Source organism: Numenius arquata, chromosome 2 (genome assembly GCF_964106895.1).
Source record: "Numenius arquata chromosome 2, bNumArq3.hap1.1, whole genome shotgun sequence".
NCBI classification, from domain to species: domain Eukaryota; kingdom Metazoa; phylum Chordata; class Aves; order Charadriiformes; family Scolopacidae; genus Numenius; species Numenius arquata.
In genome coordinates, this window is record NC_133577.1 from 48255373 (window position 1) to 48379702 (window position 124330).

General features: G+C 44.8%; 3 protein-coding genes across 3 annotated transcripts; 1 reads left to right on the forward strand and 2 right to left on the reverse strand.

Moving 5' to 3' along the window:
- Nucleotides 1–6212: 6212 nt before the first annotated feature.
- Nucleotides 6213–59190, forward strand: XDH (xanthine dehydrogenase). The gene is made up of 37 exons (XM_074144417.1): nt 6213–6392; nt 13198–13255; nt 15598–15694; nt 16914–17022; nt 18128–18254; nt 19068–19129; nt 21389–21457; nt 22295–22363; nt 22805–22891; nt 24162–24303; nt 25099–25191; nt 25945–26096; nt 27499–27592; nt 28423–28532; nt 32660–32844; nt 33364–33538; nt 33982–34071; nt 34733–34902; nt 36695–36818; nt 37240–37359; nt 38955–39051; nt 40969–41093; nt 41547–41680; nt 43163–43250; nt 43977–44063; nt 44541–44732; nt 45218–45363; nt 45912–45993; nt 46578–46673; nt 47369–47497; nt 48521–48595; nt 49440–49492; nt 50619–50733; nt 51395–51460; nt 53162–53350; nt 54548–54715; nt 55674–59190. Exons 1-37 carry the CDS (start codon nt 6339–6341, stop codon nt 55722–55724), a joined length of 4080 nt encoding a protein of 1359 aa, XP_074000518.1. The 5' UTR covers nt 6213–6338; the 3' UTR covers nt 55725–59190.
- Nucleotides 59191–60776: 1586 nt separating this feature from the next.
- LOC141474516 (carbohydrate sulfotransferase 9-like) lies at nt 60777–63146 on the reverse strand. Its single transcript, XM_074162454.1, has 2 exons — nt 63047–63146; nt 60777–61588 (listed from the first exon to the last, which is right to left on the reverse strand). The coding sequence occupies exons 1-2, from the start codon at nt 63144–63146 to the stop codon at nt 60777–60779; spliced, it is 912 nt and encodes a 303-aa protein (XP_074018555.1).
- Nucleotides 63147–86265: 23119 nt separating this feature from the next.
- Nucleotides 86266–117103, reverse strand: EHD3 (EH domain containing 3). The gene is made up of 6 exons (XM_074163503.1): nt 116461–117103; nt 109610–109786; nt 104601–104698; nt 90961–91373; nt 89778–89942; nt 86266–88334 (listed from the first exon to the last, which is right to left on the reverse strand). The coding sequence occupies exons 1-6, from the start codon at nt 116685–116687 to the stop codon at nt 87807–87809; spliced, it is 1608 nt and encodes a 535-aa protein (XP_074019604.1). The 5' UTR covers nt 116688–117103; the 3' UTR covers nt 86266–87806.
- Nucleotides 117104–124330: the final 7227 nt, after the last annotated feature.

Sequence of the window (124330 nt, forward strand, 5' to 3'; positions counted from 1 at the left end):
TTTTTTTTCCCTCAGGTATTTTTCTAAGCTGTTTGGTTAAAGCCCTTCTTATCGTCTTAATTTAACAAGTTTGTTAATCGTGTTTACATCAAGATAAATCAGCAACATTGTCCTGAAAGTACAGGTATATGTCTACTCTAGTTAGGTGTCTGCATTAGTCATGCTGGATATTTTTATTGCATCAGCCCTGTAATTCATTTGTTGGTAAATAATCTCAACCTCATTTTGCCTGCTTCAATTCTGCAAGGTAACCTCCTGCCAACCCATGAAAGCTATCAGCTCTATCTTTTGTATTCAGATATAAAATAACACAGGATACGAAATAACAGTGGAGGGAAAGGAGTTTCATAAAAAGAGGAAGCAATTCCATTCAAAAGGGAGATGAAAACTTTGTATTTGTCATCAGGTGGTAGCAAGGGCAATTGGGGTAAGTGATCAGAAATATTTGAGATCTGTAAGTTCATCATGCAAATGTAGGAAGAAGTGTAATGGAGTGAATACATTAATCTCTCTTTTAACTGGTTTCCAAGTGAATTCTTGACATGGAGGTAACTTGTTCTTCCTGAATTGGAAAGCTTCAGGGATGATGAAGGCGTAGGATTTCTGTGCAGTGCCTTTAAATGCCCATACTTGGGGATAAAGTCTATCACTGAAAGCAGCGAGTCCGACTGAGGTACTTATATTTGAAAATAATCCAGGTAATCAAGAATATATCTTCTGAGTAGTCAGGGATTCTTAGACACGTTTAATATGTACATCACTCCAGGCTTTCTCCAGTCAGCTTTCTTCCCTGTCCAATCTTAAAATTACTTTGGGAGTATGAAGGCTTTTGTATTTCAGGTTGAGACTGTAGGATATCAGGAACATGACTTTAGAAAATCTCTCTTTTGGACATGAGGTAGGATTGGAGGGGAAACATGGGACTTAAATTATTTTAAGTTTCAATTTCTGTAATATATGCATAACATTATGCAGTTCGGAAGCTGTTCAAGGTTTGTTTTGAAAGCACTTAATCTTTCCTTCATGCACTGTTTCTCTTGGAAGGGAGTTCTTCAATGTTGCCACTATAATGTTTATGGCTTTCCTAATTTTCACCTTAAATGATTCATGTTGAGTTTATATCAATTGCTCTTGAGCCAGCACTGTCCATAATTTTCCAGTGGGGCTTTTTCTTTCTTGTGTAATGTTTATTGTCTGTTACTATTAATTAGTGGCAAATTATTCAGAATTACTTTGTTTTGAAGAGAAATGAAGACAGCCTGGGGGATACAAGCTGACCATGATGGCGGTAACTTGAGACAACTGCCTGTTGTAGTGATGCTGATGGCATCTGCTCTCCTGCCATATATTGATAACAAAGCTCTTCTGAAATTCCCTGGGGGACTGACTTGCCATACTTGTCCTGCCTAGATAAATCCGCTTTTGACAACTGTCAGTCATCTTAATGGTATAAGGTGGAAGGAAATCATAGGTCAAGGTACCAAGATGTACAGGTCTCTGTTTATGCAGGGTCTGTGAAGGGGCAGTCTTTTTCTTGGACGAACTTTCGGAGAATGCTCACAAGCTTTTGGCACACAAATCCTTCCTAAACAGAACAACCGAATGTTAGGTTGGTTCAGGAAGCCTTTTTTTTGTTAGCAGAAGGAGCTGTGGAGGATTTCTTGTCTTTGGAACAAACTGTCCACTAAAATACTGCATTCTGAAATGAGGAAGTGATTAGCAGTGAGATACACAGGGCAGCCAGAGGACTTGTGCAGGTGCCCAGACAGGTTTAGGACAGTATATTAAATAGAAATTTACATCATATAGCTGGTGTCAGGGCTTTGACAAGGAGCTATATGCCAGACTGCATCTGGCCTATAGACAAGAGAAAACCAGATTTAATTATTTCCCGAGCAAAATTCCTCCATACCTTCACAGGGGCAGGACAAAACAAGTGAGGCAGACCTCTAGGTAGAGGATGTCTCCTGGGAAGAAAGGCAGTGGAAAATTAACCATGTGCTGTGCAATCTAGGTATGGGAACTAGCTTTTGGTTATTTAGACTCTCCCAGAAGCTCCTACTTGCCTGCTCAGGAATCTTGGAATATCAGGGTATTATTTGATGCCATGGAAGGAGCTGCTTTAGCAGCTGTTCAGAAGAATGAAGAACTTGACAGGGTTGTTGCAGCTGCCCCTTTCCTCCTTGAAACACCCACAGAAAAACCACAAATGAATTGAAACAGAAGTTGTGCTTTGCTAATTGTTCTGAAGACCAGTGACAACCAGCACTTCTCAACAGAAGGCAGAACTACCTATGTGTGCTTCTTCTTGCTGTCAGAGGAAGCTGGTGGTAAAACTAAAGAAAGAACTATAATTAAACTCCACCCATCTTCAAATGCAGGTGAAGAAGTCATAATTCATGAAGTGAACCCATACAATTAGACAATATTCATACAATTATAAGCTGAGCACTGAATAATTAGTGACTCATGAATAATGAGCTAGTATCCACTCACAGACCTCAATGAGGAGCTCCAATTTATAGTTGCTTTGTGACCATGATCTTTTTCAAAGCTTTATCTGTAACCTGAAAGGAATTTAGACACTTCATAAGAAAGTGCATTAAACTTATGATTTTTTAATTTTTTTTTTTTTACACTGAGAGATGCCTTTGAAAAAATAAGCAAGACTTTACTTCCATACTTATACGGCAACTTTATGGGATTTTTTTTGTTACTGTAAATAAGTTTACTGCTTGTATTAGGATCCTGAAAAGGTTCCATTTCTTTGAGATCTTTTGGGAGACTTTGCCAATAAAGTATGAATGTCCCTCTCCAATCAGAGAATCCACTTATTTCAGGAGCCTGTTGTCAATAGGTGATGCTGAGGAGAAGAACAAACTTCCTCAGGCAATGCTTTCTGCCTTCACATTCACAGTCTGTAATCAATATTGTGTGATTATTATCTTATTTTAATTTATACAGAGAACACTCGCAACAAAGCAACACAACCACTTATAGTTTATGCTCTGAAGAGGAATCGTTAAGAAAACATAGTATATAAAGCCCTAATTGTTTCTGTTTCAGCTGAAAGATGCTGTCTGTGTGTTTTAGCAACAGTGGATACTTCATACATTTGTAAAAGTCGTGCAGCTTTTGGAAAGGGACAGCAGACACACAGAGTTAATGTGGAAACACTGGGTGCTTCATACAGGGGTACTGCATTAAAGCACTGACTTGGGACTTTTTCTTTACTATCTCCTTTACCAAGCTGCTGCTCATAAATCCCTCTGCAGAATCCTCTTCAGAGCTGCCTGTGCTTTCTTCCCTCCCATTTCCCATAAGAGGGACATGAGAATAAAGCAACAAACCTTCTTACCTTTGTTTGTTTTAAGCCTTTATTACCTCAGGTATTGGTTTGTTGTTGTGCTTTCATGCATTTACCTAATTCTGGAGGTAAACTCCTCAGGCAGGAATGGTGTTTCCGTAAATTTCACTATATTTATTGAGTTATGCATATGATCACCTGTGGAAGAAGATTACCATTATGATTGCAACAGCCAGGTCTGCAGGATTAACCAGTCAGAATGAGAAAAGCCAGCTACTATTTTTTTTATTTTTCTATTCTTTTATTCCTGACTAATATCTACTGCTTTCTGAGCTCTTTAATAAGTGAGTGAGGCTGCAGGGAATTTTGAACTTCTAAAACATACCCATCTGTGATTTATGAATAGGCAAAGGGATGATTTCCAGACTGGGAAACCTGCTAGACTTTAACTGTCTGGTAAGTCAGAATGCTTTGTCTCGTACTTTGTTTGATTGACAAAAGTTGTTAATTTTAGCTCACTTAAGGGAGTTCTATGCTAATGGAGATATCAGTATGTTATAGAAGTTTACTGAGGTTTGGATTTGTGGGTTTTTTCCCCACTTTCCCCTCTGTAATTTCTGATAGACTTCTGTTCTGTTTGGGGCAGGATTTCCGAAAATGGTGAAGAGGCTTCAGCGGCACAAGCTCTCATGCTCCAGAGTTATTTAAAGGATTTGGAAAATTCCTGTTATAGGTGTCTTCATTCTCTACCTGTGAAATGGGTACAGTAACAGACTATCCTGTCAGGGCTGTGAGAGAATGAATGAATTTGGTATTGTGTGATCAGTGACACTGCTGAGATGAGGTATGAAGGTTTATATCACTCTGTAATCTACTTGTAGTGGTCACTATTATGGATGCATTTATCTTTATTTTTATATTACACATATAGTGGGTTTATGGGTGAAAAATAAACATTATGATAGAATATCATAAAATGCTGTTTACTGATTTAGGAGACATGGATAGTTTAGCTATAAGGTTATCACCAAGGCTAGGCACAAATTTACACATGGCATTCCTTAAAGAAGAGATGACATGATTACATGCCGTTGTTAAACCTAAAAAAGAACGTCATGCATTATGGAAAATACAGATTAGGAAACTAAACATGTTTGATGTATGCTGTAATGGCTAGTTGCTTTAAGGTTGCTGTAACATATTACTTGTGGTTATGAGTAATAATTGTTGTTTAAAATATTACAAAACTATTTATGAGTACTAAGCTTGTGTACGCTAATTTTGAGATGCTTGCTACGTAAGGGTAGTGTTTGTGTAAATTTTCACAGAGATATAAAGTAATGGAGCTGAAGATTTCTTGGAGAAAAGTGTCGTTTTTATAATATTCTGGTATTACAAAGTGGGAGGTGCCAGACAATAGGTGTCAGCACTTGTTCAGCTCTGCAGTTCGGAGCTCTTAGCTTCACTTTAAGAGTAGATTAAGGCAGCTGTTGTTAAGCACAAATTTGTTATGAACTATACTTTCAGCAAACTGAACGCCTGCAAAGAAGTGCTGAGACAATGTTTGACGCTTGTTATAAAATAACTTTTTTTAGGGGGTAGATTGGGCAATGGAATAAAGCCGGTAAAAATAATGTACATATTGTATTCACTCCAACATATTTCTAAAATATTGAAGGAAAGACTATTTCTGGAAATGGTAATTTAATTAGGTTTTGTTTCTTTGTGAATTGTTCAGAGAGGTTCACTGAATTTCACTGAATTTTTTTTTTAGAGTTGGAAGGGACCATATAGATCATCTAGTCCAACTCCCCTGCTGAAGCAGTATTGCTTAGAGAATGAGAGTTCCTGGGAGAGAGACTTTGCCGTAGTGTTTTCCCAGGGATTTTAAGAAAACAAGAAAAACCTACTTGAAACTAAAGAGCCTGGTATGCTGAAGAATGAAAGCAAAGTCACAAAAATCAAAATGGAACGATGAGGTTAAGTACAGTGCTAGGAAACTTCCATGAGACTTTGGAATCATGCTGTTTTGTGGAGGAGTTTTCAACTGGAACTAGAGGTTTAGATATCTTGTTCGTGAAACCAATACACGTCACATCTAGGGGTCTGTGGATAATTCTGCGACAAAACCAAGAAGACTTAAATAATGCACAGATGTATGGTTGTGTAATAGAGAAATCAGGAGAGATCCACCCCCAAAGAAATGGAAGACAAAAAATTCTTCAAAAAATTGACTTTCCTCTGCATTTCAGTGGCAAAATGCACCAAGGATCCAGGATGTGAGGATTAAGCCAAAAAAGGCAAGCCTAAATGCTTTGGGTCCAGTGAAAACATCATGGTCTTAGCCCAGCATCTCTTTTGAGTCAGTTTTCCAGAATTGCTTTTATCTGCACAAATACGTATCTGTTTAAATTATGTCCTTGCAGGTGGAGGGTGCTGTAGCTTTAAAACTCTAAGGAAAAATAGTGGAATAGTCTTGCAGCCCATCTAGTAGCTGATGTGCATGCATTGAGGAATTTTTAAATAAGCAGGTGCTCTTGTGAGAGATCTCTGTGTGGTGAGTGCCAGGTGGATGGCTATGCACAGAGCTTTTTCTTGTCAATAGTCAGTGAGGGCTAGTTGGGAGAAACACACACCCCCCTCCCCTGCAGTTTGCATTGGATTGCAAAATACTGTGAATTCCTGGCAGCCGTGGCAGTGGCACACTCCGAGTGCCCCGAGCCTGGCAGTATAATCTAAAGGGAACGCGATTGAATTGAGATCTATTGCTATATAAAAGGGGGCGGGTCGCTCTGCTGGTTCCAGCTCCTTTTCTGTCATTCCTGCTGCAGAAGCACCAACCAAAGGCAGCTGGCACGCCTCTCCCTTGGCTCGTATATAATATGGGGTTTCACAGGGCACGGATGTAGAAATAAAGTCCAACATTCTTAAGGCAGACTCACGTTACTTGTCGTGTCGCTGTGGGGTGTAGGGCTGCTCTGGGAAGGGTGATCCCTGGCACTGGTGGAGTGAATTTTGAAAGGTGCGCAGGATGGCTCCAAATGAGGCAAGGGATGAACTTGTTTTCTTTGTGAATGGTAAAAAGGTAAGGAAGATTCCAGCTTTCTGTCTGGCTTGTGGCTTGATTACTTATTTCTCTAGTAATTTTTTTCCTCCTCTGTAAGTTTTCTAACATCAGTAGAGTTGCTGTGACTTTTGAATATTAAATTATGAAGACTATTTATTGCTTTGCTAGGTGGCTGCTTCTCTTTTTTGGCTTCACCTTGTGAATTATTAAGAGTAACACAACTATATAATGTTCCTTTTACATTTTAGATTTGTTGGCAATAATTTACTGCAATTCTGAGGTAACTACTTTAAAATAAAGCTGCACCAACTTAGTACAGGCATTTCTACTAGAAATAATTTCAGTAATTACAACAGATCTGGAAACTAACTCAAATGTAAGCATCCATATATAATTCATATGTTCAGTAAGTAGTTCTGACATTTGATTTTTTAAAAAGGGATTTAAGTAAAAAGTTCATTCCATTTCTGCTTAAGAAGCTAGAAAACCCTTTAAAATCAAAGCCCGTTAACTGATACTGTTTCCTAGATCAGCTGCTGATGATTGCGTAAGAAGTGACTGTGTTTCACAGGAGTGTGGGGTGGTCCTTGTATGTGCTGGACGCCTTTGAACAGTTTGTCCCAGAGCCCCCTCTCTGTTTGGACTTTCCCTGGCTCTCACTGCAGCCTTGACTCTTCTAGAAGCTTGTAACAAGTCAAGGCTGCCTTTTTTTTGAACTATGAGCACCAATTTAGTTCTGTTGCTGAGCTCAGCTCCGTGCCAGTCTTGCCCCACTGTCTTCCCCTTCTCTAGATACTTGAGAAGGGAAACATGGACCAAAGCTGCTTCCAGCTGGGCACCGTTGGGAGGGGAGAGGGTTACACATCCCCTGTGTACTGTGGAGACAGGAGTTTGTGGGTGTCCCCTATGCACTGCTTAGGGGTAAATCACATGCAGCGCAAAGTTTGGGCTAGAGAATGAATTTTTAGTCCCTTGAGGGATAGCACAATATTCTTGTTGGTTAAAAAGCTCTGTGGCTGGCTCTACAGACTAGCACAGAATTACTATCAATTTTGCTTTTGTTGATCTTTTGTGCTAATTTAATCAAGTGTAAATGTGGATAAGATTGTTGCTACAATTAGGGTGTTTTGGTTATGAATTTGGATCTCAAACTGGACTGGAATTTGAACTTTCCAAGGTACTAGAGCATTTGATATCAAAGTTCTGTTTTATCTAAGTATCAATAGTTAAGCGAAGAATGAAGTTTATCTATTATAAGTTAGTGAAAGAGCTCTTGAATGTAATACTGATGTAGAACCCAGCCCTGTTTCTGAGGTTTTACAGAGGGTGACAGCTGAAGCTTTGCTCACACAGATCAGTAACGGTTCATATGTCAACATTAATTGACATATCAGCCGTTCATTGTTTCTAGAGGGACGTGAAAACTGTGAAGCTCCAAGTTAATCATGGTGAGGTAGTTGAGTCTGGTAATTGAGATCGTGAAGCAGTGGCACAGGACGATCTGGGAATTTCATCTGATGCATTCTCTGCTATTACGGGCACAGGGTGGTATACCAATAACTTGTTGTCTTCTTTCTCTGAAGGTTTTAGCGACTTCAGATCCCTCCTCTGAACCCTAGTTTTTAGAGTGTGGACTGGGAGCTTTTTGAGTCTTGCAGTAGGAGGTTGCCACAAACATGTCAGGCAATACAGGCCAAGTGTACTGTCTTGTTTTCCTTTTTTTTGGTGTGCACTAATGAAAGAGGATTGTAGTTCTGATGCCAGACCAGCTAAGGTTCAAAACCAATATGCCACTCATGGTAGTTATGAAGAGTTTATAAACAAATTCCTATATACATTTGCAGATGTTGCTTCAGCACTGGCTGGTGCTCAGGTGTTACAGGAGCATTGCACTGTGTAAATGGGTAGAAAAGCCTGTCTTCCTGGGGGAGACTCTTGGCTAACATCTGAAACTGTGTATTAGTCAAAGCAAAGGAGAAGAGTCTGAGCTGCACAGAACTGGTTCTGTGGGACTCTTATGCATGTGGGTAGAGGCAGAGAAGGGAGAAAGAGCAGCCTGGACCCTGAAGGGTAGCAGCAGAAGACAACCAGTTCCTTTTGTATCTGCTGTCTGTTTTTGTGATGTGCTGGAGCTAACAAACATGCTGTGAATGGGATTGCCCTTGGTGCATTTCAGCAATTTTTATGGAAGTGCACACTTTTCCACTTTTATGGAATAGCCACATCTCAGAGCTGACCTTGTGCATATTTAAAGATGTTTATCGCAGTGTGATCTTGGCAGTTGTTGGCTAAAAAAAAACCACCAGGGAAGGATTAATACTACCAGTGATACCAACTCATTCCGTGTGTTGATGCTATCTTCTCAGCATCTTTCCCTGCTGGCTCATGGAACCACAGGTGCTAGCAAAGGAGCAGGTTCCACTTGATCAGAGAGGAGAGGGCTTCCTGGGTTGTACTCTACCCAGAGCCTCCAGTGACGTTATTTTTTCTATTCCCATTTTGGGTGTGATGCCAAAGTGGCTGGAGTTACACCCCCACCAAATGCAGGTTTAAAGAGAGAGAATTGGACTCTTGGGGCATCTGATCTGTGGTGACAAATGTGGAGTTTGTTGGGACGTTTCTGCACAGGAAAGGTTATGTGATGGGAGGAGTGGTGAGAAGTGCCTGGGCAATGCTGCTGGAAGAGCAGGTAGCACGTTTGGATATGGCTCCATCCATCTGGAGTCCTGACTAAATATTCCAGTCGATTCACTGCAAAGCATGTGATAAGCGTGGCCAGTGGGAAAGGTTACTGCTGTATGAGTTTGTGACAGCTCGACATTGCTAACGTGCTGCTGATACTCTGTCATAGGACAAAACTGCATGATAAGAGGTGGTTGATAAGATAGGGACTCCGATGGCAGCAAATCCTTCCCTCTTGCATTCATCCAGTCTGCAGTGCTGTCAAGAAAAAGTCTCCTGAGAACAGCTGAGCATACTTCACATTCAGGATCGTTTATTTTAAGCACCTGTTTACTTCACTGGACATAAAGCTTGGCACACGACTAACACCAAGTTATCTTGATGGTCTGCCTAGACTAGAATGGAAAACAACACACACAATTTAAAGCTAATAGTGGCAATTTTGTTTTCCTCAGCTGACAAGTCTGTCTCGCGCACATGTAGCGTGTAATTTCAGTTCAAACACATTGAGTCAATATTTCTATCCTGAATGTCAAGAAGGGGTCTATGCTGGAAGCCACATTAGACCTCTTTCAAAGGCTGTGGATGTTTGATTGCAGACAGGACCAGCCAAAATACAGGACTTTTTTGAGTTTTGGGACCCTCTGGGTCCTATATAAACAGTGAATTACAAGTTTTCAGCGTGCTGGTTTAAAGCAGAACAAAATGTTCTCATGACCAATAGCAGATTTACATTGTGTGGTTATATTCAGTTTGTTCATCTGTGTTCTAATCCTTTTCCCTAGTAAATGAATTTGAAATTTCTCATTGACTTCAGGAATACACATTCACAGATTTTAAGGTCCAGGGGGACTTTTACCATTGACTAGTGTGACTTGCTGTGTGGCAATCTAGTTAAAACCTCTCACCTTCTCTTCTTTCAACTAATTAGGCGACTAAAGACTAATGATTGAATGGGAGTTGTTGTTCAGAAAAGCATCTGTTTCTTATTCAAAGACCCTAGCAGATAGAAAGCTTAGCATGTTGTTTGGTAAACTAGGAAAGTTTCCGTTTTCTTCTCCTTTCTGTTCCTTTATTTACCTTGCTCAACTACTGTTCTTTTAAATTGAAAAATCCATTTTTTTAACCTTCTGCAAATACTAATTTAAATATGATGTTGTAAAGGCGAAGTTATCCGAATTAGTGAAAGGCAGGTAGAGTAGACAGCAAACAAAATATTTGAGATCCAAGTTTTCTACACGAAATCACCGGGAAGTGAGATCAACATCTTTCTGGACCAGCCCAGGGGCTCTAAGAGTGCACACTTGTGCTTAGGAATTTGTTCCGTGTAGGACTTGCAGCTTGAAGAACGATAGGGCCTGGCTGGTCTCCCTGATGAGGTGATCTGAGTGTTTAAGATTCTTAGAATCAGCAGACAAATAGATGTGTAGTAAAAACATAGCAGTACACAGCAAATTTGTTGGGAGTCATTTGACTGTCAGTGCCATCCTAACATTTCTAACAAAGTTTCTTTCTGCATTTGATTAATATTTAAGTTACCACATGCAGTAAAATCCACAGTTGTGAGCCTGTCAAAATGTAGCCATCACTCTGATGTATCTAGCAATATGACATTTGTTTAAAAAAAAAAAAAACCACACCAAAAAAACCAAAGAGTAACTGGCCCAAAAGGAAATATTTCTTTAATTGCAATATCTACTAGGCTGATCCTACTCCCACTGAAGGCAATGGATATAATTCAGTTTCCTTCTGTCCAAGGACACTGGGAAAGGTGAGCAAGGATTGTTTTGATGGGTAAAATATTAAGCTGTGAATTATATTGTTCTGGGCATCAGATGAGAGAAGATGTTATCCCCACCCACAGGGTTTTAAAATATTTTAAGAACAAATCACAGCAGGTGATTGTAACAAACCGCTGGAGGAATGACATGCTGGAGGACAAAACCAGCATCAATGACAATTGGCAGGAACAGTAAAAAGTTCTTACTCTGTGGCCAGCAAGAAAGACTCATAAACAAACGTACCCTCACGAGGAATCTGAATGCAAAGAAATTATTCCTCGCTCTCTGACATTTGAGATTTGGTTTAATCCAGAATGTCCTCTAAACTCTTACCCCTTATCTCCCTCTGATCCCAGATCTCTACCAGCATTGCAGATGTACAGCCACAGTGGAGTGAAGTGGCTGAAATAGGAATCCTGGGCTGTCAGTTTGACCAGGGTAAGAGTGTGGGTTGTTCAGGACATGTTCTCCTGCGTAGTGGGAGCCTCTTCCTCATGAAGTTGAGCAAAGCTTTGACTTTAAAGTTTAAAACGTTCTTAAGTGCTTCACTAAAATTCTGTAGATCTGAGTGGCTAAATGCTTTGCTGAAATGAAGAATTAGGCCTGTGTTTTATTTCTTACTTAACTTCCTGAAAAGGAGCCATTGGGCCAAACTTTTAATCACTTGGTTTGAGTACATAATGGAGTGCTTCTTGGATTCTTTCAAGAAAACTTCTTGAGACATTTCTTTGATCTAAACATAGAATAATCTCTATAGTCTTTAACTATCTGGAAAACTATTCTGAAGCTATTTCTCTGTGCCTGGCTGTCTTGGAAGCTGATTTGGAAGGGTTTGCAGTGGCCACTGAGGAAAGAAAGCAGCCCTGAGGAAGAAGCTTAGCTTGACTGTGAGAGTGTGAGTTGCTTGGGAAGGCTCTTTGCCTGTGAAATGGCATGAAAGGCCTTTTGTCCATCGGCCACTCATAGTCACAGGCATTTTTGGACTTATCTGGTCATATCTGTCTCTTTACTGATCTCCTGCAGAGGGATATATGTGCTTACTCTGAACCAACTGGTCGTGAGAGAGCCACTGCATGCTCTTACTGGTTTCGATGCATCCGGAAGCTGAGGGAACAGGAGCACCCTGCTCTGAACAGCAGCAGTATGGGTGCTGCGTGATTTACAGTAAGGTATTCCCAAGCTGGATGAACGAACTCTGTTTTTTTGTAGATTATCTCCAATGCAGGGATGAGATGTGCAAAAAACGACCAGTTGTGTTTTGTAGCAGTAACTTTATCAGATAGTTGTAAAAACATGGACTCAAATAGGAAGTATGAACCTTGTCTCTTTAGAATAACCCTGTCACGTGTCAAAGGCATAAAATTGAAGCAGCACAGAGGTTGTGAAGGTTTCTTATCAGTAAGAAAAAAGCCTTGCACAAGTGACCTCTGTTTCAATTTACCCTTCAAACCAGGAGTGATTAATTTAAATAAACTGTAACTATTGTACTTAGGACTTGCACAATGTAAGAGCCAAGAACGCTTGATTACATTCTGGCACACAGTGAATTTGGAAAAGTTTCTTGACACTCTATTAATAACAGAAAAAGAGGAAGACAAGCTCTGCAGCAGAACTTTGGTTTCTGACCATGGGGCAGAGGTTGAAGTAAAATCTAATTTTATGTCTAATAGATAACTACTAATAGTGTTGTTCACTGATAGGATGGAGCTGACTCAAAATGTGCAGGGAGAATTTCTCCTTGGCTGGAATTTCACATTTAGGATGGCTACTAATGTGACACTGATTGATTTAGCGTTAGCAGGGAAGAAAGAGAAACTTCAAGGTGATTGGTACTTGCAGTCTGTCCTGCAGTGGTCATGTTAGGGTTCCCACTGTTGATTTTTCTCTCTGCAAAGTCTATGACTGATGCAGTTTCTGTCATTCTGTTTATCTGCTCATAATAGTAAGAAGGAGAAGGGATAGGGGTCAGTTATGTACAGTCAATAAAGATGAGATGCAATTTGGGGAGGTGTCAGAAATTCAAAACTTGAGTACAAAACACAGTTCTTTCTCTCTCTGCTCACTACTAATTCTGTTTGCTATTTTTGATGCAGGGTTTTTTAACATTTGCCTCAGCGTGCCATGGTTGGAAAAGCTCTGATGTATGTAACGCATATACTTTTCTCTGTCACAATAAATTCAAGGAAATCTTGTGTCTGGATACACGACCAACATTGCTGAACCTAGTCAGGAGAATTAATCAGTGATTCTTCTCCTGCTTTGGAAACAAAGTTGCATAAAGACCAAACTTTCTCCTTCCAACAAACATAGTCTGTGTTGTAAAGCATTCTGTGCGTAACAGTACCTTTCCCTTCTTGCAGGTGGTGGAAAAAGATGTGGACCCAGAAACGACTCTGCTAACCTATCTACGAAGAAAATGTATCCGGTGTCAGCAGAAACTGCAGGCGGCTTTGGATGCCGACAGCATTTCATAATTGTTTACTGTTCTGCCGGTCACTTGAGTGCTAGACAGTGCTTGTGCACAGGGTATAAGAGCGAGTGCTCTGCGTGGTCTGGTATTTCTTGCTGGCAAAGATTACAGCTGGTATTCCAAGCTTAGAAAATAGCCAATTTTAAATAATATACTTTAGATAAAGTTATAGAATTTATTAATACTTTAATAAGAAAACTCAGAATTGCTAGGAATTAGAATGTGATGGAAAGAAAGCAGTATTGAGATGACAATAAAATTGAAGGAAATTTAAGTTTGTTCCACACAAATCATATTTTCTGGCCAAAACATTACAGCTACTTGAGCTGCTTGCTGTATTATCCAATAATTTGGATATTACTGGATAGTTAATACCCAATAACTTGATTATCCTGTGGCTTCTTTACCAGATGATCTAGGGGTGCAAACTCAGAGGCAGGGGTTCCCAGCACACACTGTGGGCATGTTTACATGAGCGGATGCGAGCAGTCACGTTTCACTCCTGTTTGAAACTGGTCAACACGTGAGTCAGATTAGCTTCAGGAGCTGGGTAGCTATTACTGTGATGACCAGGCTGGCTATACGGGGTCTGGTTCAGTAGGTAGTGTCATCCCATGTTTTTGAGGTTTTGTCTGACCAGCTGGGTGTGTACATGTACACCAAACTGTTCACATCTGCATTGGTGTATTCCTTAAAAAGAATCACATGTACTTATTTCACCATGTTGCCGTGTTCTATTTGTCTGGGATCTGAAGGAAGTATGGGGATATAAATCACACTCCACTTCAGGGTTTCCAGCAGAACTAAGAGCCCTGTTTTGTCTGACTGTACCTTGGGTGGTTAAAGTTCAGGAGGAAAATTAAATGGCATGACTCCTGTGCCTGTGTGCACTTCTTACTCCTAAACGTTTTATGTCTAAGCTTCTTAATATCTAATGCAAATATCTTTGTAAAGAGATAATTAAAGCTCTGTATAATCTTCTAATCATCTACATGAACATTCTGGTGACCTTATTTTGTAGATGTCTGGTTAGGGCCAGGCAAATACTTTGAGAAACATGTTTTATTGAGGTAGATTATCACTGTCGTCAAGAGAAACATTGGATGGCATAGGAAAATTAGATTTCTGCTGAAGCAGGCACATGATTGTATGAAAAATAGACATGGTGCTTAGGGACCATGGTGGACTTTTAGTGGTGGACTTGGCAGTGTTAGGTTTATAGTTGGGCTCGATGATCTTAAAGGTCTTTTCCAACCTAAATCATTCTATGGTTCTATAGAAAAAATAGTTCCAGAGTCTTTGCAGTGAAGGCAAAGATGATTTGATTTTCCTATATCACGATGCCTGTTGCTTTTCCACAGGCCTAAGTTGTTTATCTCAGCACAGGCACATGTCCATTGCCAATGAAAGCAGCTGTTCTTTTCCCACCAAAAGTCTCTCAGCATTGACCAATCCTCTTCGCAATAAATTACAGCATCTAATTGCCTTCTAATGAGTGAAGGAACCCAAAGGGGAAGTGCCTCAAGGAATTCTCTCCTGAAGTCCCTTTGCAGAACATTTGATGTAATGCCTGGGTGTGAAGTACAGATGTGTGCTCTGCAGCCTAAGGAGGAATCTATTTGGGCCAGTCCACGTGCTTTGTGAATCCTCAAGTGTCTGTGCAGTGGTTCTGTGCATCTCCCCTAGCTCTGGCTCTCAGTGTCTCCCTTCTGTGGTTTTATGGGAACCAGGCTACTGGGGAGCGTGCTTGGCTGGTTTTGTCCCTAGCAATGGGGAAGTCATCATAAATGGGGCCAAGAGAGAAGCTAAGGTGGTCAGACTGTGACTCTGGAGATGGTAGGGATCACCAGGTGTAAGAAGAAGTCAGCCACCACTAATGAGAGATGCTGAAGGAGATGTCGCCATGCGTCTCAGGGATGTGACTGCATGGCTGAACAGACCCTGCTCAGAAGGAGCAAAAAACTTCTCAAAACACTCTTACTGAGTGCTTTGTCTCCCTTATGTCATTTCCTTTTCTGAGTCTAATGGAAAGTGGGAACTGTTGAAGTTCAGAAGTTTTTTGTTCATTCTGAGTCTATTGGAATGTAGATTGCCTCCTTATTAGGCCTTTGGATTTTGATCTCAAAGCTCACATGCCAGCATTTGAAACTTTGCTGATGTTAAATTATTAAGCAGGAAAAAATGAGTGCTTGGTTTCCAGCAAGAACTTGTTGCTCAGCCTTGATTGACAACTGTTTGAGCAGGCTTCTGCCAACACTCTTCGTGTTTTCCTTGATTCCTGTTCTCTCAGTGGGCCTATGTGGAACCAAACTAGGCTGTGGAGAAGGTGGATGTGGTGCTTGCACTGTTATGATATCCAAGTATGATCCCTTTCGGAAGAAAATCCTGTATCCTTTGCAATCTGAACTCTTCAACTGAGAAATAAAATGGGGACAGATCCAGGTTCTTGACATTCCAGATGTGGTACTATTTTTAAAAAAAAGTTATATAATGTATGTTTCTGCCAGAACATAATTTTTCACTTTCCGAACATAAACTCAAAAGGCTAAGACAAGAAAGTATGTATTGCTACAGCATTGCACAGTGCTGATAGGGAGCTATTTCATTATGCCCTGAAATATCTACACTGGCTTTAGCACTCAGGCTATCTGCTTTTTCCCAATTCAGAAAATCATGTTCCTTTCTTGCAATGTAATATAACTTTTTGCTGTGATGACTCAGACGATGATTACTGTGATAAAATACAATCTTTACTGCTATTGTATTACTGCAATTATCTGGTTTCTATATGCCAGCAAATGTTCACTTTCTCTCTACTTCTGTTGGAACCTTCAGAATAACTCTTATTTCCTGAGACATAACTTTCCTTCTGTTCTCACTTTAATTAATTGAAGAGTGAAGCAAAACAAGCAAAAAGAGGAATGTAGAGAGAGGATAAGGCAGAGGGACAGACCTCAGGTTATTTTTACTGTGGGTAATGGAAAGCACTGAAATCTTACATATATTTGGAATAATGCTTGGGCAAACTTTAACTTGGGATCATCTAACTTAGTGGTCCTGCTTAGTAGCATGGCCTTGAATATGATATCTTTAGGGTTATTATCCTGTCTTGATAGAAATAAAATGGAGTAGCTAGTTCCTGTAAGGATTTTGGCAGCGTTATTCTATTTTGCCTTCAACCTGGTCTTTTTCCCCATGTCTACCATCTAGAAACAGTTTCCTTGGTAAAAGGCCAATAGCTTTGTGCTCTTATTTAACTTTGTGAGCGGGCCAGGCCAGCTGTATAACATCTTGGTATTTGTAGTCTGCCCCTGTACATTACTTACATGGGCTTTGTAGCTTAACATGCAACAAGGATGTTTAAAGTTATTTCTAGATCAAATCCTGTGGTGTATAGCCAGTTTAAACACCAGGTGAAGTTGATGAGAACTTTGGCTGAGTAGGTGCTGTAGGATTTGGCTTGTAACTAATACCTGTATCACATCTCTTTAAGTCCTCCTGTTGTGTCCACTGCTACAGTTTCCGAGTACTCTTCAGTCCTCCTGTTCCCTTTTTCCTTTGTTGAGCAGCACTGTCAAATGAAATGGCCTTAATTTATTATTTTAGCCACCATACTGCCAATGCTTGCCTCTTCCCTGTCTGTGCCCTTCATCACGTAGCTGTAACTACTGTTGAAGGCATAGGGAACACAAAATCCAGGCTGCACCCAGCCCAGGTAAGCTATTAATACTGGTAACTTTAAAACCTTCTATCCATGTTTGCTTCTGATGTTAATTAATCCTGTTCTGGGGTGTTAGGAAGTCTATCATAATGTTAAAGCCAGGAGTTTGACTTTCCACATGAGTAGTCTTTACTTGCAGGAATGACTTAAGTGGTGGAATCCGACTCCAGGGTCGATGCTGCAGTTCTGTTACGCCCTAACAATTTAACTGGTGATCTCCTGGCCAAACTGCTAATGCTTTTGTTCTAGTGCTACATGGATGCATTTGGTCCACATCCTGGATTAAACCCCAGGATATGGGAACACTGACGCGGTGAAAGCCTATATGACTCGGAGCCAGGAAATCTGAGTTAGGTTTTGGCTCCCCTATGGCCTTCCATGAATGACCTTGGTTTCTTGTCCTGCATAGTTAAGAACCTTCCCTACAGCAGTGCAGTAAGGTTTGGTTTAGCGATGTTTCTGGAGTCGCAAAATACTCTTGGTGGGGAGGAGTGACTGGAATGTGAAGCCTTGCTCTTCTATTAAGGTGTTATAATGCACTTTTTGTGGAAGCAGACTTGTTTTGTTAGAGATACTGCTCCTTTAAGGCAGGCTATGATTCATCTCAGTTTGTACAGTGGGTAGGACTTGTGCCAATATCTATCTGAGAAGAGTAAACAACAAAGTGAAAAATAAGTTAGACACGCATGAAAGGATGGCAGCTAGTCTGACCTTTGTTTGCTTGTCTTCTTTTCCCTACCTCCCCTCAAGATTCTGACAGCTAAGCCTTGAAATTCAAACTCAGGTCTATTCAGGTAGCCCCAGCTTCTATCCAACGTGGTAAATCTGAGGAACTCTTGATCTCATTGGAGGCTTCTAGTTGCCTTCAGTTACATTGGGACTTCAAAGTCTAGATGCAAAGTTTTCAGAGTGTTCTCTTCTTTGAAGTCTGCTTCACAGATTAATTGACCACCTCATCAGAGAACATCTGATTATAGTCTTAGCTCCTCGTGAGATTGTTTGGTTTTTTTTTTTTTTTAACAGAGCTGTTATAGAAATGAGCACAACAATGAACTTACCTTGATGTCATGAGCTGATGGCTGTTGTTGTTTTTTCTCAGGAGAGAATAGCAAAAAGTCATGGGTCCCAGTGTGGCTTTTGCACTCCAGGAATTGTCATGTCCATGTATACGTTGCTTCGAAACAATCCTGAGCCCAAGATGGAGGACATAGAAGATGCTTTCCAAGGTAATACTCATAGCCCTGCAGAGATGCAACCTGTTCTACTTTCATTACATCTACTTTACCAAATGCATAATGTATTTTGTAAAAGATAGCTCGTTGTTATGAGGTTAAGAGCTAGCTTTTCCACTAGGAGACTGTCCAGGGGCTATGAAGTAAACAAAATGGTGTGTGGAAAATCTCATAGAAGCTCATTGTTTGTCCTGAAGCAGGGGCAAGTGGCCTCAGTCTTGGATTAGAACCCCACTAAGCTTAACACAGAGCACAGGTGGCCTGTCCCTTGAGGGGCTTATGAGAGCCTCTACACCACCTTCTTTATTCATTGCTGTCACAAGAGCCTGCAGAGGTGACAGAGAACATCTGGGCCAGCCAACCTCAAGTAAGGGACCAAGACAGCAATATGCATGATGGAGTGGGGCAGAATCCAACTGTGTGAATCATTTGAGAAGCTGCTGTTATTGCTGAGCTGTTACCATGCTTCCAGCAGGCACCTGAGAGGAAATCAGATGCAGGAGAAAGCAAACTCTTTGTAATTCAGGAGACTGGATAGTTGATATACTGATTAGACTCACACTTGAGGTAAATGAATACTGAACAAGGCAGATTGAATTTTTTTTCTAAATTATTTTCAATTTAAAATTTCAACAAAAAGGAATGGTAGGATTGTTGCGTGATTACTAATGAAATTTTCCTCCTCCCAGTTTTTTCATTAGCTTTATCTAGATTGACAAGCTTTTGTGAGAAACCATAAAATGTTCTAAAAGAAAAGTTGTCAGCCAAATGACACTAAACTTTTATGCTTTTGCTCTGGCAATGCAGGGAACTTGTGTCGGTGTACAGGGTATAGACCCATTCTGGAAGGATACAGGACATTTGCTAAAGTAAGTGGCTTCAGATAATGTTTAAAGCAATCTGAAAAGCTGTCTTTCTCTCTGTTACTAACACCATGAGCTGAACTGGGGAAGAAGAAATTATACATACTATGACAATGCAGCTCCAATTCTTGACCCCTTTGTATGTGCTTCATTCATTAATAATGCAAGAAGACCAACTCCTTTACTCGCTCTAGTTTCTGGAAGCGGAGCACTTTAATGAGATCCACCTGATGGTCCCTTTTTGGGTCACAAGTAACCAGACTCTCTAATTCTTTTCTGTAAGTCTCTGAAAAACACAGCATCTCTGTGTAATACTGGATGCAGATAATCCCTGATGTGGCAAAAGTGTAATGGTACAGTGCACAAATAGGGACATATTATGGGTGAATCTGATGAGAAAGTTGCTTTCTTGAAAGATCAGCTGCAGAGCTGAAATAGCTCTGGAAAGAAGTTGAAGTCACTGCTGTATAGATCTTGCCTGGAGCTCATCTGCTGGTTTGGGTGAGGTACAAAGCTTTGCTATAAGTTTTCTCCATTCCCTTTGTTCCTGAAAGACTGCTGGAGGCTGTGAAGAAAAGTAGATCATTAGGTACTTCAGTGATTATGAGCCACTTATGCGGCTACACACATATTAAATATCAAAAGTAAAGAATTTAGGATGCTGCCCATTAATTTCATTTTATTATCCAGAATTATGATGAACAAAAGAGAATACAAACAGGAGTGAGATCTGTTACAAATGATTAATAAAGCCAGTTGGTAGTCTACTTGGATTTCCAAGGAGCTTTCAACAGTGTCTCACCAAAGGCTTTTAAAGACAATAAAAAGCCATGGGGTAAGAGAGAAGACCTCTGTATGGATGAAAGACTGATTAAAAGGCAGGAAATGGCAGGTAGGAGAACATGGTGCATTTTTGCAATGGAGAGAGATCAGTGGTGGAATTCTGCTGGGACCTCTGGTGGGAGCAAGGCTGTTTAAGATATCCCTAAATGTGCTGGAAAAGAGAGCGAGCAGTAATATGAGAAAATAAGTTAACTAATACCAACTTACTCTGGGTAGTGAAGACCAGAACAGACTTTGAGGAATTTCAGAAGGACTTTATAAACCTGAGAGACTGGAGAATAGAATGGAATACAAAATTCAGGCCAAATAGATGGAAAGCAATTTACAGAACGAAGGGAAGTCCTCATTTCACATATAAAATGACAGGCTGTGAGCAGATGGAACATCATCTTCCTGCTACCATGCAGGAAGATGATCTTGGAAGTGTGGTAGACAGTTCCACAGAAGCATCAGCTCAATGCTCACTGACAATCAAAACAACACTTCAGAGGGTAGAGAACAAAACAGAAAATACTGCTATGCCACTGTCTGCATCATGGCTCCTCGTATGCTTGAGTACTCTGTGCAGTTCTGGTTCTTTCATCTCTAACAGGGTAGAGCAGAATAGGAGAAGATTCAGAGAAGTGGAATAAGGATCACATCTGTGGATATCTGGCTTCCACACAAGAAGGCATTGAGTAGGCTGGGACACTTCAGCCTGGAAAATAGATGTCAGGGAGGGGAAGGGGCTTTACGTAGCCCATAGTGGTTTGTGTTGACCTCTGGTAGAGATGTTCAAAATTGCGACCGGCAGGTGGAATGTGGAGGGCGTTTGCTGTTTGGTACCTCTTCCAATACAAGAGCAAGGTGTCAAGAAATAAAACTAGAAGGAGTCAGGTTGAAAACAAAGGCAGGTGGTCTGCCAAGTACCAGGTAGCTGACCCGCAGAACTCACCAAAGGATGTTGTGGCCACGAAAAACTTACTCAGGCTCCAGGCGAGAGGGAGCAGGTACTTGGATGGAGAGGCACTGAGGGTTACTAAAGAGGCAAAAAGCACAATGCACAAAGGTAGTCCCCCGAGGTGAATGCAAATTGGATACTGGTAGAGAACTAGGTATTGTATTGTATGTGCTTGTCCTTTTTACTCTTCTCTGGGTATCTCCTCACAGCTCCAGCTGGACTAGAGATACTGGCTGAATGGTCAGAGTAGCTCTAAACTAGAGCAAGAGGTTTATCAGTAGACTGGACATGGCCTAGACATCACACCTCAGGATACTGCCTTCCGTTCTCAAGGGAAACACCTACTTGCTTTGCACCTTCCATCTCCCATTTCTGCTTTGGATATAGTAATTATTGGACCAGTTTGTCTCAAAAGAGAATCAAGTCTACTTAATTTCTTTGGAATCTGCATGTTTTTCTCAGAAGAGTTTTTGTCCCCACAGGATGCGAATTGCTGTGGCAGAGTAGCCAATGGCACTGGATGTTGTCGTAGTGAGAGGGAAAACAGCATGGTAAGCTGTATTTCAAAAGCCATAACCTCAATTTGCAATATAGTATTAGAGTTTTGATGTGTTAGTCCCTTCTCTGGACCTACTGTGGTGCAGATGTTCAGAGCTGTCTGAGCTGGTTTGAATATCTGTCTCTTGGAAAACACTGCAAATGCGTATGTCCTGGTTAGCCACCATGACACAAGTTTTACTTTTTTATTTTACTTTTTTTTTTTTACAAGCTAGATATGTTCCTTATGAATCTGTTGAGGTGCCACACTTCTGTGAAATAGCTAAGTGACAACTCTAAGCAATGTGTTACTGAATTCTGGTATATTGAAGAGATCCATCTTTCCGTGAAAACAGAGCTAAAAAAACCAGTTAATTCACCAGTATGATCTTTCCCTAACTTTGCAGCCCAATGATGAATGAAGTAATTTAATCACCATTCCAATAAATCATACAATTGGAACCTTTTGGAATATCTGGAGGAAAAAAGTTAATCGCATTTTATGTACCAGTTGAGGTACAAACAATGGAGGGATGAGAACAAGGAATTAGGGTGTAAGGTAGTGTGAGTATAAAATGAATTTAGGAAAGAGAGAATATAATGAAATTCTTTACCAGGAAATTCCAGTGAATTCCTATGGGTTCTTTGTTAGGAAGCACCCAGTGTTGTGTGGAGTACTCCAGCAATTAAGACTGCTTGGAGTTCTTTTGTCAATGTAGTTTATTAATGAAAAACATCACTGCAAATTTCTGCAATCCATGGATTGATAAAAGAGGAGGAATACATCCTGTAAAAGTTGGAATGTTCTGATTTTGTGTAGAATAGCTGAAGTGTGCTTGTTTCTTCTTCAGAATGGGGGCTGCTGTGGAGGAAAAGCCAATGGCCCAGGCTGCTGCATGAATGGAAAAGAAGACAATGTGGTAAGGTGCCTCTCAACTATTAGTTTTTTCTCTATTTCTGATGTTTTGAAGTCTTAGCTCTGTCTTGCTCTGTACCAAAGCCCAAAGCTTTTAATTTAGCTGTATTTATGCAAAGCAGCTTAGACTAATTTAAATTTTATGCTGGCCTTACCTTAGAAAAGGTAGTTTTTGATGAAATTTAACATGCCAATGTGAAAGTGATATCCCTTTTCATTGGCAAAAACCTGTTAATGTGTTCAGGGTTCAGGTTTCTGAGCAGACATGCATTATGATCAGAAAAATATGACTGAAGAACCTGAAATGCTGGATCGGGTGCCATCTTTTCACTGTGTTTTGCCATGAAACAGTAATAGGGATTTGACTGGAAGAGGAATGCGTTAGGGTTGTATGTGGATAGCTTTGTCCTCTGACGCCCAGCTATTTGCATTTTCTCTGTCACAGACAATGATGTCCTCCAGCCTGTTCAATTCTTCTGAGTTCCAGCCATTGGACCCTACACAGGAGCCAATTTTCCCACCAGAGTTAATGGTAAGTTCACTGGAGAAGAAATAGTATGTGGTTCGTTGGTTTCGTTGTTCTGCACAGGGTTTGAGTGTCCACAGTGTCTCTGCCCTGAGGAAATGGCAGTGCAAAAAGGTGGCTGCTGATACAAGAAGATGCATGGGCATGAATGCTTCCCTGTTTTATAAAAGGGAAGACTTTTAAGCCAGGGTGGCTTAAAAGGTATGCAGGCCAAGTGCCTGGTCCAGCTGGCTGGCTTTCATCTCTGTTTCTAACCGTACATGTCTGCTCTTGGGTTGCCTTCCTTTCCAGTCGCTGCTTATTCAGGGGTGGAATAGTTGCTGACATCTATTTGGTCAGATGTGAACTTCTACGTTAAATACAGCTGTATCTAACCTAATTACCCTATGCTCCTTGTATAGTGTAGGAAGAGTAGGAGCTATGAGATGTAGCTGAATGTGTTTCAACTAGATGACTTCCTGAAAGCACCAACTTCTCTCCACTCAGTGTAGCAGGAGTAGAAGTTGGCTGGCTCACACTGCTATCAAAAGTTAGGTGAGATTAGTTTCTCTCCGTGTTTCATTCCTGTCTTTTTTGGGGCAGTTTTCCCCTAAGCAAGTGTGTCCCAGCCAGGAATCTAGTCCAGCACATGGCATGTTTACAGCTTTCTTCACATTTAGCAAACAACTGAAATTCAATTGTTAGTTCTGCTGCTGCACCCAGCTTATATGCGTCATGAGCTGCAGGTGAGTAGGTTCTCATAGACCATACCGCTATATATATTTAGGTGGAGGTAGGTCCCCTCTGCTTCTTGTCTAAGACCTGCCTAAGGGTTGATGTGATGTTGCTGAGAGGCAGTCGTGTTAGTCCGTTTTCTTCTGTCACTGGATGAAGGGGTTAAAAAGGGAACCAGAACCTGGCCTTACAGCTAGTAACTCACATTTTTGGAGTGAGATGAGAACGGAAAACCCATGACTTCTAAGACAGCTGAAGCCACAGGCATCTATCAGAACTTTGGTCAGATGGGAGCTTGCTGGCAGAGGTCTCTCTAAGGAGAGGTGGCAGCAGAACGCACCTGGCAATATCAGGAAGTGAAAACTTTTGTCAGTGTGAAAAATACTGTTGTCACTGCTAGCAGACGGATGGGGAATGGCTAACTGCCAACACCAGTGTGGATATCACAGCCACCTGGCAGTAACTTGACTGAGATGGAGCCTGGTGTAGGCCTGGGCAGCATGTGAGCGGGAATTCTTGGCTTGATGTAGGGTTTGAGGTCTTTCTGAAATCACTTTTGCAGACTCAGAGTAACAAACAGCAGAAACAGCTGTGTTTCAAAGGCGAGCGTGTGATGTGGATCCAGCCTACGACTCTCAAGGAGCTGGTGGCTCTCAAATCCCAGTACCCCAATGCCAAGCTCGTTGTGGGGAACACGGAAGTGGGTAAGAGCTGGTGCTTGTTATGAGCAGTTGGAAAACTTCCCATGGAATATATTGGGAGAACAGTGCAAATGTAAGCCTCCTTCATGCCGTTGCTGTTAAATAGCTGTTTAATCTTCAGGTTGTATGTAGGAACAAATTTCCTTCTCAGGTAGATTAATCTCACAGTGAATGTTCTTCCTTTTTCTTTGCTGTGTCAGGTGAAAAAAACCCAAAAAAACACCAAAAAGCTTATCTAGACCTCTAAGCTTTTGTGCTAGTTTTGTGGAATTTTGAGAAGAGGGGAGTGACAGTGTAAAATGTCTTCATAATAAAATTAAATCAGTTGTGAAACTGGCATTTTGAAAGATTTTTCAGCGAGTAAACTCTCAAGACTTGAAATCTTACTGCTTTTTTCCCCAAAAAATTTATACTTCTGCAAACATAAGTGCTGAGGAGGAAAGTTCAGACATATTCAGTAATTCTGTTATCCCAAACAATTGATTCAGGAGACAATCCCCACACTTTGTATGGTTCATTGTATTCACTGTTCTTTCCTGAAGGATTATGTACAGCAATAGCCAGGTTACACAAGTACTAAATAGTGTATTTAAGGTTGTTGCAAGACTAGAAAAGAGTCTCTAAAACTTCCCTATCAGAATTCTGGTATTAGTGGAAAACAGCTTTTAGCTTGGTGTCTCTGTGACCGTATATAGTCTGTGTAACAGATGGTCAATGAACTGATTTTTGGTTGGGAAACAGTTAATTTAATCTCTCTGTCACCTATGTGTAACTGAAGGAGTCTTACTTTTCCTTAAGGCATTGAGATGAGGCTAAAGAACATGCTGTATCCGGTGATAATAGCACCAGCGTGGATCTCTGAAATGAACGCTGTTCAGCACACTGAAACAGGTGAGCAAAAAAGAGGCAGAATGCTTGTAAAGTGAGTGGGGACTCCAGGGAATAATGAAGAGGATAAGAAGGAAAATCCCCAGATCAAAAATTGCTTTCTGTATGCATTAATGCCTCTCCCACGCAGGGAATCAAGTGAGTGATATGTAAAAATAATTTGAGAATCAAAGAGGTCTTTCACTAGAAGGTACATTAGAGATGTTATTTGTTTGATGCATGGTGTTTTACATATATTGACTGGGTTAATAATGGGTTTCAATGGGGAATCTTTTCAATTAGAAAGATCTAAAAATTAGTAACTAGGGGAAAGATGCTGGATTTGACAGACTAAGTGAAATATTGCATTTATTCTCATGGTGGAACCAGGTAACCTTACAAATAGCTACAGGTAACTAGGACAACATAATGCATGTGACCTGTTGCCTGATAGTGTGTTTAAGGTGTGGAAAGTAGAAAGGAGTTGGAGCTCACTTCTCAAAGGACAAACTAATACCGATAGGAGGTCAATGTCACTGATAATACACTGCGGTGAAAGGGTGGTGGGTTACTGTTGTGGTTTAAAGGTGAATTTTGTTCTGAGGATGTGATGTTTACATGCAGTGCATACGAAATAGTCCAGTGTGACTGAATGTCTTCTCTAAACCCTGCTGTCTAACTAAACTCAGTGGCTTCTAAGCTTTGTAGACACAGTTATAACTATCCTGCTGTACCTTAACGTTTGGGAGAACAACAATTCTTGTCATTTGTTTACAGGGGTAACCTTTGGCGCTGCCTGTACCCTGAGCTCGGTAGAGGAGGTGCTGAGAAAAGTGGTGGCAGAGCTTCCTCCTCACAAAACAGAGGTGTTCCAGGCTGTCCTTGAACAGCTGCGGTGGTTTGCAGGGCCACAGATCAGGAATGTTGCCGTAAGTGACAACAGGGCAGGAGGAGAGTCCAGTGGGGGGACTACAAAGATGGTCAAGGGACTGGAGCACCTCTCTGATGAGGAAAGGCTGAGACCTGGGGCTGTTCAGCCTGAAGAAGAGAAAACTGAGAGGGGGTCTTATCAATGCTTCTAAGTATCTAAAGGCGGGTGTCAAGAGGATGGGGTCAGGCTCTTCTCAGTGGTGCCCGGTGACAGGACGAGGGGCAATGGACACAAACTGGAACATGGAAAATGCTGTCTGAACATGTGGAAAAACTTCTTTCCTTTGAGGGTGGCAGAGCCCTGGAAGAGGCTGCCCAGAGAGGGTGTGGAGTCTCCTACTCTGGAGACATTCAAAACCCACATGGATGCGTTCCTGTCAAGTCTGCTCTGGGTGACCCTGCTTTGGCAGGGGCTTGGAAGAGATGATCTCCAAAGGTCCCTTCCAACCCTACAGTTCTGTGATTCTGTGACTCAGGAGCATCAGGGACTGGAGTTGAAAGCTCAGCCTGAGGAGTTGGCCCACCTGGTCCAAAGTTGGCATGCCTTGTGCTTCTCACATGAGAACATTTGCAAACCTTGGCAAAGAAGCTAGTACCCATAAACCAACCCCAGGAATTGATAGCTGGGGTCTGTGCTACACTAATATCACACACTTAGCAAGCAAGGGAAACATAGCAGTTGTCCAGGTCTTCCATTGCTGTTATCAGGACAAGGGGGGGAAACTGAACTGAGATTTGACTAATTTAACAAAGATGTATTTAGAGCGCTGGACAAACTTCAAAGAAGCAGGTGTGTAGATTTTTGCCAGTGCAGGTATGGTAGTCATTGTGTTAATGTATCAGATCTGGCAAATTTTCCTCTAGTTTTAAAGGGAAAGAGGAGGTGGGTTTAGTGTGTTCAAACTCCGTATATTAAAAGAGAAAAATACTAAGCAAGCAGATGAAGCAACCTACCATACCACAAAACTTTGTCCCACAAGATACTGTGTCATATGTTTGTATTATTGCAGCAAAAAAACTTGGGTTCCTGAATGTTACTGAAAAGATGCTATATGCTTTCATGGATCTTCCCTTAATTGCAGTACAGTAGTTGAATTTTGGCATTGTTGGGCATGCATGTTTGAGCATAAGGGAGTTTTCATGTATTACCCAAAGACTGTTCCTAAAACTGTTTTAGGCAAAAGTTAGTATTGACTGGGACAGCAACTGATTTCATGTGTTCTGTTTTTCCACTGTTTTAAAGGCCTAGAATTGCTGAGTGAGGAAAAAGAATTTATCAAAGCAAACTCAAGCAGAGCTAACCTGTAGTGCACTGTGTATGGAGTAATGCAGGATTACAAGATGCTATGGATGTATCTGGAGTTTTTTAATATTTATCGGATGCATCTATTATCACTCTAGGCTCTTGGTGGGAACATAATGACAGCAAGCCCAATTTCTGACTTAAATCCTGTGTTAATGGCAAGTGGAAGCAAACTGACTCTGGTATCAAACGGTAAGTTACTGACATTTCCTTGTGACACTAAGAGGAGCGGGATAGTTAACAGTCCTCTGCCGTGGATTGTTAGGGCAGGTCAGAACTTGAAAGTGGAAGTGAACATTGCACAAAATAGACTTAGTCTGAGTCTTCAGGGGTTTTGCCCTTTTTGAGGCTGCAGGCCTAAGGTTGGCTTCCTAAAGAATTTTGAGCTTCTGTGCCAGAATGAATCTCTGATACTGTGTATGTACTCATAGACACATCCTTGCACAGAGCTGACTGAAGATGTCTATTTGTGAAAAACAATAGGCATGAAATTGTTCTGTCACTATTATTCTTTGATCCTTGTGGATTTCTCAGATAAAGATTTAAACTTGTTTTCTTGATTTTCTATGGCAAAAGCCAAATGTCTCAATTTTTACTTGCTCTTAGGAAGATTTTTATTTAAATAGGATCCTTGAAGTAAGTGCACTCTCTGATCAGCACCTTTCTCTTGTACTAGTTTGTGTGCAGGCTGAGAAAAGGGGAAAGAGGAAATTACATTGGGGTGTTGGAAACTGGTTCACCTGGAGGCTCAGCTTTAATTAAATAAAGAAAAAGGGAGTTCTCTTTGATCAGTTCCTGTGCAAATAAAATTTCGTACGTAGGCAGAAGCTGTCATAGATTCCATAAGGACCAAAGTAAATCTGAGAAAATCCTTCCCGATCTGGTAAAAGAGGGTGGAAAAATGCAAACTGATATCATATCAAGAGTGATTTGTGTAGGTTGAAGGCTCTTTCACATATACTATTGCCATTCTTCATCTGAGTTATTCATTCTTCTGCCATTGATCTCTTCTTGCTCTACAGGGGGCAAAAGGACTGTCACGATGGATGACAAGTTTTTCACCGGATATAGAAAGACAATAGTTAAGCCTGAAGAAATACTGCTCTCTGTTGAAATACCCTACAGCAAGAAGGTGAGCTTGTAGGAAGAGACTTGAGTGTCCATGGAGCTAAAATGCTATTATTTTAATGTTATTTTCAATGTTAGGCGCTTTTGTCCTTGGAGACTGACTCCAAATGCTTATGTAGTCCCAAGTGGACTGAGAAGCAAGTAAATTATTTGGTGAAAATCTAGCAACATACTCTTTTTGTCAAGCAAGGGGAGCTGGACTCTATGATAAAGATGTCTTGTTGCAATAGGACAAGAGATACTGGTTTTAAACTAAAATAGGATAAATTTAGATTAGACATAAGGAAGAAATTTTTTATGCTGAGGGTGGTGAGACACTGGCACAGGTTGACCAGAGAGGTGGTAGATGCCCCATCCCTGGAAACATTCAATATCAGGCTGGATGGGGCTCTGAGCAACCTCATCTAGTTGAAGATGTCCCTGTTCATTGCGGGGAGGTTGAATTGGATGACCTTTGAAGGCCTCCTCCAATCCAAACTATTCTATAATTCTATGATAAAGTATGATAAACCCAAGAAGTTTCCTAGCGCAAGAAATATAAATTTCACTGTACTGTCTGGAGCTATTTGAGTACATTGGGTAATGATGAATGGTGACAAAGTGATGTTCCCAGAGGTCTAGGTTCTATTTGAGAAATAGTACAGCAAAGATGCTAGCAGTTTCTGAAGACATATGAAGTTAAGGCTCCTGAGGTTCCTACTTCATTTCTGTGAACTGAAATGGGAAATTAAATGGGGAAAAAGTGTATACGGATAAGAGGGACGTTCAGTTTCTGCATCCTTGCCTTGCAAGACTGAAACCACAGGGACTGATTATTAGGGCATTTTGGCAATGTGGACTTGCAACTTCAAATGAGCCCGAAAAATTTCCTTTAAATAGGACAATGAACCATTGTCTTCTGTAGCAGCATGAACCATAAAAGATTCCGAGTGTCTAAGAGGTAAAACTCTCTTTTTTTCCCCTTTAAGGCTGAGAACATCAGACTGTTGTCTGATTTTATTTTATGGCTGTGAAGGTATTTACCTTTTTAGGGTTTGAGGCTACAAGTTAGAAGACGCAAGGATTCACAGTGTAATGACACATTTTCTTTAGAAATGGAAAGCACTGATTTACTTGAAATGCCATCATATTATGGGATAGAACAAATAAATCCTTTGTCTATCCTCTTGAATTTTTGTATCTAACTATTAAGGGAACACAGCTATTTTATTTTTGGTGGTTTTCCATCTGTTTCTGAGTGATTATTCTTAGATCTTGTGATGATTGCAGGAAGGATCACTTTTTGCCAGAATGAGAAACATGCTTGAGGTAGTAGATGGAAAACACCAGATTCCTCCATCCGTGTGACAGTCACATGGCAATTTCACAAAACAAACAAATGTTTACCAGCAGGGCAGTGACTTCATATCTACATTATATGCAGCTCATTGGTCTGAAAAACTAAAACAACTTTTGAACTCTCTACTTCATGGTTTCTTGGCTGATCTTTGCTCACAAACGTGAGGTCAGGGAGACTAAAGTTCTTCAGGGGATGTCTGAAGGCGCTGGCATGTGGCAGGCAAAGTCTTCGGCAAGTGTGATTTCCTTACAACTGGAAGCAGGGCTGTGCCAGCACACAGCTAGGTCAAATTTTTTGGTGTATGTTTAAAATTGATGTTGCATCTTGCATTGATGTCACTTGTCACACCAATGATAAGGCTGGCCAAACAACAGAAAGAATTAGACTACATAAGTTTAGCAGTTTACATGATTCAGTGTTGCTGTAGTGGGACTGAGCTCAGGGTAGGCTTTATCACTGAGAGGCTGTTAAGGGAGAGGAGGTAACACCTTTTTCTCCTGCTAGTTTGTGTGTTAGTTAAGATATTCAGGGAATAAAGATTTTTGAGTCTGTACTTGTAAGGGGTATTACAGCTGGGCGAAGACAGTATTTTGAAAAGCAAATGACTCACTGGGTTAAAGATAAAATATAAACAGATTCCAGAAAAGAAAACTGTTTAGCTTTTTGTATATAAAAAGTCATTCCTAGAACAGGACATATCTTTTATTTAACAATGCTCGTTCTCTACTGGACTAGAAAAACATTCCTAGAATCATAGAATTCTGTTACATAATGTTCATAAATGTTATGCAGCGCTTGGGTTATTACTTAGTGACCATCGGTTTTTCATGTCCTTTCCCTTGCATACGTCTTTCTCTATCACATTTGTCACTGTTACTTAATTTTTATAATAATAGTGTTCTGTATCATGTAGACATTTACTGGATTTCAAATAGGAAAAGCCTGACAGCACATTGCCTATATATTTCTATCTTTGGAAAAGAATTTTAACCTATTGTTTGCGCAGTATTGCCATCGCAGGCTCATAGTATCACAATTTTTGCTCTGCTTGAAGAAACAAAAAGCGGTCATGAAGTCTTGCTTCATCCTTTAAATTAGTGTCCTCCAACCTTCATCCATTATTGATATTGATCCATATTCCAAGATGGTGGACTGAAAAAAAAATATGACATGGAAACAATGTTTTTGCAATTGTGAATGTTGCCTATGAATCTTTTAGACCCTGTGGGTTTCCTAATGTGCTCCTACCCTGGTGTTGCATCTTGTCCAGAAGGGAAGTGGGGAGACTAATCTAGGTCCCTAATAGGCAGTCCTTAAGAGTAAGGGTTGCTTGGTTTTCCTTTGAGAATAACTAACACCTAGAAACTTTCACTGCAGTAGTTTAGAGGGGACGTGCTCTGTTGTTTTCCCAAGCGGTGGGTCAGATATGGACACCTGATCTGATGGTGACCTTACCTACACTCCTAGTGAGGAAAAACAGCAAGTGCCTTTTCTCCCACAGGACTCTGTACCAAGAAAACTTAGGTGTCTTGTGAGGAGTGAAGGCAAATATTGCCGTCTTGTTGCAGTCATGTTATTGGAAATCTTCTCTGAAGCCTGCAGTAAGAGAAGAGGCTGCTTTTTCTCCTCTTTGAAAGCTCACTGGTTTAGCAAGCAGAGTGGCAGAATGTCCTCATTGGGAGGATGCTATTGATGCTCCTCTGCTATTATCTGCTGGCTGCCTACTAATTACTTGAATTCAGAAAATGAAATACACCCTTCAGTTATATCTCCAGTAACAAGTTCTCGGTGCATAAAAGGGGCCCCTTGTGAAACTGTTCTCATTGCCAACAATAGAGGAATTGTTCTTTACAATAATGAAAGAATGGCTGTCCACTTCTGATTAGAAATAATTAACGGAACAGGCTGCTGTGCTGTGCAGAGTCACTTGGCTAAGCTATTAGAGAAGAAACTTGGCAGAAAACTCTTCAGAAGGGCCATGCAAAGACATCGGATCTGATTCCTCTCTCAGTCTGCAGGATGCCTGAACAGCAATTTGTCATAATCTGCAGGACAGGCAAGGGGAAAAACCTGACTGTGCCGTGACTCCAGGCTGATGCCATCACTCAGTGTGTACTGGTGGAGTGTTAATCTCATATTTACTGTCATTCTTCATAGGAGAGCTGCTGAGTTTTGTGAGTTGTAGTTGCTGGTGCGTTTAAAAGAATTTCCTCACTGTGTGAGGATCAGCAGAGGATTCAAGATGGTTCCTGAGAACTGTATTTGCAGTAACAGATTGAAATTGTCCTACATTAATGAGTCTCATCTATTCTAGAACTGTGAGACATTTGTGATTACTGATTTCAGTTCTTGCGGAGTTCAAAGATTTCCGAAGGGAAGGGGTTTAGGATATGAATTTACTGATTAGGCTTCCAGCTTTGCAGCCTGGGAGAAAGAAGTTTCTGAGGGACTGAAAGCTTGTTTATGTACAAAAAATCTGTCCTGGTTCTTCCTCTCAAGATATGGAAAAAATGTGACAGGTATGAGCAGATCTCTGTCAAAGCTCATTTACCACACAGTCCTGCGTTGGCTAATAACCAGTGATCTAATACATTAGAATTAATCATTGAATCATGTGAAAACAAACAGGTCTACCTGAACAAGCATGTCCTGCTTGGGCCTGCAAGATGAATCAGCCAGATACAGTTCCCTGGAATAGCTCATCCATGTAGAGATAGGGTAACAGCTTGTCCATATTTATACTCCAAAACATGCCAAAGTGGAGAATAAAGAAATATTTTCCTGTCTTCTAGGGTGAATATTTCTCAGCTTTCAAGCAGGCTTCCCGTCGGGAGGATGACATTGCTATTGTGACCTGTGGGATGAGAGTCCTGTTCCAAGATGGCACTAGCAGAGTGGAGGAGATAAAACTAAGCTATGGAGGAATGGCTCCTACAACTGTCCTGGCGCTAAAAACTTGCCAGGAGCTCACTGGCAGGTAGGAATTTTTCTGTGATAGAAAGACTGTCTAATAGAATGGTGCTGCTTTCTGCAGGAGCAGTTCAAATACCCTAAATTCTCTCTGGCAGTACAGAAGGGAGAAAGGGAAAGAAGGTAGCTACAGTTCTGCATCAGTCTGCATTTTGTGTGATGCCTTGCTTCCTCCAGTACTCCTTACCATCCAAGATCTGTGTCAGTCTCCAATTCAGAGAGTCTTTTCCTTGCTAAATTCATTCTTCTGTTGAAGTGGGCAGAAGCGAGATGTGGGCATGACCTACAAAACTGATTTTCTTTTAAATGATAAGAGCACAGATTTCTTAGCTTTGCCATGTCTTTAGAAAAGGTGGCGCAAACCCAAGATCAGAGCAAAGCTGACACATGTACTATAAACAGATAACAGGTGGCTGTTGCTTGGGAGCTTGTGGGGCTGCCATGTTGGAAGAGTTACTCTGTCCCAGTGATATTTAGGGCTGAGCAAGGGCTCTGTGTCACCTCTGTCACCTCTGTTCCCTTGCAGAGACTGGAATGAGAAGCTGCTGCAGGATGCCTGCCGCTTGCTGGCTGGGGAGATGGATCTGTCTCCTTCTGCGCCTGGTGGGATGGTGGATTTCCGACGCACGCTCACGCTCAGCTTCTTCTTCAAGTTCTACCTGACAGTCCTTCAGAAACTGAGCAAGAATCACAATGGCATTGTGAGTGCTGCTGGGGAAGGAGAACTTAGGGAAGGAGGACTTGTGTGTGCTATCTCTGTGGGGAGGGTTCAGATTCAAGCAGAGCCGTACCTGATAACAAACTCTGTGTTGCAGTAGCTGCCAGAGCTACTCTGCTCCTTACTTGCATGACAGTAACTAGTGTATCTTCTCACTTGCTTCCTGGTGGCATCCCCGCCTTCCTGTGGAAGGATGCTGATCTGTGGGTTCACAGGAAGATTCCTGGACTTCCCCCCTCCATTGCATTCCTGCTGCTCTCATGGGTCTGTGGCTATTCTTTGCACAGAGCCTGAGCCCTGTTTGCCTTTCACCTGGTAAAAAAATGAATTATATCCACTGGAGAATGGAGAATATCCTGGGCTACTGGGGAATGTGAGAAAGGGACTGGCAGGGAAGGTGATTGTTCTCTAATGTGTCTCTGGCAGAACAATCTTTGTGAGCCCGTCCCCTCGAACTACGTCAGTGCTACAGAGCTGTTTCACAAAGATCCCATTGCAAACGCCCAGCTCTTCCAAGTAAGTAGCAGCACCTGCATGGCATAGACCCAGGCTTTTCTATAGCTCAAACTGTGCTTCTTATCTTGTATCCCTGAGGATCGGCAATATATGAACATATAGTGCCATTCCTGAGGCTTGTATTGGGTCTCAGTCCCTTTCCTGCTTTAGGATACAACATTCTTTCCTGTCTTTGCCCAAGACTCTTCCTGATGTGCACAGCTTCATAAAAATGGGTGTGGGTGGCACTTTCATCCTGCAGCCAGCTTTGTATCCAAACTGAAGTTGTCCTTCTGCTTTCCTGAGTCTACAGCCTGCCTTTCTTTCCATCTCTCAGGCTTCAGATTCAGGATATATCTTCTCCCTTTTTTCCCTGTTAATGACCTGTTCTCTTCATCTGTGAGAGCAGAAGCTAGCTTCAAAACTCATACCTTTTATGCCTGCTGCCACATCAAACCATTCTCTTTCATAGCAATTTCAAAATGCAAATCTCTTCCACTTCATTCTCTACAGCCCCCTCTGTAGAGCCACTCCAGCTTGTTTACCTTCCTTTCGCACAGGACTGAGCCCCCATTCCATTCCCCTTCTCACTAGAATGTCTCCCAGTGCCTTTTGCTCTCCCATCAATGCTGCTGTCCCCTGCAATCTGAGCAGTTGTAGTCAGTCCTGTGTTTCACTCCAGGAAGTGCCCAAGGGGCAGGCAATTGAAGATATGGTGGGACGGCCTTTGATGCATGTTTCAGCAACCAAACAAGCGTCTGGAGAAGCTGTTTACTGCGATGACATCCCTCACTATGAGAATGAGCTGTATCTCACACTGGTGACCAGCACGAAAGCCCATGCTAAGATCCTGTAAGTGTTGCTTCCGAGTTTCAGATGTTGGAAGCATCCAGTGTCTGGTGGCTTAGAAAACATTGATCTGTCAAGTTGTGGGTGAGAGAAAGGTTTTTGCACTAGTGGGAACTCCAGTTCATTGCACATTGTTACATGGAGGTGGGCTGTATGTGTTACAGCTGCCTTGTGAGTCTGCATCAGTGGAAATAGGAGGGAATTAACACCAAACTTGGAGCTTTGCTGAAGCACAAAGCCCTCAGCCCTAGGCAACCTTGTTGCATGTCCCCTCTCTGCTACTCAAGAGTGCAGGATTAAAAAGGAGCAAGGTAGGAGAGCACCACAATGTCTGAAGGAGATGCCATTTTAATCATGTCGTGGTTTGGGCCTCAAACCAGAACAAATCACTAATCAGAACATGCAGCTTGAACATGCGCCCTCCTATCTGCCTAAAAATTTACGTTGTAACATGTAGTCCCACCACAGCACTCCTGACTGATGTGTAATTTGTAACAATAGTGACTAACCAACTCTAGAATGCCTCTCCTGGCAGACAATGCCATCTACATTCTCCTATGAGCTTTAATGCTGTTCTGTCGCGGGACTGAATATCCCCCCCAGTGGGTAATTGTGCTTACGTTGTGGTGGCTCTGCCGGCTCTCATCTGCCCTCAGCTTGATTTGACATGGGAGACTCTGCGTGATGCTGCCTCGTGTCATCCTCAGATAGCCTTGCGATACATTATTTGTTCCTTAGGCAATACTTCCTGCCTATTTAAGCTTCCTGGCCAGAGGTTTCCCCCAGTGGGCTAACACAGAATGGGCAGCACGGTGGTCATGGATGTAAAGATGTAGTCATCGACTCCCAGGTTATGAAAGAAATGGCTCTGTCATCATAGGGGATTTTTTTCTGAGGCATTACTGCAGAAGCACGGGAAAGTGAACTTTCCAAAGAAAAACAGCATCATCTTCAGTTTCTCCTGTCTAAAAGTTTGTGTGGGAAAGTTCATTCATACATTTAATGTCCTTTTTAAAGAAGTCTGTAGCTCACTGGGATGCATAAACAGCTACTTTCAGGCACAGTTTGGATTGGAGTTTCAGGAATCTAAACAAGCCTGCTGAAAAAATTGCAGCAATTTACAGAAGACAATAAATCATTCAGTTGGCAGAAACAAAGCCACAGCTTTTCTATTTGCAACAGTTCCCTTGTAAAGCAAGCCAATTACATAGCCAATGGACAAAATATTGCAAAAAGAGCTTGAAAATCTTTTGTAATACATTTTTTTTATGATGTGTTCCATATAAAAATTAAATTATATTGCACTTTTCTAGTTACTTTCTGTCCTGCTTGTCACTTAGTTTTAAAATCTGTACATGATTCAAGCAGACAAACATTTTGGTTAGATACCTCATTTGCTGGTTACCAGAGAAAGCCTTTCATTGAAGCTTTTTGGCTTTTGGAGCGTCATTTCTTTTGCATCCTTTCAAATACCCTGCAGCTTCCTGGTGATTGATACTCCAACAACTTCCCCCTGACTCACAGCCATGTTTTTCTCTAGAGGTGAAAGTAGCAGACTGGTGATCAGACTGACAGTCAGGATTCAGATTATCAGATAAATCCCAAATTATTTCAGTCTAATATGTTGCCTTTTGGCAACATATTGTCTTGGTCTCCTATGATGTTCATGTCACAATCTCCTCCTCTTTTGCATAGCCAGATTTCAGGGAGTCTGGCCTGAATATGTATCTCATAAGACCTGACAAAAAGACAAATGAGAAATAATAATGCTGCCTCTCCTCCTTTCTTTCTTTAGTTCTGTAGATGCATCTGAAGCTCAGAATGTTCCTGGGTTTGTTTCTTTTGTCTCTGCCAAGGATGTTCCTGGCAGTAACATCACTGGCATCGCTAATGATGAGACTGTCTTTGCTGAAGATCTGGTACGTGGATAAAAATAATCTTTTCCAATCACACTGCTCAGAAGATAAGATTTGTCATATTGATAAGATATTGTCATTGAAGTCCTCTACCTTATACAGAGATAAATCCTAATTGTACTGGATTCGATAGAAATCTTGGTGCCAAATTCAGTAAGGCCTGAGTCCCTTTGCCCCGTGTCCCTCTCCTCTGTGTTACCTTCAGTATTCTCTGAGCTGCCGGCCATGGGGACGGGCTCATTCAGTCCATTACTGTCCAAAGTCATTTGTGATCATTTTCCCTTGACTGATTTTAAATAGACCGGTCTGAAAAAACAGATGAAATACTGCACAAAAGGAATAGATGAAGAGAATTGTCATGAGCCTCCCTGTTACAGCATATATACACACACCAAATGATGGTGGGTCCTAATCTTGCCTGTAGGTCACTTGTGTTGGTCATATCATCGGTGCAGTTGTTGCAGACACACAAGAACATTCCAGAAGAGCGGCTAAAGCTGTGAAGATTAAGTATGAAGAGCTAAAACCTATTGTCACAATTCAGGTAAGGTGGCTCAGATTTGCTTCTGCACTTAGCTTGGGGCTCTCTGACGTCTAGTTAACTTCTGTTCACACACATGGTTATTCAGCCACACATTTTGTTAGTCTTTGTGGGTGTAGCAGGATATGGACAGAAGGAATAATTTGTATATTTAAATATAAGGCGGACACACCTTTGATGTGGTACTGGTTGGGAATACCTGAACTTGTTCTGTGTTACTTAAAGCTAAAAGAAATAAATCAAACTCTGGTAAATATATTGTGCTAGGTACAAATTTGTTTAAATTAACAAGGTTACTGTCAGTTCCATTCTTACCCACAGGTGCTTGCTTTCAATGTTCTCTGGTATGACCCTGCTGGCTTCATTGGTGTTCGTTCATTCATTCATTCTTCATTCTCTGATTTATAACACTCAATAGTAGGGTGTGAAAACGTTCTAGCTCTGCCGCTGCACAGCTTCTCTGAGATTTCTGCAGACCACTTGTCTGTCTAGTCTCTAAGCTGATGAAATTATTTTTCAGGAGTTCCCTCTCCACTGTGAACATTTCCACTGACTGTATGGACATAGCCCTTACGTGGCATTTCTCAAAGCTCAGGAAATTGATGTCAACAATTTGTGATCATTTCATGCTTTCTTTTTTTTTTTTAACTAGAAGGCTTGTTGACAAGATTTCCTGATATGACAGTAAAAGCAAATGATAATGTCTAATACAGTATTCACATCTAGAAATAAGAAAAAAATGTGTGAAGCTATTCTCATTAGGGAGAAGTTAGAACCATGGGATTCTAATTAATTTTTTTAATGGTCCGTATTTCATACCATGTGTTTTTTAATGTGAATTGTATTCATGCAAATACAAAGAGTCTGTGCATTGTCTGGTACAGACATTGGTGCTATCATTTGTGGACAAAGGGTTTGGTTGTATGATTTGTGGGTTCACAAACAATGTGTGAGAACTTTTCCTTTTCTGAGGCTTCTAGTTTTTTATTCAACCACGCAACATGAGAGTACAACCCAAAATGTGCTGATGTTTTTTTTGCTGTTGTTTGATCATTCTGTGAGGTTTTGTTGTTTGTTTTTTTTTTTCATTATGGAAAGCTTCAGTTTTGGCAAAAGGGAAATGTGTTTGTAAAACTTCCCCAAGAAAGATTATTCTCTATTAGCTCAGAAGTGAACTATTTCTGCAGAATTTCTCATACCATCTGAGAGATTTTGTTTTCTTCTTCTGTCTCTTTTCTTTTTCTCTCTTTTTTTTTTTTCCTTTTTACTTCCTTCTGGGCCACAGAGTATAGTTAACATAAATTGTAAATCATAGCTTTGGTGGTTACAGACCCTGAGGTTCTGGGTCCGTAATGTAAAATGGGTCACAAGGAGCAATCTAAGATTGTCCAATTATGGTGTTTATTGTGAAACTGCTGTGTCGCCAGAAATTATTTCGTACTGCTTTAAGTCAAGTCACTTCGCTATTACCATAGTTAGTGCCTGATAAATTCTTGTGCTTTTTATCTTGGATATTTCTTCCTCGGTCAGAGGAAGCTTTGTTTTCATTTGGTTTCCACTGAGTGAAAAAAATATCATTGTGTCATTATGTTTCCTAGGAAGCAATTGAGAAACAATCCTTTTTTAAGTCTATAAAGAGGATTAATAAGGGAGATGTGAAAAAAGGATTTGAAGAATCTGATCACATTTTGGAAGGTGAGAACGAGCATTAAGGCTTCTTTTAAAATAGGATAGTTTGTGACAAAAGACATCAAACTATCGACCTCCTTTTTATGCATATGATTCTGAACTCATAACAGTAAGTCTTGTGAGGCTAAATTAATTTCATATTAAGTTTCAACTAACTGTTTATATCCAAATAGCTTGTGAAAGATTTAATTTTAGTTTCAAACAGACTTGGATGCTCCCAGCTGTGCCCCTGTAAACATTCTTTTCCAATGTAAGGACACGTTTTTCTGCAAATATTCTACAAAGTAATTTTTTTTTTTCCCTGAAATATATCTATAGAAGCTTTTCACTGTCCAGATAGAGTCTGGTCTGAATCTTAAAGACAGTCAATTTCCTTTAACTTGGTATATGACTGTATCTTATAAAAATGGGTCTGAAAACCAAATCCACCAACATTGTAGGTATCGTGAAGAACATGGCACAGCCCTGTAACACTTTCTCAACATTGATTGTTGGCCTTTGAGGAGGGTTTTTTTTTTTGGTGTGCTTCTTGGTTTCACTCAGTTGGAGTCTGCCAAGTAGGTTGTAGAGACATGGGTAAACGTGGCAGTTACCATCAACTGTTTCAAATCTCTCTGAGTTAGGGGAGTGTGCCAGAGCTGTAAACTGGAATACTCTGTCAAACCCATGTCCTTGCTTGGTGTGTGTGTCACCAGTCGATGACTGAGCTCCTGAGAGGAAGAGTCTCAAACATCAGACCCTCGGAGAACTATATATTTATCGATAAGAGGGTGTTGTATCCCTTTTACAGACCCTAGAGGAAAGTTAAATCAATTACAGACACAAAGCCTGGTGTGAAGGGATCATTCTCAAAGATCAAAGATTTCCCGTGAGGGAAAAGGAGAGTTGTTTAACTGAAACACCCGTTTCCAGGTCTGTCATTTGTTGTATTTTGGTATGCATTGCTGAGACTTTCCTCTGCAGTTAATTAGTGATTGGCGCTGGCACTTCAAAGGTGTCATAAGCTGTGTGTTAACCTTTTCTTATAGTGTGCTGTACTATACAAAATGCAAACAGTGTGCCAGGCAAGGCAGGAATTGTTCTGCCCTAGAACAATAGGTTATTTAAAAGGCTGCAATACTGTGTGAATGCCAGGCCAGCCCCTTGAGGAGACAAGATAAAGGCCCCTGCTACGTACCAGAGTAGGCATTGCCTCATGCAAATGTGCATTTCTCACTGATGTACCTGATAAAGGCAGCTATTTTGTTGTTGCTGAATTGAATAAAAAGGAAGAGAACAGGATTTTGAGAACTGCTCTGAGTATTAATTTTCGTGGCAGCTGAATACACCAGGGCCATGAGTGAGAAAGGAGGTAGATTCTGACATTTAACAGTGTGTAGCATGACTAGAAATTGTACCCCTCAGTGCTGCCAGGTACGATGTCCTGGGAGAGAGCCACACACAGTGACAGAGAGTTGATTCCAAGTTAGATCTTCTTAAGGCATTTTGGGTTTCTATTTTTGTTCCTCTGTTTCAAAGTCTGTAACCTTGTATTTGATCTGCTCAGCTAGACGACTACTGATTTATTTTTAGCCTTCATTTCAGTGAAGTGTTATCAGGCCAGTCTGAAGGGCACCAAACACTGCATTTTAAGGGATGCTGGATCAATGGAACAGTGTGCAGTCTTATTTTTGAAATGGCAGCCACTTGTGTTTTGGACTAAAGATTTCTAGAAAGTGGAGGGGTGGGGTGTGTCTGGGGTTTTTTTGTGGGTTTAGCGTTTTTAAAACGTGAACCAGCTAGGGATATCGGGTGTTGGGCGGTGCAAAGGGTTGTGTTTTAACACATGTCAAAAGGACAGTAACTTGCAGGCAGCAAATGATGGGAGACACCTTATAACACCAGGGACATTCTATCTTTGGGGCATTTCTTTCCATTTTCTAGGAGAGATGTACGTTGGTGGGCAGGAGCATTTCTATCTGGAAACTCACTGTACTTTGGCTGTGCCAAAGGGCGAAGACGGTGAGATGGAGCTCTTTGTGTCGACCCAAAACCCAATGAAGACACAGGTACTGTCTCATTGACATGCTACCTAAAAGGCATTTATTTCTCAGTTTCAGACTAGATAAATGGCTACTGGCCCCATGGGTTGTCTTTGGCCTGTTTACTGGCTCACCAGGACTGTCCAAAGGTCTTGTAATAGAGTGAAGAGAACGGACAGAGTGGTGCAGATATCTGTTGTGCTAAATGAGACCTATGTCTTGGTAACCTCATCTCATGTCAGTCTCTTCCTGGGGGTCTGGTGCTGCCTGCTGAAGTACTGTGTGCCTTTGCACCCTCAGAGTTGAAATACTGGGCTTATTGGTTCCAGTTGCATCAAATCCAATTGCAAGACCAGTAGGACCTGCATTGTAATAAAGTATTTGCGCTATTGCAATGGCTGCAGAAAGGCAATGTGTTGGTATCTAGTTCTTAACACTAGCTCAGCTCTGTATGTGTTCTGCTGCTCTGTTTTTCTTTAGGAGTTTACTGCTAATGCACTTGGAGTCCCTTCGAATCGGATTGTGGTTCGAGTGAAGAGAATGGGAGGAGGATTTGGAGGCAAAGAGACTAGGAATACTATTTTGACAACTGCAGTGGCTGTCGCAGCCTTCAAGTAAGTTTGGGGGTGGGGAACAGGGCTTTTTCCTTTTGGAATGTTCTCATCTTCCTCTTTCTAGAGCATCATTTGCACTGGAACACTTCCAAGACTCTCCATGTCTTGTCACTGTACAGCTTTCTAGCAAGCCTTGGGTTTCCTAAAGGAAGTGTCTAATGGGCTCTTAGCTGGTAGGAGGAGTTGAACCTGCTTAGAGGGGCTAAGCTTATACGGGAATGTCAGCTTTTAATAGGAAAGGGGAGAAAAACCCCTTACTCTCCTGTTCCTTTGGTACTCTCTGAAAACTCTTCTATCTCAAATTATCTGCCTCTTCACCCCAAACCCTTCCAAAATCCAGCACTAACCATGTCTGTTGTTTTGTATAATAGAGGTATGAGAGTCTCTTCCTTGCTCAAAGCTCTACTACACCAGCCTTAAACCACTGCTTCTCTGCTCCTGTGCAAACTCTCTCTTTGGATTTTTCCCTAGGAAGGGTGGCAGGACACTGAGCAGAAATCCATGATTTTCAAACCCATAAAAGCTCGGGGAATGAACCTAGACTGTAACCATTTGTGAAGCATAGATTGGGAATGTGCTTCTGGGTTCTGTAGGTTTGATATGGGCACATCTTTAATTGTGCAAATTTCTGTGGTTGTGAGCGAACATGGCCTGAGATGATATTTTTGCACTGGGTGTAACACTGCCCTTCCCAATACTGCCCTTGTAGGTGTGGATGCACCCTGCTGGCAGTGCTAGATGGATGTTGCAACACACCAGCGATTTGATAAAATACCTTTGGAAAAGGACAGCCAAAAATGAAGCTCCTGTACTTAAAACAGCCTTATCTTTCTTGTTCTGAACAAACCACCTGTTTTCTCTAATTAATCAGTAATGCATGTGCAATTTTTTCCTTTCCTTTATCTCTGCCAGCCAAACCACTGTTTTTATATACCAGAGGTTATGAAATAACATCTGTGGCATTCCCTAGATATTTTTACAACCTGAAGAGAGGCACTGGGAAGGCAGAATTGTTAGAAAATGAAAAAGAGCTCCTCCTCTCCTCCTTGTTTTCCTCCTTAGATAATAAATAAGCAAATAAACAAGCTCAAATTGAAGACTAGTCAGTACTTTACTTAGCATTATTATATAATTAATCTGGCATTCTCTCTTGCAAAGTCAAGAGAGGGCCTTGAGAAATAGTCTAGAAAACAATGATTGCTAAGTTATTAACATCTGTCTTTGTAAGAAACTCTCCTTTTTTTTAATATAAGAGTCCCTGCAAGAGTTTTCATGAACTGACTCCAACCTCTAAGATCTTAATTAATTTTTTACTCAATCTTGCTATTTTCTTAAGAGGAAGATATATAAACAAAACAGTTTACCGCTAACTCCCAATTGTCACTTTGGAAAGACAGTGCTCACCAAAAAGAGGAGAGTCTTAGTCTGTAAGAGCTGTATTGTGTGTTTCAGGCTTTCCATGATAAATGTTTCCTTTAACAGAACTGGCTGCCCCATAAGGTGCATGCTGGATCGAGATGAGGACATGCTGATAAGTGGCGGGAGACACCCATTCCTGGGGAGGTACAAGGTATGCACACATATGAAATGAGTCCGTGTTGTCTCAGTGTTGTCACCTGAAATATCAGAGAGTAGTAAGATGCTGTGAAAAAATTGCTGCTCTGGTTGTTTCACTGCTGATCTGCCCCACTCCAAATGGATCGGGTCAGTGTCATGGTTTGGACCGGACTGGTCACTGAGATGAACAACAGATGCTCTTCCCCACCTCTGTCTCCGAGGAGAGGAGGGAGAGAGAGAAAGAGACTTATGAGTTCGGGTTATAGCATTTTTCCTGTTGAAGTCCTGCAGAAGTTCTTTTGTCTCAGATGGTTCCAACCGCGGCATAAATACTTCCTTCTTCCTTGCAACCAAGACTTTGCCCTTGTTGATAATCACATTGCTCTTAGATGGCCCCCCATTTGTTTATAGTATTGTACTACTGTTTGTTTTGTTAACTTCTGTTCCTCTTCAATCCTCATCTAACTGCTTCTGCTTTTCAAAGCAAAAACCTGTTAAGGAAGGTATGGCTGTGACAGGTGGCCAGCACTTATTTCAGAAGGGTTCTCTGGAGCAAGATTAAGATGGAAACATGGACCCTTTACTAGAAAGCTTCCTTAGTTGCAGCCTGTGCTTGTCCTATGCTACAGCAGAGAACAGTCAGCCTTTTTGCCTGTACGGGGTCCATTCAGTTTTTGGAGGGAAGCACAAAACAGAACTTTTTGTAGAAAGGGAGTTACTGAGGACACTCTCTTTACAGGTTGGTTTCATGAAGAATGGAAGAGTCAAGAGTCTGGAGGTGTCATACTACAGCAATGGGGGCAACTCTGTGGACCTCTCTTATGGTGTAAGTAAATTTTTCTAGTAGCTAACGAGGCAGAAGACGTTTCCCTATGCAACCTTTTGCTCTGACTTCATGCTTGCACACCCTGCTCTCTGACATGACTGAAAACAGAGCTTGATAGGTTTTTGGAGCTTCTACAGCTGCTCTCTGAGCCAACTGACCTGTCTTGGCTTGTGCTACGTAGTTCTTATTGATGCTGTAATAACTTGGATTAAGCAAAAAGGTCAAGAAAGTTTGCTTTGCATCGCAGAGCTGTAATGGGAAACCTGTTACACAATGCAAGATGGCTGATAGTTCCCCAGCTTTGGGGAAAGTTAGTTCCTTGGAATAAGAAACATCCAAGTCAATAGGCTGATTGGGGGCAGAGTGAGTGCCTAAATCAACAAGCTGGTTAACAACTGGCTAAAGCTAACATTGGGTTCACAAGCGCTAAGGGCAAGAAGGTAAAATGTATCCCCCTCCATTCCTTCTCTTCATCAGGTTATAGACAGAGCCCTGTTACATTTGGATAACTCCTACAACATCCCCAGTGTCAGCAGTGCGGGCTTTGTTTGCAAGACCAACTTGCCTTCCAACACAGCCTTCCGTGGCTTCGGAGGGCCCCAAGGAATGATGATTGCAGAGTGCTGGATGAGCGACCTTGCTCGGAAGTGTGGCCTGCCACCTGAGGAGGTACAGATCCACTGACACATTTCAGGGCGGTGCTGCCTTTGAATAAGCTCTGAGAACTGGACACAACCACAGAAAATAATTAAGCATATGAATTTTTGCTTTCTTTTTGCTAAGCCCTTAGCAGGATCTCAAACTTCTGGTACGACAGCCACATTATAGCATGGATTATTTTCCGCTTCATTAAATTCCCTCAGTAGCCTCAATTATGTAACAACTGCTTTAAGGATAGATATTCAAAAAAAGTCCAAAGGCACTAGATATCTTAATCTTACTAACAACATACTTAAGTCCCAGTCTGTCTTGAAAATTCCTAGCCTAAATGTCTTAGTCATCAATTTTCCATAAATGGATCTGTTAATTCTGTTGTTCCGTAGTTTAAGCAGAGGAGTAAAACTAGGAACCAACAAGCTTTTGATGCCATCTGTTAAAAAGACCTAGACTGAAGCATTAAACTTGGCATGTCCTTTATATTTCGCTTTGGGAAGGTGCGGAAGCTCAATCTATATAATGAAGGAGACCTGACTCATTTTAACCAAAAACTGGAGGGATTTACTCTACGAAGATGCTGGGATGAATGTCTGTCGAGCTCTAGCTATCATGCCAGGAAGAAACTAATTGAAGAATTCAACAAGTAGGTGTTTTGGAGATGTCTTTTTACTGGATATACCTATTGCCTACTTCTGAAATTCTCTTAACTGTGAAGTAAGCCCGTATATTTGCAGAGTGACTTCTAAGAATTTCTCTTTTTGAAATTCCTTCAGGCTCACTGTGGAAAGAAACCTCTATCAGTGGCCTGGTAGCATAGATAAGGCAGGAACCAGATTTGGCATGACATGATTTTGGAGGAGGAGGTGGGTCTGTTGAGTCTACCTAGACTTTTCAGATGCCTATCAAGGCTTTCCACTGCCTCACAGTCTTTTTTAGTTGGCTTGTATATTCAACTGAATAGTTAGGAGTCCAGACAATTGCTTCTATAATGCCTGGAGGAGCATCTTCAGTTTGGATTTCTTCTTGTTGGGACCCATTAAAAAAAGCCAGTCTTTCATAAAAATTACTCAGTCTATATTGCATTCAGGTATGTAATTTCTGTTTTTATACCCAAGCTGTCAGAGGGAAGCATAGTGTTGAGTTGCGATGAAAGCCACATGAGTATACAAAGAATGCTCTCTCTCCCTGCAGGCAGAATCGCTGGAAGAAGAGAGGGATGTGCATTATTCCTACCAAATTTGGCATCAGCTTCACTGTCCCATTTCTGAACCAGGTCCGTAAGTGTCATCCATCTTTTCAGGAAAGAAGCAAGATTTATGCTTTTTTCCCCAGGCCCTCCTCCATTTGTACTAAACTAGAGCTTTTCAGAGAAGTACTAAATTAGTTAAGAAAGAGCACGCATTTTTCAAACCAAAATGAGCAACACAACAGTCATCAGTTTATACTGTCAAAAAGATGCCACAATGAAGATAAGCTTTCATGGTGTTGTGTTGCGTTAGTTTCCCTGCCTGTTCTTTCTTCCTCTTTAGTTGTAACACTGGTCCTATGTTTTACCTGACTTAATGGATTGTCAGTGGTGTTAGATCAGGTGAAGGATGCCTTTCTGTTTCAAGGGGTTTGGGTTACTTCACCTGCTTTCTGAGCTGAAAATACTGACTGAGGTTTGCCATGTCATTGGAACTTCTAATGAGTTGGTGACACTAAACCAAATTCACCTCAGGTGCAAACTAGTGGCTTTAATTATATTGAAGAACAAATGGGATTCCCGATTTGTTCTCTGTAGTTTGCAACTGAAGTCTGCCAAGTACTTCACTAGCTCAATTATGATGACTCTTGGATTAATGTCCCCTGTTACAGGCTGGAGCTCTGGTCCATGTGTACACAGATGGCTCTGTGTTACTCTCACATGGTGGGACTGAGATGGGTCAAGGACTTCACACCAAAATGATCCAGGTACCAATGAGTTTGAACTTAACCAAATAAGACATTTTTTTCACTCTATAGCATTGCCTCAGACACTTCCATGTGCATATGTAAGGTAACAAATCATGACTAATTCCTGTTTCAGCAGCACTCCTAGATCTCCGGAGTGTTATTACAATTGAGTATGAGAATTAGAATCTTCATCTCCTTAACTCTTATTATGTAGATAATGCAGGTTATGCTCACAATCTAGCTTCTCCGGCAATTTTTTTTCATCCCATAAAACTGCAGTTTACAGATATTTTATACAAAAATTAGTCATACTGCAAACATGTTTATCTCTGTGTACTAACGCCTTTACAGTTAAAAAGGCCTAAGGGAGCAACATTGCTTTGGAAGGGAAATGAAAGGGAAATCTAACAGGGCTCTTTGTCCTCTGATTCTTAAAAATGTTGAGAGCAGAATTCAGTCTCACAATAGTGAGATGTGTGCCTGTCATTGTGGCAAAAGTGTACATGTGTGTGCTCGCACACATTCAGTCAGTGAAGGGCAAATTTAACAATGTTCTCTCAAGCTCTCCGTCACTGAATCAACCGAGTCTTCAAGAAAACTGAAATTCAGGATGGGAGAGGGGAGAGGTTGTGGTGTGGATCCGAGCAGTAAGCAATGAATGATAATGCTCATGTAGAAGAGCTGCATACCAATTGCTTCCTTTTGCTCTGCAGGTCGCTAGCAGGTCACTGGGAATTCCCACCTCCAAAATTTTCATCAGCGAGACCAGCACAAACACTGTCCCAAATACCTCCCCCACAGCCGCCTCTGTCAGCGCCGACATCAATGGAATGGCCGTCCATGTATGGAAGCTGAGTTATTTCAACTAGTGGGTTATAAGCTGGGATTCCAGAACATGAAAAGTGTGTAAATGTGTATTTATCTATTGCTTAAGGAAAACACAGTCATCAAAAGGCAATTCCAGGCTAAGGATACCTCATAACTTCTTTACCTGCTATAACTACCGGCGGTGTGAGATGATGAATGACTGGATTTTTCTTCAAGTTGTTTGAAACTCTCCTTCAGTCCTTTTGTAGTTCTGAAATGGAGTGTTTGTGATTACTCAAAAGGAACAGAACAAACCATCTATTTAAATAGCTACCTTCTTAGAAATTTATGCGGCCTTATCTATAACAAATGTATTGTGCTGCAAATATCAGTGGCAGATGGTTTGTGGGCTGTGCTCCAGAACCAAAGACCTCCAAGTGTAGATACACTTAGAGAAACATCCTTTTGCAGCAAGGGCATGGTCATGACTGTTGCTGACATGGTGGAGTTACTGATGCATATATTTGCAGGGTATGTGACTTTTCCATCGAAAAGAGGAATTTAGTACTGGTCATTCTCAGGTTTAAAGAAAAGGCAAAGCGTAACCTGTGAAGTAGAAGCATGAGGCTGTTTACATTCTCTGCACAGCTTGTCTGAGTAGGTTGAATTTTGGCAAGAATATTATTATTATTTTTTTTCAGTGTTACAGAATCGTCTTGCTAGATATGCTCAGGTGTCCTGCTATGACTGGGTACTGTATAAATGGGTGGACTCCTGATATTTTGTATCGCGGTCTGGAAAGTTCTGTGCTGTATTTGGGATTCCCTTCTGCTATCAGCACAGCTGATCTGTTTTAAAATCCTTCTCAGTCAATGTTTCTTCCAATATAGCAAGACATCTGTTAGTGAACTTTGTTCCTTTTTATGATATGCCTGCCAAAGTCCTAAAGGCAATATTGATTTAAACAAAAGGTTCTTTGAAATTCTTAGAGGGCTTTTAATACTGTAAGCTAACTTTTCAGATCTTAAAATACCACTTCTTTCCCCCTTTGTTTTTAGAATGCGTGTCAGACTATCATAAAAAGACTGGAGCCAATCAAACAGTCTAATCCCAAAGGATCCTGGGAAGACTGGGTAAGCTGTTTGTATCTGTCGCCAGACAAGTGGGCATTGTCAGAGATTGTTTTAATTGGCAAACCCTGGATATGCAGGTATATCCTTCAGGCCTTCTGTGTCTCACGACAAAAGATTTGAGCAAAGACAGTGAAACAGAAATCTGGCAAGGGAAGTAAACAAAGCTTGCAAGAAGTCATCCCCAAAACATCAGTTTTGACTTTAATACTGAGATTTCTCCAGATCCTGGGTCTTGCCTATGACAAATAAAAGCCTTGAGTGGTTACATGTATCTTTGTAGACAGGCTACAGTCCTGGACTGGAAGAAATCCGATTTGGAGTGAAGGGATTCTGTGACAAAGACAACTCTTTGTTGAACTGCCATCCACCTCCTTTCGTTGGCTCCTTGGCTGCAATATCTCTCTACCTCCAGTAGCAAGAGATGGGTGTGCTGTAAGGCTCTCAGCCCATTTTCGGACCCAAGCTGCTCTTTTCCTGAGAGGAGCTTTGACTTTCGTGATCTGGAAGTCAGGATAGGGTTTCCCTCACCCTGACTGAAGTCAAGATGACTCTCAGTTTAACCTTTGTCTCTGAGGTGGAAAGTCTAACCCGTAGCTGAGACTGAACAAACAGGAGCAAGCCTTATCCCTCTGCCAATGGTCAAGTTCTGCCCCCAGTAGCTGCTGATGGGACTATTTGGCTGCATCGTGATGTTTCCCTTGGCACTGGTGGTGCTGGGTGGCATGACGGCTGTCTATCACTTTGCACCTTCTATTCATGCTCTCCTGGAAATGTGTTCTGGGTAGCTATTTTGCAGGGACTGGTTGGACAATTACTGTTTTCAAACTTTTGTTCACTTTTCCAGATTACAGCTGCCTATGAGAGCTGTGTCAGCCTGTCAGCCACGGGGTTTTATAGGTGAGTGAATATTCACCCTGCAGAGGCGTGATTGCATTCAGGGAAATTCTGGAAGGATTTACAACCCCTGTCCCTCTGCCACTGCTCTAACTTAGGGCTGCATGCCCTTTCCTACCTTGAAATGTTAACACTTTCCTTGTTGGGGAGAATCAGCTCCTGATGGAGCACAGCTCTTGGGGCCAGGTTCAGAACTCATGTAAACCTGAAATAGCTCTAACTTCACTCTAGCTGACCTAGGTCTGAGGAGGCATAAATGAAATTGGAGCTTTGCCTGGGGCTCTGCTCTGTGTCAGCCTCGTGACTTTGAGTTGCACTAGAAAAAAGGGGCAGGGGTTGTCCTTGAGGGCAAAGCTACTTACGACAGTTGGCTGGAGCAGTGTCCTGTCTGTTGTGGCGTAAGCAGATACCCAGTGTTTTCAATTTCATTCTCCCACTTTAAACTCTTGCTGGTTTCTTGTGCAGTTCTGAAATGAGACACTTTAAAAAGTCAGATTTACTGCTGGAGGAAAACAGAGATCCATCATCTTTGAGGCAGAAGGGTTGACATAAAAAACTAAACACTGTGATGAGAAGAGCCTATTTAGGACTAAAATACCATATGAGCTCATTTCTGTTGCATCTCTGAAATGTGTTTTTTCTCCTAACTAAGCAACTGTGGGTATTTTAATAAATCAGTTTTCAGATAAAGTATGATTAGCCAGATAGAAAGTTTGCCATGAACTTGCTTAAAATCAGTTCCTAGCTTAATCCAGTTTCTGGTTCAACTTGGTCATGCTCTGAAATTTAATGACCTCCAAGAAATGTTCAACTGCACCCTAAAAGCAAAAGATGTGCCATTGGATTGGTGGGAATGAGTTCATAATAGTCATCACAAGCCCTGAGATTCACGGGAAAAGAAAGATGGCTAAAATAGTTTGATAGTTTCAGTCAGGTTTTGGATTACAGGGCAGCTTTAGTGGGTTTCTATTTTTCTATTTCTATGGTTGTTTACAACTTTCATTTCTGTGTGGGCTTGACGGAAGGGATAAAACAAAAGTGAATAAGGATTTTGATAAGTTGCAATGTGTTTGTATTCATTGTGCCTGCTCATGGCATGAAACACGGTTTTGTTTTCCTTTGTATCAAGAATCCCTGACGTTGGCTATAACTTTGAAAAGAATGAAGGGAAACCGTTCTGCTACTTCAGTTATGGTGTTGCCTGTTCCGAGGTTGAGATAGACTGCCTGACGGGCGACCACAAGGTGAGGGGGTCAGCAGGAAAACAGCCCCATGTGTTCAGGTGAAGGAAACACTCAAGGGGAGTTAAAACAAACACTGGGTGTCAGCCTGTTCCCAGCTCTGCCATTGGTCTGGTGTGACCTTCAGTAAATTTCTTAACTCCTCTGTTCCACAGTGCAACAATCTGTAAAGTATAATAAACCGATAATTATCTACCTTGCGGGGATATTAGGAGGCTTAATGAATGATTGCAAAAGTTATTGGATTTACTTAAGTGAGAGATAGCAGCACTGTGTTAGCACAAAACAACAAAAACATACTGGAATTGAGTTAATCATTAAAAATAGCACTGAAGACTTTTAGAAAGAAAGAAAAAAGAAAAAAAAAAGTCATCAGAATCTGACCTAGTTGGTTATGCCCAGGGACAGAGCACGGATGCTGGCAGCTTGGAACTAATATAAATTGGGTCCATTGGATCTCTGGGGAAAGCTGCAGTGAGTTCCTTTGATTTACTGTAGGGATGAACTGAGATTAAAAGTCAATATGAAGAGTTGAGCTGAGATAGATTGTTGAACACTGGCCAGGCATGGGTAGCGGTTGGCTACATTACTCCTCCTCTTACAGGACTATGGTGTACCAGGTTTGATGCTCTGTGCTGATTTATTTTTTATTGCTGTCTTCTAGAACATTCGCACAGACATTGTTATGGATGTTGGTACCAGTCTGAACCCAGCCATAGATATAGGGCAGGTAAGTGAAATAATATTGCTATTCCCACCGTATTAAAGTGATCACACTACTCTTGGGCTTTTCTAGATGAGCCATTATCCCTCTCCAGGTTGTGCCTTTGCAAATGGAGCATTTTAAACCTAGTGAGACATTTTAGGCTAGCTATGAAAACCAGTTTGGCCTATACTTAACTATGCAATAGGCCCAGAATTATATAGGCAAATATCCTGTTGTTTGGTTTGAGTTTTTTTGCTTTGGATGTTACGACTACAGGATGTTCCCCAGTTACCACCACACTGATGCCTTTCAGCATCTTCCTTGCCTAAGGAATGAATCCAGATAATACTGTATTATCTGATGGAATAACTTCACCCCAGACTTAGTTTCTACAATGTGGCATGAGAGACTAAATCCCACACTTGATTTTTATACTCCTATCTGTCAATATCAAGTCCTGTTTAATTCCGTGAAAATTCTTCAGTGAATAAAGAGTTAGGGTAGTAGATTCTATGCTCCAGCTACTGCTGTGTAGGGATCTCAATATGAAGTTGGACCAGTCACTCAGCTTGCAAACTCCTTGGGCAAGGACAAGCTTACTTCCATATTTTTGTGCAGTAATAACCACAATTATACCTCTCAGCAAATAAAGGTAATAAACGCAGGGTTGTTTGATATACCAAGAGATGAACTGTTAGACATTTGCACGTGCTTATCTAGCTCCCTTGCTAACTCTAGATGTTGATATAGTGTAACTCCAGTGAAACTGCTGCAGGTTTACAGGAGAGCATGAGTTGCAGAGTTCTGCTATGGTTAAAATGAAACTTCTTTTAAAAGCCACGTTTTTTTCTGAAAGAGACTTCTTTTTTTGAAGTGTCCAAGGGGAGCAGGAGCCTTTTGGTCTTTGCAGCCTGCCGGTTGGGGTCTGCAAGTAAAGAGGCTATAAGGAGAGATCTCAGTTTCCTGTGTCCTTCCACGAGTAGCTGCAGGAACACAAGTACACAGAGCTGGGTTAATGAGTGTTTGTGCCACATCTTTAGGGTGGGCTGCCTGTTGGATCTCTCTTTGGGCACAGAGAGCAGAGCTTCTTCATGTAGGGTTGTTCAAGCACATCCTCCATTCATAGTTGCTCCCCTTCTTTTTTTATTTATTTTTTTTCTTCTAAAATTCACAGTAGAAAAATTATGCAAATAAGTCTTTAGTACTTAAATGGATATGAGTGTGTTTTTTCAGGTGTCTGTGCTGGTGACCTGAGAATATACAATACTTAAGAAAGCTTTTATACTGAAATAGAAAACGTAAAATAGTTTGTCATCAGATGTTTGCCTTTAGTTCTTCTAATCTTCTTGTTCTTTGAATTATCAGCAAGTACAGCTCATTCAGTGTTAATCTGCCTATGAAGGAATCGATATTTTGGCACTGGTTTTTTTTTTTTTTCCCCTTATTTTATCAGAAAATTCCTGTCCTGCCTTTACAGCTTATCTGTTTGCGTGTGTTTGTAAATTGCTTCACCTGCTGGGGAAACGTGGCCGTGTCTATATGGGAACACGGGGGTAGTGCAGAGGTGCTGAGCTGTACTCAGCAGAAGGGGCAAGGGTTTAGAGATGAAAAGTGGGAAATTAGTCAGGAGGGGAGGGCTGCAAACTCTGGTGGAAATCATCACTGTTTGTTCTCGCGCAGGGAAGAACAGAAAAAAAATGTAACCTTGTTTGGATGTGTTTGTAGATTGAAGGAGCTTTTGTCCAAGGCCTTGGGCTCTTCACCATGGAGGAACTGCGCTATTCTCCTGAAGGGAACTTGTACACTCGGGGGCCTGGGATGTACAAAATCCCAGCGTTCGGAGACATCCCAACAGAATTCTATGTGTCTCTTCTCCGTGACTGTCCAAACAGCAAGGCGGTGTATTCATCCAAGGTATGCCTGCCAGATCTGCAGGCCTCTTACTGCTCTGTAATTCTGTGAAGCTGAGTGTGATAAAATAATGATGCATGTGTCTAAATAGTTAATCTTATTATGCTGGCTTTATTCTGTGCTCAGGATGGTCTCCCATTCCTTACCAGAAATACATATACTATCCTTTATAGTTAGGAAAATCTGAAATAACCTGCACATTGCTGCCCTGGTTGTCCATTAGAGAGAACTGAAGTGGCTTGACTGTGCCAGTTCTGCTCTAACAAAGGCTGCCAGCCTCACCCTGCATGTCAGCTCGCTGGTGGCCCTTCCCTGGCACCAGAGCCACCACTGCAGATGACATTTCCAGCAGTGTCATTCCCCCAGATCTGATATACCAAGATTATTATTAATCCATGTGCCCTTCAGCTGTTTCCACTGCAGTCAGTGCTGGTCTCTGCAGTTCGTGAGGGCAGCACAGAGCAGGGCTGGATGTACAGCATCAATGAATTTGCTTTACTTATGGTTTAATGGAGCATTTAGAGAGGCCACCCAGCATCCTTATGTGTATACGCCTGGCGTGGCTCCTTACTGTTTCCCTTGTCCTCTCCATCCATCCACAGGAACATCTTTATCAATGAGGAGAACTATTTGGGTGATTAGTGCTGATGACAGAATGAAGAAAAAAGGGGCTGGCAGGGGCCTCAGTACTAGATAATACTTGAGTGATGGAGCATCATGCTCTCTGCCTAGACAGCTCACTGGTGCCTTATCTGAATTCCCTTTCCTGCAGGTTTAGCGCTATCCAGAAGGTAGTGGGAATGGGTTAAGTTCCTTTTTCCTTTTTAACAGCCTTGCCGTGTTAGAAAGCTTATGTTTTCCTACTGTCTCTTCTTTAAGTGGACTAGGGGTTGTTTTAGCTTAGTCTTTCCTCATTGATCACACCTGACAGACTGGAGGCTGCTTTAGCTTGGTGTTTCCTCACTGTTCACATCTTGCAGACTGATGTTCACATCTGGAAGGCGAGGGGCTGTTTTGGCTTGGCCTCCCTCTTCCTGACCACATCTGGGAGACTGAGAAGTTACAAAGAAGGAATGAGGAAAGAGAACTGTTCCCGATTGTCACATAGGGCTTGGTCATCTTTCTCTTAACCTTATTATGCTTTCTGGTGCCAGGACTGTTTTTGGGCTGCAGCCTCACTCTTGCTTTTGTTCTGTCTAGGCTGTGGGAGAGCCACCTCTGTTCCTGTCTGCCTCAGTGTTTTATGCCATTAAAGATGCCATCTACGCAGCGAGAAAGGAGTCTGGCCTGACTGAAGCATTCAGGCTGGACAGCCCTGCCACCCCAGAGAGGATCCGCAATGCTTGTGTGGACACCTTCACCAAAATGGTAACAGCTTCTGGTTTCATAGTCTGCTCCCTGGCCAGCCTAGACCACATGGAGTCAGTGTGCTGGTCACGGTGGCCCAGGTCTGTGATTAGGGCAGGATGTGGCCCTACTTAAGCAGCTGGTGTTTATTTTGTGGGTATTATCCCCTACTTAATATGCCACCAAATGAGACATGAATCCACAGACCAGCATTCCCAGGGCTCCCATTGTAGGAAGGGCTGCCATAAAGTATGACTGAAGCTGCGGTTCATCCCTCGATCCTCCAGGTGCTGTTTGTAGAACAAGTGCACTGACTTCTTGTCCTGATCCTCCTGACCATCATCTCTTAGGGGGTCACCACCACTAACGTATCTTGTAGTTCCACTCTGTGATTTAGCAGTGTCTCTCAAGGAGGGAGGGAGAGGAAAGTATTCCTGAGGGTGCTCACTTCTGCTGAGTGTTATGATCACAGGAGTCTCCTTAGAGGCTGTGGGCAGGATATGAGGAAGTGCAGGATTTAACCCTGTCACTGTCACCTCCTCTGTCACTGTGTTGTAACAGGGCTGCATAGGAGTGGGTCCCGTGCAGAGCCCTGCTGATTCCTCTGGCTCAGGAAATACAGCTGTGTTTTCGTTGGTTTAAACCCCACTGTGGTTAACAGCAAAACCTGGGTATCTTAGTCCTTCTCACCCAATGCTTTCATCGCTCTCTGGGGAGAAGAGCTCGGAAACGGCTTTGAGAACTTGCACAAACTGTTGATCATCGGGCCTTCACCCAGAGCCAGGCACAGCCTCTAATAGAAGGGCCATGAGACAGACATCTCTGTGTTTTGAAAGACTGGGATATGAGCTTGGACCTTCAACAGTACGAAGTCGCCTACCTCAATGGGAGCAGAGTGGGGTGTGCCAAACCCAGGCCAGGATGCTCATTTGTTGCTGCTGTTGCTAATTTATTTTTTATTTTCTTCTTCTCTTTACAGTGCCCTTCTGCTGAGCCAGGCACCTTTAAGCCATGGTCTGTGCGTGCGTGAAAGGGAAGTCTGAGGAGCAAACTCTCCTCATGAAACTGAGCTTACAACAGAGGGACCATAAGGCAGTAGGACTATAATGGAAAAAACAATCTGTGTTCATGTGGCTCATCCACTGATTCGTGGAGCTTTCACGTTTAATTGTCCAATCATTGTTTTCTCTAGGAGAGGGAATTGCTGCCAGATTATAGCTGTGATGCAAATTCAAATGAAGAGTAAGTGGAAGGTGATGTTATCAAGGTGTAATTGAAAATCTTACACGTTTCATTTAAAATTGCTGCAAGGATGGGAGACACGCTTATTACCAGCCAGTATGAAATGGCAGGGTGGTTGGTTGTTGTTTTTCTTCCTACTATGGGGAAAAGATGGATCATGTTGTGATGCTCTGCCAAGAAACACTTAAATGCATTGAACCCAAACAGTCCTCTAGCTGAGATGGGGGAAGGCATGAGAGGCACTGAGGGCTGGACCCTGTTGTGTCCCCTCTGCACACAAAGTGGGGTGTACACTAGAGGAAGATGAAGAGGAATTTTGACATTAGCTAATGATGATGGTCTTATCTATGTAACAAAAGCGATTCAGAGGAAAACACTAAAATGTGACCAATAGCTAATTTTTCCTAAGTTAAATGAGGACTGCTTTGTCAACACCAGGGCTTTAATGAACTTTTAGTTCCCATGACACCTTGTCTTCTCTGATTAAAAACAAAAACTAGAGATACCAAGAGGACCTCCAGCAAGATGCTGATTCATTTGACATGTTCAGCCTTTTTCCCCCTGTACCTCCACATCTTTCCTCAATCTTTTAAATAGGAGAGGGCATCTGAGAAACGACCTTGGAGTAACAGAGAAAGTTACTCATCTTTGTTCCGGAGGCAATTTATACTAGCCCAGGCAAGGGATGGGGCTGGGACAGACACAGCAGGGGATTAGTGAGCTCTGGGTGCCCTCTGGGGTCAATCCCTTGCTGTCGTGCTATGGCCCAACCCTCTTTTCAAGACAACTCTTAGTTTTGCTGAACGGAAGAGAATGGGTACATTTTGCTACAGGGACTGCTTGTCTGAAAAACGTGCTGACTTTATGATGACCTCATGCCTTTTGAGTTCAATGCATTTTTCATGTTGGATTTAAGGCTGGGCATCCTTCTTCATGGGTTTTGTCGCTGTCAGTTTTAACAGCTGTAGCATCGTGTTATCTGTAGATGATGGCAGCCACGTACTGTACCTGCTCATCACGTGCAAACATTTATCCATTTCTCTGGCCCACAGCTTCATGAAAATGTCCTTTTCCTATTTTTGCACTCCTAGGGCCATCAAAAAAAATGGTGCAAGAGGATGTAACTCCATTGCCTTATATAAAATTTTGCTCACGCGCATCCTGCTTAAAATTGGCCTCCATCTTAGGACTTAACAATGTACGCACAGTTTGAAATATTTTTTAAAGCACTCCAGGGCATATAGTTTGGAAATGTGTAGATTTATTTCTCAGCTTAAAATGCTGTAGTTCTACCAGCTGGAAAAAGGGCATTTGTATATGTGAGTTGCAGAGAGTATTTTGTGCCTGCTGGGCTTGCTGTGTAATTGTTTTATTAATTGAAATATGCTATTGGTGTTTCTGAAGCTCTCAGGTACTGGTAAGAACACATTTTTTTCTCCTGGAAGTTGGCAATATGTAAAAAAAAAAAAAATCTCTTAGAGAAGAAAATGTGATTATTTGTGTGCAAGAACAGCTGTTGGAGCCTGTGTATTCCTATTTTTGAATGTGGAGAAAGGGAAACAAAATACAAAGTAAGGTAGATGGGTATCGGCACTGTTCCTATGGGATTCGACCTCATGGGATCACCGGACATGCTCATTCAAGCCAGGCTGAGAAGTGCAAAGGGAACACAACGTGTGTTATTAGGGAACACGGGCAGCTGCGGGCGGAGAGTGTGATACCAAGGAGCTCTCAGCATCATCTCATGGGAAAGCCACCAGCGTTCACAAGGGGCTGCTCCCTCTGAGAGTCCTGGGACATGAGGGGATGCTGGTGACGGGATGAGCAAATGCTCTTTATCCCCTGTGCTTCTGGGAGCACCTTTTTCATCATTTCAGAATGGGTTTGCGGTGCCTCAGAGAGCTGCTGTGACTGCCTGGCCAGGTGAAGTGTTTTTAAACTAAGTTTGTCAAGTCTCGCTTTCGTTATTCGCTCTGGACATTGATTTGATGTATATTTGCCAAGTTGTGTGTATATGCAGTGGTCAGAACGGGCTGGTTCAGTGCAGACCTTAGCCTGTGGAGCAATTTTTGCTGCAGCATCAGGGATCCAGCGTTCCCCAGGCACCAGCCCTTGCCCTCAAGCCCACCCCACCTCACCTCAGAGCCCTCTTATTCCCCTTCCACAGCCACTGGCTCACGGAAGGAGGAAACATCTTCCTTTTAGGGGGGTACACTGGAAATGAACGTAGATGATATCAAACACCTGAGGGGAACAGGGGGGAGCAGTGAGGGTATAAAGTTTGGGTTACAAAGTAATTACAGAAACTAGTTTCGAGGGCGTAGGAAAAAAGGAAGCTTAGGGACTGACAGGAATTTACAGAGAGATCAACATCTCATTTTCAGGGCCAGGCTGGATGGGGCTTTGAGCAACCTGGTCTAGTGGGAGGTGTCCCTGCCCATGGCAGGGAGTTGGAACTCGATGATCTTTAAGGCCCCTTCCAACCCAAACCATCCTACGATTCTATGATAATACCTGGAACAGGGAGCCTGAGGAACATGAAGCTGAGATTTTCATTTCACCCCTCGGTGCCTTAACATTTCATACGTTGCTCTCCCATGGAACAAAGTGCCAGATGCCTCAGGGAAGGGTTGGGAGGAGGAGATGATGCTGCTAATATAGTGTAGCCTGGCTTAAAATGGTCTGAGCTACAAAGCTGTCTGAGAACAGCTCTCCTGCTCCAGTCTCGCTCCGCAAGGTGCTGTGTCAGGTCTCTTCACGCACATGTTGCTGTTTGGGGTTTCAGCTTGCAACGGCTGAAGAAGGCAAAGATACTTATGAAGAGAAAAATGTTCCCTTCCTAGTGCTTTTTACTGGAATCCGGCATGGATGCATGGCTCTAATGTTACCTAGAATTGGAGATTTGCCGCTTCTGTCCTTCGAGAACTGTGTCCTCAGAAGAGGAACTACGCCATCTTGCTAAACTGTGAAGTATTACGCACAATAACAGCACTTAATAGATTTGCTGTAGCTGGATATTTTGTGGGAGGGTGAAAGGAGACTACCTGATCTGGTGTCTTAATGCTATTAATCGCATGTCCCTTGATGAGAGAGGGAGGCCAAGTTTTCGTTAATAGTTTTAGGTCAGTTCTAATCAACGTCTTTCACTGTCGTTCTTTAATGAGCATTGTCAAATCAGCGTCTCTGACACACGAATGTATGCAGAATTTTCTGTGAATGTCACAACATTGCAAAATAAAGCTAAAAATAGTCTGGAAACTGGTGTGTTTTGGTAAAAGTCTCATGATTTGAAAGCTGGACACCTTCAGCTTGCCCTTGGTGTTTGTCAAGGATGGATCCTTCCCAGAGGCTGTGAGGCAGATCAGCTCAGTGGCCAAGGCTGGGAGAGGGCAGGTGGTTGCTCCGGGCTACCAGCCAGACAGACCAGGTTGAGGGAGGCGATTCTGCCCCTCTACTCTGCTCTGGTGAGACCCCATCTGGAGTAGTGTGTCCAGCTCTGGAGTCCTCAACACAGGAAGGACATGGACCTGTTAGAAAGGGTCCAGTGGAGGGCCACAAGGATGGTCAGAAGGCTGGAGCACCTCTGCTATGAAGACAGGCTGAGAGAGTTGGGGGTCTTCAGCCTGGAGAAGGCTCCAGGGAGACCTTATAATGGCCTTCCAGTACCTAAAAGGACCACAGGAGAGAGGGGGAAGGGACTCTATCAGGGAGTGGAGCAATAGGATGAGGGGTAACAGTTTTAAACTGAAAGAGGGAAGATTTAGATGAGATCTCAGGAAGAAATTCTTTCCTGTGGGGGTGGTGAGACACTGGTGCAGGCTGCCCAGAGAAGCTGTGGCTGCCCCATCCCTGGAGGTGTTCAAGGCCAGGCTGGATGGGGCTTTGAGCAACCTGGTCTAGTGGGAGGTGTCTCTGCCCATGGCAGGGGGGTTGGAACTGGGTGATCATTAAGGTCCCTTCCAACCCAAACCATTCTATGATTCTAGCCATCTCTGTTGAGCCCACCACCTGCTGAGACAAGGTGGAAGGCTGGCTGGCTGCATGACGTTGCTGGTACCTGGTTGAGACTGCTATATACTCATGAGTACGGGTGAAAGCTGGGCTTTGTCCATTTGAGTCAGCTTCTAAAGGGGGGAACCTCACTCAAAGCTTGCAAACGGAGCCAAGCATCATGTCACATCCCTGGGGCTCTCTTTAGGAGATGTGTGGTCATAAACCAGGAACAGTTCACACAGAACAGACATGACCAAAAGATGGGCCAGGCCTTCCCAGAGCATGAAGGATTGGAAACACCACCGGTGGTTCCCTGTGAGGGTCTGCCAGCCTGTGTCATATTTCACCTACTCGTGCAGAGTGGACAGACGTTAGGCAACATGCTGCTTTGGGGGTATTCTTCTATCTCTGTGGGGAGGTTTGTCACGAAGAAGCCATTGCCAAACCTCTTGGCTCCAAAGGCAGCCCAGAATATGAAAAGGCAGCACGTGTGAGGGTGCCAGCATGGTTTGCAGTGGGTCCAAACCAACCTCCCCCAAAACGCTAGGTCTGCTGAGAGCCGTTTACCCCATCACAGTTCCATTCATGCCGTTTCCCAAGCCCCAACACCATGCGTTTCTCTAGTGCCTTCTCCTTCAGTATTTAAGTCCTCTTCAGCCAGGTGAAGAGCCTTGGTACCCCATCCCTGGCAGAAGTCTGTCTCAGCTCCCTGTGTGCCTTCTGGAGCTGTGTCGTGGATGAGTGCAACATGAATCTGTGGAACAAGGGTCTGCCCGTGACCCAGCTGGTATCTTGAAGAACTTTGCATTTGGATTAATGCTCTCCGAAACAGAGTCTCCAGCCTGGGTTATTTCTCCCAGGTCTTTGGGGTGCTGAGGAGGCCCGTCAGCAAACTGCTAGAAAACGGGAAAGCAGAAAGGTCCCAATGGTAGAAACGAGACAGTTGCTTCTTCTGCTGGAGGGACAGCTCACTGAACATCTGCTCCGATAACCAGCTGTAGGTCCACCGCACCTCGCTGTCGGTGAACTCAGGGAGGAGGTTGTCCGCCGGCAGCCCAGCCCGCCGCAGCAGATGACTCAGCTCCTGCCTGAGGAACCCAAATACCACCACATAGTCATACTGGACAAGACAGGGCCGGCAGAGGCTAACGAGGGGTTTCCAAGTCGCGCTGGCGTTGTGCTGTCCACTGGCTAAAACATCCTGAACGAAGCTGCTGAAGGAAGGGCTGCTTCCCATGCCCTGCATAAAGGCGGAGATCAGCCTCTGGAAGGGGTCCCTGACAAACAGCACTTTGGTGTAAGACTCCAAAATGGCCTCGATCTCTGTCAGGTTGAACTTACTCAGCTGCCTCTCTGGAACGTGCTGACGAGGGTAGGGAAGTGGCAGCGTCACGTTTTCCTTCTCCTCTAGTTTCTTCAGAAACTGCTGCCATTCCTCTGTCCCTGTCGAGGGCACTTGGCAGTAGAGGAGGTCCAGCTTGGTGCTTACCCTCAAGCTCGAGAGGAGGTGGGCTCTCTCCTCCTGGCTCCTTGGCAGCGTGGCGACTTTGCCTGATGGGCCACAGAAAGCTCTCAGTCTCTTCTTCCTGAGCTGCTGAAGGTGAAGGAAGGTGTCCAACGTCAAAGTGAAGCCCTCCTCCGCCCTGGGGACCAGGTCACCTGTGAAACACCGTTTGGAGATGGTAGTGAGGAAAGCCCATAGTGGACCTCTGCCCTGAGCCAGCAGCCCAGTGCAGGGTGCTGTGGCAGGCTTTTCTCCAGCTATTCCAGTGTGGAAAGGATGTGGGATGAACAAAGAAGATGGGTAGGAGAGGTGACACCAGCCCTGCCTGGTGAAGAGCTTGGTTTTGCTGGGAAATGAGTTTCTCTCCCTGTGAGCACATGGACACCCAGACCCCACTTTCCCCAAACCGCTCTTTCTGAGCACTGATCTTGACCATAGCTTTGTGCCACGGACCCTGTTCTCCACTAAATCCTAATATTTTTGCTTTTAACTCCTCGCTTTTGACCGAGCTTAACTGAGGTGAGTTTACCAAAAAGCATCAGAAATAGTCTGAGAGGCGGAGGGGGTAGTAAATTGGTTTGTAGCTACAAATACACGACTCCCTGCAGACCCTTTTGCATCTGGTTAATTGGTTATCATCAGCTATCAGACATATGTGAAAGCAAGAGGTTATTCTTAATGGCTCAGGGCGGTTTAGCAATCCAAATGGCATAACTTCTTGCATCACTTCCATAAGTAAATTTTTTCGCCTGTAGATAAAAAGGAAAAAGCAAATACAAAGCAAAAAGCAAATAGAAGCGAGAAGACAACAAAGCAGCTATAAAAGGCAAAAGCAAATAAAAAGAGTCTCTGAAAGTCGGTTTAATTTCTCAAATCTCCGCTTTGCTTCTTACTTTTATCTTCTTACTTCTGATGTGAAGAGGTTTGAACGCAGAGGATGAATGCCTGCCTGGTTATTTTATTTTATTTTGTTTTATTTTTAGGAGAGGCACGTGTCTGCCTCATCTGCTCAGCGCAGGCATTTGGCAGCCCTGGGGAGACACTTGGTTTGAGGGTTTCTCCCGGGTCCTTGGGAAGTTAAACATTTCCCACTGATCCGGGGAGCAGAAGTGCAGTTAAAACAAGGAAAAGAAAACGCAGGAAAGAAACGCAGCCGGAGCCTGAAGCAACCCTGGGCTGCTCTTCGACTCGCCCAGCCCCGGACCAACAACTTCTGCAAAATCTCACCACGATTTTACCCTGGATTGACCGGGACTAGAAAGGAGGGATGCGTTTTTTAGGCAAAAGAGGCATTAATCACCGGTGCCCCTGCTCCCTCCTGCCTCCCCCACAGCATCTCACCCTTCCCAGCAAAGGTTTTGGGAGTTACTTCCAGCAGTCTGACACCTGGGTTTCCCCACCACGCCTGAGATCAATGACCCCACTAAGGACATCAAGCTGCAGGGCTCCAGCTTATCCTTTCCTTAGGGCTGTGCAAATGGTTTGTTCTGTGCCCTAGGCGGCAAATCCCACCAAGAACCTCCAAAAAACCCCTGTAGCTCATTCCTCCCACGGTACAGACACAGAAGAACCTCTGTCAGCCACACAGAACCTCTGTGGGGCCCAGTCCTTACCTTCTTGGCCGGTGGCTGGGCTCCGGAGAAGCAGCCTCCAGCTGAGGAAGGTGACGATGGCCAGGGCAGCCGAGATGAGGAGACGTGGAAGGAAACGCATTTCCCAGGTGCTGCTGTGGCGCTGGGAGCCGGACACCGTCCCGGCTGGCAGGTGGGGACCCGCTGGGAGGTGTTGGGGAACCTCCCGTGTTTATTTAAGAAGAAACACACCCAGAGCTGGGTTAAAGCACTTGGTTGGGCAGCAGCTGGGCCAGGGGCAGGGGAACGGCCTGAGGCACAAAAGGTGCCTCCTCCTCCATGTTTACAATGGGAACTTTTGAGGCAAAACCTGCCTTTTAATCAATGTCTGGGCTGAACAAGTGAGTACTGGGCTGTGGGTCCTGCCTCTGTGGCGCTGGTGGCTCTTTTAAGGTAGAAGCTGGGGTAGAGGAGGTGATGGGATGGGACACATCCAGTGTCTTGTGGTGGGTCCGTGAGTAAGCAGGGGCTGGAAGCGCTGAACTGCTGCCTGTGCCCTTTTTTGCCGAGGGCTGCTTAAAATTTGTGACTGCTTCTTGTTTTGTGAGACCCCAGGCAGAGCAGAGGCCCCATTATATGAAAAAAAGGGGGGTGGACGTGCTGCTCCTTCTCTTCTCCAAGGAGCCACAGCCCAACTGGGGAGTGTGACAACTGTGAGGAGCAAGGCAAAGGGAACTCCAGTGGCCTGGGGAGTGTGACCTGTTCCTGTCCAGCCCCAAGGTTATGAGGGCTACAAAGACTTCAAAAGTAGGGTGTGATTATTTTACAAATTGCTTTTTTGTGGTGAGAGTTGCTGCCTGGTGCCAGCAGCGTCCCTCCAGCAGCCAGGCCATGGGCAGGGACACGGTCTGGCTGAAGGACCCTGCAGCCACGAGGGGCTATGGTGGCCAAAGGAGAAGGGATGGTTGCCTCGAAGCTCGGGGGGAGCAAGCAGCCACGCTGGGTGCACAGATCGGGGCTGTGTGGCATGGGGGCCTGCCAGTGAAACAACCCTCTGCGGTGGAAACCCACCTCCCAGGAGGTCTCGACAGAGCCCAGTCTTGTCGACTTGCCACGGGTGGATTTGCTCTCGCTTGGACAACCATGATTTTCCCACCAGAGGGTGCTCCGCGCCCGAGGAACCTCTGCTGGCCCCGGGGCCGGGCGGTGGAGTTGGGCTGTAGGCAAGGCTTCCCTACTGCGGTTTGAAGAACCGACTTTCACGGCCGTGGTGGACACGTTTGTAACTTTTAAAGCCTGCTGCGTCTCCTCCGAGCCTTGGGAAAGCTGCTGGACTCTGGGAAAGGCTGTGAAATGCTTCCCGTCTCTCAGCAAGAGGGATGTGTTTTGTCTGGGTGGTGGGATCTCCAGGCGGGGAGGTCCAGGTCTTGCAGCCAGACCCCACTGCACGTGTCCCTGCAACCTGTTCCCCCCCGCCCAAATCCAGGAAAAGCAGGCTGCAGCTTGAGGTCGAGGGGCAGGGGTGAATGGCCACCTTTGGCTTCCCTTCCCGGCAGAAGATACGCATTTTTACTTGGAGCTGCAGTGCCACGCTTCCTCCTCCCAGCCCCACGGGCCCTAGGGCAGGAGGGTGCCTGAGTTAAAGGATATATATTAAGCAAAAATAAATGTTTGTTATGCACTTTTCTGCAGCCCCCAAAGCTGCTCTTAGGCATCCGTGGCCTGGCCACACACCTGGGCAGCAGAGCCCTGCAGGGGCTGCTGCAGGAGACCATCTGGCCACCAATGGACCTGGCTTGAGGACGAAGAGGTTCTCTTTATTAACAGTCTGCAGTAAGATTAAGAAGTAAAAGGGCAGGAGGAACTTTGCAAGTTCCCTTAGATATGCAGGTGGCAGCAGCACGTGCCTTCCTGCATTAAAACACGACATTTCAGCAGGGACTGTCCCAACCGCAGCACTGGTGAGAAAAAGTGCAGCTGAAACTGGTAGGGAGAAATGCTGTTCATTTTTATTTTACGGTCATAAAGCGAAGGCAAAGAGGTGTTCTCTGTCTGAGGGGCAGAAAAAGATAGTGGGGAAAAAAACCCCAAACCTTTGTGCTGCATTGCAAGGAAAGAACACTTGCAAAATTTTATCAGGAGAACACTGATAAACAGGACAAAACCTCTCCTGAGCTGCTTGGGGCTGGTTTTGGGGAGCAGCCGCTTTGCAGCAGCTGTTTCTGGGGGCAAGTGATGTTTTTCCCCAGGTTTTCTTTTTTTTCTTTTTTCTTTTTTTTTTTTTTTTTTCTGAAAAGTTTTCTTAAGTGTCTGTGGACACCCTTTAAATTTAAACTGACTGCCGGGCTTTCCCTGCTCGTCTTCCACGGATGCTTAGAAGCCATGAACAAGGCTGAGACTGCGGTTCTTGGAGAGAAAGGCTTCCTGCTCTGTGCTGTAGGGAGGCAGCGCCCTTTTCGGGAGCAGAGGCTGAGCCAGGTGTTGGAAGCGCACTCGTATCCTACTGCTTAATGCAATTGTACAAGGGAATTAATTAGAGAATTCATTTGGAGCTTCACCTAATTTAGGAAAACTCTTAAGGCCACGTGAGAAAAAGCTATTCCTTTTTCTCCTTAAACCAGCAATAGAATCGCCTGAATACGGATTTCCAGATTTAGCCCCACTGATGGCTCGAGCTGATTTGCCTCAGGCTCCCTTTTTTTCCCTCATAGGACGCAAACCCTTTGGAGATATTCTTACATGTTAATAAACATCCTCGTCCTCAGCCTTCCCACATTCCTCCCACATTTCCAAATTTTGCAAAGTATTGTCTTGTGTGACCGTGACCCGCGGGCGCTGGTCCCCCCCCTCCTTGTTCCTTGTTCCTCCTCGCGCCCGCCTGCGCTTGTGGGAATGTGAACTTTGCGAAGTGATGGCAAACGCCGCCTCATTCGGCGAGGGATGTTTTTACACGGCGAGTAAAGGATGGGAAACCTCCTCCTTCTCCCACTTCTTGTTTGGAAGCTGGGAAGGGATGTCTACGTTCTGCGTTTGAGGTTGGGCCCATCGCTCAGCAGAAAGGCGGGAGCAGCCGGAGGAGGAAGGAGCTGCCCTGCTCCTGGAGCATCGTTTCATGTGGCAAGAGCCTCTTGCATTCAGGAAGGATGGTCCCAAGAGCAGGGCTGCCAGGCTGCTGCCTGGGGACCCGTTGGGCACTGAGTAGAGGGGAGGATTCCTCGAAATCGAACCAAAAAGCTGAGGGCAGGAGTGGGTATTTGTGGATAAACCAGTGGTGTTCCAAGCAGAGTGGGTGGCCTCTTCTCCATCACGTCTCCCCATTCCTTGAGCTCCTCTCTGTGTGCTTGTGGAGAAGCTCAGCTGCCCAGTTTGTTTCACCTGGGGCACAGACTTACCCCATCGCCCACCCCAAGATGATCTTACTTGCAGGGACAGGGTTTAGCACTTAAATGCATGAACTGGAGCACATCTGTGAACATCAGCTCCTTTAGTCTCGTGGTCATTTCAAGGGACTTGGCCAAAAGCGTCTGTTCTTGGTTGCTTCCTGGTGGGGAGGATCTGGGATTTTCTTCTGTCTAGCTCTGGCCAGATGTGGGCAGCTGAGCTGTGAGGTGGTGATGGGCACTCTGGGCCCATCTCCACCTCCTCCAGCGCTGCCGCTGAGCTGCCAGTGCTAGCGGTGGGTTAGAAAGGTGGGACGTTTGTCCTTCTGCATCGGACAGAGAGCACCAGGCTGGTGGGGAGAAGCCAGAGGCCGCAGGGACTGGTCCTGTGCAGCAGCATCCCGGGACTGGCCAGTGCTGGACCAGAAATAGTTACGCAAAACAGAAAGGAAAGGAAAGGAAAGCAAGTTCACGTTGCACCCAAGGAGAAGAGCAGGTAGGACAATGTTTGGAGTGGTTGTACAACTCCGGCGCTTCCTGTTTTCCCGCAGGCAGGAGCTGTGATTGTCACTTCTTATTCAGCTCCTCATCCTGGGAGGAAGACGGTATCGGGCTGCCCGGGGGCAGCAGGATGTTTATGTGGTAGGCTGAGTCAAGGTGCTGCTTTTAATACTCCCCGGAGCAGAGTCATTGGGGGAAATGTACATTTTAGATTTTTATTCTTATTTTTAAAGAAGGCTCATCAACATCCAAAGTGCTTTGCAATTGCCACGTGGGCTGTGTGGCCCACCGCCAGCGCTGAGCATCATCTTTTTTTCTAAGGCTATTACACAAGGATTTTACAAGGTGCCATGAACTATTGGTAATTTAGGGAGGACTCGTGTAATTAGTGATGCTATATTGAGAGGCTTTGCTTAATTACTCTGTAAGCTGTTAAACTTCACATTCACTCAGCCGGGCCCACACCAACATGAACACCTAACCATGGTAGAGAGAGCCTGAGGCAGATGTGCAACCTCCACTGCGTTCTCGCCCAGAGGACCCCTCTCTCCCTCCTTTATTAGGGACAAGGCCATTTTCCTGGGAGAAGGGGACCTAGGGACCCAATGAACCTGAACTTCTTAAAAACTAAGTGGATTACAGCCATCGTCTCTCTGCAGTAGCAGATGCGAATTTCATGGGGAAAAAAAAATAGCGTATGTTTGGATCCATGCATGCTGGGGAAGGATGATCATGGGACTAGTGGCCATGACCTCCATCCCACCACCCGCCATGGGACTAGCAGCCATCCATCCCATCACCTCCATCCCACCACCTGCCATGGGACTAGCAGCCATCCATCCTGTCACCTCCATCCCATCACCTGCCACAGGACTAGAAGCCATCACTTCCATCCCAGCAGCTCTTCATGGAGCTTCATGGTGCTGCCCAAACAGCATAGGACCTTTGTCTGCTGAGCTTTTCAGTGCTTTCAGCCTTTCAGACTGCAATGCAGTCTTGCTTTGCATCCCAAGCACCTCCCAGCTCCTCCTGGTTGCCTTCCCTCTTCCTCTGACTCTTAAGATGCAGTTGCATCACAGGGGCCTGGGAGAAACCCGAAGCATTACAGACAAACCAAGCAGCCCTATGTGTGTGTGGTAATTTGGAAAATTGAGTCCTTCACGTTTTCTTTCTCATTTATTTTTAATATGAAGCAGGTCTTGTCCTGGCTGTTATGTTCCTTAACAGCATGTGCTTTAGGGTGTGACTCCCGGCCGCCCTTTACGTTTTAGGGGCCTGGCTGCAAGCAAATGCTTATTTATTCCATCCAGATACTTCTCCTCTTTGAGCCACTGTTCCTTTTGGGACCAGAGTAAAAGGGGAATCCACAAAGCACTCTTGGGAACCACTTCTCCACCCCACTAACATGGGGCCAAAGCCTGTGCTTGACCCTCCAGCTTCATGGAGATTGCCCCCCCCCCTTTTTTTTTTCTTGAGTGGCCATAGTGGCACTGCTGGGGGCTGCACAGAGGAGATTTGGGTCTGAAATATCTCAGGACCTCCTGGAAAAGAGGTGGTGGTAGTGAAAAATCTTGGGATGGCAGAAAGGAAACCTTGGATGTGAAACATCACTTGCTGGACCCAGACTTTGATCTCTCACCTGTGGTCCCTGAAGAGAAAGGAGGTGTGAGCTGGGGGGGAGATGGGCAAAGCAAGATGGGATGTCACGGGATTTGGACTTGTGTCTCCCGTGGTTCCTCTTTTCCTGAGTCTCGGCTCCCTCACTACAAAACAGGGACCCCTTCCCCAGGCTTCACACCCTGCACCTGCCCCATTTTTGGGGGGGAAATACTTTTGCTTTATGTTTACAGCAGCATTTTCCCCTTTTTGCTTCATGTTTCTGTGCGTCTGCCTGGCTGGGCAGGGAAGGTGTCTGTTGCTGGACACGGGGGGGATGGTTTCCCAGGCAGCTTTTGACCCAGGCACTGGTTTTTGCTGATGCTCCCTGAAAGCTGAGCTTGTTTGAAGGCGCATCTGCATCTGCCCATCGCTCCTGGCCTCTCCCGAGGGAGTGCTGCCAAGTTACACTCTTGGCTATCACATTTTCTCAGTCGCTGGCTGTTTCTATTATTCATGTAGCAACTCTCCAACTATTCAGACTGACTTTTTTCTGAGCTGCTTTCAGAGGAGGCAGCAGCGCGGCTCGCTTGGGGCCACCTCCACACCTGGCTTTGAGGGATGTTATTGCTGATGACCGAGGTTTTTCGGGAACTCTGGAGTCTCTAGTCCCAACTGTTTTACTGTACCAGAAGTGGCAGGGGAAAAAAGGGTTTAAGGTCTGTTTGTTTTACTTTTTTTGTCCAGACAATAAGCCAGCAAATACTCCCAGGTTGTTTATATTTGGATAAGGCTGCTCCGCGTCCTGTGAAAGGAAAATGACACATATACTTCTCCTGGGGAGAGATGGTGTGGGACAAATGGACCCAGCTGCAGGCAGGCGTGGCTACCAGAAGCCTCTTGATGCCACTTGTGTGATGCCACAGGGTGGCCTGAGAGCTTTGGTCCAGCCAGGGAGGGCACACAGCAGCACAAATGTGTGGTTTGTCCCCCTTTGGTGGCATTAAGGTCAAGAGCAGATGCACAGGAAAGGCAGAGCTTGGCCCTCTATGCCAGTCCCATGCTGCAGCCTCCTCCTCCTCTCCCACCGGCTCCTGTGGGAAGCGGGCCTGTGGACACTGGGAGGTGGCTTCATCAGTCTTCCCATCCAAGTTGTTTTTTGGAGTCTCTGGGATGTGAACCACAAGCCGAAATTCTGTTTTCCTGCATTTTTCCCCAAAGCATGCCACCTCCTGGCATGACACCATGCAAGGAGAGGGCAGGAGGCATCACCTCGGTGATACCTTCCCGGGTCTCGTGGGTGTGGGAGCCTCTCACCCTCATCCAGCTGCGGAGGGATGCTCTGCCCTCCTCTCCTGACTTGCTCCTGCAAACCAAACACGTACCCAAGATGTTTTTTGCGGTAGCTGGGCACGTGGGCATCATGGTTAGGCACAAACAAGGCGGTTATAAAAGCAATCCCAAAACATTTTTCTTTTTTTAATTTTTTTTTTTTTTTAAATTATTCTCGGAGAGCGCTAGCTGCTTGCCTGACAGGGAAGGGTCAGGCAGAGAGAAAAACTCATGACCCTGAGGCCCTACAGCACCACTGGTGCTGAGACACGTCAAGGGAGAGGAATTTTCTTGGCCAGGGGGATCGAGCGCCTGTTTTACCACCGTGGAGCCTCAGCAGCTCCCGGAGCAGCTCTACCGGCTTCACCCCAGGGCAGGAGCTTTGAGAAAGGAGCTTGCAGCTCCACTGCAGTCTGTAGCTCCAACATCCTCCTTCTTGATCTCAAAATTGTTCAGAATTTTTTTTTTTTTTAAATTTCCTCATGGTTATTTTTATCCAAAAGTGAAGAAAAGAGAAACTTCTCTTCCTATTGTTTTTTTTTTTTTTTTTTTTCCCAGAGTTTTTGGAAGGAGGAAGAGGGGAAATGACTTTCCTCTCTCTTTCAAGGCTGGCAAACACAGCCAAAAGTTGCCACCTCCTCCCATTATTTTACTTGTATTAGTAAACCTCGCCTAACTGTCTGTAAACTGGGCATTTCTGTGGATATTTTCATTCTGTGAAAAAGCCCACTCCCCCGCCTCTCCTCTCTGAGGAGCCTACACAGGAGATACAGATTGAGGGAACTGCTCTCCATGAGCTCAGGGCTTTGATAGACCCGTCTGGAGGTAAGAGCCTTGCAGTTCTGTCACTCCCGTTTATCCACATCTTCATCTCAGTTGACAAGAAGACTTGACTCATTGCAAAATCCTCCATCAGCTTGCTACCTACCACACTCCCAGCCACCTCCACCGTGCCATGAAGGACATGGGTTTTGGTGACCAGCCTTGTTGCTGACAGTGGCACACGACCTCCTCGTTGGTGCTGCCCCTTCCATTTTGAGGTGCAATGATTGCAGCATGGCAACATAAAGTGTTAAATTATATTGATTTAAATATGATTTTTTCTCCCCTCCCTTCAAATGGTTGTTCTTAAACAGTTGTGATGATATTATTCAGTGGGATCGCATTTGTCTCCCTGCAGGTGCTGAGGTGCATTTGATTTAAATCTTTCCAAACAGGCTGGAGACAAGGGAAGCAGCTTGTCGTCACCTGCAGCACTACGTTTTTGCAGAAACAAACCCATGAATGCTATGAATGAAAGGGTCTGGAAACATGGAAAAATCACTTGAGAAGAAAAAATGATACAAAGGAGCAAATTTCCATCCTTTCACCAGCAGCAGATCCTGGAGTCGAGGCAGTTTGGGTCTGAAAAAGCCCAAACGATTTCAGCTGCGCTTCCCAGTGCAGGCCATAAAAAGTGGCAGCTGTTGAAAGTCATGCTCTGGTGATTCACCTGCCCTGTGTGCTGAATTCAAAAGCAGGCAATGAAACTCTTAACTCACAGGGCACGAAAGGCATGAAATGGAGAACCCAGAAACCTCTGTGCCTGAAGGAAAGGTCCAGGAGGGGTCCTTCACCTCCACAGCTGCCTGTTTCTATGAGCTTTTGCCTTTCCACTGAATGTGGCACATGGGAACAAATCACACTTTGGAGCTCTTTGGAAGCAGTGATTTCAGATGCACCAGTTTGTGACCCCCAACTGGTGGCTGCACCCTGGTCGAGCACCCTCAGCTGGTTCTCCTGCTGAAGATGAAGGAGGCAAAGAAGATGGATTGATGGAGAGGGTGGGTCCCTTGGGAAAGACACCCACAAGCAGGCATCCATCTCTTGCTTCGGCCTCCGAGGGTGGACAAGCCAGCAGGGAAGGGGTGGGTGGGAAGACGCTGTAGACCCCATGCCAAAAGCAATGCTTTCCACAGCTCCTGAGTGGTGGGAACTGGCACCGATGTGGGAGCACTGCCCCAGCCCTTGGGGTTTAGCTGGAGCAGAGTACTGAAATACCCCCAAGACCTGGCTCTTGGGTCCTCCTGAGGCTTTTTTAGACCCTTGGCTGGTGGTTTGGTGTTGTTCCAGCACATTCTCACTCCCTCACTCCTTCCCCGGCAGGCCCTTTGCGGAAGACCATGCTGGTGTCCCAGGAGAGCTGCCGGTGCCAGCTGCCTCTATAAATACTCCTGCTATAAATTCCGAGAGCTTGGTGCCTGGCAGGCACAGCCCTGCCTCCGATCACCACGTTGTAGGGTGCCGGGCTGGAAAGTCGCAAGCTGTGAGCACTGCCATGAGACAAACAGCCATTAACATCTTGTTAGAAGGCTTACACTTCAATTTTTAATCGATTAATAAAAGCAACGCGGTGGTGACTCTCTGGTACTGCAGCATTCCCATTCCCTTGGTCTTATTTAAGTCTATAAAACCAGGTCTTATTTGGCAGGACGTTTTTTACTCTGTCCTTGCCCAGATTGACTCTATGAGCCTTCCCATGCGGTGAGAACGAGTCCCCGGGAATGGCCCCTGCAATATTAAAGGAAGTCTCAGGGATGGGCCACCACAGGAGCTGCTTTCAGCCCTGGAGGCCACATCATCTGCATCCACACCTCTGGCGTGAGAACCGAGATGTATTCTTAAAAGGGAAAAAAAAAAAAAAAAAAAAAAAGGCACTTTTTCTCTTCTCAGGGAAAACTCTCACTCCCTTTTACCAGTTTGCCAGGGAGGAATGGCTTGCTGGGGGTTGAGGAAAGCTTCTGCTCGAGACCTGGGAAAGGCGTGAATTCCTCTTCACATTCCTCTTGGCGCACCTCCTTTCAGCACTTGGAGGATTTCTTCCCTGGTGGCAGGGAAAAGCAGGACAGAAAGGAGTAGGAGCTGGTGGGTGGCAGAGCCCTTGCCAGTGTTTTCCTTCCATAAATGATGCCAGTGACCTTGGTGGCTTTGGAATAAGGTCCTGGAGTGTGAGTACCTGCCCGGGGCAGACATAGCTAAGAAGAGCGATGCTTTTGCATTATGGGACACTGAAAATCCTTGGCATGCAGACTCAAAACAGCCTGTCCTGACATTGTGTGTCCTGGAAAGCGTGGGTAGAGGTGGGGAGAAACCCCCCCTTCCCTGAGGCAGACCCATACATCCTGCTCCTCCCCACGGCACTGGGAGCTGTGTCGGGGAGTGTGGGCTCCGTGCCATCGGGGGAGTGGGAAGGGTGGGAAGAATGACTATTCTCCGTGCTTATATTTATTTATCTCCCGGCTGATGACCAGGCTCAAAAGGCAGGATAAGCCTCCCTGGAGCCCGAAAAACTTGCAAACATCTACCTGGGAAGGATGCAAACCCGAACCCCGCTACTAAAAATATTCAGGCAAACAAAGATTTTCCAAAACAGAGTTCCGGAAAGGCTAAATTTGGTGGCGGTTCATTGAGGGGGGGATGTACAACGGCTTTATTTTTTTTTTTCCCCTAAGGCAAGGAGGAACTATGTAAATCCCCAACGCCATTCCTCCTGCCCCCTCGGCTGGGCTGCCCTGCTTTGAAGCGCCCATCAATAACCCCATAGGCACCGGCTTCCCAAGAAGGCAGACCTGCCGCAAAAACAGGAATCCCTTATCGGGCAGCAGGAAATTCTATTTTTACGTGAAGTTCAGATTAAAAATAAAAGGGGGAAGGTACGCACTGCGGGTGTGGGCTAAAATTAAACCTCCAGCTTCTCCCCTGATGGCTGGCTCCTGCTGCTCGCCTGGTTGAGAAACCGATGGTGAACGCCAAGAAGGAGCCCCCTGTCACTGGCTGCTCTGGGTGGGATTTGCTCTGCTGCGGTGCTTTTTCTCCTCCTGGCGAGCTTTATGAGCATGGCTGAAATAAACCACCTTGGACCACTGCTGTGGCCAAGGCCTGTGTCCCAGGCAAGTGGCTCTTCTGCATTGTCTTCATGTGGCTCCTTGACATACTTCTGAGCCAGAGGCTTCAGTGTCTGGCTGCCCCGGCAGCTGCCCTGACGTCCAGCCTAAGCCTTTCTCTGACCACAACTTCTGCACCAACTTCCCCAGCTTTGTGGGCATGGTGGCACTGGGGCAAATTCCACGGGGACAGTCAGTCGTGACGGTGGCTCTGATGGCACCTTGTCAGCAGTTCTGTCAGGGCAGCTGGTTTCAGGCGTATCTGTATTGGACCTTGGACCAAGAGGCTTTTTGGCTTGGCTTGCATAAAGCAGTTAAAATGCATCTAGAAAAGTCACACGGTAAAACGAATGCATGAGGTGCACATCTCCTGACTGACCACACTGATGTTTCTTTATGGGGGTGTATATATATAGATATGTATAAGGTATAATCTACCTCCTGCTTGGGAAAAGTCCTTTTCACATGTCCATGAAAAGCAGGAGGGCTTTTGAGCTCAGGTGGGGGGCTCTTTGCACCACGACAGGGTTTCCAGCTGGGTGAGAGATGCCTAAACCCCGCAGAGGGCTATAACCCTCTGATTGAGAGTTTGAGAGTGGAATTTCTTTCACCTGAGCCGGTCTCCTCCTACTTAATGCAATTATAGGCAGGTTTGAAAGGGCTGGGGAGGGAAAGGCAGTTTGGGTTGTTGCTAGGAGTCAGGCTGTGTGAAGGGGAAGAACAGCCTTTGGAGAACAGGTAGGGAAGGGGGACGTGGATGGATGGATGAGAAAGCACTTGGTGCTGGTTTTGGATACTCTTTAATGCCTGGTTGTGGAGGGAGCTGCCTGGGTTGTTGGTTCAGTGACACTGTCGTTTTTGGAAGGTGGCTTTTTGACTTTTGGGAGACGGTAGGGTTGCAGCATCCATTGCTGCTCCTGGCCTGGTCGGCTGCGTGTATTGAAACTTAATGTTGTAGTATCATTTGCGTGGGGAGAGCCACTATCAGCCTTGCAAGCCAACAGGAGCAAGAAATTAAATCGTGTTGGGCAGCCCCGTGTGTGTGTGACTGCGTGTGGCTCACGTGAATGTCTGAAAGCCCACAAAAATGCAAGTCTGTGATCTCTGCGATGTTGTGCAAATACTTCTCACTTCTGTCATTTACTGTAAGATGAAGTGGTGAAATTTGTCTTAAAGGAAAAGTGATGTGAAATGGTGAATTGGAAAACACACTGTTCAGAGTGCTGCTGTTCTTCTGTGGGGTGTCATCTATTTTGGACTTCACCCTGTAAAACTATCTTGTTTATGAATAAAAAGTCTTGCTTTGCAAAACATCGCTTTGCAAAACATCTCTTTGCTGTTTTGCCCCCCTTGAAATCACTGTCGTGGCTGTCCAGCTACTCCAGCTGGAGAACCTGGGGGGACTCTGCCCCTGCCTTCATCCTTCCTGGGGGCAGGGACTATGTACCAGAGGACAAACTGAGCATTTAAAGTTATTTTTTACTTTACTTTCTGGAGTGGACTAAATTTCTAGCTGGCTATTTCTCTTTTAGTGAGAGGTGATTTGGGGGACTAAATGTTAAAAATCTTGTTTGGGAATCTGGTTCTCCTGGGGGATATTGTAGATCCATATTTAAAGCTGACTCAAGTGTGTGCAATGTTTTATCTCTGAAGAAGAGAGACTTGTGGGGCCAGTGAAAATGCCACGTGAATGCCTTTGGGCTGGGCCTTGGTGGGGGGAAAGGGCAAATCCTTCACCAAACCCCTCTTGGGCAGAGTAGCCCTTACAGGGAAGGGGCAACTGAGAGGTGCTCCTTTCTCTGATATAGCCTGTTTGGCCCAGGTATGGGACCTATAGTCTGGCCCCAGTAATCACAGAATGATATGCGGTTGGAAGGGACCTCTGGAGATCATCTAGTCCGACCCCCTGCCAAAGCAGGGTCACCCAGAGCAGGTTGCACAGGAACGTGCCCAGGTGGGTTTTGAATGTCTCTAGAGAAGGACACTCCACCACCTCTCTGAGCAGCCTCTTCCAGTGCTCTGCCACCCTCAAAGGAAAGAAGTTCCTCCTCATGTTTAGGTGGAACTTCCTATGTTCCAATTTGTGCCCGTTACCTCTTGTCCTGTCACTGCACACCGCTGAAAATAGACTGGCCCATCAGGAACAGTAGCTCCAGGAGGTGTGCTGAGGTGATGGTAAGGAGAGGGTTTCCCATGGAGGACATCAGGGTCCCCGGGCTGCTGTCAACGCAGGGCAATCCGCACAGGAGCGCTCGCTGGTGATTTTGGGGTTTCTGATGAAAATCTGCCTCTGAGATCCCCCCATGAACGTAGGGCAGGTTGGCAGGAAGCAGAAATAGCTGCCCATCTGGTGGCTCTCCTCAAGCATGCCCAGATGTAACGGAGGTCACGGCACCCCCAGTAAGATTTCAGCTTTTTCTGCCTGTACTAGAAACTGCTCTTGTTGCCAGAGGCAGTGCAAAATGCAAAAACAGAGAGGAGAAAGGGCAAGCCAGGAGCCAAGGTGTGTGCTGAAGCCGATCCATCATCCCTAAAGGGTGATGGACTCAACATGCTCCTCTCAGCTGTTGGGCTCGGCTTTCTTGGGCCTGGTCCCCATTTCGCATTCAGCAAAACAGAACATATTTTGCAACACAACATGTTTGGGGGGAGGAAAAAATAAAATATCTGTCAATCCTTCCTTTCTGAGATGTTTGAGAGAGTCAATTTTTATCGTGTGGGAAGAAAAAAAAGCACAAAACCCCAACCCAAAACTCAAAACAGGAAACTCTTATCAGCTTGCCAGGAAGCTCTATTGCTTTGTGGAAGTGTTACCCTACGGTCATTGCTACTTTCAGTAGCTGTTTGTGAGTAATTTATGGCTTTGAGATGGGCGTCAATCTTCCATTAGCGCAGGGGAGAGGTCCTAAGGCTGGAAGGGGTAGTGGTAGGAGTGGAGGGTGGAGGGGAAATACCAAGGAACAGGATTTGTATTATCTTACTACATATATTTACAATGATAAGATTTTTTTCATTGTCTTCTATGGTAAATTATGATCCTGTTTTTGTTCTGGATTGGGATCAGGAAACAACAAACCTATGTCTTCAAAAAACGCACAAGCTTAGTCTTCAGTGACCGTTATTCAGCAGAATTAATTGAGGGACTTGGGGTGATATGTAACTTCTTGGCAGGGGAATCTCTAAATTATTGCCTTATGAAATTTTGTGTGCTTGCATTCCAAACGTACGCAGGTGTCTCTGTAAAACTATATATAGAGTTGTATGCATAAATATAATATTAATAGCTTATATATATAAAAGCTATTAAAACTTGTGACAGTGGGCCAGCTGGTTCTTTTTCATGCCCTAGTTTTGGTGTACCCATCTCCTACATAGAGGGCTTGTTTGTGTCCAGAAGTAATTTCTTTAAAAATAGTGTTCCTCCCAAGTGTCTTTGGATTTAAAAAAAAAAAAAAAAGGTGGTATGCAATATAGTAAAATATAAATTCAGTGTGTGTGTGTGCTTTATGAACAGAGATGAGGAGCTTGCAACCCAAATCTGCCAGGTAGTTGTGTTGAACAGCGCTGGCTCCTTGCCCAGTATTTCCTTTCATTTTGGTGTGGTGGTTGGTTGGTTGGTTGGTTTTTGTCCCCTGGTGTATCTGTTGGAGTGCTCTGTGGATTGCTGTCACCCCTGTGGTCGCCTGACGTTACGGCAGTCTCTACCACAGAGCTATCTGGTGTCCTACGAGCTGTACCGGGCAGGCACGAAGGGAAGAAGGAAGCGCAACGCTGCGGCCAGGTTATCGTGTTTGTCACGTTGGCTGCTGACTAAAGGGCTTGTTTATCTTTTCATTTGTGCTGGCAAATCTCTTTTGCTTAAAAATAAGAATTGAACTTTAGTCTGGAAAGCTGAACTTCTGGACCGTGAAGGAAAAAGGGAATTTCTGAGTGCGTGACCCATGACCAGCTCCCTTAAAGGAATTTTGGCAGCAGGGCCATGTGGAGGATCGGGAATGATGTCCTTGGTTAAGCTCGCTGAGTGCGACCAGCGGTGCAGAGCACAACTCCATGGGCTCCTGGGCTCTGACCTGGCACGTAGAAATACACCGTGGTGTGACCGGGCTTTGGGAGTGTGGGGAGTGATGCTTTTTCTGGGCTTGGTGCTTTTCTCAGCATGGCTTGGGGTCCCTCTTGGCTGGAGGAGATCCTGTGAAACCCACACCAGAGAGGTTAAAGATCTCCATCCTTCCATCTCGTAACAGATAATCAGTGCACTTTGAAACCTGGCTGTCCTTATTGGCTTCTGGTCTGATAGTCTTCTCTGGAACAGATCTTTAAATACAAAGATCAAATTCGTCCTTTAACCCCCAGTTTTTAAATTATGGTCTTAAACCCAGAGCACCCTATGCAAAGAGGTGAGTATGCCAATATTCAGCACTTCTGGGAAACAGGGTCACTTCATGATTTCTGGAAGTCTTTGGCCCAGCATCATTGATACAGAGGTACAACATAACTGCCCTCCTGTGTGAACCCTTTTTTCTCTTTTAATAGGCACTTATCTTTCCAGTAGGGCATTTGAAGACATTTGCCTGAAGCCCGGTAAACAGTGGCCTTTTTTTCTCCTTGGACTACGTTCAGTGTTTGCACTTGCACTTTGTTCGGAAGCAAATAGCTATTTGCTGGGGCTGTGAAAATCACTCTTCCTCTCCACGTACCTTATCTCATCTTCCTGGGCAGAAGTCAAGAGCCTCTTTCTTCCCCCCCCTCCCTCTGGATATACAATGGAATACAAATGATCCAAGGGGTGTAATATGCCAGATATTTTGCACACTCATCTCTGGGGAGCTGATAACAGCCTGACTCTCTTGGAAATGGCCTCTTGGCCCGCTCTCTCCTGCTGGAGTCAGCAGTTTCTCGTGGGGCTGGGAGGTGCTTGTCTCCCTGGCCCCTCCGGTGAAGGACGTTTGAGGCAGGCGATAAGGTTGCATCTGATGCTTTGAGGTGCCTCAAAAATAATTAATGCTACAAGCTTATTGGCAGGCCTAGTGGTTTAATTGCAAACCTCCATCCAGGGTGGTGGGGTCCTTGAAAGGCCTTTTCTTGGCTAGAGGGGGGAAAAATGGGCTGTGAAGGGGTCTAATCTGCCCTGGAGATGGTGGGACACCAGGTTTGAGCATCCTCTTTCCCCAAGGGTCTCCAAGAGGCTGAGGTGAGCCTGCCCAGCCTGATGTCATCCTGACTTTGGCAGCCTTTCCATGTAAATCACAGCTCCAACACATGTCTTTGTTGAAGCTGGATGAGTGAACCCCCTCTGGGGAGCAGGGAAGGGCTGCAGCCGGCGTGTGTCTCTCGGGCTGTGACAGTGGCCCGTGGCTCTCAGCGGGACTGCGCCAGCTTTTGTTCCTAACTGTCCTCCCAAAAGGAAGCAGTGAAAGGCTGCCAGCCCGCCTTTATTTCTGTGAAACGAAGTGAAATGAGTGAGGTGACCCGTCGGAAGCAGGTCGTTAGGAATATTTGTGACCCTGTGTGATCCCTACAGGGCTGGGATAGAGGCAGCTGGAAAGGCCAATGTGTCCTCATTTGTCACGTTTGCAATTCATCATCTCTCGCTCTGCAGTGCTCATTTCTCTTCCATTTATCTCTCTTCTGTGTTTCCTGCTGGGTGGAGAGTAGCTGTTCTGAGATGGCTGGACAGACCCTCCATGGAGGCATGACCTCCTTTCAACATGCTCTACTTGCACCAGCCTGCCCTGGTTGCATGGACATGGCACCTTGGCCAACTTCCAGCAGCTTCCCTCCCATCCTCTGGTCCCACCTCTGAGACCCTGGGACTCCCTTTGTTCCTTTGGCAGCTTCTCCCTGAGGCCTGGGCTGGGAAGCCACCTCTGCTGTGTTTCTTTGGGACCTGACAGGAACTGGCTTTCTCCAGGTTACTACAGGACAAGGGCCATCACTCTTCCCTACCTCAGAAGGTCTTTGGGGTTTTAGGATAAGCACTTTTCTTTCCCCCTTCCACTGCACATATTGGATGAAGATCAGTACTTCCTCAAAGCTCTAGTGGGAAGGGAGGAAGGGCAGAGAGTAGCCTTGAGAAGAGGAATTGTTGTGGAAAAACCACAAACAAGGCCCGTAACTGCTTCTTCAGGTTCCCATGAGAGATCTGAAACTTTGACTTTGGGTCTGTACTGAAATGCTGCCAGGGCTGAGATGATGTGGTGCTTCTGGGGTTTGACTGAGCCGTCTAGAGGACGGAGGGGGAGGGAAAAGCTGTTTAAGCCTAGAATTTGCCACTTCATAGGCAGCACGTGGTCTCTCCTTTGCACTGTTCTGCCCAAGTGCTATGCCTGAGGCCTGGCGGAGCCTCCTCCCCAGCATTCTCTCCCCTCATGGGCATGGGGAACATAGCTTGCAAGGCTGGGAGTGTACAGCAGGCAAAGGGCTGGAGCAATTGAATCAGCAGAGCTGAGAGGAAAAGTACTGCAGCCAAACCTCAATGCCTTGTCAGTCACCACTCCTGCAAAGTGCTTACTGGGAAAAACCAAAGCCACCAAAAAAACCCACCGCTGTGAAGGTCACATGGTTGCACAGACAACTTTGAGACCATCAGAGGTCCATGGACTATGGTTTGGTTAATGTGGGTCTGGATGTTTATGAGGCATTCAACTACTTCTGTTGCATTGCTATGCTTGATGCCTACAGCTGGCAAGGCAAAGTCCATGTGTAGGTCTGTCAGGAACTAATTGCTGGTTGTAGCATCTACTGCCTGCCTTGGGCTGAAGCATGTCTGAACCAGAGCTTAAAAACTAGATCCCAGTGTATCACCAGCAGTTGACCCATTGTGGTTTTTGGGATTAAGGCTTGCTGTGAGACCTGGGGTTGGCATTCACTGCTTGTATAACTCTCCTTCTGTAAATATCTCCAGCCACTCCTGTGCACGTGAGACATCTCTGGGCAGTAAAACTTCTTTCTCAATTGCTCTCCAGGTTGCTGGATTATCTATTGCCCCTGAGCAGCCTACAAAGCTCCAGACTAGCATCAAATAGCAAACACTTAGATCATCTCCTTTTGCCTTTCAAGGCTGCTCGATTTCAGAGGGAAGAGTCGGGCCTTGCGTAGCTCTGAAGAAAGAAGGGATTTAGGTGTGCTCTTTTAATATATGTTGATCGCTGCTGGTGGGACCCTTAGGAAGCATCCCATCATTTCTTTTTATGATTTACTGTGGTTTCTTAGCAGAGAGGATGATCATTGGTCTGCTTCTACTCTTTGGCAGGATGAGTTGTTGAATGTGATGCTATTCATTAGAGAGCTGATTTTCCTTGTGACAAATGGTGTGAATTCCCTAGTTTGCCAAAGGTTTGCTCCATGCTAGAACTGCATTGACAGCTGATATTATGGATGCTTAAGCTATTTATGACCTTTCTGTGTATATAATTAAAACTTCTGGCTGGCGTACGAAGAAATTCTTTATGGATTGATTGGGTCCTTCCATCCTAACCAGGGCGCGACTTTGCTTTTAAGAATTTAAAGTACCTGCCACTTGGGACTCCAGTTACAGTACAAACTGGAGACACCTGCGCTGTGTGACATGTAAACTTCAAAGATGGTTGGATGCAGATAATTCTCTGTTATCCTTTTTGTGAATCACAGAATGGTTTGGGTTGGAAGGGACCTTAAAGATCATCCAGTTCCAACCCACCTGCCATAGGCAGGGACACTTCCCACTAGACCACGTTGCTCAAAGCCCCATCCAGCCTGGCCTTGAACACCTCCAGGGATGGGGCAGCCACAGCTTCTCTGGGCAACCTGTTCCAGTGCTTCACCACCCCCACAGGAAAGAATTTCTTCCCGAGATCTCATCTAAATCTCCCCTCTTTCAGTTTAAAACTGTTCCCCCTTGTCCTATGGCTCCACTCCCTGATCAAGAGTCCCTCCCCATCTCTCCTGGAGCTCCCTTTAGGGACTGGAAGGGGCTCTAAGGTCTCCCTGAAGCCTTCTGTTCTCCAGGCTGAACACCCCCAACTCTCTCAGCCTGTCAAATGGCTTAAACATAGTAAGCAGGCAGGTAGTGAGCTCATATTTTGATTCCTTTCTACTGTCTCTAAAAAAAAAAAAAAAAAAAGCTGCTGAAATTCTGCCTAGAAAGCTGTTGGTTAAAGGAGGCAGGAGAACTGGACAGGGAGCCTTTCCCTGGAGTTGCACTTCCTTCTGGCCCCTTATAAGGAGCTTCTGTGCTTCTCGTCTTGCTGATAACTGTGCAGGGGGGTAGACTGAGTGGTGGGTAAAAGCTGTTTAGAGAGAGTTTTTAATTGGCATTTGCCTGCAGCGGTCTCATGAGGTGTAAGGAGAGGAATTCCACACGTAAGCCCTCCATTTGTCTACGCAATGGCTCAGGCGAAGGGGACGATATGATCCAAGGTCTATAAATATCTCCCACGTTCACGTCTTCAGAAGACATTAATGGAGCCCTTGCTGAGGGTTGTTTACACGATGCGTAACTAGCTGGAGAAGAGCCCATTTTAAACCCGGGCAACTCGTGCAGTGTTTGACATGCTCCTGACCAGCAAAAAGCTCAGTGGAACGGGCCTGCTGTGGAGGATGTGCTCACCAGGGATTTCTCTCCCTTCAGGCAGAGAGGAATTGTTTCAAAGTGTGTTTCATCCCGCTTTAAATACTGGCTTTGTTGCTTTATCTGCACTGCCTGAAGGAGCTGGAAAGCTACGCAGTGATGGACTTGCCTGTGCTAGCCTTGAACTTCTCAGCACGTTGAATTTTCAAACTAAGCCTTGTTTTCCCCCACCCTTGCACAGACCAGGAAGAGGAGGGAAAGGCTCATAAGCACAAGGAAGGAAAGGGAAAGACCAGAGAATAATAGATGTTGTGTTGTGAAAACTCCACAAAAATAACTTGAATGCTGTACTCAAGCTGCTCCTCTGGAATAACTCAATGATCTTCTCCATGAGTGTTTCCAAACACCCATCTGTCAATCTTTGAAGGACTCCTGAGCCTAGGAAGGGGTTAAATAGTCTATCATGTCCCTTGGTTTGCCAAAGCCTAACTGTGGAGTCACCTAATGCCTCTTCCTGCAGCTTGTACCAATAATAAGAGAAACATTGAAATAAACAATGGCAGAGGAGGAAGCTGTCAATGATGCAAGAGGTGTAGCATGTTCCAAGGTGAGTTCTGGAGAAGCTTATCCCTGGTTCCTGCTGGGCTTGTAGCAACACTCTGTGTAAGGTCAAATCACCCGTAACTCCGTGTTCCCCAACCAAAGGTTGCCGTCATACGGACAAAGCATTAAGGCATCATAAGGAGAGCGAGTTAAAAGAAGAGTTTTCCATACTTAAATCTGAATTTCCTTGTTGTGTGCAGTTTATGTTGGAACTTAAGATGATGGAAAAAGTGACTCTAACCTTTTCTGTTTAATTAAAAATCCCTCTGAACTCCAGCATGCTGGATAAATTCCAGCTCCCAGAAGTAATTGCCTTTTGCTAAACCACACACCCCATGTGAAATCTTATTTGGGGAACTTGGTGTAATTACTATACTTCCCTTCAACTAAATGGTTATATAGTGCTGTCGATCCAATCTGCCTGTCACGTTCCGCAGTAGAGAGAACTTAATTTTCAAGAAGCCCATATATTAGCTCATACAGCATGTAGGTACAGATACTACTTCTCTAAATCCTTCCCAGAGAGGAACAGAAAGAGAAGACCGAATGCAGTTCCTACTCGGAGACAGAAAGGGCCTTTTTGTTCTTCTGACCTCGTGGAAGCTCTTCTGCCTGAGGATGGGTAGAGAAGGGTATGAAGGAGTGAGTGATACTGGTATGTTCATGTGATATGATCCCCCACCCACAGACGTGAGCAAATGAATAGGTTCCTCTGTGTAACTTCCTGGGGAAACCTCATTCAGTAACTGAGAAGTGTTTTTTGGAAAAAGGAAGCTCTGTTGGACACAGATAATCACCTTTGGGAGCCTGGCTCTGAATAAGCACAGGCTGGAGAGCTGCTTGCACAGCCCGAGGTCCTGGTGGGCTGGGGCAGTCACATCCTTGCCACAGACATGGGACATAGAATCATAGGATGGTTTGGGTTGGAAGGGACCTTAAAGATCATCAAGTTCCAACCCACCTGCCATGGGCAGGGACACCTCCCACTAGACCAGGTTGCTCAAAGCCCCATCCAGTCTGGTCTTGAACACCTCCAGGGATGGGGCATCCACAGCTTCTCTGGGCAACCCGTTCCAGTGTCTCACCACCCTCACAGGAAAGAATTTCTTCCTGAGATCTCATCTAAATCTCCCCTCTTTCAGTTTAAAACTGTTCCCCCTCATCCTTTGGCTTCCCTTCCTCATCAAGAGTCCCTCCCCATCTCTCCTGTAGCCCCTTTAGGTACTGGAAGGGGCTCTAAGGTCTCCCTGGAGCCTTCTCTTCTCCAGGCCCCAACTCTCTCAGCCTGTCCTCACAGCAGAGGGGCTCCAGCCCTCTGACCATTTTTTTGTTTGTTAATTTTATTGAATTTCCTGAAGAGCTTAGAATCATAGAATCATCTGGGCCGGAAGGGACCTTCAAAGGTCATCTAGTCCGAGCAAGAGTGAAATGTGGAAAACGTGAAAAACTTTCCTGAATGTGCAGGACTATTTGTTGACTGCTCCTCTGGAAACACAGGCCCTGTAAGAGGGTTGCTTCGTCTCCTGAACCATGGTGCAGTCGCGTTAAGTAACTGCATGTTGGTCACTGAAATGCTTGCGTTGGGTTTTCCCCTCTGATGCGTCTGGGGAAGTTGCCTTCTGATGGTGCAAGTGGTTTCTGAGCAAGTGTTGAAAGAAAAAACCCCAAGGGGCTGTTGGCCGCACTTGACCTGCACTGGCAGAGCTCTCTGTGCCGCCCTCCCTCCCTGGTGAATCCTGAAATGTCCCAGAGAGGCCGGCCTGGGGATGGAAAGAGCAGGAGCCTCTGCACTATGTAGTGGTGGCATGTCTTCGCCGTGGTGTGTGGGGGTGACTGCCGCTACCAGTGACACTGAAAACCTCTCGCTGTTTCCTGTTTAACACCAAGCTTTTTCTTCTTCTTTTTTTTTTTTTTTGAGATGGGTAAAGCACAACCGCAGTTGATGCAATGAAAACTCAGCTACTCTACATGTTTTAACAACAGGAGAGGGGTTTGGTTTGTGAACTCGTGTGCCCAAACAATGACACACAAAAAAGTCTTTGTTCCCTGAAAGCCATTTGATACCTATTACAATGCATTTTTGGCCTACCTGGGCACCTTGCTGGTGTACACTGTGGAAAAGACTAATAGAATCATAGAATGGTTTGGGTTGGAAGGGACCTTAAAGATCATCCAGTTCCAACCCCCCTGCCATAGGCAGGGACACGTCCCACTAGACCACGTTGCTCAAAGCCCCATCCAGCCTGGCCTTGAACACCTCCCGGGATGGGGCAGCCACAGCTTCTCTGGGCAACCTGTTCCAGTGTCTCACCACCTTCACAGGAAAGAATTTCTTCCCGAGATCTCATCTAAATCTCCCCTCTTTCAGTTTAAAACTGTTCCCCCTCGTCCTATGGCTCCACTCCCTGATCAGGAGTCCCTCCCCATCTCTCCTGTAGCCCCTTTAGGTACTAGAAATAATAGACCTCCCCTTCTCCCACCACCCTTGAGAGAACCAGTGATCTTCTGCTTTTTAAGAAAGTGTTAAATTTCAGCACGATGACTGGCACAACCAATGTGCTGTACAGGTGGCCATCAGAAAATCACACCCGCATAGAGGTAGGGCTGATTTGGGGCACTCTGCTCAGCCTCAGCCTGGAGTCAGATGGATGCAAATTCCACGGAAAGACCTGGAGAGTGTTAGCAGATGTTCACGCTGTAGTGGCAGTTAAACTGGGGGTTACTGGGTAGCTGAACTGGAGTGACACAGTCTGGTGACTTCTCTCTAAACTTGCATTTTCTGCTGCTTGCTCTCCACCCTATTTCCTCTCCCCTCTCTCTCACCCTGTACAAATGCTAAATGGAAACTCTGCCAACCATTGCAGCTCACCCCCTCTTCCCGAGTGCTTCCCCAGTGCTGTCCCAACTGCTCTCACCGTCTTACCCACCGCATCTCATTGCCTCGTTCTGGGGATAAATCACTGTATCGAACACGTAAATAAAGGGCAATGAAGACAGAAGCAAAATCAGAGCCAGCAAGATCTAAGGCTGAGGGTTTTTTTGTGTTCTTTCCAGATCTTGATAAATCTGTAGTGTTCTCATCTGTGACTGGCAGGAGGAAACTTTCAATATACTCCTTTTTCCTAATGAAGTATTTATTTGGTTGTTACCTCTCCCCTACGTTGAACGAGGTGAATGGTGGGTACAATTTCACTTGCTTCAGCAAGTAGTGAGGTTGTGATTAAGGCTGCCGGAAGAGAAAGGAGAGATTGCTGATGTTTACCAGTCCTTCAGCCGTGCTCACATTTGGGAATGTGCTAAGAATAATTCCCTCATTCCGTTGCTTTTTTTCCTCTTCAGCTGCATTTCATTTTCCTATGTAAAGAAATAGACAGATCTGGCCTTTCTTTTTTAATAATGTTTTAGGACCAGGGTACAAAAAAGGTTAATGCATTAATTTTTAAGACAAGTGATAAATGTACTGCAATAAGCACATCCTACATACACAGAATATATTTCTCTATATAATATGAACACAGAGATATAAAATAAGTTATACTTGTCTTGGTTTTTCATCACAGTAGGAGCTCAGCTTATATAAAGTGACAACAGGAATTGGAACAACACGCTGCTCCAAAGCAACAACAAAACCCAAAGAGTGCGTGCGTGTGTGTGTGTTTGGGAAACGAAATAGGAAATAGAGGGATTTCTGCCAAAATCGGGTTTAAAAACAAAAATTTCATAGAGTGTGAAAGAGGGGGAGGGGGAAGGTCTCTTGGCTCAGGGTAGAGGTTCTGGAGGGGATCAAGTGTTACTGTGTGGTGAGGAGGAAGGTGGGTGAAGGCTGTCAGCATCTCGGCTCTATTTATTGGGGTACAGGGAGCAGAGCAAGCTCTGCCTGCTGCCCCGCTGTGTTCTCTGCTCTGGTGATGGACCTGATGGACCATCTACCCGATAGTGAGGGGTTCTTATCTTACAGTAAGAATGGAGCTTTTGCTGTGCAGCATGAGAGTAAACGTTACCACTTCATGGGGACGACGAACATCACCGTTGTTCAAAGAGAAAACACTATCCACTGGTTGTGAAATGTTTGGTGAGGCTGGGAGTGGTGTTCCTCCCTCCCAACCCACCTCATGTCTGCCTCTAGTGCCCCCTCCTTCCCTTTCCCTTAGTGGGGTGGTTCTCTTGGCCATGCCTGCAGAACAAATGTCCCTCAGGGACTGAATGGGAGGTAGAGGTGACTGGGAATTCTCAGTGGCTGTCCCACAGTGAACAATGAGGAACTCCAGCTGTCCGGTTCAGAGCTGTTCAGATTTTATTTTTATTTTTTTTCTTTAAGGACAGGGAAATGCTTGTAAAACTTGCATCTAATAGTGAACCAAGGTTCCTAAAATTCTTAACTCTGGGGCTTAGTATCTAGTATTTTAGTGTGGGCTTATATTAGAAGTGCTCTTTAATTTGGCCAGTAGCTTGGAGACCTTGTGGATTCCTTTTCACTATCAACATCTCGGTTCTCCTGAAGTTTGCGAGACCCATTAAACAGCAGAAGGTGCAGCCAAAGCTCAGGAGTGATGCTGGCAGTCAGCAGAACTCTATTAGTGCCTATTCCACTCTCAAGAAAAAAAAAATGCAGCCCACTTCAGTTTTTCTTCTATTCCTGCTTATCAGATTATGCTAGTCTCAACATCCTTTCTTTACCTTTATGTTTACAGACTACACATTAGAAAGCAGGGATATTACACTGGAAGAGTTAATTGCATGTTATCATGAAGAAGGATTGGACTTTTTTGTTCTGCTTTAGGTTTTTTTTTTTTCTTCATACAGCAAAATAGGTATAGATCCAAAGGTGATCTCACATCTAAAGGTATAACTTAAGTAAACATGTTTTTCTAGATCTTTTTCCCCCCCCTTCCCTTTCCCTGTCCCCTGCAAGCTTCCTTTCACTCTGTTATTTTCCTTTTGGATGGAGGGAGGAGATGGGAAGGGAGCTCATTTGGCAGCTCATGACCCTCCAACTTGACTTTAATGAGATGATTCGCCAAGGCAAACTCCTCATCATCCAGCATGCCATCTTTGTCAATGTCAGCCAGTTTCCATATCTTGCCCAGCACTGTGTTGGGCAGCTTAGACCTTACCATCTCCTTCTTTGCATTGGCACCAGTTATTTTACCATCGACAGGCGACAGCGTGTAGAAGATCTCATCATACATGGGCTTGTCCCTGGCCACTACCCACTCGGCGTCATCAATCCCTTCGCCAGCGCCTTCGCCGTAGCCATGGCCAAATGGACCATGCAGGGTGCCCTCGAAGGCTCCTCCCTTCACCATCTGGGTTGGCCGCTGCGACTCTTCCTGGCGTACGAGCACCATGAGCTGAGCGATGTCATTGGCCAGCATGTCTTCCACGGTCTCCAACAGCTTGCTTTTCAGAGGCTGGAACTTGCTAAAATCCTGGGCTTGCAACTGATCCTTAAAGTGGGACAACACAGCAAGAGGTGAGCGACATGGCTGTGCACAGTGCAGTACCAGTGTAGACTGGGGTGTCTGTCTGCTGTTTGGCTCAAAAAAACACTATTGTAGAGGAGTGGGGAGCTCAGCATTCCCTCTTCTGATAGCCCTGTTCCCCAGCATGCAACGGGGTCTACCTGGTTGGCCTTGCTCTTACTTAAAACCTCTTTAAACCCTACAGAAAACTACCTTCTCAACTTACAAATGGGGGCTGATGTGGTACAGAGAAGGGAAGTGGTTTACTCAAATGGCCATGTGCAAATAAGACTTCTCCTTTCCAAGCCACATAGAAGCAATCTCCCTGAAGACCAAATCGTTCAAGGCAAACTGGTTGTGCAGCTCTTGCTACATCCTCCAGCCAGTGCTCTGCATTCCCTCCCCCTCTGCAGGCTGGGAAGGAGATGCCACTCTGGCAAAAGACTATTTTGACATGCCTTTACAGCATGGTTCAGGTCCTGTAATTTTCACAGCTAAGCAAAAGTGCTTTCAGCCGGGCCTGCAGATAACTCTCTTCTAAAAACTGCAAAATGACCTACAGCTTTATCCTTCACCCTCTCCTTATTAAAACCACACTATTTGCTTCTACTGGACTGGTACAGTTATTTTTAAGCACTTAAACACATACATTAACAAGCAGGGAATGGGATCTTCTATTGGATACAGTCCATAGATCTCGCTCCCAAGAACTTACGGAAAATATACTTTAAAAAAAAAAAAAGCAGATGCTGTGTTTTCCATAGGGAGCTAGTAATGACTTCAACAGCTAGCAACTCAGAACAGGTTTCTGCTTGGACCAAAGCCACGCAGCAGTGTAGCTGTGTCCAGCATTGTTTGAATATACAATACAAGGCTCTGATCCAAGGTCCTCTGAAGTCTTTGACTTACATGAGCACCAGGTCAGGTCTTAGCTCTGCAGAACAGAAAACCTGCTTCTCTGCTTAAAATAGAAATGGGACTTTAAGCTTTCACAGCCTCCTTTCTCTCCTTCTAGAAACAGAGTGAAGTAGAAGGCCAAAAAAAATGAGTGGGGCATATGTAGGCTTTTCAGGATATAGCCTTCCTTCTATTATAAATTAGCAGTATTCTTAGGCCTAAAAAATCTGCAAATGCAACCTAGAATTAAAAATAAAGAAAACCAGAAGAAAAAACTTGCTGTAAAGTGCTACTCAAGCAAAGATTTGAGAAATGAGGGCAGCTGTAGCTTCACATGAGCTCTGCGTACAAAAAGTGTTCATGCCCAAATATAGCCTGCACATACTTCAAGGCCAATTTCAACATCACAACAGGCCTTTCCCACAAGCAACAACAACCAGTATCTGAGTGGCTTCTGTTGTATTCCTGGCGGCCACTCTCATGCTCTTTCCTTGGATGTTTGGTGCTCTGGCTAAAGATGTCACTGCTTACCTGCATCTTTCTCAGATTAGGGAAGTCTCCTGGTGAGATCTGATGCTCCCGCTCAATCCGGGCATAAATCTCTCCCAAGTTGTTAACGAGCTCTTTCTTTTTATTGTCTTTCCCAAACATCGAGGGCATTTCCTTCTTGAGGGAACTGATGATGTAGGCATGGACCTGAAGGGTGTTAAATGATACGTAATGAAGAAGATATGTGTTAAAGAGCACATTGGAATATTCTTCCCTGCAGAGAATATCTGTACCTAGGACTCAATCCCATCTTGTCCCACCCTGAAGAGCAAGCACAGCTCCTTAGCTTTCCTGTACCTACTGGTTATTGCTCCAGTGCCAAGTGCTGCTCAGCTGCGTGCTCTGGCTGTGCCAAGATAAGGTGAACACAGTCCTGGGCATTCTATGTGCTTCCTGGAGGGAGTGGTGTGGTTTTTCTGTGTTGTGGGCTTTTTTGGTTTTTATTTCCACCAGGCATGGCCTTCCAGGGAATAGTCTCTTTCCGGTCAAAACCAAACACTCAGGTTTGGGAGCTCTCTGGACTTTGTTTAATGCTTTAGTATGTATGCTAGTCCTTAACTTGTGTGACGTTCTGACTTTTTTTTTTTTTGAATGGTAGACCAAGTATTTTTTCCTTAGAAATGAAGACCCTTTCACAGAAAGCTTTTCAGTGATCTTTTGCTCTCTTTTCTCAACTGATATGGGATTATTTCCTGTGTTCTGAGAGGCTTCCTTCAGCTCATTTTAAATATTCAGAGAGATGGCAGGCTTATTTGCCATTCTTGTGAGTCGCCAAGTCCTCTGCATCCATTTAAGCCAGGCATCTCTTGGCTAAGAAAGTTTAAGACCTAGAGCTTACCAATTCCCTTGGTGTGCGATTCTAATTTACTGAATTGGTCCCAATTCTTGAGCTGCTACCACGGAGAGATTGCTTTCCAGATCTCTTTAGGTGCTACCTGCTTTGATCTGTGGCTGTCTTCCTCACCCTGGTCTGTCCTGATTGACGCACCAAGTAAAGGAGGTGCTTTCTTTCTTGGCTAATATGTTGGGCCTGAGTGAAATGGGATGGAAAAAGAGTAGGATCCACTAGCTCTGCAAGCTGAACTGGCCAAACCCACTTTCCCGTAGCCTGCATACTGCAGACAGTCCAAATTGAATGCTTGAGTTCTTCTATGCCAACACCTACCTTGGCTAGCCGTGCTCGCTTGATGAGATCATTCAGCTTCCTCAGGGCTGCGTTGCGGGGCAGGCTCTGGATATCCCTGAACAGGTCCTGCTCCTCTGCCTCAAACAACTTGCGGTTGTCGGGGATGAGCAAGGGATGGGACCAGAAGGAGCCAATGTAGACCCTGATGACCTCAGGAGTGTTGACAATCTTCCCCAGGGACCACATGAGGGCACCGTACACCCGCATCAGCTGTTGAGTCTCTATCTGGTCAGCCTTGTTGAGAACAACTCTCATCTTGTCCTCGTGGTTCTTCAGGGCCTTGATGACCTCAGAGAATTCATCAGAGATGTCCAGCTTGTGCGCATCAAAAAGGAGAATGATGCGGTCAACTCGCTCTGCAAACCACTCCAGTACAGCGGCGAAGTCGTAACCTGCAAGGGGTGGAGGAAAAGCAGAGAGACACACGCATGGGAGTAGAGAAACCTACTTCCTGTATCCATCTAGGGTAAGCCTGCAAAGAGGAAGCTCCCCCAGTAGATCAGGTAGCTTGACAAAGGAAACACAAAACATCATTCCTCGTCTGAAAGAAGGTGGAGATGAGGCACCGTCCTTCACACTGAAGTGCCCAAGATGCCCACAGTTAAGGATAGCTCTCACGTTCTCCATATTAAGAGATCACCCAAAGAAGTACTGAACTTGGGCTAGACTTCATTCAAATACATATCATGGGGAACTGCTGTATTCAAACAGCTACTGTCTTGCATGTGGCAAAAGGAGAGGTCTAGTTTCTGAGTTACTAGCCATCAGCATAGCCCACAAAGGCTCTAGAAAGCTGGATAATTGCAGTACTTGCACCTAGACTGGTTTGAGATGCATATCTCTACTGCTTAATAACTCTCAGGTCCTGTCTAGTTGTGTGAGACTAACTCTGTCCCATCTAATTCAAAACCCAGGATGTAAATAACCTGCCTTACCTGAGTAATCATCCTGTCACACCTGCTGCATGCGTACAAAGGAAATGATTTGTGTTTAAGTACTTGATGCTTAGAAGACAGCATTGCTGTGAACACCAGAGGTGACCTAAGCTACAAACAGTGGGTTCAAATGTCATGTGCCTCAGAACTAAGGATAATGGATGCACAGTGTTAGACTTGGGTCCATCCCTAGGCAATACAGGGCTTCATAAATAGTGTGCGTGGAGATGTTTTTAAAACAGCAGCAATGATGGCAACAAGGTGACCTCCTTTCCTAGCTCTGTGGTGTTTTTTCACCTTCCTTAAACCCTCACTGAGAGACTGGTGCTCTCCCTCTGCTCTGTCAGGCTCTGCTGTGTTGTGCAACATTTGGGGTTATCGGTGGTGCCAGAGTGCTGCATGCTGTCAGGAGAGATCAGGACTGAGCATGTGCTATTTGCATTCAGATCCTTTAACATACTATTTAAATCTTGGCTTTCATGAATAAATGTATGGTAATTAGTTCAGTGATTTCCTCCCTCCCCCCCCCCCCCCCCCCCGCCTTTTTTTCTTTCTGTCCTCTCTAAAACCTGGAGGGCAACCAGTGCATCCTAGTCTTTAGATCAGAACTACAGAAGGCAGGACTGCTGAGCACTGATCTTGATTTTTGCCACTGGCCTTTTCTTCCTTGTGACTAAGCAAACTGGGCTGAAATCCTGGCTCTCGAGTCAGGAGTAAAGCCCGTGTGAACTTTCCCTTCAGCTGGAGAAACTGGTATTAACTGTTTGCCACAGAGAACTTTTATACAACTGTGAAGTATTATTACTGGGCAGTGTTTTGCTTTGGTTAATTATAGTTTGCTCCTTATAAGAAAAGGCTGGGGGGCGAAGTACTGTTAGATGTGGAGGGTTTGCCCTGCTCTCTTCCATGGGATCTACAGAAATCGTAGATGGGAAGGACAGATGTCCCACCAGTGGCTTTCTGCTCACTCAAGACACCGGTCTGCCTCTAGCAGCAGAAAGTGATGCTGGGCCCTTGCTCCTTGCTCAGCTACATTTGATGCTGAGAACTTCAGAGAATTCAGAACTGGTATTATTTTTGTTGGAGACCTGCTGAGCATTCAATATATTGCATTGATATGTGTATATTGCCCAGTCCATGTGTCTGACCTCAGTAACAACCATGAGTCAGACCCTCTTACAATTGAAATAACCTTGGTCCTGTCTCCTTTCAGATGTTAACAGCTTTTTAACCTTACACGTTCTCGCTGTAGGGAGCTCACCTGCACGGGTCTAATTGCCTACCTGCTATAAAGCTATGTGTGCTGACTCCTTCCCACATTGCACTGGGAGGCACTGGCAGCAGGACAGTCAAACCCAGTACCTCATGTCACTTGGCCTGGGTTCAGGCTCTAAGCTGTCCCTCTGCAAGCAGATCGATGAAGTTGCAAATGGGAACACCTCCCTGCCTCTCCAAACTCTGCTAAACACGGCGTGCACCCCTGCACCTAATGTTCAGTTCTGCCTGGGCTGTATTGGAAGTCATCTAGCAGAGCTACACAGCTCACGTTTTCACCAGGGAAGCAATGAGTCAGGATGACTTTGGAGATGTTTGTGCATTTAATCTTGTCAAATCTCATTGACTGGGATGCCTTCTTGTCAAGCTGGCACATGTTTGAATTGCACCACGACTATTTCTTCCAGCATTTTTCTTGTGGGCATCAAGGGGGAAAACAGTCACGGTCTCTGGGGCACCTTGTAATGCTACAGTGATGTCCTGTCCCAGAGTGTAGGGATGGTGTCCCTCTGGTAGTAGAATCACAGCCACTGTTAGGCTCTCTGTTGTGTTAAGATGGGTTGGGACGAGGTGGAGAAAGTGTCTGCACCTGACACTGCCCACCTTTTAGTGATTCAGTGTAAGTGGGGACTAATTAACTGCTTTTTTTTTTTTTTTTTTTTAAAAAGTTATTGTAATTTTGGTATTAGCTGAGGACTTGTGAGACTGACTGTGAGACTTAGCCCTTTGATCTGCCTGGGTCTCAGGGTTTGTCCAAAAGTATCTGCAGTTCTTTAAACTACACTGCTGCTTTTAGGAATTTACCTCTTTCTTGCTGAATTTTAGTCACTAGGAGCTCCCTCCTTGTCCTTTTAAGGAAGGTATTATCCAGAGACTGAAATTTCACTAGATCACAGACCTCTATAGGGCAGAGTTTTATGGCTGTGTCCCTATTTGTCAACTGATAGAGTGGCTCTGTGTGTTTCAGGACAGCATCACGTGTCAAGCCTGGATCCACAGCAGCACTTAGGAGGGTATCTGCTGTGTGAGCCTCTTTCCTATTCACAACCAAAAATGTTGCCCTACCCAACAAGAAAAGGGAATTAATACCTGCACAGACCTTTTGTATGTTCCCAGCTGCTACAGTAACATAGTGTGTTTTGAATGTCCCTATGGACTTCATTAAATGTCTAGATTGATCAGCAGACCTTCCTTCCCAGCTTCTTTCCTTGTTCTGAGATACTCTCCTGGCAGCTGTCCTGCATATCTCTATTAAAGAGAAAACAAAGCCCTTGGGAAGTAGCATTTGGTAATGTTTCAGAGCAGTCACAACAGCATGGATTCATGTGCATCCTATGCTGGGATGAAAGCCCAATCCGCGTGTTCCTGTTGTATGTCCCACTTGGAATGTGTGAGACCTCTCTTGCTGGTGCCCAGCTAAGCAAGAAACATCTCTCTTTGTCTGCAGCTCTTAACAAGCACTGATCACATGCGCAGCCTCCTGTGTGGAGGTGTTTGGCCAGAAAACCAAGGTGTATGTGTATGTATTTTGTTCTTAAGTGACAGAATACTTTAGAGGACGAAAGAAAGGCAAATTATCCCAAGCGTTGTATTGTTGCTTAATGCATAGCATGACGTGAAAAGGGCAGGGGGGACAGACACTTTCTACTTGGAGTCACTAACTGTTGACTGTGTTGTCTCACACAGACAGCTGCCTAAAGAATTGCCACGCAGGTGATTCACAGGGTTAACTTTTTAGTTTTACTTTTAGTATATAAAAAAATTAGATAGCTACTAAAACATTTGGATAGCAGGGTGACTGGGTAAAACTCTAAGTACAAGCTATAAGTAAAGATGTTTAAAAGCAAGCTCTTAAATTTCTATTTTAATATATAGTTCAGGGCTTTCATTTTCAGAAGACTTTCCAACACCATAGAGAACTTGAGACATATTATCTGATTCCAGCCAGAGCTGGAAGTGCTCAACACCTGAAAACACACAAAACTCATTCTGTAACTAAATCTAAGCATTCTCTCTCTGTGTATCTATAATCTAAGCATTTCAATTCTCCTCCTGCCCCTTCTTTATTTCACAGATGCACAATTTCTTCTGGCATTTTATTACAGTGTGAGCTTAGACCAAGAGCTGATCTTGATCTACAGTCAAATTAGGAGTGTCCCCTTGCTCATTCCACTGCAAATGCGTTATGTCTTAGTGTTGTAGAGCGTTGCTAAGGCCTCTCTCAAAAGCAGCCAGTTTACTATCTCTGATTTGGCAGCGTTTCAGTGATGGGAGAAGCTATCCACATAAAGCACGGTTTTATTGTGAAGTTGCAGGACATTTGGGAAGCCATCTGCTTGCCCAAGCTGCATTATTGCAGGGATATTCAGACAGAAATGTAAAGGGGAGAATTTTCTGTTCAGTAATTCCTGGCTGTTTGTGGTTGCCCTTGCATTTCTGTTGAAAAATATGATGTGTATTTAAACATTCTCTAATATCACTGATGCAGCTTCTTTCACAACCTCCAGATTAGGCGAACATGAATAGCAAATGAATCCCAGCCACATGGTACTAGGGGGATAAGATGAACATGACAATAATTTTCTTCTATCAGATGTCTTTTCGTGGGACAGATTTCCTTCTGACACCATGAAAAGGACTCGACAGATTTAATACAAAGCTGACAAGTCAGCAGGGCTGTCAGTGGATTCAGCCTACAGAGGAAAAAATCATCATTTTGCAGACACCCTGCCACCTAGACTCTGTCAGGCAGACTGTTTTAATGACTACTTGCCTGTGTCCTACTGGAATACCTGGCAGCACGCATTTCACTAAGATCTGGCAGGATTATGCAATTATATTTCTGTCAAGTCACACCAAGCATGATATGGTCTTTATGCTGACTGTGGGAAGATGGATAATACCCGACCCAGCATAAAATCTGCCTGGCTGTAACGTTTTCAAGCCAATTCAAACCAGCAATGAATCTGCATGTATTGGTTCAGCATTTCTCACCATGTAGCTACACTGGTTGTTTTTTGTTTGGTTGGGTTTTTTTTTGGCTGGTAGTAAGCTTGCTACTGGACTTCCTATCTTGTGGAACTGTGGCTACAGCCCCTGTGGTGGTGGGCTTCAGGTGGGATGGAAGGGGCATAGTAAAATCAAGAAATGCTGGGGAAAAGACCCCAAGCTGCTGCTTTGCACCAGGTATCTCACAGCTTGCTTTAAACTACACTACTACTTCTAGGAATTTACCTCTTTCTTGCTGTCACTAGGAGCTCCCTTCTTGTCCTTTTAAAGCTGGTATTATCCAGAGACTGAAAATTCATAGATGACGGCTCTGTAAGGCAGAATTTTATGGCTGTGTCCCTATTTGTCAACTGATAGACCGGCTCGGTATGTCTGAGGACAGCATCAGAAGAAGATGGGATAGTTGGCATAGCAAACACTGACTACCTAGAGAGGGAGCAGCTCTTGCAGATGAAATGAGGGCCTGTTCCAGGGAGCTAATGACTTAATCTGAATTTTTAAGTTGAATAAGAGGGTTTGGAGGCTTAGTCTCACTAGTCACAGTGATGTCCTGCCTGAAAGCCCTTCAAAGTCCAGAGAAGAAGACTATATTATGGCAAAACAAGCAGGAAGGACAGAATGTGCCAGCAGGGGCAGGTGTCACCTGAGTGTGACAGATGGCTGTAAGTAAAGGAGAAGGAAGGTGACAAGACGGTCAGGGGAGGAAGGGAGGAGAAGTGACACATCCCTTTGAGGACACACAAATGAGTGGGAAGCAGGGTGGGTGGCTGTTGTGAGACCCAGGGAGAGATGGTGCAGGAAAAAGGGTGCTGGGGAAGAGTATGGGAGATGAAACAGCTTGGACTGGGTGGAAGAACAGTGATTTGGGCAAGTTTCTCGCAAGGGGAAGAGCTGGTGGTGCCAGCAAGGAGAGGACAGATGAAAAGCGAGGGACGAGTATTGGATAGACCTCACTGCTGCTCATCCTAAACCATCTTTGCAAAAAGCCACCATACTCCTCCCTGGAAGTGGCTGCCTTCCAAGGGGATATAAAGAGATTTCTGCAATGTGAATCTGTGGGTGTGCTGGGAATTAGATAGAAGCCCTTCAGGATGAAAAGACTTCTATGAATGTTACATGTCATAATTTCTACAGCAGGTCTCAGCTTGACAATCACTTCTGTCTTTGCCTATGCTTAAAGAAATAATCTGTCCTGAAGCAGGTGATTCACAGCACTAAGAGCTGTACCTTCCAGCCAGTCCTCTGCATTTCTTCCCCCTTGGTACCATAGAACTAACAGAAACATTACACATGTTTTGGAGATGTAAAGGTTTCCAAAGCAAACACAAAAGGACTCAATAAAGCACAGTAAATCTGTCTATGTCTTCAGCTAGGAAAGATGGGTTGGTGTCAGCTTTCTAATGCTAACATTTACATTAACCAGTCCCTGGAGTGGCAGACTGTGGTGTTTTTGCTTTCATGTTGTTTATTGCAAGGGTTTAAGGGTTGGAAAAAGACAGGGCTTTTGCTTTATGTCAGTGGGAGTTGAGTGAAACCTCACTAGACAGGTTTAAATCGGGTGGAGTAAAATTGAGGAGAGCACTGTCCAGAGCAAAGTTTCTTTAGGACAGCCTGTTTAGCTTCTACGTGTACGCAGCAGAACTTGTCCCCTCTGCCCTTTACACAATTATTATCTTTGGTTTTTTGTGACAGATGGACTGAGCGTTTCCTGGTACTTTGGCCAATCCTCAAAACAGTTCCCAGCCAGATTTTGAGACCTCAGAAGGCGTCTGAATATAGGTCAAGTTTTCCAGAGAGGTCAATGCAGAGCGGTACTGATGCATAGCTCGAATTCCAAGGAAGTTTTTTTTTTTTACTATGGTTTCTAAACACAAACTGAGTTCTCCCAGTACAAATAGTTTAAATCTGGGGATGAATCATGTTTGAAAACGTGGCCTGAAATGGCCATCAGTAACTGACAGCTGCTCCTGGTGACCAGGAAACACAGTCCTTCTCCATTGTTACTCAGGATGCTGAAAGAATACATGATGGGCATAAATAATGCAAACTGAGATACCGATGTGCATGACTATCTTTCCTTGATGAAATAGATACGATATTTCTTAAGTGCACAGTAGACAATAAAATGGATGAATTGAACAGTTGATCTAAAAATCAGACCTGTTAGATCAACTGTTCAAAATCAGACAAAAAAAAAAAAAGGACAGCCCTTTCTATCTGTGCAACTATTTAATCTCGGTTCTTTTGTGTTATTTTTTTTCTCTTCCAGTTCTGGAAATGCAAAACATAACAGTATTTCCAACCCAAATCATGAGGACAGCATCTCTCCCCTCTGTTCTCCTCACCCTGAACAAAATCATGGTTTGGTCTTCCCCAAACTCAAATATAATCTTGAGTTTTTGTTTGCATCCTGCTTTTCAGGTCAGAAGAGTTAGGCTTGCAGCTTCACAAATTTCTATGAATAAAAAAGGCCAGAACTGTGCAGATTTCATGCTCATTTTTTGTGTTGCTCTTAGAGGAAGTGAAGAACTGTGTGACTGCAGGAACCGAGCCTTTCAGTGGAACAGTACGTGTTTGTGAGACTGATAAAATCAGGCAAGTTGGCAGAGTGGCTACTGCACTGCAGTAATGGAGGTGAACTGGAAAGTCAAAACCAGCCAGTGCGCTTTCACCCTCTTAGGCGAAGCGAAATACAAAATATAAGCAAACATCACCAGTGGGGAGTATTATAGCAAATATTTGAAATGCTTTCCTTTTAGAGGCTTTCAGGGTGGATGCTTTCAGTTGTGTATCGTGCTGTTGCTAGCACACGTGACAAAACTCTTTGGGGAAAAAAAAATATTTTCTTGTTGCCAATGTCCCCTAAACAACACTGCATGAAGTGGAAGAACATTAATTCCCTTGGTGTTTGCCCTTCCCTTCCAAGCCCTTCCTATCTCAGACACAGTCTGTTTGAGAGCCCTGCACTGCCTAAGACTGTCGTCCATTCACATTTTTCTTCTCGCTGTCAGGCTGGTAAGGCTGCTTAGGTCAGGGCAGACTGATGGTTAGCAGAGTGTGGAAGGCTCAGGCCCCCAGGGATGGCACTGCTACTGAAGAGCATGAGCTGCTGTTACCAGGTGGCTCAAATAGCATGGCAGACTGCTCAAGATGATGAATTATGAGGAAGTCCTAACTCCTGCCCTGGCTCAGCTCTACTGCATGACCTGACCTGTGGGTCCTCCCCTTTGTCCTCATTTATTTCAGTACAGTCGTGCCTTTCTCATCTTCCCTCCCAGAAGGATGGCCTGAGCTCATTATGTGACACCAGAACAGTGTTTTGCAAATGGATAGCATCCATATTATTATTGAATTGCCAAAGCAGTCAAAACTTTTGCTGCTTTGGTACAAATACTTTCCCTTTGGGCACCTCTGCAGCCTGCTGTTGCCTCATGCTCAGTTCAAAACAGGAGAAAAAATACAGAGTGAGGGAGAAGGCAGTGCAATGACTAGTTGTTTACGTGTGGACAAAGATACATGCCCCAGTATGTGAAAAAGATCAGAAGAGAAATGGCTGATCTCTAGGGAAGAAGGATAATACAGAAACAGTGAAGGGCAGGATGCTTTGGACCTTGGATCCCTACGGGTCTAGCGACCACACCAATGACACCATGGATGCCTACCACAAAGAAGCAGATGAGTCACAGGAGCTCAGTAAGACAAATCACTGCAGGCAGCTGGAAAGCTGCCTGGCGGAAAAGGACCTGGGGACGTTAGTCAACAGCCGGCTGCATATGAGCCAGCAGTGTGCCCAGGTGGCCAAGATGGCCAGCAGCATCCTGGCCTGTACCAGGAACAGTGTGGCCAGAAGGACAAGGAAAGTGATGGTCCCCCCGTACTCGGCACTGGTGAGGCCCCACCTTGAGCGCTGTGTCCAGTTTTGGGACCCTCATGACAAGAAAGACATTGAGGTGCTGGAGTGTGTCCAAAGAAGGGCAACGGAGCTGGTGAGGGGGCTGGAGAACAAGTCTTACGAGGAGAGGCTTAGGGAGCTGAGGTTGTTCATCCTGGAGAAAAGGAGGTTCAGGGGAGACCTTATGGCTGTCTACAACTACCTGGAAGGAAGCTGTAGAGAGGTGGGGGCTGGTCTCTTCTCCCAAGCCACAGGCAATAGGACAAGAGGAAATGGCCTCAAGTTGCACCAGGGGAGGTTTAGACTGGGTATTAGGAAAAATTTTTACACTGAAAGGGTTATTAAGCATTGGAATGGGCTGCCCAAGGGAAGTGGTTGAGTCACCATCCCTGGAGGTATTTAAAAGACAGGTAGACATGATGGTTTTTGTCACTGTTAGGTTGACGGCTGGACTCGATCTGAAAGGTGCCTTCCAACCTGGACAATTCTATGATTTTATGATTCTTACCAGAGCCTGAGAGCAGCAGCAGCTGTGTCAGCACTGGTGATCTCATTGCATGCCAAGAGGATGTGGACTTCAGCTATGACAGACTGCATCACCCTCAACTGCTTGATAGGCCTATACCTGCAGGTCTGCTCCTGGGGAACTTCATGGGCTGCTTTGTTGTGGGGGAAGGTGGCTCTTATGATTGTGTAGCGGTGTCCTGGAGGAGAACCAGCACAGAGCTCTGTTTCAGCAAGTTCACTGATGATACCAAACTGGGAGGGCTGGCTGACACTCCAGAGGGCTGTGCTGCCATCCAGCACGACCTGGACAGGCTGGAGAACTGGGCAGAGAGGAACCTAATGAGGTTCAACAAGGGCAAGTGTAGGGTCCTGCACCTGGGAAGGAAGAATACCAGGCACCAATATAGGTTAGGGGTGGACCGCTGGAAAGCACTTCTGAGGAGAAGGATCTGGGGCTCCTGGTGGATAGTAAACTATCCATGAGCCAAGCACTGTGCCCTTGTTGCCAAGAGGGCCAATGGGATCCTGGGCTGCGTAGGGAAGAGTGTGGCCAGTAGGTCGAGGGAGGTCATTCTCCCCCTCTACTCTGCACTGGTGAGGCCACAACTGGAATACTGCGTCCAGTTCTGGGCTCCCCAGTTCAAGAGAGATAGGGAACTACTGGAGAGAGTCCAGCGTAGGGCACCTAAGATGATTCAGGGATTGGAACATGTCCCTTATGAGGAAAGGCTGAGAGAGCTGGGGCTCTTTAGCCTGGAGAAGAGAAGGCTGAGGGGAGACCTTATCAATGCTTATAAGTATCTAAAGGGTGGGTTGAAGGAGGAGGGAGCCAGACTCTTTTCAGTTGTTCCCAGTGACAGGATGAGGGGCAACGGGCACAAGCTGGAACATAGGAAGTTCCACCCAAATATAAGAAAAAACTTCTTTATGGTGAGGGTGACAGAGCACTGGAACAGGCTGCCCAGGGAGGCCGTGGAGTCCCCTTCTCTGGAGATTTTCAAGACCTGCCTTGATGCAGTCCTGAGTAATGTGCTCTAGGCAATCCTGCTTTAGCAGGGAAGTTGGACTAGATGATCTCTAGAGGTCCCTTCCAACTCTGCCAATTCCGTGATTCTGTGATTCTCAGGATTATACAGAATTCCTTGGAGGAAAGCTTGTCAGCCGTTTGCAAAGCCCTGCTGCTGGCACTAACACTGGTGCTTCTGCACACTCCCTGTCTACTGGGGAAGGGATTACGTTATCTGTCGTTAGCCTTTCCCACAGCAATGAGGCAGTGAATTTAATTCAGAGTTGAGTTCAGACAGATGAAAAGTTTCAGAACCCGGTCTTGGCCCCTGAATCATTCCTTTAAACACAGTTTCCTCACTCCTACTCCTTCAAACATTGATGCAATAACAGGAAAAGCTATTGCCTTAAAATTCAGGGGTATAAGGTGGCCCTGATGGATTGCTAAGCTTTGATACCATCGTATTCTGCTAAACTGGCACTATATAGATTAGCTAATGCTCTTGACGCCTAATGGGAAAGGGAGAGACTTATGATGTTCCCAGTGAGAGGAATTTTCTATTTTTAGAAACGCTGCTGGTTCTCATGGGATGGGCAGGCTGGGAAAGCCTGCCACATCTTTTGCATCTTTACTTTTTCCCCTCATATTTATGACAGAAAGCTGTTTTACTGCTTACACTCCCTTCCCTGACCTTGCATCACAAATAAATCCAGTCTGAGGGTCTTAAAATCTACTACTAGCAAACAACAGGAGTAAGAAGAACTCCCTCGTTCCCCAGCAGTTAAGAAACTTCTAAGTGTCTCTTGGGAAACCTCAGTAAGGCTCCCTCAGGTCTTGTTTCATTCCCAACTGGACTCTGAGCAGGCTGAGAAGGTATAAAAGGGCAGGAGCACTTGTTGCAACAGCAGTTTTTAGCACTGTCTTGTTTTCTGCCTAGAAAGCACATTATTGCTCTACCTGCCTCCAAAACCAACTTGTAAGCCTGGTGGCAAAGGTGCCAGCCTCACTGCTTTTTCCTATTTTTCTTCCATGGAAGCAAGGAAGCGAGCACTCCCTTTCAAACACCAGCTTCCCTGAGATCAAAGCCAAAGCCTGGCAGAAGCTCTTCCTAAACATACGCACCTCAGCACTCTTTTGACTCTTTTTGCTGCCTGGGCTGGATCCCCTGCAGAAACTGCTGGAGTTCTGCCAGCCTCAACAAAGCTATGTTCATTTAAACCAGATGAGGATCTTGTCCCTGTAGCTATTGAAAGGCCATCCGATGTGGCACACGTGAGCAGTGTCGGGCTATCCTGGAGAGAAATGGTTACGTAGAGAGATCCCACCTACCCTGTACTTTTTAACTTGGGATTAAGTCAGTTGACAGCCAAGTTGTGACAGCCCCCTTGTCTGGCTGGAGATGTAGCAGAGCAAGTTCCTGGGATGTTAGGAGATGAGCAGGAAGTGGCTGTGCTCCATCTAGAGTTCTCACCTCCTGGCAAAAGGGTGGAGTGACCGTGCATGTAGTCACAGGGCCAATGCACAAGCACTTAATGGCACTAAGGGCAGAGAAGTTGTCCAGGAAGAACTTTCCCCACATGCTGACACAGGGCTCCAGTCCTACCAATAGGTCCAGCATGCAAAAGCTTACAGAATTGGGACCCCCCCCATTCCCCAAGATGTTCCCAGCTGTTTGGAGAGGCATTACTGGCTCAGATTGAAGTGCACCACTGACTTTCCCAACAGCACACAGCTGTGTGTTGGCATGTTCTGGCACTGCTGGCATTTACTGGAGTAGCTGCAAGAACGGGACACCAAGGCCCACTGGGAGGCTGGTAGAGAAATTTTGCAAAAGAAGCAGCAAGAAGTGCCAGTAGATTTTGCAGGAGGGTATTTTTAGTACTGGAAATAGCTGGAAAATAGGAACAATCTTGCAACATATGTCAGGATTTGAACTGGTGAGGAGACTGGGAAAGGGGGCTATGGAAACTTTTGGGGGAACTTGAAATGGGTCCATTTTGACTCAGATACAATGGTGTTTCTTTTTTTTTTTTTTTTTTTCCTTCAAGAACAAAAATATTTCCTCCTACTAGGAAAGTTTTCTTCACAATGATAGTTCCACAAGAGAATTGGTTGCTTTCAGTGGCATTTTCTGACTGAAAAATATTTACACCATGTGATATAAACTTTTGTTAATGTCCACTTTTAAACACTTTCTGCTGAAGGGAGGAACGTTTGCACAGCATGGTTTTCAACCTTCTGATGAAGGTCTGCACACCTTGCTACCTTTTGTAGACTGCCTAGAAGGAATTTATGATCCCATACCAGTGCAGAGACCCATGTTGGAAAAGCTTAATGTGAATTTTCAACTAACTCTAGTGGTTCTTTATAGGTTTATTGAAAGGTCTTTAGCTAATGTCCCTGTGGTGGAAGATGCCAGTAAAACAAACAAGATCTGGCTCTGTGCAAGGCGGCTGCAGAATTAAAAGAGAAAAGGAAGTCTCCATGAATAATTTCAATGCAAAGGATCCATTTAGTGTCCTCAGGATTTCCAGGTGCTCCACCGCAATGAGGAACGTGGTGCCAATGGTTCTTAAATCCAATCCAGCGCTGTGCTAGATTTAGGAAGCCTGGACAGTGCAAGAACCCTGCTAGGTCAACTGGAAAGAAACCAGGTTGATTACCATAGGAGCCTTGCCTGTGGCTCATCAATAAGTCACTGAAAGCAAGTGTTTTCTGCAAAGCAGATAGGTATTCATTGACTCTGATGGAAATCTGTTCCACTGGGAAATACTGGACTGTGACACAGGTACTGCTGACTTTGTCAGCAACCTCCCCTGAAAAGCATTTAAATTCTCTATACCAGATTACCAACGTCCCTTTGGACTTGATTTGCAAAGTCATGCTGTATCTCTGAGAGGCTCCTACTAGCATTTCTGTATACACCTTGTACAGCTTAAGGTGAAACTCATATAAAACCCTTTTGGTTTTCACTACTGTCCTTTGGAAGACTTACCTCTGCTAATTCTCTGCTTTTCTCCAGAAAGGATTCCTGGCGTATCAATGACGCTGATGCTCTCTAACACCGGATTAGGTAGCTGGGCACAAACAAACCTGTGTGAAAATAAACGTGTTTAAAACAAAAGCAAAAGGTAGTTATGATGCACTGAACTTGGGACAAGCCAAGGTCTGATCTCACTTACAAGTTGTTAGTTGAAGTTTGGAGCTACTCTTGATTTAAAGAAATGAGAAAGAGCTTGATTCTGACTTCTATTTTGCTGCTTCTGGAAAATGGGTCTCAGACATAACCTATGACAAGTTCTTTTTATGTTGCCCCCAATTTGTGAATTATTAATGAAAATGTGGAAATTTGAGTTTTTCACTTGACGTTTAGATTTTAGCAAGAAGTGGTATTTGTTTTTCTTCACTCAAGTGTTCCCTTGCAGAGTCCTCAACTCAAGTGAAGTAACTTGTTAAAAAAACCCATAGGATTTTTATTCTCTTTTAAATCTGGTCTTAGACAGGAAGTGTGGTATTCTTGCATCATAGGCAGCATGAGATCTTAATAGGCTGCTTAGTCTATCCTCCTGCCTCAAGGCAGGACTGATCAGATGTTTGTCTAAAGTGTGCTTCAAATCCATAACAATGCAGACTCACCAACATTTGCTGGGAGTCTACTCCATTACTTAATTATCCTTACAGCAAAAGCTCTTTTTTTTAACGTCTAATCTAAATCTCCCATGCTATAGTGCCTGTCAGTCTCAAACACAGTAGATGTGGAAAATGATTTATTTTTCCCTTCTTGTCGCTATGTATGCTGTTGTCATCCTGTCTCCCCCCAAGTCTATCCTCTAAAGTAAACAGTGTGAGGTTTTTTTCCCCCCATCTCTTTCAGTTCTCTCCAGCTGCCTTTCCAGCTCACTTCTAAATCCCTGAAGACCCTTGCAGCTTTCCTTTGGGTCCTTTCAAGCTGCTCCACATATTTCTTCAGGCATGACGTGGTACTCCAGCTGTGACCTTGCCATTGGTGAACGGAGTGGATGGAATGCTCCTTATCTCTCACATATGACAGGTCGTGTTTACATATCTCAGTAAGATGTTTGCTTTTTTAACAGCTTTTTTTATGACACTGTTGACTTACATTCAGTTTCCAATTCACTCCTCCCCCCTCTGCAGCTCCAATTCTGTGTAATTGTTCTTTAGCTGGTTGTTCCCCATCTTGTATCTATGCAAATCACTGCCTAAGAAGAGTAACTTGTGTTTGTTCTTAGTGGGTTGTAGCTCATCTATTTCAGTTGCTGGTAACAGCGAAGGACAGTAAAACCCCATCTTCTTACGTGGCTCTCAGTAGCATTTCATGGATAGCCTTTTTGTGATGACATTTCAGGCAGCTATAAATACGTGTGTGTGTATGTACATATGCATATTAATAGGGTGGTGTGACATCCAGGCATAAAAAAAAATATGTTACTGTGGGAGGAAGCAGAACCACATAAAGGATGGGGGTTGGTGCAAGGGCCAGTACGTGCAGTCAAGGCAGAGAGAGCCTTGCAGGGCTCTGATGAGTGGCTGGTTCTGCTGAAGTCCCTGCAGCTATGAACTCCTCCAGGCTATGTGGCAACTTCACCCCAATTTTTCTATTTATGTGACTCCAAGAAGGCTCTGACAAGAGTGAATCCTCATGGGTTAGATGAGTGCCTTCTCTCCTAAGCTGTCAGCTATTTCAGACCACGTATTACAGCCTCTCTCTGACATCCACAGTTTGGCAGGTGGCAACAGGGAGCATTTCTGAATGTCTAACACCTCATGTAGAAGAGGGGGGGCTGGCTTGATTCTCCTGTTGAGTTCCAGGCACAGCAGCAGAGAACAAAAGGCTCAGGAGGTCATGTTATTCCCCTGACCTGCCAGCCCAGGTTTCCTCTCCATTGTAACAGCTCTAAATGTTCCTTGTGGTATAATACTAAATGGCTCAGGCAAGGGGATTTTCCACCAGTTTCTCTGGGGAGCTGTCTCCACAGGAGACTTCAGATATAAGGTCAGAGGCCAGTGTGAGTGAGTTGGTGAGGTTGTTAAGGCTGCTGCCTTCCTGCTGTCCCAGCAGAACCTCAGGGAACATGACCTAATTCTCTCCAGGGCCATACGAAGGGAAGAGTATGGTGCCAGACTAGACTTTCACTACCTTTACAGGTAGAGCATGGGGGTGAAGGAGGAATCTGTTATCCATGATGTCTCCTGCTGTTGACAACACAAAAGCAGGACTGACTCCACCTTACTTTCCCAAGACATATTTTGGGGGTGGGAGCAATCTTGCAACCAAGCCAATGAGATATGAAAGTAATGGCTGAGATTCCTGATTTTGCTCCAGGCCCTTGGTGCCAAACAAGTCCTTGTGATAATGAGGTGCAACCTGTAATCTCTCTGCTGGGATCCCTCCAGAGCTGGGGTACTGCCAGCAGAGTTGGAGGGAAGAAAACAAGCCTTTCTCTCAGGTTCTCAGGAACCAGCTGGGACAAGAAGAGGAGGACAAGAGAGAGGGTGAGAGCATGGTACTGCAGACCTACCATCCCTTCAGCCCTGGGAGGCTTGTCAGCCTTATCTCTGCCCTTAGCCAGGAAGGTATGGGCAAGCACTCTGTCTCCTGGGAATGAAGGGAGGGAGGAGATAGGCTCTGAGCAGCACAATTAGCCGCTGTCTCTCAGCCAAATCCTGACTGTACCACTCTTCCCCTGCTTCCTGGAAGGCAGCAGATCACAGTCTCTGCCGGGAAGGGAGTACCAGCTGAGGCTGGATGTTCACTCCTCCTGTTCCTCCACTTTAGCTTCCCTGGAGCAGCAGGCTCTGCACCCCACAAGACACAGTTCCGTGGGCTGCCACCTCTCAGCCGAGACCACCATGGTCTGTGCGAATGCTACTGCCTTGGGCTGCTCTGCTCCTCTCCACTGGTGCCCATAGCCAGTCGTTATCTTTAAACCACCCAGGGTAAAGATACTCTTATCTTGGCTTAGAGGGGTTGCTCCTGGAGATTACCTCCCTTCTTTAAATTTCCTGCTTACAGCCTCCTAGCTGAGGCTAGTGCCTTAGTAAACACAAAACAGCGGCAAGGTATGTGCAAGGCAGAGATGGCTCTGCACTGTCTCTTGCCAAAAGCCAGGCCCACAACAGCGGTAAGCATGGGTGGCTTGATCCAGTCCAGTGGGTGCACCCTGACTTACATCTGCTAAATTTCTGGCCCTCTGAGTCAATTCTTGCATGTGCTTAATTTCCTAATTAGTTGGGTATTACCATCTGCGTTTTCAGCACTGTGATGCTCAAAATGCTGAGCTAGTCCCCCTTAGCTTGTCTTCCTCTTCCAATCTAGAAATCATTTACACCCTCTTTTTTTTTTTTTTTTAGCTGTCAGCAGAAAAAGGGTTATTTAGCTGTTGTGGATACTCCTTGCACTGCTAGTAGAGCTGCACTACTGCTGCATCACTGCTGTGCCTCTCTGTTCTGCTATCCTTACAGGCACATACATGACTCCTTCCTCAGAGGAGAAGGAAGAGTAGCAGGAGAGTAACAAGAACACAGCATGATACAGTGAACTAGGCTAATGGATGCAGAGATCCCTTGCTGTATTAGGAGCAAACTGCATTCAGGACGCATCTATCAGTCCGGTTCAGGAGTGTTTGCTTTTTTGCCCTCCTTTTTTACCATGCACCCGGTACGACTGGAATGGCTTTGCCTCCTTACTCCTGACATTCCTTCTCCTCTGCGGTGAATTGTCTGCCAGCTGTGGCTGTTCTTGACTATCAGCAGAGATGCTCTGGATGATGGTCTCTTCATTTACTATCTCTGTACTCCAGGCAAGAGGCCTGTTATTTTCTTAGGGCAAACCACCTTCCTCCCTTGGTGTAGGGAGCTGGCAGTCACCTGACCTAACTATTGGCCAAGCGCAGATGTTCTGCGCCCTACAAAATACTGAAAACATCTCAAAGTCTCTCTGGTGCCGGACGATGTTGATGTATTTGAATGATGAGCCTGTGTAGTGATCAGGTATCGCTTCCTGAGGCACTGTGAGCTTCACCACATAGTAGTGACCCACAGCGAGGTCCCTCTTCTCTGTAGGTCCCTTCCCTGTTTCATTGCAGCCTCTGCTGTGCTCTCTGGATAGACACTCTCTAAGCTGGGAAGTTGAAGAGGGAGCCAAAGCCCAGCTTTCCTGGTTGTTTGGCCGAGCAGCTGCCATGTTTCCAATGTCTCCCACACTGCGTTAGCAGGGAAGGCGCCAATGACGGGCGTAGTCGGACAGTTTGTTCCCATCTGCCTGCTGTAACACAGTTTGTGCTCATCTAGGATATGGGTGTGTGCTACTAGCTTCCTGCAAGGCCTAGATCCAAAATTCAGTAGGGCTGGCCTAGGTCTAGGGGATGGAAAAGTGTTGCTGGCCAAGTGACATTCCTTATGTCACAGAGCCACTGTCCAAACCCCCTAGTACTTTTTTTTACAGGACATTAGAGACACATTAGAGCTGTCACCAGTTTGCATCTGAGGTTGTATGTGGAAGGGATCAGAATGGAGAGAGCCTGGTTTTGTTACAAGGGGGACGTTCAAGCAACATTTAAAAATGCAAGAAAGCAAAGACGTGCACATTGTGCCAGTTCTACTTCTTTACTGACTTCAGTGGGTATGTCTGGTTGGACTATTTAATTTCAAGGAACTGAACTGATGGCAGAACAGGAGCAGCTAGGGATATAAAAGCAAGGGAGAGCAAAGTGTAATAAAGAGATTTACCTCTAGACTCCTACAGGATGAGTTTGACAGGCTGTACTTTGTTTTCTGTTTTGTTTGTTCAAGTAAAATGAAGGTTTGTCTCATGTTTAACTGATGTGCACCCGGTATGACTGGAATGGCTTTGCATCAGCCATGTGGATGGGGGGGAAAAAAAAGGAAGAATAGTATAATGCCTTATCACTTTAAATTGCTAGCTATACTGCTCATTAGGTTCTAGCTTTACTCTCCAGAGCAACTAAGTTCTTGAGTACTGACCTGTTCAAAAAGGCATTGCCAAAGGCGTTGAGTTTCCTGAACGGTTTTTTGGGATCCACCACCAATGCGTTTCCAGGAACGATTCCTTCCACATCTCCTTGCATAACTGCTATAAAGGAGTCAGTTGTAGGCTCTGGTCCAATCCTCATCCCTGGGAAATCCTGCTCCAGCAGGTACCTGTAGGCAAAAAACAGGGTGTGGGCATGAGGCATGAGCTGTCTAAGTCCGAAATGAGTTGTACTGAAGATTGCAGTGTAATTATGAAGCTCAAGAGTATGGATCCTTCTGAAACTATTTTTAGCACTGTCACTGGATCACTTAATAAATGTCATGGTAGCTTTTCTACTCAGGATCTCCACATTTAAAGCTTTCTTATTTCAGGTGGATTAAGAATTTGAGAAGATTACAGCCGCTGGTAAGAGATTTTCACCATGTTTGATCATTTTGTGTATTTTAATCCTCAAGACGTTTGGAACAGACTTAGCACAGCAAAGTAAAAACAGCAGTTCACTGCAATTACAGAGTTAATCCCAAAACCTTACTGGCCTTGGTGCCAATATCAATTACTTCACTGCTGCTCATTTCAGCAGACTCATCCAACTAATGTGCTTAGCCCCCAGTCCAAATCAGTCGCTCAAATGCCAGCTTCTCCTGTACTTGACTGTTGAAGCCTCAAGTCTCCCTTCTTGTGTGCTTCTGCAATGCAGCTACGGGTCTGCATTACAAACTGCTCAGGCATATTGAGCACTAAGCATGTGTGTGGCAGAGTATATCCCAGTATTTGCTATCAAGCTAAATAGCACAGTAAGCACAACATCCCTTATTATTTCCTAAGCCTCTGGCAGCCTCTCTGAAGGTAACGTTTGGCAAATCTCAGAGAAAGATAGTCACCCATGGGGCTGAATTAGGACCCTGGCAGCACATCCTGACTTAACCCTGCCAAATTCAGGGTAGGTCAATGGTGTGCATGAGACAGTTCCTCATGATGGAGCCAAATGCCATCACTAGGGTCAGGTCTGTGTTTGTGGGTGCAGCAAACATCCCACCTGCTGATCCTGTGCTGAAAACTAAGACCATTATGTCCATGTGGCTTGCAAATAGGAGCTAGAACCGGTCTAGCCCTCCGTATCAGATGGTGTTGAACCTCCTGACCTGGTGATAAGCTCTGGATTGTCACATAAGAAGTGTTAACAACTGCCAGGTTATGGAAGTTAGTATAATATTGTGTTGCTTGTTGCCAGCAGGTACTTCCTCTTCCATTGCTTTGACCTAATCCTTAGTAGGTAGAAAGCAGAAAGATAAATACAGAATTGCTGTGATGTTAAAAGTAGATTCAGGGGGTGGGGAAAAAGGAAAAGGGCTGAAGATTTTTCATGATTGAGACCAGTGTGTTTAACCAGCACTGGTTCACTCAGGTGAGTCTTATCAGAGAGGGAAGTTCCCATATGAGGGACTACAGGACCATTGGCACAAAGGCTTGTAATAACTTTTTGGGGGTTTCTGCTTTCACCATCATTTTAATAGCGGTAATCACCATCCAGTGTTTTTGGAACAAGAACAAAAATGTGCTTGTTTGGCCAGGGCTGTTTACTGACACCACGTCAGCAAATGCATCTTCAGTTGCCAATGGATAAGGCCAAATAAACTGAACCTAAAGGTTAAAAAAGGAAGGACCCAGCCAGGATATACTGCAAATCACTGCTACTTATCTGGCTTTGTATTCATTAATGAGAATGTTTCTGGAGTTCTTGCTGCAGCCAATATCCAGAATTCCCTTAAGAGCTGACCATCTCCCTTATTGGTATTTTTTCATTGACTTTTTTATATCTTTCATCCAAAGAGATTTCCAAGTCCTGTGTTCACCAGACTGTCACCAGAAGTGACTTCTCTTAATGGGAGCAACTCTGAGATTGAGCAGCAGCTGTTTAGCTGTTCCCAAAAAATTGAAACAATCCAGACAGGGAACAGCCCTCTGACCTCATACACCAGGGTGATGTATCCTACCTATCTAAAGCCTATGCAGAGGTTCCTCAACCATTTGCTAGGTTAGAAGCCACTTGGTTAGACTCAGGAAGCCAGGCTCGAAACTCCTGAATGGCAATGCAAAAATGTTAGCCCCTGATGGATATGGCTGCAGTGCCTAGTCACTGCTATTGGCTTTCCTCTGCTCCCACTTTGTACTTTGCTTTTGGTCTGACATAGTATTTTTAAGAGTGATATGCAGATGACTATTCACTGAATCCATGGAAGGAAATATTTAAGTTGTCCCCTTGCAAATACTGGAGAGAAAAGAAACAGGTAGGGATAACAATTGTCAAATACAACAAGTGAAGTGCTTTTGAGAAACACCCCTTACTCCCAATGCCAGGTTGCAGCCTTGCAGTAACAATAATCTACTTGTTTTTTATGGGTTTGAAATGCACATGTAATACAATAGCTTTTGAGCAACAGGCGAAAAAGCACCTGGGGGGTTTGTTTGTCATTTATAGACAAAGCTCCCAAGAAAGCCTAAGCAAGAGTCCTGTATATAATAGCAACACTCCTCCTCAAGCCAGGCTGCTCAAAAGAATTTTATCACAGCTCCATTCAGCTAATGTTTCAAAGCATTTCTATGTTTATTTCTTGTATAAGACTTAAAAGCAAAACAAAATCCCAACAAAAGCACTCTCATATAGAAGGAGCAACAAGAGAATGTTCATTGACTTAATGTGCAACAAGTGATATGAAATCAGAGAGACGAAAACTTGCAGTGGCTAGTATCGTAGCATCTATTTTAATTAAGTCTTCTCTGTGAGATTCGGGTCCATTGTGCAGCAGGGTGTCTGCAGCACAAGAATCTCATTGTAGGCAGGACAAATACAAGGGGATTTATTGACGCTGTCTGATGGAGGAAAGGCACTTCTGCGAGGCAGCGACACAGGCTGCCTTTGCTAACACAGCAGCAAGCTAGAGAACACACACAATTGTCACATTTGTGGGGACTTCTGGGAGGGAAGAGCAAACAATGGCTGTGGAAAACAATGACTGACAGTGAACAATTTCCCCTGCCAGTGCAGCTATACCTTACCATGAGCTGCTAAACACCTCCAAGGGTCTGGGGGAGAGTACCAGCCAAGAGGTGAACAGTTGTTTTTTTTTTTTTTTATGGCCAATCTGCTTTTAGGAGAAGTGTCTGGAGTTGGTATGTGGCTGGGAGCATCAAGCTGTTTGCCTCATTTCAGGCCTGTTGCTGCTTCTGGTAAGGGAGGAGGTGAGGGACAAGGGTGGGAAAGCTGCATTAGCGCCAGCCTGGCTTTGGGCAGTCTTTCCCAGGCAGGTCTGGAGAAGCATTAGGAGCCAGGCAAGGAGATCCCAGGCTCTCTGGGCAGGAATGCTGCAGGATGTGGGGGCAGGGGCCGTTTGCTGGTGATGAGTCATGCAGCAGCCCTGCAGGATGCTGCTGTGTGTGGCAGCAGAGGTGATGCAGAGCAGGAAAGGGAAGAAGGGTAGAGCGGGAGGAAACGGTGACAACTGCCTGGTGCAGGCAGAGATGAAAAGGTTCAGGGCCACACAGGGAGGTCACACCAGAGCTCTGTGTGAAGCCAGTGACAAACAGTCTGGAGAGGCCAGGACGTGTAAATGATTAGCTGTAGAAGGAAGCGGTGGCCACACCAGAAAAGCAAGCCATGTTGACAGTTTGTAGGGTTCTGGCAGGCTTGTTTATTTTATTAGCAGGATGGTTGGACAGAAGCCAGGATTATTTTTAGAAAAGACCACAGAATCTAAGTTAATTAGAAGAGTAATGTTCTGTCCTGCACTCCCACCCTCTTACAGGAAACATAAAAAGCAATAACATTGCAGAGGCAGGCTCCAGTGGCATCCTGCTGTGGCTGCCACATATTCCCAGGTAGGGGTGTTGCCTTGCCCTTGCCACCACAGCCTTTCAGACCTGAGCCCTGTGGAAACATCCTCGGCCAAATGTATGCCGAGGAGAGAAATGGGAGTGAACAAGAAGAGAGACTATAGCAGGAATGGAAAAGCTGCACTTAGCAATGCCACATCTTTCACATAGCAAAATACGGCTCAGTTCTCTGCATCCCTGAAAGCAGGGGAGAGCATAGCCTGGTTCCACTGAAAACAAGCTAGTACTCTGGTCTCGCTACACTGGCTTTGACTCACAGGACTCGCCTCCCCGCCTCAGCCTCTAGGAATGTTTCTCACTGCTGACCTTCACTGCCTTCTTTCTGCCACCAGTTCCTGACAATAAAGCAGCCTCACTGCAAGATGCTGCAAGATTCTGCAGTTTGGATGCTTCAGAGCCTTGCATTTCTTCCTTGTTTCACCTCAGATTCCCCAAGAACAAGGAGACATGTTTGGAAGATGAACCCACCTCAGGTAGGTGACTAAGGTCCTTTGTCCTTTTTTTTTTTTTTTTTTAATGGTGTACTGGGATCCAGGTGAACTGAGACTGAGTTCATGCCACATGAGTGTTTAGTGACACTACATCATCTCCCTAAATTACACTGCAATACAAGCAGGACACAGAGTAAGAGTGGAGTGGATACATAGGGATAACACTAATTATCCCCCATCCTGACATGATTATGGAAGAGAGGTCCAGAGGGTGTTTCTTGCTTCACTCTAATACTAATACATAATGTTGTTTCCCCTCCCACTTCCTCCCCCAGTCCCCTTTAACTTCTCCCTGCTCTCAGTTTTAGCTCCCACTCACCTTCCCACAATAACTCTGGATGCTAATCTGGTGCTTATCCCAGCTCTCTAATGACCAGTGCCTGCAAACTCACACCGGAAGCCTATCACAAGCAACACTGGGTTTTCTGGCACCTAATGCCTTTGTTTGGTTGGGGTCATACTGGAATACCAGACACTCACACTCCTCCTACTATAAGAGGCCCCAAGTTCTCCATCAGCTACCAATTTTCACCTTCTTATGGACTATTTTACACAAGGAAAACTATGCCTTCCTGAAATGCCTTCTCAGGTCCGTTTTGCACACCTGTGAAGCAGAAGCACCTGGTCACTTCTGCTTGACCATAATCCCTGGGTAGGCTCATCCACGTCCTGGGCAAAGAGAAGACTGGGAGAGAAGGACACAGGCAGAATGAAACAAACTGGTTGGAGAGAGACTCGGACCAGTTTGCTGACAGCAGAGCAAACAAGCATCCCGCAGAAGCAAAGACTCGGTCTTCCCCTTTTGTCTGGAACATGCTTTAGACACCTGAACTTCTTGCAGAAGGAGCTCAGGCATAGAGAAAGAAGACTTTACTGTACAGAGAGGCAAAGGCAGGAAGCCTCTGCTAACAGCAGCATGCAGGTGAGACTGCAGGGAAAAGCTGATGCTGACAATCCAGAGAGAAGCATTAGGAAGAGATGCTCTAGCTACACAGCCAGCAATCTCAGGAAAAGGATATTCAGCAACCTCCTTGTGTTCAGGGGAAGTTCTGGTCCGAGGTGTCAGTAACCCAGGGGATAGAAAAAGCCTTTCAAATAGGTTCGGTACCAAGTCACAGAACAAAGATGTGGGGTGGAACCAGACAACTATGTTATCCAAGCTAGCCCCTCCGATTTTCAGAGGAGCAAATTCCTTTCCAACCATATAACTAAATGCTTCTCAGGGTCATTCATGCCCCTTCACCATCTACTTGACCTGCTCACATGAGAAAAGCCTTCTCACTCAAACTTTGTTTGCTAGGTGCATGACAAGGTAGCAGAAATGCATTCCGTTCTTGGCTCCTGGCCGGGGCTTAAAGTAGCAGGAATATTACAGCACACGAAAAAACACCCTGCATTTCTCAAGGTCACTCCTGAAGAAGTACAGTCAATTTGATTTACCTCTCTCTAGCCTCCACAGCTCCCTCCTCCACCAAGAAATACTGGTAGAACAAAGGGCTGGCTGCTTGTGGCTTGTGTCCAGATTTACACTGGGGTAATTCCACAGATTTCAACACAGCCACACCAGAAAAAGGCTGGAATTTAATGCTAAGATTATGAATCACATAGGAAATGCGGACAGTGGAGCTTCAGCGATGATCCCAAGAGAAAGGCTGCTGTAAGTTGAACTAGCAGTGTGACTAAACAGAGATCCCTGCAACCAAGTCCAGCTGGAAAAGTTTAACCCTCGCTTTGACAGTTTTACATCAAGCCTGCTATTGGCAGCCACCCTTTCTTTACAGTTTGGAGCTAACTTGCTGCTCCCAGCATCTCAGCAGATCAGGATACAGTTAAATCGGGGCTTACTTTTGGAGCCCTGAAAATGGGCAGGTCTCTCTTGTGCACACATGCTTCTCAAACTAGGCTCTGAGTGTTGCCGCTGGGCACAGTGCAGAGAAAGGCAGACACAAGGGTGAGACACGGACCATTACACACCCAAGCACCCACCTGAAGGTTCCCTAGGCCATAGGTTGCCCTACCACTCAAAAGCAACACCAAGTTGGTAAGAATGGCTGTTGGAGGGGCTTCCCTGACCTGGGCAATCACGGGGAAACCCTGCGCAAGGCTTCCATCAGTCTTTGCACTTTGAACGGACGAGGGTGCCCCGAGTGACTCAATGTCTCCATGCTAATGCCCTGCCTGCACTCCTCAGCCCTGCCCTGGGCTACTTTTTGCCACGTCGGTGTTTCATGGGACATCTCACTCGCCCTCTCCTTGCATAGGAACACTTTCACAGTTTGAGCAGAGGTGGCTTTTCAATTGAAAGCTGCTTCTGTGCACCAGGGGCACAGAAGGGGAAGAGAAAAGGGATGGAGGTGTAGTACAGGTAGCAGAGACAACCCCTCTGCCCCACCACAGCCCACGGGCATCGAGGGTGTGGGCACACCCGAGAGGGAGGGAGGGAGGCAGCTGGGTTTTACCTGATGAAGGTGGTCTTGCCAGTGGAGTACTGGCCCACAAGGAGCACCATGGGCTTGTTGTCGAAGTCGGCATCCTCCAGCGCCGGCGAATGGAACTCGTGGAACTTGTAGTGCTCTTCCAGGGGCAGCAGCTTGGTTTTGTAGAGCTTCTTCAGGCCCTCGCTCACCGTCTGAAACACCTCGGGGTCTTTCCTCCGGCGGTCGTCGGTGCCCAGCCAGCTGAACATCTTGGGGCCGCTTGAAGCCAGCTCCGCAGCGACCACCGAGGCTGGGCGGGGGGCGGGCGGCAGCAGGGGAGGAGCCGCTGGCTGGCTAGCTGGCTGCCGGGGCGGGCTACCCCCGCATGCCCCCTCAGGCCGGGCCCTGGGGCACGGCCTGGCAAGGCCTCGCTCCCCACCAGCGCCCACCCGCGAGGGCCGCCGCCTGTTCCGCGACCCGCAACCGGCGGTTTCAGTCAGAAAAACGGTCCCCGCGGCGGGCTGAAAAAAAGCGTTTCTCCTCGCAGCCTCGGCGCCGGTGGACGCCGCCTCCCTTCACGCCGCCGGCTCCCGGCGTGGGCATGCCGCGGAGGCAGGGCGGGAGGGGCGGGCGGCGGCGGCAGCGCCCTCTGAGCGCGGCAGGCGGTGTTTAAGGGCGGCCCTCCAGGAAATGGGCCGGCGGCGGAAGTCGGCGGCTCCTGGCAGGCGCCGCCCGTTCTCCCCGGCGGGTGAAGCCGGGCTGGGCGGCGCCATGTTGAGGTGGGGCGCGGCGCGGAGGATGGGGCGTAGCGCCCCCTGGAGGCCGCGGCGGGGGTTGGCAACCCGGCCGCCATTTTATTCCCCTTCTCACCTCACTTTAAAACAAACCTTTTGCGTGTGCAAAGTTGGCGGGGAGTCGGCTGTTTCTGGGCGCTGCCACCCCGAGGTATGTTCCCCAGCCCTTCCCCCAAGCCAATGATCCGCTGCACCCCTGCCACCCCTCACTTCTCGGGGCCCCACAGAGATGAGGTTGGCTCCAGAGCGTTCCCCATTTAAGCAGGCGAGACTGGTAAATTAGCTGCCATCTCTGCTCCTTTATTCCTCCAGTAATTAGGGCTGACAGGAGTGGAGGCTGCAGCGCTCGGGCCGAAGCTTGCATGGGTTTTCCAGTGGCGGCATGTGGCTCAACGTGTCCCCAGGGCCAGCCATCAGCCATAACACCCCACTGCCGGGCTTGCTTCATCCCTGCTGAGCAGCTGGGACAGAGCAGGGAGTTTTTCCTAAAATACCTCTAAAAGGCTTTTTCGTTTGAGTTGATCCAACGGGTCCGAGAGATGTGGCAAGAGGAGGTTTTGGAAGTGGTCCTGCTGTGTAGCAGGCTCCTGCCCTGTTCCAGCCGTTTGCAGACAGGAGGAGCCCGGGCCTTGTGTAAGTGGGGGCGGCGGTGCATTAAAAGTGGTTATTTTTCACAGGGGAGACAGGACACCTGGAGACAACATGTCCAAACAATGATCCAGGTCCCTTTCTATGCCATTTTCCTGGCTGGTCCTGTTGTGTGATCCCATCGTGCTTCTATGCTCTGACCCGTGAGGTGTGAGCCACGACTCCAGGGACCAGTTTTCTTTTTCTGGAAGAAAATAGCAATCTGACTGTATTTTCTGAAGGTCAGGCTTCTCTGCTTTGCTGCCAATGCCTAAAGCTGGTCTGAAAGTAGAATTAATGTTTTGAAACCTCCTTAAGACTAATTTCCCTCGTTTCTTTGGTTTTATAAATAGAGACTCTTGGCTTTAAGTATTTGATGACTCCTTTCCAGTGGAAACTCCTGAAAATGCAAGGCCTTGTAGAAATCAACATGTTTTGGCAAGAATTCCTCATTTTGTAGGAAAAGAATCGCTTTCATCTTCTAGATAGTTCTGCCATTTAAGGGCTGCACTCCTCCGATGCTTTTCTGGTATTTCTACAGCTATATATGGAGTCTCTTTGGTGCTTACTTGTGATATCCTCAGAGCTGAGTAAAGGTCAGGCCAGGAAGCCTTTGATTGTAAATCTCCCCAGGCCACCTTGATGCCCTTCCTGAAAGCAATGAATGGGGGAGGAAAGCCAGGTTTCTGTTGTGCGAGCTGCAGTAGCGGATGGCTACAGGTAGGGCAGAGGCACGCTTCTCCCACGTTTACAAGAAGAAGATAGATATTAATCATTAAGTTGCGCTGATCATAAATATGCGTACCCGATGGCCAAATGGCCAAAAAACTGTTTCCTTGTCTTGTCTGAAGAGAGTCCCCTTCCTTTGGACTCATTATCGCCCGGGCAGATCACAACCCTGCTTGACAGTTTCTATAGACTTTCTTTAGGTGACTCACAAACATTGCACAATTTTATTTATTTTTCAGTCTGTTTTCTTAGCCATTTCTCTCTGCAAGACTGACTTCCTCAAGGCCTCTCTTTACCTTGAAATACAGAGCTTGTTGAAAACAAAAGGAAGTAAAATTAGGAAAGGAAGTTTAGAATATAATTAGGCTTTTCTTTTTCCCAGAGTCCAAACTGAAAATTTTACTCCGTGTTCATTGTTTATTCCTTTTCATTTCATAAACAGGGATGTTTTAATGAATCGCTTAATGGTCTCATGGTGCAATCTTTAGGCAATTTTTTAAAAGTATAATTTACTTTTTTTAAATTTTGAAAGCAGAAAGAGAACAAAACCAATTAAATATTTTTTTCCAAACAATGATTTTTCATTTAAAATGTCATTGATGGAAGAAGGACCTTTTTTCGTGAAAGTTTCTGGGCCGTTCAAATGCAAAAATGCTCTCTTGAGTGCCCTGCACAGAAACTACTGTACTGCAGTGTTCTGGACGTACCTGTATTTGATACTGATGGGGCTCTGCTATTGCCCTCTACTACAAAATTTATCTTTTTATCTCAAGCTGTGATGAATTAAGCTTTTAGCTGTGTAGCTTCTCAGTTGTGTGCCTACTGTTGGTAACATGGCAGGCAGTCACTAAGCTGAACGCTTGCCTTGACTGGGAGAAAGAGACTTCTCCAGGGAAAATTTGCTTCCACTTTGCTGGAAGTGAATGGGGCTGGACTAAGTCACGTAGTATTTGCATTCGAAATGAAATGTAATTTTGGGGGGCGAAACGCGATGTTGTATAACTGCAACCAGTTTCATGTGAAATCAAGTCATGGTGACGTGTGTGTTTGCTTGTCTCCTGCCTTAGGTTGCACAGGTTTACTTCCTACAAAGGATCATACAAGGATGGGGACATTAGCAAGTCACCGAGCTTGCAAAGAGGTGGTGACTCAGTTGTTACCGTAACACTTTGACAGTTTGAAGAAGCTTGTGGGAGCAGCGTAGTTCAGTAAAATTCCCTTCCTGCCAGTGCAGTTACTGTCACCGTTTGCTCATTACCAAGTAAGGAACCCAAATAGATAGTGTCAAAAGTTCAGGTAGTGATGGGTTCAACAGGGAATAGCAGGGTTTGTGGGGAAGGGATAAGGGGAGAGGAAGGCACAGCAGGACCCCAGAATTAAACTAAATACACTTATTTGATAAGTAAGGGGAGGATGTTGTTCTCAGATGGCTTGGTACGCACGCACTGTCCTTTTCCCCACCTCCTCTGTGCTGCTCTTACCCCCTCATTGCCTGGGATGGAACAAGGTGCTAATACCCAGAAGTACCACCAGAAACAGAGAATGTAAGGTTGGATAATGTGTATACAGTGAATGGGAAGGATGCTTGCCTCCAGAGGGTCTACTCCGTAAAATTGTATGGCAAAAAAAGCATGTTGTATTGCACACAGGGGAGCTGACCCACATAATATCTGTAATAGTGCTGGAAAGACAAATCCTCTGAGCCCTTAACCATTTGTGCAGTGCAGAAGCTTGGAGGTTTCTCCTATAACTCCTGGATGGGTTTGACTGTCTCTGTCATAGTACGTATACTTCCCTCAAATGTTCTTTTTAGCAATTGTTCTGATTTAGCAATTGACAAAGTGGGGAGACCTGTCTGTTCTGGGAAAATGTGGGATCTTTGAGGGTATTTCCTTTCTGAATGTTTTCTTACCTGAAAGCAAAAATGCTGTTAAAATGTATTAAGACGCAGTTGAACACGTCTTCCTGTTCTACCTTATATCACCTCCAGTGACATATGGAGAGATGTGGAGTTTTGTGCTTTGAATAATCAAATGGCTAACTAAACAAGGAAGCTGCCGTCCACTGAAGTCATGGGCGAGTCAAACAGTTGTCTGCACAATGGGCTGACCTGTTCTTTCATGTCTTCTGTGGAATATGTTGTATTGGGCTCTTCAGAAATTTTCTGACATTACTCAATATGCTCTTTTTCCCCGCCTCCTGCTTTTACCACAGTGCTTGATTGGTGAAATCTAGCTCTCAGGGTTACGTAGGCAAGACTTATATATACATGCATGCATACAAATACATAGGTAGAGATAACATATATACTGTTTGTAAGCAGTGGGGCATCACTGCCAGTGGAACAATTATCCTTTGCTGTGAGGACACACTGGAAGAAGGTAGGACATCAAACACCAAGTGCTCTGTAGTGGGATTTGGTGCTGGCATTCAGCAGTCTGTGGGTTTGTGTAGGGGTTTGAAAGGTGTATAACTGTAATCACTTCCTGGAGGCACGGTGCTGAGATGAAGCTGTACTCTAGGATCAAATGGGTGTATTAGTTACACGAGGCTGCTGGCCATGCTGCACACAGCAGCTGCTGCTGTACTTTTCTCTGGAAGCAGTGAAGGGAAAGGCAAAGAGTTCGTATCAGCAAACATGTGAAGAACGGGTGTGATGTAAAGCAACTAGATGAGCAACTGGTGTCAGCTGCCCTATGTGTTACAGCTCCAGAGCGTCTGCCTGCCAAATGGTTGGGAACACAGGCTGGTGTTTTAGCTAACGCAGATTTTGTGCACCCTTCTTCTCTTAGTTTTGCTGTTTCGGGGCAGTTTAGTTGATACTTCGTCCCAAAGTATTCTGCAGAGATCAAAAGTTTCACCTGATTTCAGTGGGAGTTGTGGGCAGTCAGAATCTCTAATTATTAGGATGATTATGAATAGGATGTTGTAACCTTAAGTGCTAAAGGACAGATCTTGAGTAAGTGGGATTTTCATATTCCCACTGATTTCAGTGTAGCTTGAACAATTTACATAGCAAACAATATGTATTTTAAATTCTCAACCAGAGTCTTTAAAAGTGATTCTTTGCTCAGAGAGGTATTGTTTGAAGTTTTGAAAGCCATCGAGGCATTTTTGCTACAGCCCCTTTGTTAACATCAGTGGGAGACTCTGGGACAGGTTCACTGCTTGGCCTTGAAAATCTCAGCACCAGAAGGCGTTCCTCAACTTTTGTGCCAATAATCTAAGCAGAGGAAATTCAGGGCAAGGTCCTTCACCTGTCTGTACATTTATTCATTTTGTGAGAAAACACAGTTCAATGCTTCTTTTCAGGATATTTCTATTTGCTAAAAAGCCCACAGGAAGAGTGGGAGTCAGCTTTTATTTTATTTCTGAAATCCACCACTATGTTTAATCAAAGACTTGAGGTTGTACCTGCAAGTGCTGTTTTCACACTGTGTGTTTAGAGACTAATAAAGATTAACAAAGCCTAATACAGCCACATTTCCATTTTGACTAATGACTGCTAATTTCTGTAGTTAATGTTCTGCTGTATTACAAAAATGGCTGTAAAAGATGGCCCTACATCATTTGTTCTGCTCAGCCTAAAATTTATTATTTTGTATGCAAACATGTGCTCTGTTCCACAGAGTCAGGAGTGGCTCCTCAGCTCAAATACAGATTGTCTTCATTAAATCAAAGCTGGGCTGAGCTCTGTCAGCTGCAGCTTTAGCCCTTGAATTTCCCACTGCCCCCGTGTTGCCTGGGATAAATCCTCTCATAGAGAGAGTAAGAGGCTCTCAGAGAATTCTTTCATGGTCCAATTACTTTTAGTAAAAATGAAGGATTTTCTGTGGATTCTTCAGATTCTGATTTTAAGACTTAGGGACGAGGCCACTTCATGGCATCTAAGATGCTGAGAAAGATCAGGGGAGATTGTAGGATGTTAATGTACTGGAAGGACTTAGATCAGATGGCAAACATACTAACTAGGGGAACGTGCAAAGAATAGAGAATCAAATCCATCCAACCTACTGGTTCACAGCTTCCATCTGAAGCTTTTAACCTCTGCCTGCTACACTTGGCTGCTTTCCTTTAGAAATTATTAATTGCTGGAAGAGACGTGCACCCATTCTGCTCCACCCGTGCCGGAGGACACGGTGGGACACTCGGATTCAGTCTGGTTCAGTAACGCTGCTGAGTGTAATAAAGTGATTTCCAGGTATACTTTGGCTAATTGTATCTGGTGCCTGTTCATACACATGACTGCAGCCAGACAGCAGGCAGGAAGTTAAAATATGAGGTGGAACGCCTTGTAGCTGTTTTAAACACGGACTGTTCGTGACACATAAAATGCTTCGTTGCATCTTTTGTTCAAAAATTTCCAGGTAATTTGGAAAAGAGTTCAAAACAATACACCTACAGGCAGGTTCAGTTGGGAGGTTTTCAAAACATTTAAAGTAGCTGCTTCATTGACTCTCAACACACACTGTTACAGTCGGGGCTGCTGGTTCAGTTTCTTGAAAAAAAAGGCTATGTATTCAGGTGATTTAAACCTCCATTTTTTGAAGCATTGGGTTTTTTATACCGTCTCTGGGTTTCAAGGCCTATCTATAAAGTTTAGTTATTTTTCAAATAAATGCCAGACTGAGGTGAGAACTGGTGAAGGGTTACAATGATTTTATCAGGCATTGTGGATGCTCTGTACACCGAAAAATCAACTCTCAAGTATTTGCACTTCAGTCTAGCTCAAAGTATCTCGATTGCTCACCACTTATTTTCCTGGGGAGCAGCAAAATGAGAAATTCCTCTTCATACATGTTTTGTCTGTCTATATAAAGTGCAGCCAGTCTCCAGCCTGTTTTCTTCCTCTTGTTTTTCTCTTAAATCTATCTTTCTGTCTGTTGCTCATGTTGTTGTAGCCGTGAAGGTCAATGGCTGTAAAATGGCAAGGTTTGCAGGGAGAGACAGTATTTTTCATCTGGAGAAAAAGTCGGCAAGTTCTTAGGCACTTAAATATTTTTTTCAAGACTGAAATGTCTACTTTACAATAGAAAATTGAATTTTTGTTTCCAGGGTTGTATTTTGAAGATTTTCTCTTGGTTGCCCTTGAGGATCAAGCCTTGTGGATCAGTTGTAGAGTGGTTTTATAACAAATGAGGGCTCTGTGTGGGAGGACGGTGCAATCTGCGTTTGGTTTCTCACAGGGAACGCCGGTGACCTTCATCTTCAATGGGAGTAGCAATCAACTTATTCCTAACTCAGACCAGTTTCCCAGGGTGCCTGGGGCAGTGATTTTGACCCTCAGAGACCCTCCTCTGCAGGGAAGCCTTCCAAATACTGTATGATTATGGCATGTGAACCATCTATTAAACTTTGTAGCCTGATTCATTTTTTCAGTCCATGCTGTAATGAAAAGGCTATGTTTATGATCATCTTGTTATCACTGATGGGCGTGATTCGCCTGCTGAGATTTTAATCACCATTTCTCCCAGGAGCCCACCACTTGCAGCAAAAGGTGATGGCTGCTAATATTTAGCATAGCTGCTAATATTAAAAAAGGGCTATGAAATCACTCTTTGCTGTTTTCAGTGGGAGGATGAGAAACATCTGTCTTGAATGTTATAAGTAAAAAAATAATATCTCGGCATGCAATTTCATGTGTGAATCTGTGGTAATCAGCAAGATGGAATGTGATCTCTTGGGGGAGGTTGTATTTGCCTCATTCTCCAAAACGAGGCAAAAAGGGCAAAATAACCATTGGGGGGTTGTGAGTAATGGCT

What these genes read in the sequence shown, in the direction of transcription:
- XDH (XM_074144417.1), top strand. Translation starts at nt 6,339, where the DNA reads ATGGCTCCAAATGAGGCAAGGGATGAACTTGTTTTCTTTGTGAATGGT. An exon ending in AACCTATTGTCACAATTCAG is followed by an intron (nt 37,360 to 38,954) that starts GTAAGGTGGCTC and finishes TATGTTTCCTAG; the next exon opens with GAAGCAATTGAGAAACAATC. An exon ending in TGGACACCTTCACCAAAATG is followed by an intron (nt 54,716 to 55,673) that starts GTAACAGCTTCT and finishes TTCTCTTTACAG; the next exon opens with TGCCCTTCTGCTGAGCCAGG.
- LOC141474516 (XM_074162454.1), bottom strand. Translation starts at nt 63,146, where the DNA reads ATGCGTTTCCTTCCACGTCTCCTCATCTCGGCTGCCCTGGCCATCGTC. An exon ending in CCCAGCCACCGGCCAAGAAG is followed by an intron (nt 61,589 to 63,046) that starts GTAAGGACTGGG and finishes GGTGTTTCACAG; the next exon opens with GTGACCTGGTCCCCAGGGCG.
- EHD3 (XM_074163503.1), bottom strand. Translation starts at nt 116,687, where the DNA reads ATGTTCAGCTGGCTGGGCACCGACGACCGCCGGAGGAAAGACCCCGAG. An exon ending in AAAGCAGAGAATTAGCAGAG is followed by an intron (nt 91,374 to 104,600) that starts GTAAGTCTTCCA and finishes CACCCCTTGCAG; the next exon opens with GTTACGACTTCGCCGCTGTA. An exon ending in AGCGAGCACGGCTAGCCAAG is followed by an intron (nt 89,943 to 90,960) that starts GTAGGTGTTGGC and finishes AACACCCTTCAG; the next exon opens with GTCCATGCCTACATCATCAG.